The following is a 115,402-nucleotide window of genomic DNA, read 5'->3' on the forward strand; positions in this document are numbered from 1 at the left end:
AATCAGCAGCTGAAACTGATTGGTTGATGATGCTGAAGGAAGGAAGAGTGTTTATAAATTAATAAAATTAAACTACGTTAAAATAAATAATGAATAATAATTAAAAAAAAATCTAGATTTTTTTTTTGGGTGTTTTTAATTTATAAGTCTGAAAAGTGACAACTTGAAAAAATATTTCCAAAGATTCATTAAAAACTGCTGAATGAAAGTCAGTTTAAACATATTTAAACAAATGAATTTATTCATTTTTCCTAAATTATTTATAATATTTAACTTTATTTTTACAAAGTGATCAAAACAACATCATGTTAAAGCAGTTATTTTTTTTTAATAATATCTGCTGCAGAACCAGAGTGTGACTTCTACCCAGTAACAGTGAGGGAAGAAATCCCATTGGCTGAGCAGGAGGCCGATGGTCACGTGACTTCTCTCAGTGTTGATCCACAGGACGGAAGTGAAAGGTGCTCGTGCTCACCTCCACCATGAACACCTTCATCTTTGTGTTTCTCCTCTCAACACCCGGTGTGACAGCAGGTCAGTCCACATCATTTTACACTTTACTGTCTTTATGTGAGGAGGAATGGAAAGCTTTGTTTGACTTTCACTTTACAGCCTGGAGTTAGACTCACTTATTAACACTGGGACAACTTTACACCTACAACACTATCATCTGCTCTTTTTACTCACTTTATATGTGTTTTTAACGACTTTTAAACACGTTTAACGAGTCCGCAACGAAAACTTTCAGTTTAACTTTTTCATTTTTACCTGCGCAACAAAAGGGGTGTGGCATGTGACGTCATTCAGCCACATTCACTGTGAATAAAATTCAGTTTAATAAAAAACTAAACAGTTTAATGCAAACTAAGAAACACTGAAATACCAAGATTCAAGGAAAAGTAGAATTTAATATTTACTTCTGGATTTACACGTTTTTATGAATCGATACAAAAAAATATATATATTTTTTTCTTTTTTAATGTAAATTTACTTTTTAATATGTAATAATGAAACTTTAATTTAATGTAACTTTTAAAAGTTTATATCTGGAGCAGAATTACTTTTTTTCTGTATTTAGTTGACTTTTAGTTGTCGGTGTCTATTAATAATTAAAAAAAAAAAAAAACTTTAATTTTTATGATCAAACTACAACACAGTGCGTCACTGAACATCATTCAACCACATGAACTGACAATAAACTGTATTTATTGCTTTCTATTTACTGAAATAATAATTTTAAAAAATTGATAGTAAATATAGACTTGATTACTTCTGGTTTTAAAATGTATTAAATTTGTTGAAAAAGAAATGTTTAATTAAAAATTTGATTCATATTTTTATTTCAAATATTCAAACTAAATATGAATAAATGCTTCAATCCTTCAGTTTCGGGTAAAACATTTATTCTTCAAGGTTTGATGAGAGAATAATTTATTAATTCTCACCTCCAATGATTAATAAAGTTTTTAGTAGACATGTGACTATGTGACGCTGTCCTCTTTGATATTGACACCAAATGAAGCCAATCAGCTTCCTGCATTGTTAGAATTACATTTTAATGACTCACAACAGTCATGAGAAAACTGTAACACATAGAGTTTATGGAATATGTCACATTTTGCTGAGTTTGATTTATTAAATTAAAAAATAAATAAAAGTCTGGTTTAGAAATACTAAAAAACTTCCTATATTTCATGTAAAGTTACTCTGAGCATCTGAAACAAACAGTGTTTAGTTAAAGCAATGTTAACTGAATTTATTTGACTTTAAAAACCAAAAAACAACAATATTTTTTAAATAATGGAATAATGTTTTTTTTAGTCTTTGAGTCATTTACAAAGATATTAAAATGTGTGGTAGAGTTAGTGTTTGTAACAGCAGAGATCACTGTGATGTGTGTGATTGTGTGGATACGTTCATGTTGTTGTTCAGTGTCTGAATTCATGACTCTGACCTTTTCTTACAGTGTTGCACACTCTGAGATATTTTCACACATCTTCATCTGACGTACCAAACTTCCCAGAGTTTGTGGCTGTTGGTTATGTTGATGATGTTCAGATGGGTCACTACGACAGTAACACCAAGAGAGTGGTCCCTAAAAAGGACTGGGTTAAAGATGCTGTAGGTGAAGAGTACGTGGAACGTCTAACTGCTCGAGCAATGAATAATCAGCTGCAGTTCAAAGCCCACCTTGAAATCTTAAGGCAGCGTTTCAACCAATCTGGAGGTTAGTTAAAGTTCTCTTGTTTTTTTTTTGTTCAATTAAACCCAGATCAGCTTTGAGTTTAATATTTAAAAAAACTTAAAAATATTAACTATAAAACTAATGGACCTGTCTAACAGAAAAAAGCTCAAACTACCAAAGTTTTGCATCTTTTTACGTCATAACGTCATCTTGGAACGTCTTAAAAGTAATGAGCTCATTTTTAAAATGTAAGGAGTACAAAGTACAGATATGTGTTTAAAAAAGCAAGAAGTCGCCAAAAAAATAAAATACTCACTAAAGTACAGATACCATAAAAAAAGTAATTAAGTACAGTAACAAAGTATTGGTACTTGGTTACTTTTCACATCTGAGCATCACTAAGTGAATGCTGCAGGAACCATTCCTAAAGCTGGAAAAATGCAGACGTCAGCACTTCCTCAGTCGTCCCTCAGAGTCACTAGATTGTCATTGGACGCTGAAAGAAGCTCCATTGTTGTGGACGTTGGATGTGATGATGTTAAAGGTGTCAGTGAGAGACTAGTTATTATCAATAGTTATAAACTCATCATTTACATTCACAGTGTTGTTACTGTCACATTGTATTGTTCCTATTTATATACATTTCTATTATATCCTAACTATAACCACCTGTATGGGTGTGAAGATTTACTCGCAGGTAGTGAGAAAACTTGATTTGAAACATATTTTAATAATTAATAACTACGTATGTGTAAGCCATAGAACTGTAACATGGTTCCACAGATTGTTTTCTGGTGATTTAGTTTTTTTAGTTTCATCTCTTCTGGTCTTTCATTAGTTTTTAACTCTTTTGTAAATAAAGCTCTTGTTTTGAAGTTAACCGGAAGTTTAGTCAGTATCACAATGGAGGGTCTCAGAAATGTGGGAAATTTATAGAATTTCCAATGATAATTACAATTACAAAGTCAATTATCTGAACCAATTACAATTTAATTACGATTAGAACAGCAACAGATTATTTTGATTACAATTACAATTTTAATACGCCATAACTGTAATGAATTATGAATTACATGATTACATCTGCTGTTGCTCCCTCCAGGAAATACACGGGACCCAAGTTGCCGTCACAGATGAATTTATTACGTTCTTCACCAATCCGCTTATGTCCAACACCAAATTCACCGTCAAACTCGCTGTCTGCATAAACCCAAGAGAGAAAGAATCTTGCACAAAAATGATGTAACGTTTCAGGTATTTCAGGTACTTAACAACCTTTTAACTTGCAAAAAGAACACACTTTAAACTTGTACTTATTCAAAGGCAGAAGGAAATAACACCGCTGCACAAAACAACACGGGGACATCATTTTCGACCTGTTTTCCAGTCCTGAGTGTTACATGCTAATGTGTCCCTGTGCAACAGGTGCGAGTAAATTAAATTAAATTAAATCGGGGCTTTCGCCTTTAATTGGCCATGTAATGTTATTACATTAATGGAATTTGTCCTCTGCATTTAAAGGGGACATATCATGGTTTTAAATCCTTCCTTTTTACATATAAATCATACAGTTGTGGTCTATATAAAGTGGAACTGCAATGCTTGGTTCTGAATTCCTCATTATTATAGCTCCACCCCTTTTCTACCCCTTTTCTGATGTGCTTCTGAGAGCAACTCGTTTTGGTGCTGTCTCTTTAAATGCAAATGAGACACTCCATACCCCGCCCCCTCTTCAGGTGACACTCGGTTCAACTCCACCCTGCTCGGCCATTTTTGTAGTTTGATAGAAGAGATACGGCTATGTAGCGGCTCATAAACTTTTTATTCAGAGGTTATTTACAAAATGTCAACAACAGAAGACTTGTCCATCCAGCCTTACATGTTCGAGCCAGAGTCGGACCCGGCGGAGCGAGATGAAAATGAAGATGAACCTGCAGAACCCTAACAAGTGAGCTAACACAAGCACCGAGCTAACGCTAGCACCAAGCTAACGTCACGAAATGCATTTTAATACAGTCTTTTCAAAGACAAAAACGGCAAAATGAATTGACTAATGAAAACTTTAGACTTAAATTAAATCACGTAGGCCATATCATCAAGGATCTAAAACGAGCACACAGCGCTAACATATGAAGTCTGAAGACCTGGAGTTGATGTACTGATTTGGCAGTTTCGCTGCAAATACTGTGACGTATTAGTTCAAAAAACGTAATAGAGAATAGAAAAATCAGTGGGTGACTTGGGGTGTGTTCATGTGGATGGTGGCAGAGGGAAAGAAGCTGTTTTTGTGTCTGGAGGTTCTGGTCCTGATGGACCGAAACCTCCTACCAGAAGGGAGAGATTGAAACAGTTTGTGACCGGGGTGGGAGGGGTCGGCCACAATCTTTCCTGCACGCCTCAAAATCCTGGAGGCGTACAGGTCCTGGAGGGAGGGCAGATTGCAGCCGATGACCTTCTCTGCAGAGTGGATGATACGCTGCAGTCTGGCCTTGTCCTTGGCCGTAGCTGCAGCGTACCAGATGGTGATGGAGGAGCAGAGGATGGACTGGATGATGGAGCTGTAGAAGTTCACCATCATCTTTGTTGGCAGACTGAACTTCTTCAGCTGCCGCAGAAAGTACATCTTCTGCTGAGCTTTTTTGATAAGGGAGCTGATGTTCAGCTCCCACTTGAGGTCCTGAGTGATGATGGTCCCCAGGAAGCAGAAGTACTCTACAGAGCTCACTGTAGAGTCTCCCAGGGTGAGGGGGGCTGGGTTCTTCCTGAAGTCTGCTATCATCTCCACTGTCTTTAAAGCATTGAGCTCCAGGTTGTTCTGGCTGCACCAGGACACCAGCCAGTCTGTCTCCCACCTGTAGTCGGACTCGTCTCCATCAGCGATGAGACCGATGATGGTCGTGTCGTCTGCAAACTTCAGGAGTTTGACCGACTGGTGAGAGGAGGTGCAGCTGTTGGTGTACAGGGAGAAGAGCAGAGGAGAAAGAACACAGCCCTGAGGAGATCCAGTGCTGATGGTCCGGGGAGCAGAGATGGTTTTTCCCAGCTTCACGTGCTGCTTCCTGTCAAACAGGAAGTCCATCATCTTGAAGAATGACAATGTCATTAACCTTTGCCTCTCTTTTATCCCTTTGCCACACTTGTCTTTGCTGAAGATTAAGGAGGTACTCCTTCTTCCACCTTGTCCAGAATTCATTTGTCAAGAACTGAACCTGGCGCCATCTCTTTCGTAGGTATAGATCCTGACTCACAAACTGACCAGGAGGGGGCAGTATTATGCTGGACATTATCATGAGAATGTGGTTTGGTGTGAGTGGCTCTAGACTTGTGGGATCATTTAAATGCTCTACAGTCAGAGGTCTGCTATTTATAATAGCCATCACTTCATACAAAAATGTCCTAAGTGATGCACTATCAAGTCTTTTAGCAGACTTATCTAGGACTGCTGTTAGCACACTTCTAATTGTTCTTATTTGTCTTTCCCATATGCCTCCCATGTAGCTTGATGATGGGACGTTCATTCTGAACTCATAGTCAAGTTCTTTCATTTGTTCTTGATTCAGCTCCTTCATTGCGTTCATGAACTCTCCTTTTGCACCTACAAAGTTAGTGCCTTGATCGCATCTCAATTGCCTTACATTTCCTCGTATTGCAATGAATGCACGTAATGCATTGAGAAAGGCATCTGTCGTAAGGTCATCTAACATTTCAATGTGTATTGCTCTGGAGCACATACAAGTAAAAAGGAGACCATACTTCTTTAGCTCCTTTCTTGCTTCCTTCACATAAAACGGTCCAAAACAATCTATGCCACAATAAGTAAATGGAGGTGTTGTTTCCATCCTTTCTTCAGGCAAATCAGACATTTTTGGGTCTTGTGTTCCTTCTGTACTTTCTGCACGTTGTGCACTTATAAATATGTGAGTCCACAGCATTGCTACTTCCAATAACCCATATTCCATTGGATCGCAATTAATTTACTGTTAGCCCTCTTTCTTGATGATGCACTTTCTCGTGGTAATGCTTGATAAGCAAGGAAGACACATTACTTGCCTTTGGCACAACCGCAGGATGCTTGACATGTGGGTGAAGGCCAGATCTTGTCAAACGTCCTCCAACCCTGAGCACACCGTGCTCATCTCCAAATGGACTTAGTTTGTATAGCTTGTTTGCTTTGTCTTTGAGTTTTATTTCCTTGTGTTGCCTTATATCTTTGATTACTTTGCTAAATGCTTCATTTTGGACCAACCTGAGTATGAAAAGCTTGTCTTTCATCGATACTTGTAGCTTCACTTGTTTTTGGTTTGAGACCTTTGATTTGTTTGGCATGGCGTCTGAGGCAAGCAATGGCTTTGACAGCTCTTTTCCAGTCAGAAAACTTTGCCAAGCGGTCTTGCAGTGTCCTCTCTTCCTTTGCCCTGGTATTGAGCACTTGAACCTTTCGAAGCTCTGATGGTGACATCAATGACTTCTTCCACCTTAACACCTTCCATGGGCAAGTCCCTTTTCCACAGAAAGTCTGGGCCTGTGAACCAGTTTGAAGCAACAAGCTGACTTGATTCTTTGGACCCTATTAGCTACAAACACATGAAATTGTCTGGCTTCATTGTTTATATACCCAAGCACAACCTTTGAGTCTGTCCAAAAATAGTCTTGAATCTCATCTGTTTCAAGCTCTTTCCTAAGCATAACACTTGTTCTTGCTGCTACCACTGCTGCAGATAACTCGAGTCATGGTATTGTAGTTACTTTGGTTGGAGCAACACGCGCCTTCCCAAGAACTAACGAGCAATGGATTTCTCTATTAGTGTTGGATGCTCTGAGGTAAGTACACATACCATAACCTGTGACGCTAGCATCTGAGAAATGGTGAAGCTCATACTGCTTGACATCTGTAAAGTCTGATGGAATGTAGCATCTTTTGATACTGACACTAGACAAGTTTTGAAGATCATGTAGCCACAATTCCCATTGTGCTTCCAGCTCATCTGGGAGTGGCTCGTCCCACTCCACCTTGTCTCAACATAGTTGTTGTAAGATCTGCTTTCCACGAAGGATGAATGGTGCTACAAACCCCAACGGGTCGTAAATGGAAGCTACTGTTGATAGCACCCCCCTTCTGGTTAGTGGATGCTCTTTGACAGTAACTCTGAACTGAAAGTTATCAGAGGACACACACCACTGAACACCAAGAGCTCTTTCTACAAGCGGCTCTCCCAAGGCCAGATCCAAGTCTTTGACACTTTCAGTGCACTCTTCTCTTGGTATTGATTTCAATACTTCTTTACTGTTGGAAATGAACTTATGTAGTCTGAGTTTTCCTGTACTACAGAGATCCCTTGCTTGTTTGACGAGCTGGATCGCTTCAGCATCAGATGTTACACTAGTCCATCATCGACATAAAAATTTCTTTGGATGAATGTCACTGTTTTTTGTTCAAACTGATCCTGACCTTCAGTGGCTAGATGTTTGAGACCAAAATTGGAACATTCAGGTGAGGAGGCTGCACCAAAAAGATGAACTTTCATCCGAAAAACTGATGGCGGAGACCCTAGATCACCATTCTCCCACCATAAGAACCTCAGGTAGTCTTGGTCTTCAGGTCTTACGTGGAACTGATGGAGCATTCGTTCCACATCGCACGTGACAGCAATTGGACCTTTACGAAACCTACAAAGCACTCACACAAGGTGTTTGTGAGCTCTGGACCAGTAAGAAGGTGGTCATTTGACGAAGTGTCTTGGAATTTCGCAGAGCAATCAAACACAACACGAATTTTCCCAGGCTTTTGAGGATGTATTGCCCATGATGGGGAATATACCAGACTGGGTGATTGTTCAGTTCTTGTTCTAGGACTCTTTCTGCATCACCACGAGCAATAATATAATTCATGAAGTTCACATAGTCTTCACAATACCTTTGGTCCTTCTTGAGCCTTTGTTCCAATCTCATTAAACACTTAACAGCACATAATTTATTGTTGGGTAGATTTGTTCGGTCTTGTTTAAAAGGTAGAGGCATCTCATAATGACCATCATGTTTGTGTCTGATTCCGTCTTTCAACTTAGTCAAGAAGTGAAGATCTTCCTGAGAGACAGCTGCCTCTTCTCCAACTCTCTCACAGAAGTCGGATTCTAGCACTTTGTCATCTGGAGAGATAGTTTCTTTAATATGAGTCTTGCAAACATAGTGAACTTCACCTCTGAGCTTGACTGATGGTTTGAGCTCAGGTGTCACTTGCTTTACAATGATGCGAAGACTTACACCAATTGAGTCGTCATAGTGTTCACATGGGTCACCATAACTTACTATGCTCCAACCTCGGTCGGTTTTCTGAGCAAAGGGTTGGCTTTCCTCCCCACATACAACTTCCCTGGGCATTAGAGCTTGTGGGCAATTATACCCAATCAACTGACCAATTTCACACTCCCTTTGTGGAGCAATGTGTTCTGCGAGGTGCTCTAAGTGAGGCCATGCCATGGCAGTCTCTGGGGTTGGGATATGAGTTTGATTAGCAGGAATTAATTCACGTGTAAACTGTTGGCACTGTGATCTTCTTAGAGGAGATCAGTCCTCTTATTTTATTTATATTTTGAGCGATCCTCGTGTAGGCATGAGGGATGACATTTTGAGCAGGTGTTGCAGACCATCCGGTTTCTGCAGTTCTTGGAATGATGGCCAGGACTCAAACAGCCAAAACACAGTCTCTCAGCTCGAATAAATTTGATTTGAACAGCGATTGGCCTTTCCATTAATTTGTGACACTTATGTAAGGCATTTCCTATTTTCTTACAAAACGCACACGTGTCTATGTTCCTTTCACTGGTGTTTGTTGTGAAGATCTTAGCGCCGACATTTTGGTTCTTGGAGGCTGTTATGTTTTGGTGCTTGCTCTTTGCTTTCTCGGGTTCACCTTGTCTTAATGCATGGTAAGATGTTATAGGGTTGCAAGCAATGCTAGCTTCCATTGTTAGGAACATCACAAAATAATTAAAGCTTGGGAACTTTCTGTGTCCCAGTTGATACTGTGTGGCCTTTTGGTTCCATCTGGTACTTAGTCAATCAGGTAGTTTGGCTGTGAGTCTCTGATTCTCATTTCCATCATTAAGAACATTAAGATTATAATTTTGAGACATGGCAGATTCACTACTGCGTAAGAAGTCAACAAACTTCCTTAGCTCAGAACTTTCTCTTGCAGCTATTTTTGGCCAGGCATGTAGTCTGTCTCTGAGTGCCTTGGCTATTACGAAGGGCTCTCCAAATCGTTCATTGAGCAGGTCCCATGCTGCATCATAGGAGTCTTTTGAACCAACCAGAAAGTAGCCTTCTAAAGCTTCTTTAGCTGCTCCTCCAACATATTTTTGAAGGGAGAAAATTTTCTCTACAGTTGGAACATTTTTTCTCTCAATTAGTATCTGAAAGGATGACTTCCAATGATTGAACTTTAGTGGATCCCCACTAAATACTGTAGGTTCTGTTATTGGTAACCTATTTGCAGATATAGCTTCAGCTAATACTTTTACAAGCTCTCTTGTGTCATCTTGAGGCACACTTCTTGGAGCCATAACTGTCTCTGGTTGTTGGTACCAATCCGCTGAGTTAACCTGATTAAATGCCTGCACAACCAGTTCAGGGTTCTGTGGTTTAATTTCTTGCTCAGGATAGACCTCATTGTTATCATAGATTTGAAGCTTTGCTCTTGCTGCATTTAGCCTTTTTAGCTCCTCCAAGCGTTGAACTTCTCTTTTCAAGTTTTCTACAGACTTTCTTCTTACAGCATTCTCTTCTTGCTGTTTCCTTAAAAGAGCAGCTTCTTGTTTCTCCCTTTCTATCTTACGTTCAGTCTCTTCTCTTTCTTTATTAAGACGACAAGTTAATGCAGCTGCTTCTTGATCTGCAGCAATCATCTTATCCTCAGCTTCTAGATTTTACAGTTTTTCTCTGCAGCACTCTTGCTCAGCCATAACTCGCAATACAGCCTGTGTAGCTGCATACTCTGCAGCTGCTTCTTGCCTCTGGATTGCTGTTGCATTAGAGCACATAGAATTGGGTTTAGTACGATTAGAGACTGGAAGTGAAACACTGGAGCATGAAGATGCAAATACAGAGCTGTTATCTTGCCAAATCAGATTTTCTGTAGTTCCTTGAATTTGGGATTGAGCGTTTTGTACAACAATATTGGTGATCGATATAGAGCTGTCCAGCTTGCGTCGCATGTCATGAGGTGGGCTGTCAGTCCCTCTGTATTTATCATACACCATATTGCTTCACGGAAACGTGGCTGTGTGGAGCGGTACCGGACTCTGCGCTGCAGCTGGCCGGCTTCCAACTTCACAGAGCGGACCGAGACGCGGAGCTCACCGGGAAGAAGAAAGGTGGAGGAATCTGCTTTTATGTGAACAGTAACTGGTGTAACGACGTGACAGTGATCCTCCAGCACTGCTCTCCTCACCTGGAATCCTTTATTATCAACAGCAAACCCTTCTATTCTCCCCGTGAGTTCGCTTCATTCATCCTGGTTGGCGTGTACATCCCACCATCAGCTGATGTGCGCGAGGCACAGCGCACACTCGCCGACCAGATCCTGTGCATGGAGCGGACCTACCCGGACTCTTTTATCATTGTGCTTGGTGACTTTAATAAAGGGGACCTCTCACACCAGCTCCCCAAATATAGACAATTAATTAAATGTCCGACCAGAGAGGAGAAGACACTGGATCACTGTTACACCACACTAAGCAGTGCTTATCACGCCGTTTCCCGTGCTGCACTGGGCCAATCGGACCATTTGATGGTCCATCTGATTCCTTCATACAGACAGAGGCTGAAGCTCTGTAAACCTGTGGTGAAGGAATCTAAACAATGGACCAGTGAAGCAGTGGAGAAACTCCAGGAGTGTTTGGACTGGACTGACTGGGATGTTTTCAGGTCTGCGAACAGTTCTCTGGATGAGTTTACAGACGCTGTGACGTCCTACATCAGCTTCTGTGAGGACAGCTGCATTCCATCAAAGACCAGGGTGAGTTATAACAATGACAAACCCTGGTTCACAGCTAAGCTCAGAGGGCTGAGGGCAGACAAAGAGGTCGCTTTCAGGAGTGGAGACAGAGCCAGGTACAGAGAGTCGAAGTACACGTTTGAAAAGGAGGTGAGAAAAGCCAAACGTTTGTACTCAGAGAAGCTACAATATCAGTTCTCTGCAAATGACTCGGCTTCTGTCTGGAGAGGGCTCAGGCAAATTACAAACTACAAGCCCAGAGCCCCTGCTGCTGCTAACGACCTCTGCCTGGCCAACAGTCTGAATGAGTTCTATTGTAGATTTGACAGACAATGGGACAGACCTGACTCCAACCCCCCTCACACCTCTGACCAGCCTCACTCCAACACCTTCACCCCCCACATCAAAGCTACAGTTTCACCCCAGCTGCCTACAGAGGCTCTCTCCCCTATCTTCCCCCCCTCCTCCCCCCCTCCTACAGAGACACCTTTCTCCATCAAAGAGAGAGATGTGAATAGACTTTTCAGGAGACAAAACCCCCGTAAGGCTTGTGGACCGGACTCTGTCTCTCCCTCTACCTTGAAGCACTGTGCTGATCAGCTGTCTCCAGTGTTCACAGACATTTTTAACACCTCACTGGAGACATGCACCGTACCAGCCTGTTTTAAGGCCTCCACCATCGTTCCTGTCCCTAAAAAGCTGAGGATCACAGGACTTAATGACTACAGACCCATCGCTCTGACATCTGTGGTCATGAAGTCCTTTGAACGCCTCATGCTCTCCCACATCAAGGACATCACCGACCCCCACCTGGACCCCCTGCAGTTTGCCTATAGATCCAACAGGTCAGTAGACGATGCTGTAAACCTGGCTCTCCACTTCATCCTCCAGCACCTGGACTCCCCAGGCTCCTACGCCAGGATCCTGTTTGTGGACTTCAGCTCTGCTTTTAATACAATAATCCCAGCTCTCCTTCAGGACAAGCTTTCCCAGCTGAACGTGCCAGACTCCACCTGCAGGTGGATCACAGACTTCCTGTCTGACAGGAAGCAGCACGTGAAGCTGGGAAAAACCATCTCTGCTCCCCGGACCATCAGCACTGGATCTCCTCAGGGCTGTGTTCTTTCTCCTCTGCTCTTCTCCCTGTACACCAACAGCTGCACCTCCTCTCACCAGTCGGTCAAACTCCTGAAGTTTGCAGACGACACGACCATCATCGGTCTCATCGCTGATGGAGACGAGTCCGACTACAGGTGGGAGACAGACCGGCTGGTGTCCTGGTGCAGCCAGAACAACCTGGAGCTCAATGCTTTAAAGACAGTGGAGATGATAGCAGACTTCAGGAAGAACCCAGCCCCCCTCACCCTGGGAGACTCTACAGTGAGCTCTGTAGAGTACTTCTGCTTCCTGGGGACCATCATCACTCAGGACCTCAAGTGGGAGCTGAACATCAGCTCCCTTATCAAAAAAGCTCAGCAGAGGATGTACTTTCTGCGGCAGCTGAAGAAGTTCAGTCTGCCAACAAAGATGATGGTGAACTTCTACAGCTCCATCATTCAGTCCATCCTCTGCTCCTCCATCACCATCTGGTACGCTGCAGCTACGGCCAAGGACAAGGCCAGACTGCAGCGTATCATCCACTCTGCAGAGAAGGTCATCGGCTGCAATCTGCCCTCCCTCCAGGACCTGTACGCCTCCAGGATTTTGAGGCGTGCAGGAAAGATTGTGGCCGACCCCTCACACCCCGGTCATAAACTGTTTCAATCTCTCCCTTCTGGTAGGAGGTTTCGGTCCATCAGGACCAGAACCTCCAGACACAAAAACAGCTTCTTTCCCTCTGCCACCATCCACATGAACACACCCCAAGTCACCCACTGAACCCCCCCCCCACCCGATCACCACCTCCACCAGCTTGATACCTGCTGCACTGTATATATATATATTTATATTTATCCTATTTATCCTTTATTCTCTATCTATCCTTTATTTATCCCTCATCCTTTATAATTATCATTATTATTATTATTATTGTTGCTGGGTTGTTCTTTGTTGTGTTGTTTTTATTTCTTTTATTTCTTTTTGTTGCTTGTTTTGTGCACCAACCACCAAGTCAAATTCCTTGTACTGTCCTCAAAACTGTACATGGCAAATAAAACATTTCTGATTCTGATTCTGATTCAATTCAGATAGTTCTCTTTGAATAGTGCTAATGTGTTCTTGTAGAATGTCACTGGGATCCTGTCTGATTACAGATTTTTTAGCTACCTTAATTAGAGCTTTCCCGCGGTCATTAATGCTGTCAAAGCGTAGCTTTAGTCCCTTAATTTTTCCTTTCTGAAGTTCTTTCCCCTTTTCTGTTGATATGCGAGCTCTTTCACTTCTACGAGGCTCATCAGGCTGCACCACTTGTACATTGTGAGGCTCCACTATCTGTTCTGGTTCTACTACTTGTTCTATAGGAGCCATCAATTGACTCTCTTTACCGGATTGTGACATTTTAAACTTTTTAAATTGCCTATGAACTTGTCAAAGTAGTAAACAAAGGCCATTTTTTCTTTTTTCTTTTTTTTAATTTTATTTATTTATTTATTTTAATGTGAATGAATAAATGTCAATGAATGAAACTTCTTTAAATCACTCTTTCAATCAAACTTTCAAATATATAAGGCTTGAAAATATTTCTGTTGCTTTGAATTAACAGTCCTTATTGCAACATTTCAAACCAAAATAGAACGGATATAAACTCAAGATATTAAAATGTACACAAAGTTATTCCCTTCTTAAAGAAACTGAATGACCATCTTTATAACTTAAATCAGTAGCAAATCAATGTCCTTATGTTTCTTAATAAACACTGATATTGTTAGGCTTGAAACAGTCCCTTGTAGTTTTCCAATCCTTGTCACTCTTCAGAACACACACTTTAGTGTCTGGCTTATGAACGTTTTCATGAAAAACTGATGAACATGTGTGTCCTTAACGCTACACAGTGGCTTATCTGTTTTTCCGTCTTGATGAGTTGTCGGGGACGATCAGGTAAGGGTGTGTCCGCGCAGGCTCCGAGTTTGACTCTTGCTCCCTCCAGGAAATACACGGGACCCAAGTTGCCGTCACAGATGAATTTATTACGTTCTTCACCAATCCGCTTATGTCCAACGCCCAATTCACTGTCAAACTCGCTGGCTGCATGAACCCAAGAGGGAGAGAATCTTCTACAAAAATGATGTAACGTTTCAGGTATTTCAGGTACTTAACAACCTTTTAACTTGCAAAAAGAACACACTTTAAACTTGTACTTATTCAAAGGCAGAAGGAAAAAAACACCGCTGCACAAAACAACACGGGGACATCATTTTCGACCCGTTTTCCATTCCTGAGTGTTACATGCTAATGTGTCCCTGTGCAACAGGTGCGAGTAAGGTCACTCCTCATGTGTTCCTCAATATAGTTAAATTCGTATTCATCACACATCACATCAAATCTCTTAAACAATATGTGTGAACAATCAAATAAAATAAACACAACATAAATTACATTTATGGGAGTTATATTTGCCCCCAACCCTGTTTCCAGTCACATGTAGTAGCGCCTCCTGTTGGTCACATAAAGTAATGCAGCTGTGCTTTGTGTTGCTCCTAAAACTAGATCCTACTTTCACATCTTTGTTCACATTCAGCCTTTAAAAGTCTTTAAAGTGGCTCCATGTCAGAATAAAAGCCTGCAGTGCTGAAAGGATTTAGTAAAGAATCAAAGAGATGATCAATAGAAACACATTTACAATCAGATCAGATGTAATTGGAGACAAATCTTGGAGGCACGTGTACATCTGTTTAATGTTCTCTGTGTCTCTCAGGTGTTCACACTTTCCAGAGGATGTACGGCTGTGAATGGGACGATGAGACTGGAGAGGTTTATGGTTATCATCAGTTTGGTTATGATGGAGAAGACTTCATCAGTCTGAATTTGAAGGAAAAGATATGGATCGCTGCTAAACAACAGGCTTTCATCACTAAACTTGAGTGGGACAATAACAAAGCTATGATGTCATACCGTAAATACTTCCTCACCCAGGAATGTCCTGAGGTTTTGAAGAAGATTGTGAAAGCTGGGCGGAGCTTCCTGATGAGAACAGGTAAACTCCTCTGAGCTTCCTTTGCTGCAGACACATGAACACAACAGTGTGACTCTGTCTTTATCTGTTAGAATGAAAAGTGTGATCACAGTGAGTGTAAATCACCTGGATCTGTGTCTCTACAACACATTTTGACATTTGAACTGATTTCACTTTAAACTCTTTAAGATGTTTTATTTTGGTACTTTTGTTAAATTTGCATTATTTGCTAAATATTTAGTTTCACCTGTAACATTTAACATTTACGTATATATTTAATATTTAACATTTACATTTAGATTTAACATTTAGATTTTGGTTAAACTTCTATATTTAGATTTTGGTTCTATATTTAACTGTTAGATTTAGAATTTAGATTTACATTTAAATTTAACATAAAGATTCATCATTTAACATTGAGATTTAATATTTAATGGTTAGATTTAGATTTAGCATTTATATTTATCATTTACAGGAGATTTAATATTCACCATTTAGATTTACCATTGAGATTTAATATTTATCTTTAACATTTAGATGCTTCATCATTAAAGTTCACTGTGTTCTCCTTGTGGTTCCTCTGCAGATCTTCCCTCCATCCAGCTCCTCCAGAGGACTCCCTCCTCTCCAGTCACCTGCCACGCTACAGGTTTCTACCCCCGCTATGCTGAGATGTTCTGGAGGAAAGACCAAGAGGAGAAGGTGTTGGAGGGCGTGGACCACGGAGAGATACTCCCCAACCATGATGGGAGCTTCCAGATGAGCGTTGACCTGAACATTTCTCTGATCAGAGCTGAAGACTGGAGCAGGTACGACTGTGTGTTCCAGATTAAAGGTGTGGAGGAAGATCTCACAGTCACTCTGGACAAAAGTGTGATTTTAAGCAACTGGAGAAAGTCTGATGGAGGTGAGAGACTCATGATGATGTGTGGGATTGTTCTGATCCATCTTTGCTCACAATCACATCAAAACAGTCAAATTTATCAATCATCTGATTCCTCTTCATTTACTCTTGGTAACTATCAGTAGTTGATTAAAGTTATAGAAATCTAATTACAGGACTTGTTGCTGAGGCTGAATTTAGTTATTTAAACATGTGACATTTATGAATGTATTTATTTCAATGAATATTTGTGAAGATTTTATAAACTCAGATGGTAATTTGATGGTAAACTTATAGAGATCCTCCACTGTTTTTACAAATGTGGCCTAAAACCTTTGAAATATACTTATTAGCAGATCTATTTCTAACAAAATACATTATTTTTGCATCGTATTTGTTTTATTAACTTTTAAAAATGGGATTAATTTACAGTTTTACAGCCTGTGTTCCTCCATCTTGAAATCATGTGATTGATGATGTCACACGGCCCCACTGTCTGTAAACATACCATTGTTTTCTATTGGAGTGAAACATTCAGCCTGATTTTTAGATTATTTAACAGATTTTTCAGTCAAAATAACAACTTGTGCTGCTTTTATTTGCTTTAAATAATCAGGAAAAGTTAAAGATGTCGATGTAAACCTCTTTTATTTACAGAAAGAAGATAAAAACAGTGACCCAAAAAATACTCTGGCCGCAGGTGGCAACAGTTGTCACCTGCGGCAATGCATGTTGTTAGACACAGATTTACAAATTGATTACTTATTGTAACTGTAACAAAGCAGTGAGTGAAGCTTGTGTTAAAAATGACAGATTTAATCATCATTGAAACTTCCAACACGCTGCATTTAAACCTCGTTTATTGTCCAACTCTCTTTAATGAACACTTTTAAACATAATATAATACCAACACTCAAGGAAAAGTTTTTTTTTTTTATTTACTTCTGATTCAGACGTTTTTATGAATCACTACTAATAAATGTTGTTGTTGTTGTGTAGGTGGTGGTGTTGCTGCTGTTGTTGTCGTAGCTGTTCTTGTTCTTGTGGCTGTCGTTGGATTTGTGACGTGGATCAAATGTTCTCCTGGTAATAAATGAAAAGCTCTTTTTATTCACTTTAAAACACTTTTCTTGAACCTTCTTTGAATCCTCTTCTCAGTGCAGTTATTAATGCTCTTTGTCTTTATTTGTCTCCAGCTCGCTGTCCCTCAGGGTTTACAGGTTCTCACAGTGAGTCGCTCACATTGGACCTCATTTATCAACCCTGTGTGAAAACGGTGCAAATCTGAGGTCACATTGTGTCGTAGGACAGAACAAACATGGGACTTATGAAATATTCATATCTGACCAATCACAGCGCACCAATGATCGGGTGTTGATAAATGCAGCGGCTGAATTTGATCATCATTAACGTGTTACGCCCTTAAATATTCCTGGTTCGGTGGCCCCGCCCACTGAGGTCAAACAAACGTTTGTAAGGAAATAAACATTACTGAGATGAAATTCATCTCAGAAATGATGGTATCAACCCGACATTTTTGTTGATACCATGTTTTAAAATTGTATGTCACATATAAATTATATTGCATTTATCCATGGTTGAATCACATACACATATATATATTGCACGATTACACGTGAATTAGCGAGATCTTCTGAGTACAGCAGATTACGCTGCAGATACGCAGCCAGTGGAAATCCAAGGTTAGTCAGATTTTCCTGTGCTGCTCCACTGATCCACTCAGGTTTGGGTACATGAGGTCAGACCAGACATGAGATCTGATCGTAGCGTATGATCACATCAGAAATGGTTAATATCAAAGCTTGCGTGAATTTGGTCCAACCCACGTGGTACGCTCAGATCTGAACGTACGAACGGTTGATAAATGAGGGTCAGTGTGTTTTTCTGATTGATCCTGATGTCATGGCTGATCAGTGAAAGCATCTTCCTCACTCCACTCTGTTTGTTTTTCAGCCTCTGACACTTCGTCTTCCTCACCTGGAGAATCAGACCCAAACAAAGTGAGTTCATCATCATCCATGTTGACATCAAATGACAATGAAAGGCTAATAAAGTGGATGAATGTGATGATACAGAGTGTTTCATGTTTTGCTCCTTTAGGAGACCAGTGAGGAGCAGAGGGAGATGATGACACTCATCTCCTGAACACACCACAGATGCAAAACTAAATTTATTTTCTTAAACGAAACAGTTTGTTATTGTTTTTTAAATTCTGTTTGGTTTTTTTTAACAGAGATTTTAAACAGAATGAAGCGGGAGTTGCAATATGACAGTGAATGTATCCTCACATGCAAGTTTTGGGATAATATTTCACGTTTACACACACTTTCTCACGATAAACAGGCGAACAAAGAGACAAATGTCAATTATTTATAATGTTATTGTTACAGTTTTATAATATATATAAAACAAAAAAGCACCACCTGAAAGTGTTATGTCAGGTTTTAATAAGTTCTATAGTTTCAGCTACAAATGTTACATACACAACATAGCAACAATTGTCATATCTATTAGAAAAAAGTCTCCCCTGAAGTAGGTGTTTTAGGTATTAACATGCTCCAAAGTAAATAAGTCATTTCCCTACACTGGTGTTAGCATTGTGTTTCATGTGTCATGTAATGTACAGGTGCTTTAATTCAACGTGTGCCAAACACTATTTTCTGAAAATTATTTCCTTGATTAACAAATGCCATTAATCTGCATCCTGTAGCATTCTGACAGAAATATTTATATTTCACTAAAACATGATTTCTTTTCATTTTAAACCTCCTTAAGAAGAGCTTTTAAAAGACTGGATGTTTATAACTTACAACACATTCATCCATTTTCTGACCCGCTAACTTACAACACAGTGCAGATAAAATAATAAGCATTATATATAATACACAGAAAAAATATAAAAACAGCCGTGATGTTACTGCACACTATGATCAAAGTAAGCTGTTACCATAATAAGTGTGTATTGTAACAGCTCTGCTGTTTGTTGGATGTGTTTTTTGTAGATATCCTTACTTCCTACAATTTTGGCAGTCAGTGAAGGCAACAGGAGGATTCAGGGGAGGTGGTTAGTGTTGAGGGTTTGTGTCAGAGCTCAAAAGTTACGATTCATCCTAGTAATTTACCGAAGCGGTGAATTACGGTGTTTTATTTGATGTGGTCACAGTCGACAGTGACCAGTTAATGAATGTTTACGAATCGTCCCAGTTTCTTTACAACGTCCGTATATACTGTATGTTTATAAACTGGGTGATGAAGCTTTTTATGGAATAACTTCAGCACCTACAGTCTAATCCCTACAGATACTAGTTACGTAGTCCTGTTTTAGTAGTAGGTGGAAGTACTGACAGGTTAGCAAACTAACAAAGCTGCACTTTATCTCACTGTATTTCTGTGTTTCAGCAAATTTTACCTGTAGAGGTTTCTTCAGATTGGACGTAATCACTGGATGATGACAACATGTTAGCAGCAGGCAGTCATCATTCACATTGTACTGTGATAGTGTTTAATTTTTAAGGATTCAAGTGAAAAATGACATTGAATTTTCATGCAGTGAAAGCTCCAGGTTCATGATGATAAACAGCCATAGGCAGCGCGTTGGTTTCACGTGTTCATTTGTTATGGTGAAGTGTTGCACTGTGTGTATCTGCTTTCTTTTAAAATGTTATCCCACCAAGTAATCCCCATTTTCATCAAAAATACTGGTAATCTGATTACATGTTTTTAAATATACTGTAATGGATTACAGTTACATTACTTTTGTATCCAGATTACGTAACACCGTTACTTGTAATTCGTTACTTCCCAAGCCTGGTTATGTTATAAAGGCTTTCTGAAACTTACAGAAGGTTTTTTTTATTCTTGTTATGTTTCTTTTAACAATAAACTGTTAACAACAATGAAACTGACTGTTTACTTACAGAGACTCATAGAGATAATTTACCTCAGAAAACACTTTGTATTCAAACATTAACACAGCTTTGTGCTTTTTATCACTTTAACGTTAATTATCCTCTTGAAAAGTGGTTCTCAAACTGTGGGACGCACCCCGTGAGGCTTTATTTATTTATTACTTTATCACTGTTGATATAATACATGTGATTACATATGTTTATTTTTTTTTTAGTTTTGAAGAAGAATAATCACAATAACTTTTTCAGACAATGTTTACATTGTTTCATTCTTCAAAAACCCACAAAACAGTAACAGAAACACAAAATTACTTAAAAACCACTAAACAACCATATAAATACACAAAACAGAAACACTGAAAACAACACAAAATACTAAAATGATAGAAATATATACAAAACTAAATCCTTTGTGCTTTTGTTTGTTAACGCTCAGATTGTTCATTATTCTATATAAATGCATGAATTCTAATAACGTGGCCCATTGATCAGACAAAGCACGTGATTGATTGGTCATCTCTGCACGTGAGAGTGAGAGAAGCTCTGATTGGTTGAGGCAGGTGAGTCCTAACAATCAGCAGCTGAAACTGATTGGTTGATGATGCTGAAGGAAGGAGTTTATAAATCAATAAAATTAAACTACGTTGAATAAATAATGAATAATAATTAAAAAAAAATCTAGATTTTTTTTTGGGTGTTTTTAATTTTTAAGTCTGAAAAGTGCTGAATGAAAGTCATTTTAAACATATAACAAGTGAAATAATTAATTAATTTTTCCTAAATTATAATATTTAACTTTATTTTTACAAAGTGATCAAAACAACATCATGTTAAAGCAGTTATTTTTTTAATAATATCTGCTGGAGAACCAGAGTGTGTGACTTCTACCCAGTAACAGTGAGGGAAGAAATCCCATTGGCTGAGCAGGAGGCCGATGGTCACGTGACTTCTCTCAGTGTTGATCCACAGGACAGAAGTGAAAGGTGCTCGTGCTCACCTCCACCATGAACACCTTCATCTTTGTGTTTCTCCTCTCAACACCCGGTGTGACAGCAGGTCAGTCCACATCATTTTACACTTTACTGTCTTTATGTGAGGAGGAATGGAAAGCTTTGTTTGACTTTCACTTTACAGCCTGGAGTTAGACTCACTTATTAACACTGGGACAACTTTACACCTACAACACTATCATCTGCTCTTTTTACTCACTTTATATGTGTTTTTAACGACTTTTAAACACGTTTAACGAGTCCGCAACGAAAACTTTCAGTTTAACTTTTAATCTGCACAACACAGGATGTGTCATGTGACGTCATTCAACCACATTCACTGTGAATAAAATTCAGTTTAATAAAAAACTAAACAGTTTAATGTAAACTAAGAAACACTGAAATACCAAGATTCAAGGAAAAGTAGAATTTAATATTTACTTCCGGATTTAGACGTTTTTATGAATCGATAAAAAAAATATATATATATTTTTCTTTTTTAATGTAAATTTACTTTTTAATATGTAATAATGAAACTTTAATTTAATGAAACTTTTAAAAGTTTATATCTGGAGCATAATTACTTTTTTTCTGTATTTAGTTTGACTTTTAGTTGTTTAAAGAGTCGATGTCTCTTTATTAATTTGAAAAAAACTTTAATTTTTATGATCAAACTACAACACAGTGCGTCACTGAACATCATTCAACCACATGAACTGACAATAAACTGTATTTATCACTTTCTCTTTACTGAACTAATAATTAAAAACATTAGAGTAAATATAGACTTGATTACTTCTGGTTTTAAAATGTATTAAATTGCTAGAAAAAGAAAAGTTTAATTAAAAATGTGATTCCTATTTTTATTTCAAATATTCAAACTAAATATGAATAAATGCTTCAATCCTTCAGTTTCGGGTAAAACATTTATTCTTCAAGGTTTGATGAGAGAATAATTTATTAATTCTCTCCTCCAATAATTAATAAAGTTTTTAGTAGACATGTGACTATGTGACGCTGTCCTCTTTAATATTGACACCAAATGAAGCCAATCAGCTTCCTGCATTGTTAGAATTACATTTTAATGACTCACAACAGTCATGAGAAAACTGTAACACATAGAGTTCATGAAATGACATTTTGCTGAGTTTGATTAAATTTTAACATTTGTTAATGAAGAAAAAAATCATTAAATTCCTGTTTAGAAATACTAAAAACTTCCTATATTTCATATAAAGTTAGTCTGAGCATCTAAAACAAACAGTGTTTAGTTAAAGCAATGTTAACTGAATTTATTTGACTTAAAAACCAAAAAACAACAATATTTTTAAATACTGGAATAATGTTTTTTTAGTCTTTGAATTATTTACAAAGATATTAAAATGTGTGGTAGAGTTAGTGTTTGTAACAGCAGAGATCACTGTGATGTGTGTGATTGTGTGGATACGTTCATGTTGTTGTTCAGTGTCTGAATTCATGACTCTGACCTTTTCTTACAGTGTTGCACACTCTGAGGTTTTTCTACACGGCTTCATCTGACGTACCAAACTTCCCAGAGTTTGTGGCTGTTGGTTATGTTGATGATTTTCTGATCGGTCACTACGACATTAACACCAGGAGAGCAGTCTCTAAACACGACTGGATTAAAGATGCTGTAGGTAAAGAGTACGTGGAACGTGTGTCTGCTCGAGGAAGGAAGCATCAGCCGCAGTTCAAAGACCACCTAGAAACTTTAAACCAGCGGTTCAACCAATCTGGAGGTTAGTTAAAGTTCTCTTGTTCTTTCTAATGCTGATGTGTGACAGTGTGTGTTAATGCTTGTTGTGTAGCTGTAAACACACTGAAAGTGTGTCCTTCAAACCCTGAATAGAAAGCACAGCATCACTAGAGGTGACAAAAGTACTCGTCTTCAGTACTAAAGTAAAAGTTTAGATACTTGAATAAAAAATGACTCTGGTAAAAGAAAAACTATTGAAGTTGCTCCCTTACTTAAGTAAAAGTAAAAAAGTACATGCTACTAAATGTACTTAAAGGAGACATATCATGCTTTTAAATCCTTCCTTTTTACATATAAATCATACAGTTGTGGTCTATATAAAGCGGAACTGCAATGCTTGGGTCTGAATTCCTCATTATTATAGCTCCACCCCTTTTCTATCCTTTTCTGATGTGCTTCTGAGAGCAACTCGTTTTTGGTGCTGTCTCTTTAAATGCAAATGAGACACTTCATACCCCGCCCCCTCTCCAGGTTGCAGAGGTGACACTCGGTTCAACTCCACCCTGTTCGGCCATTTTTGTAGTTTGATAGAAGAGATACGATTATGTAGCGGCGCAGAAAATGTTTATTCACACGTTATTTACAAAATGTCAACAACAGAAGACTTGTCCATCCAGCCTTACATGTTCCAGCCAGAGTCGGACCCAGCGGAGCGAGATGAAAATGAAGATATGATCCTGCAGAACAACATCTTCATATGGATGTTAACAAGTGAGCTAACATAAGCGCCGAGCTAACGCTAGCGCCGAGCTAACGCTAGCACCAAGCTAACGTCACGAAATGCATTTTAATACAGTCTTTTCGGAGACAAAAACGTCAAAATGAAATGACTAATGAAAACTTTAGACTTAAATTAAATCACGTAGGCCATATCATCAAGGATCTAAAACGAGCACACAGCGCTAACATATGAAGACGGTGCAACTGCTAATGCTAACAAAACAATGACAGGGACGTCTTATCACACTTTTTAGCGTTATTTACAGCTTACTGAAGTGCTCTGTTCATCGTCTCCAAAGATAGAAGGAATTGAACCCTCAATCAGACAGTCTTTCTGTAAATCCTTCTTTATACTGGTGGAGGTTGATGAAGCAGTCATCATTGAAGTGCTTCACACACACAAAAATGACCTTACCCACAGATGTTGGTACATTTCTATAAAAATAAAACTCAACCAGACACTTTGAAAAGGTTCTGATGCTGGGAGACGGTGTAATGAAGCGTGTGGGTTACTACATCCAACAACCCAACATTTTGACTTATCCTCTCGTAACTTCTGCATCCTGGAGCTTGGACTACAAAATAAAAGCGAGAAATAAAAATGGCAGATTGCTCGAAGTGTTGGGCCTGGAGTTGATGTCCTAATTTGGCAGTTCTGCTGCAAATACTGTGACGTCATTGTTCAAAAAATCTAACAGAGAATCGAAAAATTGAAACAGATTGAAAAATATGACTAAAACAGAATATAAAGATATCAACGGATCACCTGAAGAGACTAATTTGAACTTTTCTGTACTTCTAAACACTCTAAATATACAATAAAATGCATTGAAGGGCTAAAAAAGCGGATTTAGCATAATATGTCCCCTTTAAGTAAAAAGTAAAGCAAACATTCCTTCAATGATAACACAGGGTTTTTATAAATTCCATATCTTTATTTTTTAAGAACTTGTAGAAAACTGTTCCCTTTGAACATCTGGAGAATTTAGCACTCATTATAAATACTGACTGTAATATTTGAAAATAAAATGTGTCAAGAAAAAAAATGCAAATGCTTAATTAAACCCAGATCAGCTTTGAGTTTAATATTTATTAAAACTTGAAAATGTAAACTATAAAACTAATGGACCTGTTTAACAGAAAAAAGCTCAAACTACCAAAGTTTTGCATCTTTTTACGTCGTGACGTCATCTTGGAACGTCTTAAAAGTAATGAGCTCATTTTTAAAATGTAATGAGTAGAAAGTACAGATATGTGTTTAAAAAAGTAAAGAAGTCGCCAAAAAAAAAATACTCAAGTAAAGTACAGATACTAAGTGAATGCTGCAGGAACCATTCCCAAAGCTGGAAAAATGCTGGCATCAGTACTTTAAAAATATTAATTATTAATTTTAATAAATTAGTTGCCAGAGGTTCCATCTAGAATTGAGTTTTTAAGTGTCCTAGATCACTTTATTTTCATTCATTGTTACAGTTTCCTGTTTTTGTAGTGGGTTCTTGACGTCAGAATAGAGGTTTAATAAAAGTTTAAATGTCAATAAAAACACAACGTTTACATATTATATGTTTGTTTTACAGGCTATTAACATGATGATAAATTAGGCAGTTTCACAATTATTCAGTTATTTTGACTCATTGATATCACACAAAATGTACATTTTAAACACAGGTGTATGGTATATACACATTCTGATTTATAGGAGTTTTCTAACGCTCTGAGGAGGAAGAGGAGGAGGAGGAGGAGGAAGAAGAAAGAAAATGGAAAGTTAAAGTAATGAAATTAATAAAACTTAACCAAAATGAAAATTATAGACTATGAATCTAGAATTTTCGATTGAGAGAATTTCTTAAGTTATGAACCACCTTTCTGCCAGATTTGTGTGTGCGTGCAGTTTACCCTCCTTCACACAGGCGTGATGACGACAGCTCCTTCTGCGTAACCAGCAGTGTGTGGGAAAAAGCTTTTCCTGGCGCTTTTCCGAGGATGTTTTCCACTCATTCACTGTACGGGCCCGCGGGGATACTGTCAGTCTGGATGGGTTCTGGTTTTCCTTCTCACACGGCACTACTCATGGACGTTGATGGGTAGTTTAACCAACAAGTTCTCAAATCAAAGATGCTAGAGTTCGTGAAAGGTTACTCATGGGAGGATATAAAAATTGATTGGCTCCAAAATGGGAAAAAGCTGCTTGGCTAATTTCAAAAACGGAGATAAAACTTAAAGTTAGTCATTGTGGAAGTGGCTTGTAGCCACTTCCTGACTGGGTAGAAGTTCAAATCATTTCTCAAAATGTCTGCATAACTAAACTGAAAAACTTCTGACTGTTTAAGTCGGAGAGAAAGAAGAGGACTGGATGAGGGCCAGAGAGGGTTGAGACAGAGTAAGAGCTAGAACAAGAAGCGTGATAAGAGGGAGCGAAGCCTTTTATAAACATGTCAAGAGGTTATCTGATTGGCTAAAACACATCTGCAGTGCAGGAGTGAATGAGACCTGATTGGTTGACAGAAAGAAGCAGGAGTCTTAACTTTCCTGTAAAGAAGACAAGATGGTGGGGCTATCCCCACATGTGCTTTTTAAACGAGTCATAAAACCAGATAGGGTGTTACCATGTTAGGTCTAAAATGGAGGATGGGTGTGTGCAGATTGTATGAACCCTTGAAAAATGACTTTCAATTGATTATTCCTTAAATGACTGATTTGAATTATTTCTAGCTTTAAGCATAATAAAAGAGGACAAAAACACTTGGATCATTGATCATGGAATATGAAGAGTTATAAACATTTCCTTTGAAAGATGATTACATTAGTGATTAAACATGTCAGATGGAGGCACATGATGAGTCTCTTTCCTGGAGAGAAAAATGGTTAAAGCCTGGGTTCCATGTCTGGAATTAGTTTAAATCAAAGTTCTGCCTTTAAAGCATCGGATGGTGTTTTAAGTTTTATTGTTTATTTTTATTTCTTCCATTTCCAACTTCATGTTGGAGAAGGTTTCTGAGGTGTAACATGTCTTCCACTGTGGAATGTGTTTGATCTTTGGGGGAGAAGTGAGTGTCATCGGACCTGCAGGTCGTCGGTAGGGGGTCTGCAGGATGAAGAATGGCTGGGTTTGAAGAAATTTTCCAAATGTGCGACAGTGTTTTTACCGCCTTTTGGACATCGACCAGGGTTCCTACACATTGTATTATATTACAGATATTCTTTCACTGCTAAAGGGGTAAGGAATCATTTATGAACATGTTTAAGAGTAGAAGGCTGCCAAACAGAAAGTGGTAGCAGATGCTGCCCGCCGCGTACACTGCTGGACAAAAGGGATAAATTAAAAAAAGTAGTGATTCAATTTTCAAAGTATCGATGTCAACCGTGATACCTATGAATTGATTTTTAACTGCCTTACGATTAATCGTTACATCCCTAATTTCCCATGATAATTACAATTACAAAGTCAATTATCTGAACTCAATTACAATTTAATTACAATTACAACAGATTATTTTTTATTACAATCACGATTTTAATTATCCCGTAATTATGAATTACGTGATTACATTTATATTTGCCCCTAGACCTGTTTCCAGTCACATGTAGTAGCGCCTCCTGTTGGTCACAAAGTAATGCAGCTGTGCTTTGTGTTGCTCTTAAAACGAAGAGTTATGAATGTAACTATGGTTCTATAAAACCCGAATGACCGCCAGAGGCGGTGCTTTAAGCACTGAATATTCCCCTTCGCGCATGCGCAGTGCGAGTATGTATACCAACAATGTCACCCGTGACCCCTGGATGACCCAGAGGAAGTTTATATCTTCCAGTATCACTCCAGGGTACTTTCCTAAAGAATCTTCTCGCGAGCACACGAGGGTTCTGAGTGACAAAGAGCTCTGGCGGTCATTCGCGATTCATAGAACCATAGTTACATTCGTAACTCTTTGTTCTATTTCATCCCTGCTGACCGCCAGAGGCGGTGCTTTAAGTACTGAATGACTTATACCAGAAAAGTCACGAAGAATCCTGCTTACCACCCTTCAGTGTGTAGGATCCGAGGACTCTGGCCGAAGGACCACAGCCAATGGATGGGGTGTGGCTACATTCACCTTGTAGAATCTGGAGAAAGTGCCTGGCGACGCACAGATGTCCTCCAGTGGCACTCCCCTCAGGGCAGCCCATGACGTAGCAACACTCCTGGTAGAGTGGCACCGCACACCAGATGGGATGAGACGGTTACTTGCCCGATATGCATGGGCAGTCACATTGACAATCCAGTTGGACAGGTGTTGCTTGGAGACAGCACCACCCCTGTTAGGGCCACCATAACAGAGAAAGAGCTGATCAGACCCCCGAAAACCTACAGTAGCTGCAGTGTAGGCTTCCAGGGCGCACACTGGGCACAACAGGTCAGACTGAACCTCTGGCTCCACGGAAGAAGGGTTGAACCGTGCCAGCAGAATGGGCTGGTTGAGGTGAGCGTGGGACAGCACTTTAGGGAGAAAAGCTGTGTTCGGCCAGAGTGACTCCCGAGCCGTCCGAATTCCACCTCAGACACGGGTGACATTGTTGGTATACATACTCGCACTGCGCATGCGCGAAGGGGAATATTCAGTGCTTAAAGCACCGCCTCTGGCGGTCAGCAGGGATGAAATAGAACTAGATCCTACTTTCACATCTTTGTTCACATTCAGCCTTTAAAAGTCTTTAAAGTGGCTCCATGTCAGAATAAAAGCCTGCAGTGCTGAAAGGATTTAGTAAAGAATCAAAGAGATGATCAATAGAAACACATTTACAATCAGATCAGATGTAATTGGAGACAAATCTTGGAGGCAAGTGTACATGTGTCTAATGTTCTCTCTGTGTCTCTCAGGTGTTCACACTTTCCAGAATATGTACGGCTGTGAATGGGACGATGAGACTGGAGAGGTTAATGGTTATAATCAGTATGCTTATGATGGAGAAGACTTCATCAGTCTGAATCTGAAGGAAAAGATATGGATCGCTGCTAAACAACAGGCTTTCATCACTAAACTTGAGTGGGACAATGACAAAGTTAAGATGTCATACCATAAATACTACTTCACACAGGAATGTCCTGAGAATTTGAAGAAGATTGTGAACGCTGGGCGGAGCTTCCTGATGAGAACAGGTAAACTCCTCTGAGCTTCCTTTGCTGCAGACACATGAACACAACAGTGTGACTCTGTCTTTATCTGTTAGAATGAAAAGTGTGATCACAGTGAGTGTAAATCACCTGGGCCCAGTTGTTCAAAAGTTGTAATCTGGATAAAAACTATCCAGATTTTGAAATCCCTTTTTTGTTATCCAGGATCATGTAATCTGTTTCAGTTTTATCCCAGTTGTTCAAAGGAAAGTAGGATTGGATCAGTCTGAGCCAAATCCAAATTTTCAAGATTACCAAATCCAGATAATGTGTGCTCTAAATTAGACTGCATATCACATTGAAGGCCACTAGGTGCGTAAAAACAAACAAGTAGAATAGCCAGCATGGAGTAACTCAAAGTGTATTCATTTGAAGAAACAAAAAGAAAGCACAGAAAATACAAACATCCCATTTTCAATATCTTTTGACCAGCCAGACCATATCACATTCCATATTTCAAATTCAACCTTGAAACATGAGGAAAGCACACACACATTCAGCCTTCTTCTTCTGTGGAATGATCAGACATTTGAAGATGTGCTTTCAGAAGACGAATCTCAAGTTTGGCTTTGGTTTGCTGCAGTCTGTTCCTCTACCAGGCCAATCTGTACCTCTGCTCGTTCAGTTTCTCTTTTAAGAAGTGCCCTGTAGGCGTTATCATCATCTTTGTTTGACAAAGGACATTTTAAGCCTCTTTGATTTCCTGTTGCAGTGGTAAGTGTCTCTACTTGTGCAGATCCACCTTTTCCAACTTCTTCCACAGTAATTGTACTGAGATCAAGGATCACCGTTACCTCTGCATCAGTAGGATCTGATTCACCTTTCCCTTCAGCTGTGGGCTCACCATCACCTGCAACACCTTGAATCCCATGTAGAGCTTGTGAATGCTCCCCTCCAATAATGTCAAGAACAAAGTCAGTGTATTCACCTCTCTTGAAGGGCTTGTTGCCTGTTTGAGTGTTTTTTGCCTCTGAGTGGTACTTTGTTGCTTTGGCCTTTAGATTCTTCCATCTAAATTTGATCTGATCAGTCGTCCTCTTCTGGCCAGATCCTGTGGCATTTACATTCTTTGTGATTTCTGCCCAAACATCATTTTTCTTCTTGTTGTTCAGTTCTCCTCCCTTTGTAGAACTAAAACGTCGTACTATTAAGGCATAATGATGCCTTACACCTTCCAGCAGTGCATGGGTTTCTGCCACTGTGAAATTAGATCCTTTTGAGTCCATGGTTCCACCTGTTTGGTGGTGCACAGAGGTTATATAGGCCCTGGGCAGGATCAATTGATTGAGAACAAGGTGAAGCACATCAGCTCATCAGACAGCCATCTCATTTAGTCTTTCTCAGAGGACTTACACAGGGCCACTGACATGGCAGGTATAGTCCATCGCCATTATCATTTTAGAAGGAGAGAATACAGTAGAAGGGTGTATGTTGAGTGTTCAAAACCACTAGAGCAATACACTAATGAGGAGCTTTATGCTCGGTTTTGGTTTGGGAATGCTGATATTAAATACATTGCAGACCTTGTCAGGCCAGAGCTTCAACGCAGAACCAGAAGGAGTCACAGTATATCAGTGGAAGAGCAGGTCCTCATTGCTCTGCGTTTCTATGCATCTGGGTCTTTTTACCAAGTTGTTGGTGACAGTATAGGAGTGGACAAATCAACTGTGAGTAAGGTGGTGAAAGCTGAGTCAGTAACTTTGGCCAGCCTGGTCAATCAGTTTGTTTGTTTTCCAAGGGATGACCAGATTTCCCAGACCAAGCACAAGTTCTTACTCTTGGGGAACATGCCCAATACTATTGGGGTTACTCATGGGGGCACTCATGTGTATACAAGCCCCCCATTAGAGAGAGTGGGAGTACATCAACAGGAAGGGAAGGCACAGCATAAACATACAACTTGTGGGTGATGCTGACCTACTCATCACAAACTGTGTTGTGAAGTGGCCTGGGTCTGTCCACGACGCATGTATCCTGAGGGAAAGCGCTCTATACAGAAATCTCCAGACCAACCGACCAGATGGCATAATATTAGGGGACAGTACCTATCCGCTCCTACCATGGCTGATGACCCCTTTTCTTGCATCAAACACACCTGAGCAGGCACGCTTCAACACTGCTCATTCCAAAACAAGGTGTGCCATTGAGCGTTTAAATGGAGTTCTGAAGAGGCGCGTTGCTTGCCTCAACTACTTGCGAGTGGAACCCCAAGGAGTGTGCAACATAATACTTGCTTGTATTGTCCTGCACAATATTGCTACAAAGCGGAATGTCCGTCTCTGTGATGAGGTTAATGATGCACCTGCTGAGTCAGCTGAAAACGAAGACATACCTCCGACTTTTTCTCAGAATGAGAGAGTGACTGGTCATGCAGTAAGGGATGCCATTGTCAGAAACTATTTTTGAACAATGATTTTTGGATGTGTCTGTAAATATTAAGTTTCCAATTAGAATTAGAATGGAATACTCTTTTGTTTGATTTTCACAGCTATTGAGTGGATTATTTTATTTCTACATTACTGGTCTGTGATGCAAAGTAGTATAAAATGTCAACTGTATGGTTTGAAAACTAGGTTAAAAAATATCAATACATAAATGTATATTTACTACACGATGAATGTTATTTATTTGACCAGTTTGAATTTAATTAAAATTGCATTTTGTTCCTGAAATCCCCCCTGAATCCTCCCAACTGCTGGGATCAGAATAATCCTGTTTTTTTGGATTAAAGTTATCCTGATCCTACTAAAAAGTTTTGAACAATTCAAACTGAGGGTTTTATCCGGATCAAAACCAAGATTGGATTACGTGATCTAATCCGATCTCAGAATCCATTTTTGGTTTTGATCAACCCATTTTCAAGATTTAAACCAATCCATTTTCCAAAATCCGATCAGATTACCTTTGAACAACTGGGCCCTGGATCTGTATCTCTACAACACAGTTTGACGTAAAATGTTTATTTTTCTGTTTCTCTCTCACATATTTCACTTTAAGCTCTTTTATTTTAGTATTTTCGTTGAATTTGCATATTAGCTAAATATTTAGTTTCACCTGTGACATATAGATTTATCATTCGGATTTAGATTTAACATTTAGCATTTGGATTTAACATTTAGATTTATCATTTCAATTTAACATTTAGATTTTAGTTCAACATGTATATATTTATCATTTATATTTCGATTTAATATTTGGATTGTGGTTCTATATTTATCATTTTGAGTTTACATTGAGATTTAATATTTAACGGTTCTATATAGATTTAGCATTTATATTAATCATTTGGATTTAATATTTAACATTCACATTTAGATGTAATATTTAGATTTAAGATTTACATTTACATTTAGATTTAGATTCAATATTTATATTTAACATTTAGATTCTTCATCATTAAAGCTCACTGTGTTCTCCTTGTGGTTCCTCTGCAGATCTTCCCTCCATCCAGCTCCTCCAGAGGACTCCCTCCTCTCCAGTCACCTGCCACGCTACAGGTTTCTACCCCCGCTATGCTGAGATGTTCTGGAGGAAAGACCAGGAGGAGAAGGTGTTGGAGGGCGTGGACCACGGAGAGATGCTCCCCAACCATGATGGGAGCTTCCAGATGAGCGTTGACCTTAACATTTCTCTGATCAGAGCTGAAGACTGGAGCAGGTACGACTGTGTGTTCCAGATTAAAGGTGTGGAGGAAGATCTCACAGTCACTCTGGACAAAAGTGTGATTTTAAGCAACTGGAGAAAGTCTGATGGAGGTGAGAGACTCATGATGATGTGTGGGATTGTTCTGATCCATCTTTGCTCACAATCACGTCAAAACAGTCAAATCTCTCAAACATGTGATTCCTCTTCATTTACTCTTGGTAACTGTCAGTAGTTGATTAAAGTTATAGAAATCTAATTACAGGACTTGTTGCTGAGGCTGAATTCACTTATTTAAACATGTGACATTTATGAATGTATTTATTTCAGTGAATATTTGTGAAGATTTTATAAACTCAGATGGTAATTTGATGGTAAACTTATAGAGATCCTCCACTGTTTTAACAAATGTGTCCTAAAACCTTTGAAATATACTTATTAACAGATCTATTTCTAACAAAATACATATTTTTTTGCATCAACCCCTTTTATTTACAGAAAGAGGATAAAAACAGTTGTGACCTGAAAAATGATCTATGGCCGCAGGTGGCGACAGTTGTCACCTGCAGTTTTGTGGTCGACAATGAAGCAGAGATGGTGGCTGAAGTTAGCGATGTAAACATAAGAGGTTTACATCGACATTTTTAACTTTTCCTGGTTTTTTAGAATAACTGAAATTTTGACTGAAAAACCTACTGAATGATCTAAAAAAACAGGCTGAATTCTATTTCCATTTTGCTTTTTCCATTTATTCATTGCTTTTTCTGTTTTGTCTTTGTTTTTTCCATTTGCATTTTGACATTACTTTTACTTCATGACTCAAGCGGTCGGTAAAAGCAAATCAATCAATCAATATTTTATTTGTATAGGGCCAAATCATAACCAATGGTATCTCAAGACACTTTACAGTAGAGCAGTCTTAAGGACGGACTCTTCATTTTATGGATACACACATATGCATATATACACATACATATGTATCCCACACCCAACATGAATTCATCATGGCGGCAAGGAAAACCTTCTGTTAAGCAGCAGGAACCTTGTGTGGATCCCATTCCTATGATGAACAGCCATCCACGTTATGCTGTGTTGGGTGTGTGCAGAGGAAAGGGTGGAGACAGAGTTGTTGAGACTCTGTAACTCCACACTCCACGGTCAAAGTAAAGACAAAGTAAAGTCTTTCCGTCCAGGCTGACGAGCCGATACCTGTTCACACGATACCTGCTTGCAGTTGCTATGTATTAGCAGGCTCGGGGAGTAACGGATTACAAGTAACCCGCCCACAGCAAGCGGGTCTTTACTTTGACATTGCTTTTATTTCCACATGCATTTGCTTTTAATTTTGGCACTCCTGTGACTTCATAGTATGCTTCACTCCAATAGAAAACAATGGGATGTTTACAGGCAGTGGGGCCGTGTGACATCATCAATCACATGATTTCAAGATGGAGGAAGACAGGCTTTAAAACTGTGAAGTAGTCTCATTTTTAAAAGTTAATAAAACAAATACAATGGACATTTCAAAGATTTTATGCCACATTTGTAAAAACAGTGGAGGATCCCTATAAGAGCTTCCTGTTGAGGCTTTTATTTTGGAAATCATTGGATGTAGTTGTGTTTTACTGTCTACTTGATGGCACTAACGTCTTATTGTAACTGTAACAAAGCAGTGAGTGAAGCTTGTGTTAAAAATGACAGATGTAATCATCATTGAAACTTCCAACACGCTGCATTTAAACCTTGTTTATTGTCCAACTCTCTTTAATGAACACTTTTAAACATAATATAATACCAACACTCAAGGAAAAGTGTTTTTTTTTTAAATTTACTTCTGATTCAGACGTTTTTATGAATCACTACTAATAAATGTTGTTGTGTAGGTGTTGTTGCTGCTGCTGTTGTCGTAGCTGTTCTTGTTCTTGTGGCTGTCGTTGGATTTGTGACGTGGAAGAAATGTCGTCCTGGTAATAAATGAAAAGCTCTTTTTATTCACTTTAAAACACTTTTCTTGAACCTTCTTTGAATCCTCTTCTCAGTGCAGTTATTAATGCTCTTTGTCTTTATTTGTCTCCAGCTCGCTGACCCTCAGGGTTTACAGGTTCTCACAGTGAGTCGCTCACATTGGACCTCATTTATCATCCCTGTGTGAAAACAGTGCAAATCTGAGGTCACATTGTGTCGTATGACATATTCATATCTGACCAATCACAGCGCACCAATGATCGGGTTTTGATAAATGCAGCGGCTGAATTTGATCATCATTAACGTGTTACGCCCTTAAATAGTCCTGGTTCGGTGGCCCCGCCCACTAAGGTCAAACAAACGTTTGTAAGGAAATAAACGTTTGAGATGAAATTCATCTTAGAAATGATGGTATCAACCAGACCAATCTGTTGATACTATGGTTGAGCACTTTTAAAATGGTATGTCACGTATAAATGATATTGCATTAATCCATGGTTGAATCACATATAAACAGTATATTGCGAGATTACACATTAATTAGCGATATTTTCTGAGTCCTTGCTGCAACAGATAAGCAGCAAAACCGTAGGTGGTGGGATTGACGTACAACAGATTACGCTGCAGTTTCTGAGCAGATACGCATCCAGTGGAAATCCAAAGTTAGTCAGATTTTCCTGTGCTGCTCCACTAATCCACTCAGGTTTGGGTACATGAGGTCAGACCAGACATGAGATCTGATCATAGCATATGATCACATCAGAAATGGTTAATATAAAAGCTTGCGTGAATTTGGTCCAACCCACGTGGTACGCTCAGATCTGAACGTACGAACGGTTGATAAATGAGGGTCAGTGTGTTTTTCTGATTGATCCTGATGTCATGGCTGATCAGTGAAAGCATCTTCCTCACTCCACTCTGTTTGTTTTTCAGCCTCTGACACTTCGTCTTCCTCACCTGGAGAATCAGACCCAAACAAAGTGAGTTCATCATCATCCATGTTGACATCAAATGACAATGAAAGGCTAATAAAGTGGATGAATGTGATGATACAGAGTGTTTCATGTTTTGCTCCTTTAGGAGACCAGTGAGGAGCAGAGGGAGATGAGGACACTCATCTCCTGAACGCACCACAGATGCAAAAAAGTATTCAGTCAGCCACCAATTGTGCAAGTTCTCCCACTTAAAAAGATGAGAGGCCTGTAATTTTCATCATAGGTAAACCTCAACTATGAGAGACACAATGAGAAAAAAAAATCCAGAAAATCACATTGTAGAATTTTTAATGAATTCTTTTGCAAATGATGGTGGAAAATATGTCTTTGGTCAATAACAAAAGTTCATCTCAATATTTTGTAAAGTACCCTTTGTTGGCAATGACAGAGGTCAAATGTTTTCTGTAAGTCTTCACAAGGTTTTCACACACTGTTGCTGGTATTTTGGTCCATTCCTCCATGCAGATCTCCTCTAGAGCAGTGATGTTTTGGGGCTGTTGCTGGGCAACATGGAGTTTCAACTCCCTCCATAGATTTTCTATAGGGGTGAGATCTGGAGACTGGCTAGGCCACTCCAGGACCTTGAAAAGCTTCTTACAAAGCCACTCCTTTGTTGCCCGTGCAATGTGATTGGGATCATTGTCGTGCTGAAAGACCCAGCCACGTTTCATCTTCAATGTCCTTGCTGATGGAAGGAGGTTTTCATTCAAAATCTCACGATACATGGCCTCATTCATTCTTTCCTTTACACGGATCAGTCATCCTGGTCCCTTTGCAGAGAAACAGCCCCAAAGCATGATGTTACCACCCCCATGCTTTGCTGTAGGTATGGTGTTTTTTCTCCTCCAAACACAAGTTGAGTTTTTACCAAAAAGTTTTATTTTGTTTTCATCTGACCATTTGAAATTCACCCAATCCTCTTCTGGATCATCCAAATGCTTTCTAGCAAACTTCGGACGGGCCTGGACATGTAGTGGCTTAAGCATGGGGACACGTCTGGTACTGCATTATTTGAGTCCCTGGTGGCGTAGTGTGTTACTGATGGTAGCCTTTGTTACTTTGGTCCTCCCTACGGGGTGAGATCTTGCGTAGAGCCCCAGATCGAGGGAGATTATCAGTGTCTTGTATGTCTTCCATTTTCTAATAATTGCTTCACACTAAACTGCTTACCTATTGTAGATTCAGTCTACCCAGCCTGGTGCAGGTCTACTATTTAGTTTCTGGTGTCCTTTGACAGCTTTTTGGTCTTGGTCATAGCGGCGTTTGGAGTGTGACTGTTTGAGGTTGTGGACAGGTGTCTTTTATACTGATAACCAGTTCAAACAGGTTCCATTAATACAGGTAACGAGTGGAGGACAGAGGAGCCTCTTAAACAAGAAGTTACAGGTCTGTGAGAGACAGAAATCTGGCTTGTTTGTAGATGACCAAATATTTATTTTACTGAGGGATTTACCAATGAATTCATTAAAAATCCTACAATGTGATTTTCTGGATTTCTTTTTCTCATTTTATCTCTCATAGATAGGGTTGGGCACCAAGAACCGGTTCCAAATAGGAACCGATTCCTAACGTCCGGTTCCGGAACCGTTATGAAGATGTTTGCATTTTTTTTTATTCCTACATACGTGTGTGTGTGTGTCCCTCCGTCCGTCCACTCTTTTCATTATATTCATGTCTTTTAAGGCTCTTATTAAATAATCTTGACTGGAGTCTGGGTCGCCGCCATCTTGGATTATGACGTCACCAGCGCGTCAACGCCATAAGTCACGTCAAAACGACCTAAATTATCTATAAAGAGATCTTATTTTAGTCTATTTTCTTTTTAAAGTGATGCTTTTTTGTGGTTTTAGACTCCAGTTTCATTTATGTATATAATATATTGCCTACAATATAAACAGGTTCACAATATAACTATTTTTTATAGTTTCTGTTTCCACTGTATCCAGAATAATAATAATCTTCCTCAACTTGATCTGTTGATTGATTTGTCACATGACAGTTCCAGGGTTTGAGTTTATTTTATTTAGTTTCACATCTACCTGTAGCTCTTTGTTTTTTAAGACTACTGCCAACTTGTTTGTTGTTATTTCAGCAAGTTTCACTTTTACAGTTACAGTTGGGGATCTTTGTAACTGAATACCCTGGTTACATTACAGCAACCAAATTAAACTATCAACTAAGTGAATTAATAAAAATACCTGTGTAAAGGCTTTTTCAAGCTAAAACATTCTCCTGTGAAACCTGTGACCTGTTTACCTGCACAACTCAAAGAATCGGAATCATTTAGAACCAGAATCGAAATTGAGAATCAGAATCGGAATTAGAATTGTTAAAATCCAAATGATGCCCAACCCTACTCAGAGTTGAGGTATACCTATGATGAAAATTACAGGCCTCTCATCTTTTTAAGTTGGAGGACTTACACAATTGGTGGCTGACTAAATACTTTTTTGCCCCTCTGTAACCTGTCAAATGAAGGGGCTCAGGTTGTTCATATTAAAAAAAAAAATCAGACAAAAAACAAATTTTAAAGTGTTATGTCAGGGTTTAATAAGTTCTATAGTTTTAGCTACAAATGTTACATACACAACATAGCAACAATTGTCATTTCTATTAAAAAGAAGCACCACCTGAAGTAGGTGTTTTAGTGTTAACATGCTCCAAAGTCATTTCCCTACACTGGTGTTAACATTGTGTTTCATGTGTCATGTAATGTACAGGTGTTTTAATTCAACGTGTGCCAAACACTTTTTTTCTGAAAATGATTTCCTTGATTAACAAATGCAGTTAATCTGCATCCTGTAGCATTCTGACAGAAATATTTATATTTCATGACAACAAGTGTCATATAAACGTCATACTGTGTGTATCTGCTGCACTTTGTATATTCTGCTTTTTTTTTTTTTTTAAATGTAATCCCACCAAGTAATCCCCATTTTTATCAAAAATACCTGTAATCTGATTACATGTTTTTAAATATACTGTAATGGATTACAGTTATATTATTTTTGTATCCAGATTACGTAAAGCTGTTACTTGTAATCCGTTACTTCCCAAGCCTGGTGATGGTTATAAAGGCTTTCTGAAAATTCTTTTTATGTTTATTTTAACAATAAACTGTTAACAACAATGAAACTGACTGTTTACTTTGTATTCAAACATTAACACAGCTTTATGCTTTTTACCACCTTTACGTTAATTATCCTCTGAAATAAGTGGTTGTCAAACTGTGGGACGCGCCCCGTGAGGTGACGTCATGACTGGGGGAGGCGCTTTATTGCTTTATTTAATATTGTTACTTTATCACTGCTAATCTATTATATGTGATTCAGATAATCACAATAACTTTATTAGCTTCAAATTGTAGATCTCAGTTTTATTACCGAAGTTTCAACAGACAGAACTTGTTTGGGGGCCCAAAGTTTGTCAGATTAATACATCAAGAGATTTTAAATTCATATCATAGATTAATATTAATATATTAAACACAATGAATCCAAAAACACAAAACAGCAAAAAAGAAATAAAAAAAGGCTTCAAAAACCCAGAAAACAGCAATAAAAACACAAAATTCCACCTAAATAGCAACAAAATACCATAAAACGGCAACAACAAAAAAAAAACAGAAATACACAAAACAAAAACACTGAAAACAACACAAAGTACTAAAATGACGGGAAAATATACAATGTGGGACGCGCCCAGTGGGGTGACGTCATGACAGAGGGAGGTGCTTTATTATTATTACTTTATCACTAATTTATTTACTTTATTAGTTTCAAACTGTAAATCACAGTTTTATTAGGTTCAACAGACAGAAACACAGAAAACGGCAAAGAAAACAGAAACATAAAATTATTTAAAAAGCAACAAAAACACACAAAATGACCTTAAAAACCCACAAAACAGCAGAAAAAGACTTTATAAACTCAGAAAAGCAGTTATTTTTTTTTTAATAATATCTGCTGGAGAACCTGAGTGTGTGACTTCTACCCAGTAACAGTGAGGGAAGAAATCCTATTGGCTGAGCAGGAGGCCGATGGTCACGTGACTTCTCTCAGTGTTGATCCACAGGACGGAAGTGAAAGGTGCTCGTGCTCACCTCCACCATGAACACCTTCATCTTTGTGTTTCTCCTCTCAACACCCGGTGTGACAGCAGGTCAGTCCACATCATTTTACACTTTACTGTCTTTATGTGAGGAGGAATGGAAAGCTTTGTTTGACTTTCACTTTACAGCCTGGAGTTAGACTCACTTATTAACACTGGGACAACTTTACACCTACAACACTATCATCTGCTCTTTTTACTCACTTTATATGTGTTTTTAACGACTTTTAAACACGTTTAACGAGTCCGCAACGAAAACTTTCAGTTTAACTTTTAATCTGCACAACTAAAGATGTGGCATGTGACGTCATTCAGCCACATTCACTGTGAATAAAATTCAGTTTAATAAAAAACTAAACAGTTTAATGTAAACTAAGAAACACTGAAATACCAAGATTTAAGGAAAAGTAGAATTTAATATTTACTTCCGGATTTAGACGTTTTTATGAATCGATAAAAAAAATATATATATATTTTTCTTTTTTAATGTAAATTTACTTTTTAATTTATAAACTCATTCAATCAAACTTTTAGAAGTTTATATCTGGAGCAGAATTATTTTTTTCTGTATTTAGTTTGACATTTAGTTGTTTAGTCGATGTCTCTTTATTAATTAAAAAAAAAAAAAAAAAAAAACTTTAATTTTTATGATCAAACTACAACACAGTGCGTCACTGAACATCATTCAACCACATGAACTGACAATAAACTGTATTTATCGCTTTCTCTTTACTGAAATAATAATTAAAAAATGAGAGCAATATAGACTTGATTCCTTCTGGTTTTAAAATGTATTAAATTGCTAGAAAAAGAAAAGTTTAATTAAAAATTTGATTCATATTTTTATTTCAACTATTCAAACTAAATATGAAAAAACACTTCAATCCTTAAGTTTCGGGTAAAATGTCAATGCTCCAAGTTTGATGAGAGAATAGTTTATTAATTCTCTCCTCCAATAATTAATAAAGTTTTTAGTAGACATGTGACTATGTGACGCTGTCCTCTTTGATATTGACACCAAATGAAGCCAATCAGCTTCCTGCATTGTTAGAATTACATTTTAATGACTCACAACAGTCATGAGAAAACTGTCACTCACACAGTTTATGAAGTCTGTCACATTTTGCTGAGTTTGATTAAATTTTAAATTTGTTAACGAAAAAAACATTTTAAAATTCTGGTTTAGAAATACTAAAAAAAATTATTTTTTCATATAAAGTTAGTCTGAGCATCTAAAACAAACAGTGTTTAGTTAAAGCAATGTTAAATGAATTTATTTGACTTTAAAAACCAAAAAAAACCAATATTTTTTAAATAATGGAATAATGTTTTTTTAATCTTTGAATCATTTACAAAGTTATTAAAGTGTGTAGTAGAGTTAGTGTTTGTAACAGCAGAGATCACTGTGATGTGTGTGATTGTGTGGATACGTTCATGTTGTTGTTCAGTGTCTGAATTCATGACTCTGACCTTTTCTTACAGTGTTGCACACTATGAGGTTTTTCTACACATCTTCATCTGACGTACCAAACTTCCCAGAGTTTGTGGCTGTTGGTTATGTTGATGATGTTCAGATGGGTCACTACGACATTAACACCAGGAGAGCAGTCCCTAAACAAGACTGGATTAAAGATGCTGTAGGTGAAGAGTACGTGGAACGTGTGTCTGCTCGAGGAAGGAAGCATCAGCTGAGGTTCAAAGCCCACCTTGAAACCTTAAAGCAGCGTTTCAACCAATCTGGAGGTTAGTTAAAGTTCTCTTGTTCTTTCTAATGCTGATGTGTGACAGTGTGTGTTAATGCTTGTTGTGTAGCTGTAAACACACTGAAAGTGTGTCCTTCAAACCCTGAATAGAAAGCACAGCATCACTAGAGGTGACAAAAGTACTCGTCTTCAGTACTAAAGTAAAAGTTTAGATACTTGAATAAATAATGACTCTGGTAAAAGTATTGAAGTTGCTCCCTTACTTGAGTAAAAGTAAAAAAGTAGTCGCTACTAAATGTACTTTAGTAAAAAGCAAACATTCCTTCAATGACAAAACAAGGTTTTTATAAATTCCATATCTTTAATTTTTATGAACTTGTAGAAAACTGGTTCATGTAAACAAGTTAAATCTGTTCTCGTTGAACATCTGGAGAATTTAACACTCATTATAAATACAATTTGTAAATAAAATGTGTCAAGAAAAAAAATGCAAATGCTCAATTAAACCCAGATCAGCTTTGAGTTTAATATTTATAAAAACTTGAAAATGTAAACTATAAAACTAATGGACCTGTTTAACAGAAAAAGACTCAAACTACTGTTACGGCAAGATTTGCGGTTGACCTCATTTGGAGACATGATTTATTGCTCTGGTTGAATGATGGAGTCCAGGAGAAGCATTGATGATTTTATAAAAAAGTTTATTCTAAACTAAGTAAAAAAGACAAAGATGGAACAAAAGAAGTGACCGTCCCGGCCGGAGGTCCGATGATCGAGAGAGCGACAATTCTGACACACATCACGTATATCCCTGCTCAGTTCCCCCTTCCCTCCTCCCCCCCGGGAGATAAGGACAGGACAGAGTGGAGGAGGTGGGGAGAGAGAAGAAGAAAAAAACATTTTCTTCTTCTTGAAGAAGAAAAAAACATTTTCTTCTTCTTGGGTCAAACAGTCCTGGTATCTGCTTGATTGTCATAGAGACGGAGGGGTGTGCGTTTATGTGTTTGTGTGTATGAATGGATGTGTATGGGGAGTGCATGTGACTATGTGAGTGTGTAGCCATGTGACTGTGTACACAGAGAGTGCCTACGCATTTGTCCTTGATTATGTTTTGGGGAACTATGTGAGTGTGTGTTTAAGCATATCATGTGCTTTGGACAAGGCCGTCTGACCCGGCAAAGTTGAAGACATGAAAATCACACAATGAAAAGTTACCCAAGGCTTAAGGATTAAAAAATATATGAGTAAATATATTTTTAAGCATAACTAATAATTTCGCCCCCCACACTACCAAAGTTTTGCATCTTTTCCCGCCGTAACGTCATCTTGGAACATCTTAAAAGTAACGAGCTCATTTTTTAAATGTAATGAGTAGAAAGTACAGATTTGCGTTTAAAAAAGTAAGAAGTCTCCAAAAAAAATAAAAATACTCTAATAAAGTACAGTAACAAAGTATTGGTACTTGGTTATTTGTCACCTCTGAGCATCACTAAGTGAATGCTGCAGGAACCATTCCTAAAGCTGGAAAAATGCTGACGTCAGCACTTCCTCAGTCGTCCCTCAGAGTCACTAGATTGTCATTGGACGCTGAAAGAAGCTCCATTGTTGTGGACGTTGGATGTGATGATGTTAAAGGTGTCAGTGAGAGACTAGTTATTATCAATAGTTATAAACTCATCATTTACATTCACAGTATTGTTGCTGTCACATTGTATTGTTCCTATTTATATACATTTCTATTATATCCTAACTATAACCACCTGTATGGGTGTGAAGATTTACTCACAGGTAGTGAGAAAACTTGATATGAAACATATTTTAATAATTAATAACTACGTATGTGTAAGCCATAGAACTGTAACATGGTTCCACAGATTGTTTTCTGGTGATTTTATATTTTGTACTTTCATCTCTTCTGGTCTTTGATTAGTTTTTAACTCTTAACTAGAAGTTTTGTCAGTATCACAATGGAGGGTCTCAGAAATGTGGGAAATTTATAGAATTTCCAATAATAATTACAATTACAAAGTCAATTATCTAAACTCGATTATAATAATTACGCCATAATTATAATTAATTATAAATTACATGATTACATTTATATTTGCCCCTAACCCTATTTCCAGTCACATGTAGTAGCGCCTCCTGTTGGTCACATAAAGTAATGCAGCTGTGCTTTGTGTTGCTCCTAAAACTAGATCCTACTTTCACATCTTTGTTCACATTCAGCCTTTAAAAGTCTTTAAAGTGGCTCCATGTCAGAATAAAAGCCTGCAGTGCTGAAAGGATTTAGTAAAGAATCAAAGAGATGATCAATAGAAACACATTTACAATCAGATCAGATGTAATTGGAGACAAATCTTGGAGGCACGTGTACATGTGTTTAATGTTCTCTGTGTCTCTCAGGTGTTCACACTTACCAGCAGATGCACGGCTGTGAATGGGACGATGAGACTGGAGAGGTTAATGGTTATAATCAATATGGTTATGATGGAGAAGACTTCCTCAGTCTGAATCTGAAGGAACAGATATGGATCGCTGCTAAACAACAGGCTTTCATCACTAAACTCAACTGGAACAATGACAAAGCTATGATGTCATACCATAAATACTACTACACCCAGGAATGTCCTGAGGTTTTGAAGAAGATTGTGAGCGCTGGGCGGAGCTTCCTGATGAGAACAGGTAAACTCCTCTGAGCTTCCTTTGCTGCAGACACATGAACACAACAGTGTGACTCTGTCTTTATCTGTTAGAATGAAAAGTGTGATCACAGTGAGTGTAAATCACCTGGATCTGTGTCTCTACAACACATTTTGACATATTAGCTAAATATTTAGTTTCACATGTGACATTTAACATTTAGATATATCATTGAGATTCAACATTTGTATTTAATATTTATGTTTAATATTTAACATTTACATTTAGATTTAACATTTAGATTTTGGTTTAACTTCTATATTTTAATTTTAGTTCTATATTTAACTATTAGATCTAGAATTTATATTTACCATTAAATTTAACATATAGATTCATCATTTAACATTGAGAATTAATATTTAATGGTTAGATTAAGATTTAGCATTTATATTTATAATTTACAGAAGATTTAATATTTTAATTTATCATTTAGATTCTTCATCATTAAAGTTCACTGTGTTCTCCTTGTGGTTCCTCTGCAGATCTTCCCTCCATCCAGCTCCTCCAGAGGACTCCCTCCTCTCCAGTCACCTGCCACGCTACAGGTTTCTACCCCCGCTATGCTGAGATGTTCTGGAGGAAAGACCAGGAGGAGAAGGTGTTGGAGGGCGTGGACCACGGAGAGATACTCCCCAACCATGATGGGAGCTTCCAGATGAGCGTTGACCTGAACATTTCTCTGATCAGAGCTGAAGACTGGAGCAGGTACGACTGTGTGTTCCAGATTAAAGGTGTGGAGGAAGATCTCACAGTCACTCTGGACAAAAGTGTGATTTTAAGCAACTGGAGAAAGTCTGATGGAGGTGAGAGACTCATGATGATGTGTGGGATTGTTCTGATCCATCTTTGCTCACAATCACATCAAAACAGTCAAATCTGTCAAACATCTGATTCCTCTTCATTTACTCTTGGTAACTATCAGTAGTTGATTAAAGTTATAGAAATCTAATTACAGGACTTGTTGCTGAGGCTGAATTAGTTCCTTTAAATAATCAGGAAAAGTTAAAAATGTCGATGTAAACCTCTTTTATTTACAGAAAGAGGATAAAAACAGTGACCCCAAAAAATACTCTATGGCCGCAGGTGGCAACAGTTGTCACTTACGGCAATGCATGTTGTTAGACACAGATTTACAAATTGATTACTTATTGTAACTGTAACAAAGCAGTGAGTGAAGCTTGTGTGAAAAATGACAGATTTAATCATCATTGAAACTTCCAACACGCTGCATTTAAACCTTGTTTATTGTCCAACTCTCTTTAATGAACACTTTTAAACATAATATAATACCAACACTCAAGGAAAAGTGTTTTTTTTTTATTTACTTCTGATTCAGACGTTTTTATGAATCACTACTAATAAATGTTGTTGTTGTGTAGGTGTTGTTGCTGCTGTTGTTGTCGTACCTGTTCTTGTTCTTGTGGCTGTCGTTGGATTTGTGACGTGGAACAAATGTTCTCCTGGTAATAAATGAAAAGCTCTTTTTATTCACTTTAAAACACTTTTCTTGAACCTTCTTTGAATCCTCTTCTCAGTGCAGTTATTAATGCTCTTTGTCTTTATTTGTCTCCAGCTCGCTGTCCCTCAGGGTTTACAGGTTCTCACAGTGAGTCGCTCACATTGGCCCTCATTTATCAACCCTGTGTGAAAACGGTGCAAATCTGAGGTCACATTGTGTCGTACGACAGAACAAACATGGGACTTATGAAATATTCATATCTGACCAATCACAGCGCACCAATGATCGGGTGTTGATAAATGCAGCGGCTGAATTTGATCATCATTAACATGTTACGTCCTCAAATAGTCCTGGTTCGGTGGCCCCGCCCACTGAGGTCAAACAAACGTTTGTAAGGAAATAAACATTACTGAGATGAAAATCATCATCCTCACAGCTGAGGTAAAGAAAAATATATTTGAACTCAAGATAATAAAACCTGTCCAAATTTTTTTTCAGCCCAAAAATTGTGCGTTTCAGTTTGAGTGGGCGCAATTCAGACTCTGGGGGTCCCAGACCTTTTAGTTTGTTGATGCCATGTTTTCAAATTGTATGTCACATAAATGATATTGCATTTATCCATGGTAGAATGACATATATACAGTATATATATTGCACGATTACACGTGAATTAGTGAGATTTTCTGAGTCCTTGTTGCAACAGATAAGCAGCAAAACCGTAGGTGGTGGAATTGACGTACAACAGATTACGCTGCAGTTTCTGAGCAGATACGCATCCAGTGGAAATCCAAGGTGCTGCTCCACTAATCCACTCAGGTTTGGGTACATGAGGTCAGACCAGACATGAGATCTGATCATAGTGTATGATCACATCAGAAATGGTTAATATCAAAGCTTGCGTGAATTTGGTCCAACCCACGTGGTACGCTCAGATCTGAACGTACGAACGGTTGATAAATGAGGGTCAGTGTGTTTTTCTGATTGATCTGATGTCATGGCTGATCAGTGAAAGCATCTTCCTCACTCCACTCTGTTTGTTTTTCAGCCTCTGACACTTCGTCTTCCTCAACTGGAGAATCAGACCCAAACAAAGTGAGTTCATCATCATCCATGTTGACATCAAATGACAATGAAAGGCTAATAAAGTGGATGAATGTGATGATACAGAGTGTTTCATGTTTTGCTCCTTTAGGAGACCAGTGAGGAGCAGAGGGAGATGATGACACTCAGCTCCTGAACGCACCACAGATACTTTACTTCACATATAACCTGTCAAATGAAGGGGCTCAGGTTGTTCATATTTAAAAAAGATGTATTTCCTTAAACAGAACAGGCAACATTATTATTATTATTGTTTTTTAAATTCTGTTTTGTTTTTTTTAACAGAGATTTTAAACAGAATGAAGCGGGAGTTGCAATATGACAGTGAATGTATCCTCACATGCAAGTTTTGGGATAATATTACACGTTTACACACACTTTCTCATGATAAACAGGCGAACAAAGAGACATAAATGTCAATTATTTATAATAAATGTTATTGTTACAGTTTCATAATATATATAAAACAAAAAAGCACCACCTGAAAGTGTTATGTCAGGTTTTAATAAGTTCTATAGTTTTAGCTACAAATGTTACATACACAACATAGCAACAATTGTCATTTCTATTAGAAAAAAGTCTCACCTGAAGTAGGTGTTTTAGGTATTAACATGCTCCAAAGTAAATAAGTAATTTCCCTACACTGGTGTTAGCATTGTGTTTCATGTGTCATGTAATGTACAGGTGCTTTAATTCAACGTGTGCCAAACACTATTTTCTGAAAATTATTTCCTTGATTAACAAATGCCGTTAATCTGCATCCTGTAGCATTCTGACAGAAATATTTATATTTCACTACAATATGATTTATTTTTATTTTAAACCTCCTTAAGAAGAGCTTTTAAAAGACTGGATGTTTATAACTTACAACACATTCATCCATTTTCTGACCCGCTAACTTACAACACAGTGCAGATAAAATAATAAGCATTATATATAATACACAGAAAAAACATAAAAACAGCCGTGATGTTACTGCACACTATGATCAAAGTAAGCTGTTACCATAATGAGTGTGTATTGTAACAGCTCTGCTGTTTGTTGGATGTGTTTTTTGTAAATATCCTTAATTCCTACAGTTTTGGAAGTCAGTGAAGGCAACAGGAGGATTCAGGGGAGGTGGTTAGTGTTGAGGGTTTGTGTCAGAGCTCAAAAGTTACGATTCATCCTAGTAATTTACCGAAGCGGTGAATTACGGTGTTTTATTTGATGTGGTCACGGTCGACAGTGACCAGTTAAAGATTGTTTACGAATCGTCCCAGTTTCTTTACAACGTCCGTATATACTGTATGTTTATAAACTGGGTGATGAAGCTTTTTCTGGAATAATTTCAGAACCTACAGTCCAATCCCTACAGATACTAGTTACGTAGTCCTGTTTTAGTAGTAAGTGGAAGTACTGACAGGTTAGCAAACTAACAAAGCTGCACTTTATCTCACTGTATTTCTGTGTTTTAGCAAATTTTACCTGTAGAGGTTTCTTCAGATTGGACGTAATCACTGGATGATGACAACATGTTAGCAGCAGGCAGTCATCATTCACATTGTACTGTGATGGTGTTTAATTTTTAAGGATTTAAGTGAAAAATGACGTTGAAGTTTTCATGCAGTGAAAGCTCCAGGTTCATGATGATAAACAGCCACAGGCAGCGCGTTGGTTTCACGTGTTCATTTGTTATGGTGAAGTGTCGCACTGTGTGTATCTGCTGCACGGTGTATATTCTGCTTTCTTTTAAAATGTAATCCCCATTTTCATCAAAAATACTGGTAATCTGATTACATGTTTTTTAAATATACTGTAATGGATTACAGTTACATTACTTTTGTATCCAGATTACGTAACACCGTTACTTGTAGTCCGTTACTTCCCAAGCCTGGTTATGTTATAAAGGCTTTCTGAAACTTACAGAAGGTTGTTTTTTTTATTCTTGTTATGTTTCTTTTAACAATAAACTGTTAACAATGAAACTGACTGTTTACTTACAGAGACTCATAGAGATAATTTACCTCAGAAAACATTTTGTATTCAAACATTAACACAGCTTTGTGCTTTTTTATCACTTTAACGTTAATTATTCTCTGGAAAAGTGGTTCTCAAACTGTGGGACGCACCCCGTGAGGCTTTATTTATTTATTACTTTATCACTGTTGATATAATACATGTGATTACATATGTTTATTTTTTTTTTTTAGTTTTGAAGAAGAATAATCACAATTACTTTTTCAGACAATGTTTACATTGTTTCATTCTTCAAAAACCCACATAACAGTAACAGAAACATAAAATGACTTAAAAACCACTAAACAACCATAGAAATACACAAAACAGAAACACTGAAAACAACACAAAATACTAAAATGATGGAAAAATATACAAAACTAAAGCCTTTGTGCTTTTGTTTGTTAATGCTCAGATTGTTCATTATTCTAAATAAAAACATGAATTCTAAAAATGTGGCCCATTGATCAGACAAAGCACGTGATTGATTGGTCATCTCTGCACGTGAGAGTGAGAGAAGCTCTGATTGGTTGAGGCAGGTGAGTCCTAACAATCAGCAGTTGAAACTGATTGGTTGATGATGCTGAAGGAAGGAAAAGTGTTTATAAATCAATAAAATTAAACCACGTTGAATAAATAATGAATAATAATTTTTTTTAAAATCTAGATTTTTTGGGTGTTTTTAAGTTTTAAGTACGAAAAGTGACAACTTTAAAAAATATTTCCAAAGATTCATTAAAAACTGCTGAATGAAAGTCAGTTTAAACATATTTAAACAAGTGAATGAATTTATTAATTTTTCCTAAATTATTTATAATATTTAACTTTATTTTTACAAAGTGATCAAAACAACATCATGTTGAAGCAGTTATTTTTTTAATAATATCTGCTGTAGAACCAGAGTGTGTGACTTCTACCCAGTAACAGTGAGGGAAGAAATCCCATTGGCTGAGCAGGAGGCCGATGGTCACGTGACTTCTCTCAGTGTTGATCCACAGGACAGAAGTGAAAGGTGCTCGTGCTCACCTCCACCATGAACACCTTCATCTTTGTGTTTCTCCTCTCAACACCCGGTGTGACAGCAGGTCAGTCCACATCATTTTACACTTTACTGTCTTTATGTGAGGAGGAATGGAAAGCTTTGTTTGACTTTCACTTTACAGCCTGGAGTTAGACTCACTTATTAACACTGGGACAACTTTACACCTACAACACTATCATCTGCTCTTTTTACTCACTTTATATGTGTTTTTAACGACTTTTAAACACGTTTAACGAGTCCGCAACGAAAACTTTCAGTTTCACTTTTTCATTTTTACCTGCGCAACAAAAGGGGTGTGGCATGTGACGTCATTCAACCACATTCACTGTGAATAAAATTCAGTTTAATAAAAAACTAAACAGGTTAATGCAAACTAAGAAACACTGAAATACCAAGATTCAAGAAAAAAAAATAGAATTTAATATTTACTTTTGGATTTGGACGTTTTTATGAATCGACATAAAAGAAAAACAAAGATTTTGTTTTTCTTTTTTTAATGTAAATTTTGTTTTTAATATGAAAACTAATTTAATGAAACTTAAAAGTTTATATCTGGAGCAGAATTACTTTTTTTCTGTATTTAGTTTGACTTTTAGTTTAAGGAGTCAATGTCTCTTCATTAATAATTAAAAAAAGAAAAAACTTAAATTTTTATGATCAAACTACAACACTGTGTGCGTCATTGAACATCGTTCAACCACATGAACTGACAAACTGTATTTATCACTTTCTCTTTACTGAAATAATAATTTAAAAAAAAATAGAGTAATTATAGACTTCTCCAAGGTTTGATGAGAGAATAATTTATTAATTCTCTCCTCCAATAATTAATAAAGTTTTTAGTGGACATGTGACTAGGTGACGCTGTCCTCTTTGTTATTGACACCTGCATTGTTAGAATTACATTTTAATGACTCTCAACAGTCATGAGAAAACTATCACACGCAGTTTATGAAATGAATTACATTTTGCTGAGTTTGATTTATTAATTAAAAAAAACTTTCAATTCAGATTTAGAAATACTAAATAACTTCCTTTATTTCATGTAAAGTTAGTTTGAGCATCTAAAACAAACAGTGTTTAATTAAAGCAATGTTAACTGAATTTATTTGACTTTGTCTGAATTCATGACTCTGACCTTTTCTTACAGTGCTGCACACTCTGAGATATTTCTACACGGCTTCATCTGACGTACCAAACTTCCCAGAGTTTGTGGTTGTTGGTTATGTTGATGATTTTCTGATCGGTCACTACGACAGTAACACCAGGAGAGCAGTCCCTAAAAATGACTGGATTAAAGATGCATTAGGTGAAGATTACATGGAAAGTCTAACTGCTCGAGCAATGGATGATCAGCAGCAGTTCAAAGTCGAACTTGAAAACTTAAAGCCGCGTTTCAACCAATCTGGAGGTTTGTTAAAGTTCTCTTGTTTTTTCTAATGCTGATGTGTGACAGTGTGTGTTAATGCTTGTTGTGTAGCTGTAAACACACTGAAAGTGTGTCCTTCAAACCCTGAATAGAAAGTGTTTTTATGAATTCCATATCTTTATTTTTTAAGAACTTGTAGAAAACTGGTTCATGTAAACAAGTTAAATCTGTTCTCTTTGAACATCTGGAGAATTTAAAACTCATTATAAATACAATTTGTAAATAAAATGTGTCAACGAAAAAAAATGCAAATGCTCAATTAAACCCAGATCAGCTTTGAGTTTAATATTTATAAAAACTTGAAAATGTAAACTATAATATTAATGGACCTGTCTAACAGAAAAAAAACTACCTAAGCTAAACTAAGTTTTGCTTCTTTTTACATCATAACGTCATCTTGGAGCGTCTTAAATGTAACTCAGTCATGTTTAAAATGTAAGGAGTAGAAAGTACAGATGTGTTTAAAAAAAAAAAGTAAGAAGTCGCCAAAAAAATAAAAATACTCAAGTAAAGCACAGATACCATAAAAAAGTACTTAAGTACAGTAACAAAGTATTGGTACTTGGTTACTTTTCACCTCTGAGCATCACTAAGTGAATGCTGCAGGAACCATTCCTAAAGCTGGAAAAATGCTGACGTCAGCACTTCCTCTGTCGTCCCTCAGAGTCACTAGATTGTCATTGGACGCTGAAAGAAGCTCCATTGTTGTGGACGTTGGATGTGATGATGTTAAAGGTGTCAGTGAGAGACTAGTTATTATCAATAGTTATTAACTCTTAGTATTAGCCACCCTCAATGCTAAAAATACTGAAACTGGCTCTCCTTAACACCCATTCACTTAACATTAAAGCACTCATCCTACATGAATTCATAACTGACAATAACCTGGACTTCCTCTGCATCACTGAAACCTGGCATAAACCTCTAGACTATTTCTCACTAAACCAAGCCACTCCCCCTGGTTACACTTACATTGAACAGCCCAGCCTCACTGGCTGGGGTGGTGGCGTAGCCTCAGTCCATAAAAAAGCCCTCAACATCAGCACCATATCCACAACATCCTTTCAGTCATTCGAACACATCACCTTCAAACTCCCCGGTCCTTCCCCCCTCGTCATTGCAGTCATTTACCGCCCTCCCAAATCCAACCCATCTTTTTTCCCCAATTTATCTGATTTTATCACACAGCTCTCACCCATCTCACATTCTATTCTCCTCCTCGGTGATTTCAACTTCCATCTGGACAACATCAACTGCCCCCATGCCTCTGAATTCCTTGCTCTACTGGACTGCCACAACTTCACTCAGCAAGTCAACTTCCCCACACACACCCATGGCCACACCCTGGATTTAGTCTGCTCTACCGGTCTCACCATCCAGCAACTTTCCAGTACTGACCTCTGCATCTCCGATCATCTGGCTATCACCATGGACCTCCACCTCCTCACCCTCCACCCCAAGGACAAGCGAACCATTTGTTTTAGAAACCTGAAATCCATCTCTCCTCATGATTTTTCCTCTTCTCTTCTTAACCTTCTGTCTGCCTCCCCCCCTCCACTCTCTGACGATCCCACAGACCTTGTTAATCATTACAATAATTGCCTCTCCTCCTGCCTCGACCAACTCGTCCCCTCCAAAACCAAATCAGTCTCATTTACACACACCGCCCCCTGGTACACCCCCGACCTCAGAAAATTAAAAACCGGCAAACAGTTTAACAGTCCATCTCCTAGCCTACTCCAATCACCTTCAACTATATAAAACTGCCCTCAACACCGGCCGCTCTAACTACTACTCCAACCTTATCCATAACAGCTCCAATAACCAAAAGGCTTTCTTCTCCACCGTCAACAAACTCCTCAAACCCTGTGACAACATTTCCCACTTATTTAACACAGACAAATGCATCTCCTTCCTATCGTTCTTCCAATCAAAAATTAACACCCTCTACAGTTCCTTAAATATTCCTCTCACATCCACCCACTCTTCACCTGCCTCCGCCCCTCTTACCAGTCGTTCTCTCTCCAAATTCACACCTGTCCACCCAGTTGAACTGTCAAAAATCCTCTCCACCATGAAAACCTCCACCTGCGTACTTGATCCTGTCCCATCCACCTTTGTTAAGCACTGTTTCCCCACCATCTCCCATCTCATTGCAAAAATCATCAACTCCTCCCTCACCTTTCCTTCCGTCCCTTCATCACTGAAACTGGCTGCCGTAACCCCCGTCATCAAAAAACCTGGTCTCAACCCCAACATCATGAGCAACTTCCGACCCATCTCCAAACTCCCATTCCTGTCAAAAGTTCTGGAACGCGTTGTTGCCTCACAAATCACATCCCATCTCAACAATAATCACCTTTTCGAACAATTTCAATCTGGATTCCGCACCAAACACAGCACTGAAACAGCCCTCCTCAAAGTCACCAACGACCTCCTCCTCTCATCTGACTCTGGCCTACTCTCAATTCTCGTTCTTCTTGATCTCACTGCTGCTTTTGACACCATCAACCACTCCATCCTACTTTCCCGCTTAAAATCCCTCCTCAATATCACTGGCGATGCCCTCACCTGGTTACAGTCCTACCTCACTAACAGAAAACAATTTATCTTCATTAACAACTGCTCCTCCTCCACTGCCCCCCTGTCCCAAGGAGTCCCCCAGGGCTCTGTGCTTGGTCCTCTCCTCTTCACCATCTACCTCCTCCCCCTCGGTCAAATCATTCGTCGTCATGGTCTCCATTTTCACTGTTACGCCGACGACATCCAATTATACATCTCCACCAAGTCTATCACCCATGAAACCTACTCCACACTTTCAAACTGTCTTTCTGATATTAAAACATGGCTCCAAGAAAACTTCCTAATCTTAAACAGTAACAAATCAGACATACTCCTCATTGGTCCAAACTCCCTCACCGAAACAGCCTCTGACTTTCACCTCACCATTGATAACTCTACCCTGTGTCCCGCCTCTCAGTGTCGTAACCTTGGTATCATTTTCAATAATAACCTTTCCTTCCACCACCACATCAACCAAATCATGAAAACCGCTCTTTTTCACCTCAAAAACATTTTTTGTGTCCGTCCTTCACTTTCCTTCCCCGCCGCTGAAACTCTAATTCACGCCTTTATCACATCCCGCCTTGACTACTGCAATAGCATCCTTTTTGGTACAACCTCCACACTCCTAAATAAACTCCAATACATCCAAAACGCAGCTGCCCGCCTCCTCGACCACATCACCCCTGTCCTTCAAAACCTCCACTGGCTCCCTGTTCCTCAGCGCATCAAATTCAAACTCCTCCTCCTCACCCATAAAGCCCTTAATAACCAGGCCCCCTCCTACCTCACAGATCTGCTCCACCCCTACACTCCCTCCCGCAGCCTCCGCTCCTCAGATGCAAACCTCCTCACTGTCCCCAGGACCAAGCACAGAACCTGGGGGGACAGAGCTTTCTCTGTAGCTGCCCCCACCCTATGGAATTCCCTACCAAGCCACATCCGCAACTGCACTGACCTCCAATCCTTCAAATCACTACTCAAAACTCACCTGTTTCACTCAGCTTTTAATGTTTTAACCACCCACCCACTCACTTCTCTTCTCTATGTCATATTCTCTTCTATCAATGCTCTTGTTGTTTTTAATGCTGTAAAGTGTCTTTGAGTGTCTGGAAAAGCACTTTTAAATAAAATGTATTATTATTATTATTATTATTATTATTATTATTATTATTATTATTATTAATAAACATCATTTACATTCACAATATTGTTAATGTCACATTGTATTGTTCCTATTTATATACATGTCTGTTATCTCCTAATTATAACCCACTAAGCCCTAAACCTCACCACCTGTATGGGTGTGAAGATTTACTCAAAGGTAGTGAGAAAACTTGATATGAAATATATTTTAATAATAATTAATAACTACTGTATGTATGTGTAAGCCATAGAACTGTAACATGGTTCCACAGATTGTTTTCTGGTGATTTATTTTTTTGTACTTTCATCTCTTCTTGTCTTTCATTAGTTTTTAACTCTTTTGTAAATAAAGCTCTTGTTTTGGAGTTTACTGGAAGTTTAGTCAGTATCACAATAGAGGGTCTCTGAAATGTGGGAAATTTATAGAATTTCCAATGGTAATTAATGACAATTACAAAGTAAATTATCTAAACTCAATTAAAATTTAATTACAATTACAACTGCAACAGATTATTTTGATTACAATAACGATTTTAATTACACCATAATTGTAATTAATTATGAGTTACATGATTACAATTATAATAGACCCTGTTTCCAGTCACATGTAGTAGCGCCTCCTGTTGGTCACATAAAGTAATGCAGCTGTGCTTTGTGTTGCTCATAAAACTAGATCCTACTTTCACATCTTTGTTCACATTCAGCCTTTAAAAGTCTTTAAAGTGGCTCCATGTCAGAATAAAAGCCTGCAGTGCTGAAAGGATTTAGTAAAGAATCAAAGAGATGATCAATAGAAACACATTTACAATCAGATCAGATGTAATTGGAGATAAATCTTGGAGGCAAGTGTACATGTGTTTAATGTTCTCTGTGTCTCTCAGGTGTTCACACTTACCAGAATATGTACGGCTGTGACTGGGACGATGAGACTGGAGAGGTTTATGGTTATGAGCAGTATGCTTATGATGGAGAAGACTTCATTAGTCTGAATGTGAAGGAACTGAGATGGATCGCTGCTAAACAACAGGCTTTTGTCACTAAACTTGACTGGGACAATAACAAAGCTACGATGTCATACCTTAAATACTTCCTCACTCAGGAATGTCCTGAGGTTATGAAGAAGATTATGAACGCTGGGCGGAGCTTCCTGATGAGAACAGGTAAACTCCTCTGAGCTTCCTTTGCTGCAGACACATGAACACAACAGTGTGACTCTGTCTTTATCTGTTAGAATGAAAAGTGTGATCACAGTGAGTGTAAATCACCTGGATCTGTGTCTCTACAACACATTTTGACTTAAAATGTTTATTTCTCTCTTTCTCACATATTTCACTTTAAGCTCTTTTATTTTGGTATTTTCGTTGAATTTGCATATTAGCTAAACATTTAGTTTCACCTGTGACATTTAGATTTATCATTTGGATTTAGATTTAACATTTAGCATTTGGATTTATCAATTATATTTAGATTTAACATTTGGTTTTTGGTTCTTCATTTATCGTTTAGATTTAGTTTTAACATTTAGATTTAATTTTAACATTTAGATTAAATATTTAACTATTACATTTAGATTTAGATTTAAGATTTACATTTAACATTTCACTGACATTTAGATTCAATATTTATGTTTGTCATTTAGATGCTTCATCATTAAAGTTCACTGTGTGCTCCTTGTGGTTCCTCTGCAGATCTTCCCTCCATCCAGCTCCTCCAGAGGACTCCCTCCTCTCCAGTCACCTGCCACGCTACAGGTTTTTACCCCCGCTATGCTGAGATGTTCTGGAGGAAAGACCAGGAGGAGAAGGTGTTGGAGGGCGTGGACCACGGAGAGATACTCCCCAACCATGATGGGAGCTTCCAGATGAGCGTTGACCTGAACATTTCTCTGATCAGAGCTGAAGACTGGAGCAGGTACGACTGTGTGTTCCAGATTAAAGGTGTGGAGGAAGATCTCACAGTCACTCTGGACAAAAGTGTGATTTTAAGCAACTGGAGAAAGTCTGATGGAGGTGAGAGACTCATGATGATGTGTGGGATTGTTCTGATCCATCTTTGCTCACAATCACATCAAAACAGTCAAATTTATCAAACATCTGATTCCTCTTCATTTACTCTTGGTAACTATCAGTAGTTGATTAAAGTTATAGAAATCTAATTACAGGACTTGTTGCTGAGGCTGAATTCACTTATTTAAACATGTGACATTTATGAATGTATTTATTTCAATGAATATTTGTGAAGATTTTATAAACTCAGATGGTAATTTGATGGTAAACTTATAGAGATCCTCCACTATTGTAACAAATGTGGCCTAAAACCTTTGAAATGTCCTTATTAGCAGATCTATTTCTAACAAAATACATTATTTTTGCATCATATTTGTTTGATTAACTTTTAAAAATGGGATTAATATACAGTTTTAGAGTCTGTGTTTCTTTATCTTGAAATCATGTGATTGATGATGTCACACGGCCCCACTGTCTGTAAACATCCCATTGTTTTCTATTGGAGTGAAACATTCAGCATGATTTTTAGATCATTTAACAGATTTTTCAGTCAAAATAACAATTTGTGCTGCTTTTATTTGCTTTAAATAATCAGGAAAAGTTAAAGATGTCGATGTAAACCTATTTTATTTACAGAAAGGAGATAAAAACAGTGACCCAAAAAATACTCTATGGCCGCAGGTGGCAACAGTTGTCACCTGCGGCAATGCATGTTGTTAGACACAGATTTACAAATTGATTACTTATTGTAACTGTAACAAAGCAGTGAGTGAAGCTTGTGTGAAAAATGACAGATTTAATCATCATTGAAACTTCCAACACGCTGCATTTAAACCTTGTTTATTGTCCAACTCTCTTTAATGAACACTTTTAAACATAATTTATTTATTTATTTATTTATTCAGTTTATTTCCGACATGGTTACATTCACTTTTTTTTTTTTTTTTTTTCATTTTTTTTTTTCTTTTTTTGTACATGCCGAAAAAGGAGACGAGAGAAGCAGTTTGCTTATCCGGGTCCCGTCCCCTGTTTTACCATCGCAAATTTACATGGGTTTACATGTCTCTCTGGTCAAAACATTCTTGAGTTGATGAACAGTCCTTTTTTGTGTATTCTCATCTGTGTTGTCCTCCTCCTCTCTATCGTTGTTCGTGTTGGCATTGTTCCCTGCCAGACGTTGTTAGCATTCCTCCAGTTCAAGAATAGTTCCTCTTTCGAAGGTGTTTGGAAGGTTTTTCCCTTTTCATCCATAATGTCACCACTCGGGAATGTCTCTTTTGGACACACAAGTTTGCAGCTTGTTTTGTCTCTACATCAAGGCTAATTCAGCTGTTGTCAGCTCTATTGGCAGTGTTGTATTCTCCACTGTCAGATCCAACTTGTATAAACACATTATTATATCCTAGTTCACAAGCAAGGTAGTATTTTAATGTATTATATCTTAGTTCATAAGCGTGTTTCTAACTGCTGTTGTTAGTTCTAATGGCAGTGTTGTATTTTCCACTGTTAGATTTAACTTGTATAAACACATTATTATATCTTAGTTCATAAGCAAGGTAGTAATTTCATTGTACAAGAAAACGTGTTTCTAACTGCACATATGACAATAAACACTTTGAATTTAAATTTAATGTAATCCTTAATCACCCCACCACCTAGCAATTGAAATGAATAAATGACAGACCTTTTTTACTCTTGGTTTCCACATTGAATTCAGTATCACAGTCTGAGTTTTGTTTCCAGTGTTTATATAGATCTGGGTCCATATCCATGATTACCATCAGTAGTGTTGTTGTTTAGGTGGATCCTTCGTATTTTCCCAAGTCTTCCATCGTTTTGATGAGAAATGGTTTTCCGTCCTCTTCTTCCAGAATATAAATCCTGCAGTTTTTTGACCACGTCCTCACAATTTTCCCTCCTTTTTTTATTTGGCGTGCCTTCCATGCAATGCTTGCATTTTGTTTCGTCAGGTTTTCATTGATGTACACCTTCGTTCCCTTCAGTTTATTTCCTTGCCTCAGGAGTTGTCCTTTGAATTTCATATTCGTGAAGGTTATTTTTACAGCTCTGTTATCATTTTTCTTTGGCAGGAGATGGCAGGAGTTGATGTTGTCAGGGTTCAGGACAATGTCCTTCGACTCCAGGTAGTCAATGACCTGTTGTTCAATCGATTTTGTTTCTTCGTCACTCGCATAGCTCCTGGGTTTTATCTTTAGGCCTGTGATGATGACATCTTTCTCTCTTTCCTTTTGTTCCAGCTGTTCAACCCTCGCGTTCAACAATTTTATCTCTTCAGCATTTCTTTCATTCTTTTCTTTCAGTACCTTTGCTTCACTTTGTAGTTTTTCCAGTGAGTTTTCCAGCGTCTTTTCCAACGACTTTATCTCAGCAGATAGGTTTCGTAGACCCTCGCATATCATCTCCTTGACCTCTTCCAAACCCGAATTGGGTTCTGAAGGGCCTCCCTGCGGTTTTTTCACCATTTTCCTTCAGTCTTGGGCCCAATGTTTCAGGCTGTTCAGCTGTTCAGCTGTAGCCAGCTGTAGCCAAGGTCGTGTTATCGGAGCAAACGAAAACACGTCTGCTCTCTCCAAAGACCAGAGAAGATATAATATAATACCAACACTCAAGGAAAAGTGTTTTTTTTTTAATTTACTTCTGATTCAGACGTTTTTATGAATCACTACTAATAAATGTTGTTGTGTAGGTGTTGTTGCTGCTGTTGTTGTCGTACCTGTTCTTGTTCTTGTGGCTGTCGTTGGATTTGTGACATGGAAGAAATGTCGTCCTGGTAATAAATGAAAAGCTCTTTTTATTCACTTTAAAACACTTTTCTTGAACCTTCTTTGAATCCTCTTCTCAGTGCAGTTATTAATGCTCTTTGTCATTATTTGTCTCCAGCTCGCTGTCCCTCAGGGTTTACAGGTTCTCACAGTGAGTCGCTCACATTGGACCTCATTTATCAACCCTGTGTGAAAACGGTGCAAATCTGAGGTCACATTGTGTCGTATGACAGAACAAACATGGAACTTATGAAACATTCATATCTGACCAATCACAGCGCACCAATGATCGGGTGTTGATAAATGCAGCGGCTGAATTTGATCATCATTAACGTGTTACGCCCTTAAATATTCCTGGTTCAGTGGCCCCGCCCACTAAGGTCAAACAAACGTTTGTAAGGAAATAAACGTTTGAGATGAAAATCATCTCAGAAATGATGGTATCAACCAGACATTTCTGTTGATACCATGTTTTAAAATTGTATGTCACATATAAATTATATTGCATTTATCCATGGTTGAATCACATACACATATATATATTACACGTGAATTAGCTAAATCTTCTGAGTACAGCAGACTACGCTGCAGATACGCATCCAGTGGAAATCCAAGGTTAGTCAGATTTTCCTGTGCTGCTCCACTAATCCACTCAGGTTTGGGTACATGAGGTCAGACCAGACATGAGATCTGATCGTAGCGTATGATCACATCAGAAATAGTTAATATCAAAGCTTGCGTGAATTTGGTCCAACCCACGTGGTACGCTCAGATCTGAACGTACGAACGGTTGATAAATGAGGGTCAGTGTGTTTTTCTGATTGATCCTGATGTCATGGCTGATCAGTGAAAGCATCTTCCTCACTCCACTCTGTTTGTTTTTCAGCCTCTGACACTTTGTCTTCCTCACCTGGAGAATCAGACCGAAACAAAGTGAGTTCATCATCATCCATGTTGACATCAAATGACAATGAAAGGCTAATAAAGTGGATGAATGTGATGATACAGAGTGTTTCATGTTTTGCTCCTTTAGGAGACCAGTGAGGAGCAGAGGGAGATGATGACACTCAGCTCCTGAACGCACCACAGATGCAAAAAAGTATTTAGTCAGCCACCAATTGTGCAAGTTCTCCCACTTAAAAAGATGAGAGGCCTGTAATTTTCATCATAGGTAAACCTCAACTATGAGAGACACTATGAAAAAAAAATCCAGAAAATCACATTGTAGAATTTTTTATAAATTTATTTGCAAATTATGGTGGAAAATATGTATTTGGTCAATAACAAAAGTTAATTATAATATTTTGTAATGTACCCTTTGTTGGCAATAACGGAGGTCAAACGTTTTCTGTAAGTTTTCACAAGGTTTTCACACACTGTTGCTGGTATTTTGGTCCATTCCTCCATGCAGATCTCCTGTAGAGCAGTGATGTTTTGGGGCTGTTGCTGGGCAACATGGAGTTTCAACTCCCTCCAAAGATTTTGTATAGGGTTGAGATCTTGAGACTGGCTCGGCCACTCCAGGACCTTGAAATGCTTCTTACAAAGCCACTCCTTTGTTACCCGGGCGATGTGTTTGGGATCATTGTCGTGCTGAAAGACCCAGCCACGTTTCATCTCCAATGTCCTTGCTGATGGAAGGAGGTTTTCATTCAGAATCTCACGATACATGGCCTCATTCATTCTTTCCTTTACACCGATCAGTCATCCTGGTCCCTTTACAGAGAAACAGCCCCAAAGCATGATGTTACCACCCCCATGCTTTACTGTAGGTATGGTGTTCTTTCTCCTCCAAACACAACAAGTTGAGTTTTTACCAAAAAGTTCTATTTTGGTTTCATCTGACCATATGACATTCACCCAATCCTGTATGTTACTGATGGTAGCCTTTGTTACTTTAGTACCAGCTCTCTGCAGGTCATTCACTAGGTCCCCGCATGTGGTTCTGGGATTTTTGTTCATTGTTCTTGTGATAATTTTGACCCCACAGGGTGAGATCTTGCGTGGAGCCCCAGATCGAGGGAGATTATCAGTGTCTTGTATGTCTTCCATTTTCTAATAATTGCTCCCACAGTTGATTTCACACTAAACTGCTTACCTATTGCAGATTCAGTTTTCTCAGCCTGGTGCAGGTCTACAATTTAGTTTCTGGTGTCCTTTGACAGCTCTTTGGTCTTGGTCATAGTGGAGTTTGGAGTGTGACTGTTTGAGGTTGTGGACAGGTGTCTTTTATACTGATAACCAGTTCAAACAGGTTCCATTAATACAGGTAACGAGTGGAGGACAGAGGAGCCTCTTAAACAAGAAGTTACAGGTCTGTGAGAGACAGAAATCTGGCTTGTTTGTAGATGACCAAATATTTATTTTACTAAGAGGTTTACCAATGAATTCATTAAAAATCCTACAATGTGATTTTCTGGATTTCTTTTTCTCATTTATCTCTCATAGATAGGGTTGGGCACCAAGAACCGGTTCCAAATAGGAACCGATTCCGGAACCGTTATGAAGATGTTTGCATTTTGATTTTTTTTTTAATTCCTACATACGTGCGTGTGTGTATGTGTGTCCCTCCGTCCGTCCACTCTTTTCATTATATTCATGTCTTTTAAGGCTCTTATTAAATAATCTTGACTGGAGTCTGGGTTTCCGCCATCTTGGATTATGTCGTCGCCAGCGCGTTATCGCCATAAGTCACGTCAAAACGACCTAAATTATCTATAAAGAGATCTTATTTTAGTCTTTCTGTTTCTGTAGTTTCTGTTTCCACTGTATCCAGAATAATAATAATCTTCCTCAACTTGATCTGTTGATTGATTTGTCACATGACAGTTCCAGGGTTTGAGTTTATTTTATTTAGTTTCACATCTACCTGTAGCTCTTTGTTTTTTAAGACGACTGCCAACTTGTTTGTTGTTATTTCAGCAAGTTTCACTTTTACAGTTACAGTTGGGGATCTTTGTAACTGAATACCCTGGTTACATTACAGCAACCAAATTAAACTATCAACTAAGTGAATTAATAAAAATACCTGTGTAAAGGCTTTTTCAAACTAAAAAATTCTCCCATGAAACCTGTGACCTGTTTACCTGCACAACTCAAAGAATCGGAATCGTTTAGAACCAGAATCGAAATGGAGAATCGGAATTAGAATTGTTAAAATCCAAATGATGCCCAACCCTACTCAGAGTTGAGGTATACCTATGATGAAAATTACAGGCCTCTCATCTTTTTAAGTTGGAGGACTTACACAATTGGTGGCTGACTAAATACTTTTTTGCCCCTCTGTAACCTGTCAAATGAAGGGGCTCAGGTTGTTCATATTAAAAAAAAAAATCAGACAAAAAACAAATTTTAAAGTGTTATGTCAGGTTTTAATAAGTTCTATAGTTTTAGCTACAAATGTTACATACACAACATAGCAACAATTGTCATTTCTATTAAAAAGAAGCACCACCTGAAGTAGGTGTTGTAGTATTAACATGCTCCAAAGTCATTTCCCTACACTGGTGTTAACATTGTGTTTCATGTGTCATGTAATGTACAGGTGTTTTAATTCAACGTGTGACACTTTTTTTCTGAAAATGATTTCCTTGATTAACAAATGCAGTTAATCTGCATCCTGTAGCATTCTGACAGAAATATTTATATTTCACTACAACAAGTGTCATATAAACGTCATACTGTGTGTATCTGCTGCACTTTGTATATTCTGCTTTTTTTTTTTTAAAAATGTAATCCCACCAAGTAATCCCCATTTTTATCAAAAATCTGATTACATGTTTTTAAATATACTGTGATGGATTACAGTTATATTATTTTTGTATCCAGATTACGTAAAGCTGTTACTTGTAATCTGTTACTTCCCAAGCCTGGTTATGGTTATAAAGGCTTTCTGAAAATTCTATTTATGTTTATTTTAACAATAAACTGTTAACAACAATGAAACTGACTGTTTACTTTGTATTCAAACGTTAACACAGCTTTATGCTTTTTACCACCTTTAAGTTAATTATCCTCTGAAATAAGTGGTTGTCAAACTGTGGGACGTGCCCCGGGAGGTGACGTCATCACTGGGGGAGGTGCTTTAATGCTTTATTTAATATTGTTACTTTATCACTGCTAATCTATTATATGTGATTCAGATAATCACAATAACTTTATTAGCTTCAATTTGTAGATCTCAGTTTTATTACCTAAGTTTCAACAGACAGAACTTGTTTGGGGGCCCAAAGTTTGTCAGATTAATACATCAAGAGATTTTAAATTAATATCATAGATTAATATTAATATATTAAACACAATGAATCCAAAAACACAAAACAGCAAAAAAGAAATAAAAAAAGGCTTCAAAAACCCAGAAAACAGCAATAAAAACACAAAATTCGACCTAAATAGCAACAAAATACCATAAAACGGCAACAACAAAAAAAACAGAAATACACAAAACAAAAACACTGAAAACAACACAAAGTACTAAAATGACGGGAAAATATACAATGTGGGACGCGCCCAGTGGGGTGACGTCATGACAGGGGGAGGTGCTTTATTATTATTACTTTATCACTAATTTATTTACTTTATTAGTTTCAAATTGTAAATCACAGTTTTATTAGGTTCAACAGACAGAAACACAGAAAACGGCAAAGAAAACAGAAACACAGACCCATCGCTCTGACATCTGTGGTCATGAAGTCCTTTGAACGCCTCATGCTCTCCCACATCAAGGACATCACCGACCCCCACCTGGACCCCCTGCAGTTTGCCTATAGATCCAACAGGTCAGTAGACGATGCTGTAAACCTGGCTCTCCACTTCATCCTCCAGCACCTGGACTCCCCAGGCTCCTACGCCAGGATCCTGTTTGTGGACTTCAGCTCTGCTTTTAATACAATAGTCCCAGCTCTCCTTCAGGACAAGCTTTCCCAGCTGAACGTGCCAGACTCCACCTGCAGGTGGATCACAGACTTCCTGTCTGACAGGAAGCAGCACGTGAAGCTGGGAAAAACCATCTCTGCTCCCCGGACCATCAGCACTGGATCTCCTCAGGGCTGTGTTCTTTCTCCTCTGCTCTTCTCCCTGTACACCAACAGCTGCACCTCCTCTCACCAGTCGGTCAAACTCCTGAAGTTTGCAGACGACACGACCATCATCGGTCTCATCGCTGATGGAGACGAGTCCGACTACAGGTGGGAGACAGACCGGCTGGTGTCCTGGTGCAGCCAGAACAACCTGGAGCTCAATGCTTTAAAGACAGTGGAGATGATAGCAGACTTCAGGAAGAACCCAGCCCCCCTCACCCCCCTCACCCTGGGAGACTCTACAGTGAGCTCTGTAGAGTACTTCTGCTTCCTGGGGACCATCATCACTCAGGACCTCAAGTGGGAGCTGAACATCAGCTCCCTTATCAAAAAAGCTCAGCAGAGGATGTACTTTTTGCGGCAGCTGAAGAAGTTCAGTCTGCCAACAAAGATGATGGTGAACTTCTACAGCTCCATCATCCAGTCCATCCTCTGCTCCTCCATCACCATCTGGTACGCTGCAGCTACGGCCAAGGACAAGGCCAGACTGCAGCGTATCATCCACTCTGCAGAGAAGGTCATCGGCTGCAATCTGCCCTCCCTCCAGGACCTGTACGCCTCCAGGATTTTGAGGCGTGCAGGAAAGATTGTGGCCGACCCCTCCCACCCCGGTCATAAACTGTTTCAATCTCTCCCTTCTGGTAGGAGGTTTCGGTCCATCAGGACCAGAACCTCCAGACACAAAAACAGCTTCTTTCCCTCTGCCACCATCCACATGAACACACCCCAAGTCACCCACTGAACCCCCCCACCCGATCACCACCTCCACCAGCTTGATACCTGCTGCACTGTATATATATATTTATATTTATATTTATCCTATTTATCCTTTATTCTCTATCTATCCTTTATTTATCCCTCATCCTTTATATTTATCATTATTATTATTATTATTGTTGCTGGGTTGTGCTTTGTTGTTCTGTTTTTATTTCTTTTATTTCTTTTTGTTGCTTGTTTTGTGCACCAACCACCAAGTCAAATTCCTTGTACTGTCCTCAAAACTGTACATGGCAAATAAAACATTTCTGATTCTGATTTTAAAAGCAACAAAAACACACAAAATGACCTTAAAAACCCACAAAACAGCAGAAAAAGACTTTATAAACTCAGAAAAGCAGTTATTTTTTTTTTAATAATATCTGCTGGAGAACCTGAGTGTGACTTCTACCCAGTAACAGTGAGGGAAGAAATCCCATTGGCTGAGCAGGAGGCCGATGGTCACGTGACTTCTCTCAGTGTTGATCCACAGGACGGAAGTGAAAGGTGCTCGTGCTCACCTCCACCATGAACACCTTCATCTTTGTGTTTCTCCTCTCAACACCCGGTGTGACAGCAGGTCAGTCCACATCATTTTACACTTTACTGTCTTTATGTGAGGAGGAATGGAAAGCTTTGTTTGACTTTCACTTTACAGCCTGGAGTTAGACTCACTTATTAACACTGGGACAACTTTACACCTACAACACTATCATCTGCTCTTTTTACTCACTTTATATGTGTTTTTAACGACTTTTAAACACGTTTAACGAGTCCGCAACGAAAACTTTCAGTTTAACTTTTAATCTGCACAACTAAAGTTGTGTGGCATGTGACGTCATTCAGCCACATTCACTGTGAATAAAATTCAGTTTAATAAAAAACTAAACAGTTTAATGCAAACTAAGAAACACTGAAATACCAAGATTTAAGGAAAAGTAGAATTTAACATTTACTTCCGGATTTAGACGTTTTTATGAATCGATAAAAAATATATATATATTTTTCTTTTTTAATGTAAATTTACTTTTTAATTTATAAACTCATTCAATCAAACTTTTAAAAGTTTATATCTGGAGCAGAATTATTTTTTTCTCTATTTAGTTTGACATTTAGTTGTTTAAAGAGTCAGTGTCTCTTTATTAATAATAATTAAAAAAAAAAAAAAAAACCTTTAATTTTTATTATCAAACTACAACACAGTGCGTCACTGAACATCATTCAACCACATGAACTGACAATAAACTGTATTTATTGCTTTCTCTTTACTGAAATAATAATTAAAAAATGAGAGCAAAATAGAGTTGATTACTTCTGGTTTTAAAATGTATTAAATTGCTAGAAAAAGAACATTTTAATTAAAAATTTGATTCATATTTTTATTTCAACTATGCAAACAAAATATGAAAAAACACTTCAATCCTTCAGTTTCGGGTAAAATGTCAATGCTCCAAGTTTGATGAGAGAATAATTTATTAATTCTCTCCTCCAATAATTAATAAAGTTTTTAGTAGACATGTGACTATGTGATGCTGTCCTCTTTGATATTGACACCAAACGAAGCCAATCAGCTTCCTGCATTGTTAGAATTACATTTTAATGACTCACAACCGTCATGAGAAAACTGTAACACATAGAGTTCATGAAATCTGTCACATTTTGCTGAGTTTGATTTATTAAATTAAAAAAAAATTAAATTCTGGTTTAGAAATACTAAAAAACTTCCTATATTTCATATAAAGTTACTCTGAGCATCTGAAACAAACAGTGTTTAGTTAAAGCAATGTTAACTGAATTTATTTGACTTTAAAAACCAAAAAACAACAATATTTTTTAAATAATGGAATAATATTTTTTTTAGTCTTTGAATCATTTTCAAAGATATTAAAATGTGTGGTAGAGTTAGTGTTTGTAACAGCAGAGATCACTGTGATGTGTGTGATTGTGTGGATACGTTCATGTTGTTGTTCAGTGTCTGAATTCATAACTCTGACCTTTTCTTACAGTGTTGCACACTCTGAGATTTTTTCGCACTTCTTCATCTGACGTACCAAACTTCCCAGAGTTTGTGGTTGTTGCTTATGTTGATGATGTTCAGATCGGTCACTACGACAGTAACACCAGGAGAGCAGTCCTTAAACAAGACTGGATTAAAGATGCTGTAGGTGAAGATTACATAGAAAGTCTAACTGCTCGAGGAAGGGGTGATCACCTGAGGTTTAAAGCCCACCTTGAAACCTTAAAGCAGCGTTTCAACCAATCTGGAGGTTAGTTAAAGTTCTCTTGTTCTTTCTAATGCTGATGTGTGACAGTGTGTGTTAATGCTTGTTGTGTAGCTGTAAACACACTGAAAGTGTGTCCTTCAAACCCTGAATAGAAAGCACAGCATCACTAGAGGTGGAAAAAGTACTCGTCTTCAGTACTAAAGTAAAAGTTTAGATACTTGAATAAATAATGACTCTGGTAAAAGTATTGAAGTTGCTCCCTTACTTGAGTAAAAGTAAAAAAGTAGTCGCTACTATATGTACTTTAGTAAAAAGTAAAACAAACATTCCTTCAATGATAAAACAAGGTTTTTATAAAATCCATATCTTTAATTTTTTAAGAACTTGTAGAAAACTGGTTCATGTAAACAAGTTAAATCTGTTCTCTTTGAACATCTGGAGAATTTAACACTCATTATAAATACAATTTGTAAATAAAATGTGTCAAGAAAAAAAATGCAAATGCTCAATTAAACCCAGATCAGCTTTGAGTTTAATATTTATAAAAACTTGAAAAATGCTGACGTCAGCACTTTCTCAGCAACAGATTATGTTGATTACAATTACGATTTTAATTACGCCATAATTATAATTAATTATAAATTACATGATTACATTTATATTTGCCTCTAACCCTGTTTCCAGTCACATGTAGTAGCGCCTCCTATTGGTCACATAAAGTAATGCAGCTGTGCTTTGTGTTGCTTCTAAAACTAGATCCTACTTTCACATCTTTGTTCACATTCAGCCTTTAAAAGTCTTTAAAGTGGCTCCATGTCAGAATAAAAGCCTGCAGTGCTGAAAGGATTTAGTAAAGAATCAAAGAGATGATCAATAGAAACACATTTACAATCAGATCAGATGTAATTGGAGGCAAGTGTACATGTGTTTAATGTTCTCTGTGTGTCTCAGGTGTTCACACTTACCAGAATATGCACGGCTGTGAATGGGACGATGAGACTGGAGAGGTTAATGGTTATAAGCAGTATGCTTATGATGGAGAAGACTTCATTAGTCTGAATCTGAAGGAAAAGATATGGATCGCTGCTAAACAACAGGCTTTCATCACTAAACTCAACTGGGACAATAACAAAGCTATGATGTCACACTGTAAATACTACTACACACAGGAATGTCCTGAGAATTTGAAGAAGATTATGAACGTTGGGCGGAGCTTCCTGATGAGAACAGGTAAACTCCTCTGAGCTTCCTTTGCTGCAGACACATGAACACAACAGTGTGACTCTGTCTTTATCTGTTAGAATGAAAAGTGTGATCACAGTGAGTGTAAATCACCTGGATCTGTGTCTCTACAACACATTTTGACATTTGAACTGATTTCACTTTAAACTCTTTAAGATGTTTTATTTTGGCATTTTCGTTGAATTTGCATATTAGCTAAATATTTACTGTCACCTGTGACTTTTAGATTTATCATTTAGATTCAATATTTATGTTTGTCATTTAGATTCTTCATCATTAAAGTTCACTGTGTTCTCCTTGTGGTTCCTCTGCAGATCTTCCCTCCATCAAGCTCCTCCAGAGGACTCCCTCCTCTCCAGTCACCTGCCACGCTACAGGTTTCTACCCCCGCTATGCTGAGATGTTCTGGAGGAAAGACCAGGAGGAGAAGGTGTTGGAGGGCGTGGACCACGGAGAGATACTCCCCAACCATGATGGGAGCTTCCAGATGAGCGTTGACCTGAACATTTCTCTGATCAGAGCTGAAGACTGGAGCAGGTACGACTGTGTGTTCCAGATTAAAGGTGTGGAGGAAGATCTCACAGTCACTCTGGACAAAAGTGTGATTTTAAGCAACTGGAGAAAGTCTGATGGAGGGTGAGAGACTCATGATGATGTGTGGGATTGTTCTGATCCATCTTTGCTCACAATCACATCAAAACAGTCAAATTTATCAAACATCTGATTCCTCTTCATTTACTCTTGGTAACTATCAGTAGTTGATTAAAGTTATAGAAATCTAATTACAGGACTTGTTGCTGAGGCTGAATTCACTTATTTAAACATGTGACATTTATGAATGTATTTATTTCAATGAATATTTGTGAAGATTTTATAAACTCAGATGGTAATTTGATGGTAAACTTATAGAGATCCTCCACTATTTTTACAAATGTGGCCTAAAACCTTTGAAATGTCCTTATTATACATTATACATTATATCTCTGGTCTTTGGAGAGAGCAGATGTGTTTTCATTTGCTCCGATAACACGACCTTGGCTACAGCTGGCTACAGCTGAACAGCCTGAACAGCCTGAAAAACTGGGCTCAAGACTGAAGGAAAATGGTGAAAAAACCGCAGGGAGGCCCTTCAGAACCCAATTCGGGTTTGGAAGAGGTCAAGGAGATGATACGCGAGGGTCTACAAAACCAACTGCCGAGATAAAGTCGTTGGAAAAGACGCTGGAAAACTCACTGGAAAAATTACAAAGCGAAACAAAGATACTGAAAGAAAAGAATGAAAGAAATGCTGAAGAGATAAAATTGTTGAACGCGAGAGTTGAACAGCTGGAACAAAAGGAAAGAGAGAAAGATGTCATCATCACAGGCCTAAAGATAAAACCCAGGAGCTACGCTAGTGACGAAGAAACAAAATCGATTGAACAACAGGTCATTGACTACCTGAAGTCGAAGGACATTGTCCTGAACCCTGACAACATCAACTCCTGCCATCTCCTGCCAAAGAAAAATGATAACAGAGCTGTAAAAATAACCTTCACGAATATCAAATTCAAAAGAAGAAATACTCAAGCAAGGAAATAAACTCAAGGGAACGAAGGTGTACATCAATGAAAACCTGACGAAACAAAATGCAAGCATTGCATGGAAGGCACGCCAAATAAAAAAAGGAGGAAAGATTGTGAAGACGTGGTCAAAAAACTGCAGGATTTACATCCTGGAAGAAGAAGACGGAAAACCAGTTCTCATCAAAACGATGGACAACTTGGGAAAATACGAAGGATCCACCTAAACAACAACATTACTGATGGTAATCATGGATATGGACCCAGATCTATATAAACACTGGAAACAAAACTCAGACTGTGATTATTTTACGGAGACCGAATTAAATGTGGAAACCAAGAGTAAAAAAGGTCTGTCATTTATTCATTTCAATTGCTAGGTGGTGGGGTGATTAAGGATTACATTAAATTTAAATTCAAAGTGTTTATTGTCATATGTGCAGTTAGAAACACGTTTTCTTGTACAATGAAATTACTACCTTGCTTATGAACTAAGATATAATAATGTGTTTATACAAGTTAAATCTAACAGTGGAAAATACAACACTGCCAATAGAACTAACAACAGCTGGATTACCCTTGATGTAGAGACAAAACAAGGTGACATTATGGATGAAAAGGGAAAAAACTTCCAAACACCTTCGAAAGAGGAACTGTTCTTGAACTGGAGGAATGCTAACAACGTCTGGCAGGGAACAAGGCCAACACGAACAAAGATAGAGGAGGAGGACAACACTGACTACAGAAGAAATCAAGAATGTTTGACCAGAGAGACATGTAAACCCATGTAAATTTGCGATGGTAAAACAGGGGACGGGACCCGGATAAGCAAACTGCTTCTCTCGTCTCCTTTTTCGGCATGTACAAAAAAGAAAAAAAAAAAAAATGAAAAAAAAAAAAAAAAGTGAATGTCGGAAATAAACTAAATAAATAAATAAATAAAATAAAATAAAAAAAAATTAGCAGATCTATTTCTAACAAAATACATTATTTTTGCGTCATATTTGTTTTATTAACTTTTAAAATTGGGACTACTTTACAGTTTTACAGCCTTTGTTTCTTTATCTTGAAATCATGTGATTGATGATGTCACACGGCCCCACTGTCTGTAAACATCCCATTGTTTTCTATTAGAGTGAAACATTCAGCCTGATTTTTAGATCATTTAACAGATTTTTCAGTCAAAATAACAATTTGTGCTGCTTTTATTTGCTTTAAATAATCAGGAAAAGTTAAAGATGTCGATGTAAACCTCTTTTATTTACAGAAAGAGGATAAAAACAGTGACCCAAAAAATACTCTATGGCCGCAGGTGGCAACAGTTGTCACCTGCGGCAATGCATGTTGTTAGACACAGATTTACAAATTGATTACTTATTGTAACTGTAACAAAGCAGTGAGTGAAGCTTGTGTTAAAAATGACAGATTTAATCATCATTGAAACTTCCAACACGCTGCATTTAAACCTTGTTTATTGTCCAACTCTCTTTAATGAACACTTTTAAACATAATATAATACCAACACTCAAGAAAAAGTGTTTTTTTTTTTTTATTTACTTCTGATTCAGACGTTTTTATGAATCACTACTAATAAATGTTGTTGTGTAGGTGTTGTTGCTGCTGTTGTTGTCGTAGCTGTTCTTGTTCTTGTGGCTGTCGTTGGATTTGTGACGTGGAACAAATGTTCTCCTGGTAATAAATGAAAAGCTCTTTTTATTCACTTTAAAACACTTTTCTTGAACCTTCTTTGAATCCTCTTCTCAGTGCAGTTATTAATGCTTTGTCTTTGATTGTCTCCAGCTCGCTGTCCCTCAGGGTTTACAGGTTCTCACAGTGAGTCGCTCACATTGGACCTCATTTATCAACCCTGTGTGAAAACGGTGCAAATCTGAGGTCACATTGTGTCGTACGACAGAACAAACATGGAACTTATGAAACATTCATATCTGACCAATCACAGCGCACCAATGATCGGGTTTTGATAAATGCAGCGGCTGAATTTGATGGTCATTAACATGTTACGCCCTCAAATATTCCTGGTTCGGTGGCCCCGCCCACTAAGGTCAAACAAACGTTTGTAAGGAAATAAACATTACTGAGATGAAAATCATCTCAGAAATGATGGTATCAACCAGACATTTTTGTTGATACTATGGTTGAGCACTTTTAAAATCGTATGTCACGTATAAATGATATTGCATTTATCCATGGTAGAATGACATACACATACAGTATATATATTGCGAGATTACACATGAATTAGTGAGAGTTTCTGAGTCCTTGTTGCAACAGATAAGCAGCAAAACCGTAGGTGGTGGAATTGACGTACAACAGATTACGCTGCAGTTTCTGAGCAGATACGCATCCAGTGGAAATCCAAGGTTAGTCAGATTTTCCTGTGCTGCTCCACTAATCCACTCAGGTTTGGGTACATGAGGTCAGACCAGACATGAGATCTGATCGTAGTGTATGATCACATCAGAAATGGTTAATATCAAAGCTTGCGTGAATTTGGTCCAACCCACGTGGTACGCTCAGATCTGAACGTACGAACGGTTGATAAATGAGGGTCAGTGTGTTTTTCTGATTGATCCTGATGTCATGGCTGATCAGTGAAAGCATCTTCCTCACTCCACTCTGTTTGTTTTTCAGCCTCTGACACTTCGTCTTCCTCAACTGGAGAATCAGACCCAAACAAAGTGAGTTCATCATCATCCATGTTGACATCAAATGACAATGAAAGGCTAATAAAGTGGATGAATGTGATGATACAGAGTGTTTCATGTTTTGCTCCTTTAGGAGACCAGTGAGGAGCAGAGGGAGATGATGACACTCAGCTCCTGAACGCACCACAGATGCAAAAAAAGTATTTAGTCAGCCACCAATTGTGCAAGTTCTCCCACTTAAAAAGATGAGAGGCCTGTAATTTTCATCATAGGTAAACCTCAACTATGAGAGACACTATGAAAAAAAAATCCAGAAAATCACATTGTAGAATTTTTTATAAATTTATTTGCAAATTATGGTGGAAAATATGTATTTGGTCAATAACAAAAGTTAATTATAATATTTTGTAATGTACCCTTTGTTGGCAATAACGGAGGTCAAACGTTTTCTGTAAGTTTTCACAAGGTTTTCACACACTGTTGCTGGTATTTTGGTCCATTCCTCCATGCAGATCTCCTGTAGAGCAGTGATGTTTTGGGGCTGTTGCTGGGCAACATGGAGTTTCAACTCCCTCCAAAGATTTTGTATAGGGTTGAGATCTTGAGACTGGCTCGGCCACTCCAGGACCTTGAAATGCTTCTTACAAAGCCACTCCTTTGTTACCCGGGCGATGTGTTTGGGATCATTGTCGTGCTGAAAGACCCAGCCACGTTTCATCTTCAATGTCCTTGCTGATGGAAGGAGGTTTTCATTCAGAATCTCACGATACATGGCCTCATTCATTCTTTCCTTTACACCGATCAGTCATCCTGGTCCCTTTACAGAGAAACAGCCCCAAAGCATGATGTTACCACCCCCATGCTTTACTGTAGGTATGGTGTTCTTTCTCCTCCAAACACAACAAGTTGAGTTTTTACCAAAAAGTTCTATTTTGGTTTCATCTGACCATATGACATTCACCCAATCCTGTATGTTACTGATGGTAGCCTTTGTTACTTTAGTACCAGCTCTCTGCAGGTCATTCACTAGGTCCCCGCATGTGGTTCTGGGATTTTTGTTCATTGTTCTTGTGATAATTTTGACCCCACAGGGTGAGATCTTGCGTGGAGCCCCAGATCGAGCGAGATTATCAGTGTCTTGTATGTCTTCCATTTTCTAATAATTGCTCCCACAGTTGATTTCACACTAAACTGCTTACCTATTGCAGATTCAGTTTTCTCAGCCTGGTGCAGGTCTACAATTTAGTTTCTGGTGTCCTTTGACAGCTCTTTGGTCTTGGTCATAGTGGAGTTTGGAGTCTGACTGTTTGAGGTTGTGGACAGGTGTGTTTTATACTGATAACCAGTTCAAACAGGTTCCATTAATACAGGTAACGAGTGGAGGACAGAGGAGCCTCTTAAACAAGAAGTTACAGGTCTGTGAGAGACAGAAATCTGGCTTGTTTGTAGATGACCAAATATTTATTTTACTAAGAGATTTACCAATGAATTCATTAAAAATCCTACAATGTGATTTTCTGGATTTCTTTTTCTCATTTATCTCTCATAGATAGGGTTGGGCACCAAGAACCGGTTCCAAATAGGAACCGATTCCGGAACCGTTATGAAGATGTTTGCATTTTGATTTTTTTTTTAATTCCTACATACGTGCGTGTGTGTGTGTGTGTCCCTCCGTCCGTCCACTCTTTTCATTATATTCATGTCTTTTAAGGCTCTTATTAAATAATCTTGACTGGAGTCTGGGTCGCCGCCATCTTGGATTATGTCGTCGCCAGCGCGTTATCGCCATAAGTCACGTCAAAACGACCTAAATTATCTATAAAGAGATCTTATTTTAGTCTTTCTGTTTCTGTAGTTTCTGTTTCCACTGTATCCAGAATAATAATAATCTTCCTCAACTTGATCTGTTGATTGATTTGTCACATGACAGTTCCAGGGTTTGAGTTTATTTTATTTAGTTTCACATCTACCTGTAGCTCTTTGTTTTTTAAGACGACTGCCAACTTGTTTGTTGTTATTTCAGCAAGTTTCACTTTTACAGTTACAGTTGGGGATCTTTGTAACTGAATACCCTGGTTACATTACAGCAACCAAATTAAACTATCAACTAAGTGAATTAATAAAAATACCTGTGTAAAGGCTTTTTCAAACTAAAAAATTCTCCCGTGAAACCTGTGACCTGTTTACCTGCACAACTCAAAGAATCGGAATCGTTTAGAACCAGAATCGAAATGGAGAATCGGAATTAGAATTGTTAAAATCCAAATGATGCCCAACCCTCCTCATAGTTGAGGTATACCTATGATGAAAATTACAGGCCTCTCATCTTTTTAAGTTGGAGGACTTGTACAATTGGTGGCTGACTAAATACTTTTTTACCTCTGTAACCTGTCAAATGAAGGGGCTCAGGTTGTTCATATTAAAAAAAAAAATCAGACAAAAAAACAAATTTTAAAGTGTTATGTCAGGTTTTAATAAGTTCTATAGTTTTAGCTACAAATGTTACATACACAACATAGCAACAATTGTCATTTCTATTAAAAAGAAGCACCACCTGAAGTAGGTGTTTTAGTATTAACATGCTCCAAAGTCATTTCCCTACACTGGTGTTAACATTGTGTTTCATGTGTCATGTAATGTACAGGTGCTTTAATTCAACGTGTGACACTTTTTTTCTGAAAATGATTTCCTTGATTAACAAATGCAGTTAATCTGCATCCTGTAGCATTCTGACAGAAATATTTATATTTCACTACAACAAGTGTCATATAAACGTCATACTGTGTGTATCTGCTGCACTTTGTATATTCTGCTTTTTTTTTTTTAAAATGTAATCCCACCAAGTAATCCCCATTTTTATCAAAAATACCGGTGATCTGATTACATGATTTTAAATATACTGTAATGGATTACAGTTATATTATTTTTGTATCCAGATTACGTAAAGCTGTTACTTGTAATCTGTTACTTCCCAAGCCTGGTTATGGTTATAAAGGCTTTCTGAAAATTCTATTTATGTTTATTTTAACAATAAACTGTTAACAACAATGAAACTGACTGTTTACTTTGTATTCAAACATTAACACAGCTTTATGCTTTTTACCACCTTTACGTTAATTATCCTCTGAAATAAGTGGTTGTCAAACTGTGGGACGCGCCCCGTGAGGTGATGTCATGACTGGGGGAGGTGCTTTATTGCTTTATTTAATATTTTTACTTTATCACTGCTAATCTATTATATGTGATTCAGATAATCACAATAACTTTATTAGCTTCAAATTGTAGATCTCAGTTTTATTACCTAAGTTTCAACAGACAGAACTTGTTTGGGGGCCCCAAGTTTGTCAGATTAATACATCAAGAGATTTTAAATTCATATCATAGATTAATATTAATATATTAAACACGATGAATCTTCAAGGCTTCAAAAACCCAGAAAACAGCAATAGAAACACAAAATTTGACCTAAATAGCAACAAAATACCATAAAAACACTGAAAACAACTCAAAGTACTAAAATGACGGGAAAATATACAATGTGGGACGCGCCCAGTGGGGTGACGTCATGACAGGGGGAGGCGCTTTATTGTTATTACTTTATCACTAATTTATTTACTTTATTAGTTTCAAATTGTAAATCACAATTTTATTAGGTTCAACAGACAGAAACACAGAAAACGGCAAAGAAAACAGAAACATAAAATTATTTAAAAAGCAACAAAAACACACAAAATGACCTTAAAACCCACAGAAAAAGACTTTATAAACTCAGAAAAGCAGTTATTTTTTTTTTAATAATATCTGCTGGAGAACCTGAGTGTGTGACTTCTACCCAGTAACAGTGAGGGAAGAAATCCCATTGGCTGAGCAGGAGGCCGATGGTCACGTGACTTCTCTCAGTGTTGATACACAGGACGGAAGTGAAAGGTGCTCGTGCTCACCTCCACCATGAACACCTTCATCTTTGTGTTTCTCCTCTCAACACCCGGTGTGACAGCAGGTCAGTCCACATCATTTTACACTTTACTGTCTTTATGTGAGGAGGAATGGAAAGCTTTGTTTGACTTTCACTTTACAGCCTGGAGTTAGACTCACTTATTAACACTGGGACAACTTTACACCTACAACACTATCATCTGCTCTTTTTACTCACTTTATATGTGTTTTTAACGACTTTTAAACACGTTTAACGAGTCCGCAACGAAAACTTTCAGTTTAACTTTTAATCTGCACAACTAAAGTTGTGTGGCATGTGACGTCATTCAACCACATTCACTGTGAATAAAATTCAGTTTAATAAAAAACTAAACAGTTTAATAAAAAACTAAACTGTTTAATGCAAACTAAGAAACACTGAAATACCAAGATTCAAGGAAAAGTAGAATTTAATATTTACTTCTGGATTTAGACGTTTTTATGAATCGATAAAAAAAAAATATATATTTTTCTTTTTAATGTAAATTTACTTTTTAATTTAAAACTCATTCAATCAAACTTTTAGAAGTTTATATCTGGAGAAGAATTATTTTTTTCTGTATTTAGTTTGACATTTAGTTGTTTAGTCGATGTCTCTTTATTAATTTAAAAAAAAAAAAAAAAAATTTATGATCAAACTACAACACAGTGCGTCACTGAACATCATTCAACCACATGAACTGACAACAAACTGTATTTATAGCTTTCTATTTACTGAAATAATAATTAAAAAATGAGAGTAGATATAGACTTGATTACTTCTGGTTTTAAAATGTATTAAATTGCTAGAAAAAGAAAATTTTAATTAAAAATTTGATTCATATTTTTATTTCAACTATTCAAACAAAATATGAAAAAACACTTCAATCATTCAGTTTTGGGTAAAATGTCAATGCTCCAAGTTTGATGAGAGAATAATTTATTAATTCTCACCTCCAATAATTAATAAAGTTTTTAGTAGACATGTGACTATGTGACGCTGTCCTCTTTGATATTGATGCCAGATGAAGCCAATCAGCTTCCTGCATTGTTAGAATTACATTTTAATGACTCACAACAGTCATGAGAAAACTGTAACACATAGAGTTTATGAAATCTGTCACATTTTGCTGAGTTTGATTTATTAAATTAAAAAAAAATTAAATTCTGGTTTAGAAATACTAAAAAACTTCCTATATTTCATATAAAGTTACTCTGAGCATCTGAAACAAACAGTGTTTAGTTAAAGCAATGTTAACTGAATTTATTTGACTTTAAAAACCAAAAAACAACAATATTTTTTAAATAATGGAATAATATTTTTTTTAGTCTTTGAATCATTTTCAAAGATATTAAAATGTGTGGTAGAGTTAGTGTTTGTAACAGCAGAGATCACTGTGATGTGTGTGATTGTGTGGATACGTTCATGTTGTTGTTCAGTGTCTGAATTCATAACTCTGACCTTTTCTTACAGTGTTGCACACTCTGAGGTTTTTTCGCACTTCTTCATCTGACGTACCAAACTTCCCAGAGTTTGTGGTTGTTGCTTATGTTGATGATGTTCAGATGGGTCACTACGACAGTAACACCAGGAGAGCAGTCCTTAAACAAGACTGGATTAAAGATGCTGTAGGTGAAGATTACATAGAAAGTCTAACTGCTCGAGGAAGGGGTGATCACCTGAGGTTTAAAGCCCACCTTGAAACCTTAAAGCAGCGTTTCAACCAATCTGGAGGTTTGTTAAAGTTCTCTTGTTCTTTCTAATGCTGATGTGTGACAGTGTGTGTTAATGCTTGTTGTGTAGCTGTAAACACACTGAAAGTGTGTCCTTCAAACCCTGAATAGAAAGCACAGCATCACTAGAGGTGGAAAAAGTACTCGTCTTCAGTACTAAAGTAAAAGTTTAGATACTTGAATAAATAATGACTCTGGTAAAAGTATTGAAGTTGCTCCCTTACTTGAGTAAAAGTAAAAAAGTAGTCGCTACTATATGTACTTTAGTAAAAAGTAAAACAAACATTCCTTCAATGATAAAACAAGGTTTTTATAAATTCCATATCTTTAATTTTTTAAGAACTTGTAGAAAACTGGTTCATGTAAACAAGTTAAATCTGTTCTCTTTGAACATCTGGAGAATTTAAAACTCATTATAAATACAATTTGTAAATAAAATGTGTCAAGAAAAAAAATGCAAATGCTCAATTAAACCCAGATCAGCTTTGAGTTTAATATTTATAAAAACTTGAAAAATGCTGACGTCAGCACTTTCTCAGCAACAGATTATGTTGATTACAATTACGATTTTAATTACGCCATAATTATAATTAATTATAAATTACATGATTACATTTATATTTGCCTCTAACCCTGTTTCCAGTCACATGTAGTAGCGCCTCCTATTGGTCACATAAAGTAATGCAGCTGTGCTTTGTGTTGCTTCTAAAACTAGATCCTACTTTCACATCTTTGTTCACATTCAGCCTTTAAAAGTCTTTAAAGTGGCTCCATGTCAGAATAAAAGCCTGCAGTGCTGAAAGGATTTAGTAAAGAATCAAAGAGATGATCAATAGAAACACATTTACAATCAGATCAGATGTAATTGGAGGCAAGTGTACATGTGTTTAATGTTCTCTGTGTCTCTCAGGTGTTCACACTTTCCAGAATATGCACGGCTGTGAATGGGACGATGAGACTGGAGAGGTTAATGGTTATAAGCAGTATGCTTATGATGGAGAAGACTTCATTAGTCTGAATCTGAAGGAAAAGATATGGATCGCTGCTAAACAACAGGCTTTCATCACTAAACTCAACTGGGACAATAACAAAGCTATGATGTCACACTGTAAATACTACTACACACAGGAATGTCCTGAGAATTTGAAGAAGATTATGAACGTTGGGCGGAGCTTCATGATGAGAACAGGTAAACTCCTCTGAGCTTCCTTTGCTGCAGACACATGAACACAACAGTGTGACTCTGTCTTTATCTGTTAGAATGAAAAGTGTGATCACAGTGAGTGTAAATCACCTGGATCTGTGTCTCTACAACACATTTTGACATTTGAACTGATTTCACTTTAAACTCTTTAAGATGTTTTATTTTGGCATTTTCGTTGAATTTGCATATTAGCTAAATATTTACTGTCACCTGTGACTTTTAGATTTATCATTTAGATTCAATATTTATGTTTGTCATTTAGATTCTTCATCATTAAAGTTCACTGTGTTCTCCTTGTGGTTCCTCTGCAGATCTTCCCTCCATCAAGCTCCTCCAGAGGACTCCCTCCTCTCCAGTCACCTGCCACGCTACAGGTTTCTACCCCCGCTATGCTGAGATGTTCTGGAGGAAAGACCAGGAGGAGAAGGTGTTGGAGGGCGTGGACCACGGAGAGATACTCCCCAACCATGATGGGAGCTTCCAGATGAGCGTTGACCTGAACATTTCTCTGATCAGAGCTGAAGACTGGAGCAGGTATGACTGTGTGTTCCAGATTAAAGGTGTGGAGGAAGATCTCACAGTCACTCTGGACAAAAGTGTGATTTTAAGCAACTGGAGAAAGTCTGATGGAGGTGAGAGACTCGTGATGATGTGTGGGATTGTTCTGATCCATCTTTGCTCACAATCACATCAAAACAGTCAAATTTATCAAACATCTGATTCCTCTTCATTTACTCTTGGTAACTATCAGTAGTTGATTAAAGTTATAGAAATCTAATTACAGGACTTGTTGCTGAGGCTGAATTCACTTATTTAAACATGTGACATTTATGAATGTATTTATTTCAATGAATATTTGTGAAGATTTTATAAACTCAGATGGTAATTTGATGGTAAACTTATAGAGATCCTCCACTATTTTTACAAATGTGGCCTAAAACCTTTGAAATGTCCTTATTATACATTATACATTATATCTCTGGTCTTTGGAGAGAGCAGACGTGTTTTCATTTGCTCCGATAACACGACCTTGGCTACAGCTGGCTACAGCTGAACAGCCTGAACAGCCTGAAAAAACTGGGCTCAAGACTGAAGGAAAATGGTGAAAAAACCGCAGGGAGGCCCTTCAGAACCCAATTCGGGTTTGGAAGAGGTCAAGGAGATGATACGCGAGGGTCTACAAAACCAACTGCCGAGATAAAGTCGTTGGAAAAGACGCTGGAAAACTCACTGGAAAAATTACAAAGCGAAACAAAGATACTGAAAGAAAAGAATGAAAGAAATGCTGAAGAGATAAAATTGTTGAACGCGAGAGTTGAACAGCTGGAACAAAAGGAAAGAGAGAAAGATGTCATCATCACAGGCCTAAAGATAAAACCCAGGAGCTATGCGAGCGACGAAGAAACAAAATCGATTGAACAACAGGTCATTGACTACCTGAAGTCGAAGGACATTGTCCTGAACCCTGACAACATCAACTCCTGCCATCTCCTGCCAAAGAAAAATGATAACAGAGCTGTAAAAATAACCTTCACGAATATCAAATTCAAAGGAGAAATACTCAAGCAAGGAAATAAACTCAAGGGAACGAAGGTGTACATCAATGAAAACCTGACGAAACAAAATGCAAGCATTGCATGGAAGGCACGCCAAATAAAAAAAGGAGGAAAGATTGTGAAGACGTGGTCAAAAAACTGCAGGATTTACATCCTGGAAGAAGAAGACGGAAAACCAGTTCTCATCAAAACGATGGACAACTTGGGAAAATACGAAGGATCCACCTAAACAACAACATTACTGATGGTAATCATGGATATGGACCCAGATCTATATAAACACTGGAAACAAAACTCAGACTGTGATTATTTTACGGAGACCGAATTAAATGTGGAAACCAAGAGTAAAAAAGGTCTGTCATTTATTCATTTCAATTGCTAGGTGGTGGGGCTGATTAAGGATTACATTAAATTTAAATTCAAAGTGTTTATTGTCATATGTGCAGTTAGAAAACACGTTTTCTTGTACAATGAAATTACTACCTTGCTTATGAACTAAGATATAATAATGTGTTTATACAAGTTAAATCTAACAGTGGAAAATACAACACTGCCAATAGAACTAACAACAGCTGGATTACCCTTGATGTAGAGACAAAACAAGGTGACATTATGGATGAAAAGGGAAAAAACTTCCAAACACCTTCGAAAGAGGAACTGTTCTTGAACTGGAGGAATGCTAACAACGTCTGGCAGGGAACAAGGCCAACACGAACAAAGATAGAGGAGGAGGACAACACTGACTACAGAAGAAATCAAGAATGTTTTGACCAGAGAGACATGTAAACCCATGTAAATTTGCGATGGTAAAACAGGGGACGGGACCCGGATAAGCAAACTGCTTCTCTCGTCTCCTTTTTCGGCATGTAAAAAAAAAAAAAAAAAAAAAAAAAAAAGTGAATGTCGGAAATAAACTAAATAAATAAATAAATAAAATAAAATAAAAAAAAATTAGCAGATCTATTTCTAACAAAATACATTATTTTTGCGTCATATTTGTTTTATTAACTTTTAAAATTGGGACTACTTTACAGTTTTACAGCCTTTGTTTCTTTATCTTGAAATCATGTGATTGATGATGTCACACGGCCCCACTGTCTGTAAACATCCCATTGTTTTCTATTAGAGTGAAACATTCAGCCTGATTTTTAGATCATTTAACAGATTTTTCAGTCAAAATAACAATTTGTGCTGCTTTTATTTGCTTTAAATAATCAGGAAAAGTTAAAGATGTCGATGTAAACCTCTTTTATTTACAGAAAGAGGATAAAAACAGTGACCCAAAAAATACTCTATGGCCGCAGGTGGCAACAGTTGTCACCTGCGGCAATGCATGTTGTTAGACACAGATTTACAAATTGATTACTTATTGTAACTGTAACAAAGCAGTGAGTGAAGCTTGTGTTAAAAATGACAGATTTAATCATCATTGAATCTTCCAACACGCTGCATTTAAACCTTGTTTATTGTCCAACTCTCTTTAATGAACACTTTTAAACATAATATAATACCAACACTCAAGAAAAAGTGTTTTTTTTTTTTATTTACTTCTGATTCAGACGTTTTTATGAATCACTACTAATAAATGTTGTTGTTGTGTAGGTGTTGTTGCTGCTGTTGTTATCGTAGCTGTTCTTGTTCTTGTGGCTGTCGTTGGATTTGTGACGTGGATCAAATGTTCTCCTGGTAATAAATGAAAAGCTCTTTTTATTCACTTTAAAACACTTTTCTTGAACCTTCTTTGAATCCTCTTCTCAGTGCAGTTATTAATGCTTTGTCTTTGATTGTCTCCAGCTCGCTGTCCCTCAGGGTTTACAGGTTCTCACAGTGAGTCGCTCACATTGGCCCTCATTTATCAACCCTGTGTGAAAACGGTGCAAATCTGAGGTCACATTGTGTCGTACGACAGAACAAACATGGAACTTATGAAACATTCATATCTGACCAATCACAGCGCACCAATGATTGGGTTTTGATAAATGCAGCGGCTGAATTTGATGGTCATTAACATGTTACGCCCTCAAATATTCCTGGTTCGGTGGCCCCGCCCACTAAGGTCAAACAAACGTTTGTAAGGAAATAAACATTACTGAGATGAAAATCATCTCAGAAATGATGGTATCAACCAGACATTTTTGTTGATACTATGGTTGAGCACTTTTAAAATCGTATGTCACGTATAAATGATATTGCATTTATCCATGGTAGAATGACATACACATACAGTATATATATTGCGAGATTACACATGAATTAGTGAGAGTTTCTGAGTCCTTGTTGCAACAGATAAGCAGCAAAACCGTAGGTGGTGGAATTGACGTACATCAGATTACGCTGCAGTTTCTGAGCAGATACGCATCCAGTGGAAATCCAAGGTTAGTCAGATTTTCCTGTGCTGCTCCACTAATCCACTCAGGTTTGGGTACATGAGGTCAGACCAGACATGAGATCTGATCGTAGTGTATGATCACATCAGAAATGGTTAATATCAAAGCTTGCGTGAATTTGGTCCAACCCACGTGGTACGCTCAGATCTGAACGTACGAACGGTTGATAAATGAGGGTCAGTGTGTTTTTCTAATTGATCCTGATGTCATGGCTGATCAGTGAAAGCATCTTCCTCACTCCACTCTGTTTGTTTTTCAGCCTCTGACACTTCGTCTTCCTCACCTGGAGAATCAGACCCAAACAAAGTGAGTTCATCATCATCCATGTTGACATCAAATGACAATGAAAGGCTAATAAAGTGGATGAATGTGATGATACAGAGTGTTTCATGTTTTGCTCCTTTAGGAGACCAGTGAGGAGCAGAGGGAGATGATGACACTCAGCTCCTGAACGCACCACAGATGCAAAAAAGTATTTAGTCAGCCACCAATTGTGCAAGTTCTCCCACTTAAAAAGATGAGAGGCCTGTAATTTTCATCATAGGTAAACCTCAACTATGAGAGACACTATGAAAAAAAAAATCCAGAAAATCACATTGTAGAATTTTTTATAAATTTATTTGCAAATTATGGTGGAAAATATGTATTTGGTCAATAACAAAAGTTAATTATAATATTTTGTAATGTACCCTTTGTTGGCAATAACGGAGGTCAAACGTTTTCTGTAAGTTTTCACAAGGTTTTCACACACTGTTGCTGGTATTTTGGTCCATTCCTCCATGCAGATCTCCTGTAGAGCAGTGATGTTTTGGGGCTGTTGCTGAGCAACATGGAGTTTCAACTCCCTCCAAAGATTTTGTATAGGGTTGAGATCTTGAGACTGGCTCGGCCACTCCAGGACCTTGAAATGCTTCTTACAAAGCCACTCCTTTGTTACCCGGGCGATGTGTTTGGGATCATTGTCGTGCTGAAAGACCCAGCCACGTTTCATCTTCAATGTCCTTGCTGATGGAAGGAGGTTTTCATTCAGAATCTCACGATACATGGCCTCATTCATTCTTTCCTTTACACCGATCAGTCATCCTGGTCCCTTTACAGAGAAACAGCCCCAAAGCATGATGTTACCACCCCCATGCTTTACTGTAGGTATGGTGTTCTTTCTCCTCCAAACACAACAAGTTGAGTTTTTACCAAAAAGTTCTATTTTGGTTTCATCTGACCATATGACATTCACCCAATCCTGTATGTTACTGATGGTAGCCTTTGTTACTTTAGTACCAGCTCTCTGCAGGTCATTCACTAGGTCCCCGCATGTGGTTCTGGGATTTTTGTTCATTGTTCTTGTGATAATTTTGACCCCACAGGGTGAGATCTTGCGTGGAGCCCCAGATCGAGGGAGATTATCAGTGTCTTGTATGTCTTCCATTTTCTAATAATTGCTCCCACAGTTGATTTCACACTAAACTGCTTACCTATTGCAGATTCAGTTTTCTCAGCCTGGTGCAGGTCTACAATTTAGTTTCTGGTGTCCTTTGACAGCTCTTTGGTCTTGGTCATAGTGGAGTTTGGAGTGTGACTGTTTGAGGTTGTGGACAGGTCTGTTTTATACTGATAACCAGTTCAAACAGGTTCCATTAATACAGGTAACGAGTGGAGGACAGAGGAGCCTCTTAAACAAGAAGTTACAGGTCTGTGAGAGACAGAAATCTGGCTTGTTTGTAGATGACCAAATACTTATTTTACTAAGAGATTTACCAATGAATTCATTAAAAATCCTACAATGTGATTTTCTGGATTTCTTTTTCTCATTTATCTCTCATAGATAGGGTTGGGCACCAAGACCCGGTTCCAAATAGGAACCGATTCCGGAACCGTTATGAAGATGTTTGCATTTTGATTTTTTTTTTAATTCCTACATACGTGCGTGTGTGTGTGTGTGTCCCTCCGTCCGTCCACTCTTTTCATTATATTCATGTCTTTTAAGGCTCTTATTAAATAATCTTGACTGGAGTCTGGGTCGCCGCCATCTTGGATTATGTCGTCGCCAGCGCGTTATCGCCATAAGTCACGTCAAAACGACCTAAATTATCTATAAAGAGATCTTATTTTAGTCTTTCTGTTTCTGTAGTTTCTGTTTCCACTGTATCCAGAATAATAATAATCTTCCTCAACTTGATCTGTTGATTGATTTGTCACATGACAGTTCCAGGGTTTGAGTTTATTTTATTTAGTTTCACATCTACCTGTAGCTCTTTGTTTTTTAAGACGACTGCCAACTTGTTTGTTGTTATTTCAGCAAGTTTCACTTTTACAGTTACAGTTGGGGATCTTTGTAACTGAATACCCTGGTTACATTACAGCAACCAAATTAAACTATCAACTAAGTGAATTAATAAAAATACCTGTGTAAAGGCTTTTTCAAACTAAAAAATTCTCCTGTGAAACCTGTGACCTGTTTACCTGCACAACTCAAAAAATCGGAATCGTTTAGAACCAGAATCAAAATGGAGAATCGGAATTAGAATTGTTAAAATCCAAATGATGCCCAACCCTCCTCATAGTTGAGGTATACCTATGATGAAAATTACAGGCCTCTCATCTTTTTAAGTTGGAGGACTTACACAATTGGTGGCTGACTAAATACTTTTTTACCTCTGTAACCTGTCAAATGATGGGGCTCAGGTTGTTCATATTAAAAAAAAAAAATCAGACAAAAAACAAATTTTAAAGTGTTGTGTCAGATTTTAATAAGTTCTATAGTTTTAGCTACAAATGTTACATACACAACATAGCAACAATTGTCATTTCTATTAAAAAGAAGCACCACCTGAAGTAGGTGTTTTAGTAATAACATGCTCCAAAGTCATTTCCCTACACTGGTGTTAACATTGTGTTTCATGTGTCATGTAATGTACAGGTGTTTTAATTCAACGTGTGCCAAACACTTTTTTTCTGAAAATGATTTCCTTGATTAACAAATGCAGTTAATCTGCATCCTGTAGCATTCTGATAGAAATATTTATATTTCACTACAACAAGTGTCATATAAACGTCATACTGTGTATCTGCTGCACTTTGTATATTCTGCTTTTTTTAAAAATGTAATCCCACCAAGTAATCCCCATTTTTATCAAAAATACCGGTAATCTGATTACATGTTTTTAAATATACTGTGATGGATTACAGTTATATTATTTTTGTATCCAGATTACGTAAAGCTGTTACTTGTAATCCGTTACTTCCCAAGCCTGGTTATGTTATAAAGGCTTTCTGAAAATTCTATTTATGTTTATTTTAACAATAAACTGTTAACAACAATGAAACTGACTGTTTACTTTGTATTCAAACATTAACACAGCTTTATGCTTTTTACCACCTTTACGTTAATTTTCCTCTGAAATAAGTGGTTGTCAAACTGTGGGACGCGCCCCGTGAGGTGACGTCATGACTGGGGGAGGTGCTTTATTGCTTTATTTAATATTTTTACTTTATCACTGCTAATCTATTATATGTGATTCAGATAATCACAATAACTGTATTAGCTTCAAATTGTAGATCTCAGTTTTATTACCTAAGTTTTAACAGACAGAACTTGTTTGGGGGCCCCAAGTTTGTCAGATTAATACATCAAGAGATTTTAAATTCATATCATAGATTAATATTAATATATTAAACACAATGAATCCAAAAACACAAAACAGCAAAAAAGAAATAAAAAAAACCCCCAGAAAACAGCAATAAAAACACAAAATTCGACCTAAATAGCAACAAAATACCATAAAACGGCAACAAAAACACAAAAAAAAACACAGAAACACTGAAAACAACACAAAGTACTAAAATGACGGGAAAATATACAATGTGGGACGCGCTCAGTGAGGTGACGTCATGACAGGGGGAGGTGCTTTATTGCTTTATTTATTATTACTTTATTAGCTTCAAATTGTAGATCTCAGTTTTATTACCTACAAGGTTACACAGAAAATGACCCTAAAAACCCAGAAAACGGCAAAGAAAACAAACACATCAAATTATTTAAAAAGCAACAAAAATACACAAAATGAGCTTAAAAACCCACAAAACAGCAGAAAAAGACTTTATAATTCAGAAAATAGCAGCAAAACCAACAAAACAGCAACAAAAACACACAAAACAACCATATAAATACACAAAACAGAAACACTGAAAACAACACAAAATACTAAAATGACGGGAAAATATAAAAAACTAAATCCTTTGAGCTTTTGTTTGTTAACGCTCAGATTGTTCATTATTCTAGATAAAAACATGAATTCTAAAAATGTGGCCCATTGATCAGACAAAGCACGTGATTGATTGGTCATCTCTGCACGTGAGAGTGAGAGAAGCTCTGATTGGTTGAGGCAGGTGAGTCCTAACAATCAGCAGCTGAAACTGATTGGTTGATGATGCTGAAGGAAGGAAGAGTGAGTTTATCAACCCTGAGAAATGGAGAATGAGCTCAGTTTTATACCTTATATCATGTTTTAGAATTCTGTTTTAAAGATTTAACACAATGTTCCCACATGAGTAGCTTAGCGTTAGCATGCTGCTAAGGAAGGAGAGAGAGAGAGAGACTATCCCACAGGTCAGGAACCATCAGCTTCCTGTTTTCACCTGGAACATGTTCCACTGTTGTATATTTACACCTGGCAGTGGTCATAATGTTACGGCTCATCCTACATGTTTTCTGTTAGAATGGAGTTATTCTACTCTGAGAATTATCAGAGACAGTCAGACGTTTAGTTTGGCTTCAATCAATCAATGAAGCAGATTTTGTAAAGATCATAAATACCATGAAAAACTCCAAAGATAAAGATTATTATGGTTTTGACGTTGAACGCCTTAAAACTCATAAAATGGCCCTGACATATGCAGTTTAATGAATTAGTCTGTTAATGACTTTATTGTACCGTATACATGAAGGTGCCACAGTTACACTGTTTATAAAGCAGGCGATAAAAGTCATATGAACAATTATAGACTAATTAATGCCAGTATTTTTAAAGGTAATCTAGAAATAGGTTGAAAAACCATGAACTGAGCATTTAACGTGTGGCCAGACTTCTTTGTCTAGTTTGACTTTCATACACATCACTCAACTGAATCTGCCATAACAATGTTTGTGGAAAAAGTAGTTTGGATAAAAATAATGATGTAGTTTTCTTAGATTTGAGAAAAGCGTTGGATGTAATTAATCATGTCATCCTCCTGTCAAAGTTACAATCTTTTCATTTTTCTGACCGAACCTTAAAATGGATGGCATCATATTTATCAAACAGAAAACTGCAACAATCCAGTTTTGTGCTTTTTTTTCATTTTATGTATTTCTTTTTGCAGTTTGTGTGTTTTTGTCATCCTTTTGTATATTTTTAACCTTTTTTTTTTTGTTGCAGTGTTTTGTATTTTTCTGTAATTCTTTATGATTTTGAGTCCTTATTTTGCATTTTTGTTGTCATTTCATGTATTTCTTGTTGCTGTTTGTGTTTTTGTTGATGTTTTGTAAACTTTTCTGTAATTTTGTATTTTGTCATTTTGTGTGTGTTTTGTCATTTTGTATGATTTTGAGTCCTTATTTTGTGTTTTTGTTGCTGTTTTGTGTTTTATGCATAACTTTTTTACAGTTTGTGTGTTTTTGTCATCATTTTATATATTCGTTTTATATATGTTTCTGTAATTTTGTATGTTTTCTGAGTCTATTTTGTATTTTTATTGCAGTGTTATGTATTTTTCTGTGATTCTTTATGATTTCTAGCCCTTATTTTGTACTTTCATTGCGTTTTTGTTGTCATTTTCTGTATTTCTTGTTGCAGTTTGTGTTTGTTTTTTCGTTATTTTGTAAGATTTGAAATCCTTACTTTGTATTTTCGTTGCAGTTTGTGTTTTTGTCATTTTATATATTTTTCTGTAATTTTGTATGTTTTCAGTCTTTTTTTAAATTTTTCTTGCAGTTTTATGTATTTTTCTGTAATTCTTTATGATTTTTACCCCTTATTTTGTACTTTCTTTTTGCATTTTTTTTTTTTTTTGTATATTTTTCTGTAATTTTGTATGTTTTTGGCGTTGTTGTATTTTTGTTGCAGATTTGTAAGTTTTTGGTGTAATTTTGTATGTTTTTTTATATTTTGTTGCAGTTTTATGTGTTTTTCTTGTCCTTTTGTTCATATTAGTTATTTTTCTAGTATTCTTGTTTGTCCTCAGTAATTTTGTTGTCATTTTTATTGTAGTTTACTGTAATTTTGTATTTATCTAAAGTAATTTTGTATGTTTGAGTTGTTGGCCACATGCCATTTAAATCAGTGGAAATGGCTCAATTCTGTACCAAATACATGTAATCAAGCCGTGGAGGTTTGAAAGTACGCTGATAAAGAAGTTCCTCCTTATTCCTGGAGGTGCTGGTGTTTAATGAGTGTGGAGGTGGACTCAGTGAGCAGTTGTAATGTGTAACAAAAGCAGCAGCTCAGGCTGACAGTGCATTGATTTCCTTTTAATGGAACAGCTGGAATTAGATCCCAGCAGAGAAGCATCCATGTATGAAATCGGACGTGCCTCATTGATTTCTGCGCTGACAATAAAACATCCACCAGTGTCACAAACCTACAAAATGTGGTTTTTTTTAGTTAAAAATACAAGTGAATCGACTTACAATGCAAACTTCCATCTTTTAATACATTAGGATTTTTTCTTTTGGTTGTTTGGGTCAAAGTTAAACTTTATTCTATGGGGCGCTGATTGTAAAGATGCACATGCAAAAATAAATGGCAACTTTTTGTAACATTTAGCAACAATCCATGTGAATTTATGTTACTTAATTGACCAGATTTACAGCAATATTTGTGACATTTTGTTCTTGGAAAAATATGTTGATGTTAAAACTAAATGTAACATTTAAATCTAAATGTAGGGTGACCGTGGCTCAGGTGGTAGAGGGTCGTCTTCTGATCGAGAGGTTGGGGGTTTGATCCCAGTACCTGACTATGTGTCGAAGTGTCCTTGGGCAAGACACTGAACCCTAAGTTGCTCCCAGTGGTCGACTAGCGCCTTGCATGTCAGTCCTGTCCCACTGGTGTGTGAATGTGAGAGTGATTGGGTGAATGAGCTGATATGTAAAGCACTTTGAGACTGTTTCAGTGGTGATAAAGCTCTATATAAATCAAGTCCATTTACCATTTTACCATTTTACCATGTTACATTTAAATCTAAATGTTACATTTAAATCTAAATGTTACATTTAAATCTAAACGTTACATTTAAATCTAAATGATGCGGGTGAAATAGCACTTGCTGGTGTCAATGAGCTTTTTTTTTTTTAGCACTTTTGGTGAATTTGCATAATAGTTAAATATTTAGTTTCATATTTCAACATTTAGATTTAACATTTAGATTTAGATTTAACATTTATATTATATTTTTTTGAGAGCAAAAAAAATTCTTAAATCTGAATGTTAAATTTTAAAACTAAACGTCGCGGGTGAAATAGCACTCAATGAGCTTTTTTTTTTTTTTGCTGCTTTTGTTGAATTTGCATATTAGTTAAATATTTAGTTTAAAATGTTTACATTTAGATTGTTTTTACGAGAGCAAAACAAAATTCTTAAATCTAAATGTTACATTTTAAATCTAAATGTCTCTGGTGAAATAGCACTGTTAGCTATTTTTGTACTTTTGGTGAATTTGCATGCTAGTTAAATATTTCTTTTCAAATTTCAACAGTTAGATTTAGATTTAACATTATATTTTTACGAGAGAAAAAAGTTCACAAATATTGCTGTAAATCTGTATGCTCAAAAGTAACGTAGAAAAATTCACATACGATTTTTAAACGTGGTTTGTTGCTAAATGTTGTTTATTTCAGCATACGCAACTTTACAATCAGTGTCCCATTTTATTTTACCAAAGTTTTTACTTCTAATCGCTAAGAAACTGATGCAACATTGTGTTATAAATGTTTTTCTTTTAATATTTGGAGAGTTCTGAGTGAGAATGGAGAAAATTAAATAAGGTTATAATTCTTCCTTCCATTGAGCATGTTTATGATCGTGTAGATATGGTGTTGTGATTGTGTGTATATGTACTTGTATGCGTTTAAATATATGTACACATATAATGTATGTGATATGTCGATGCAGGCAACATAATCGCTCATTAAATACATTTTTTAATTCACTTGTATTTTTCTTTGTTATTGACCTGCAGCTTGTTGTGTTTGCATTTGTAGCTACATGTTAGAAATATGGGGAAAAAATATTTTAAAAAACAGTTTGATTATAACATTTAATACTTGTATGATATTATTCATACAGAGGAGGATTAGGGCCAATTTTTTTGGCAAATCAAGAATAAAGTCGAAATGTCGAGATTAAAGTTGAAATTTCAAAAATAAACTCAAAGTACAATATTGTGATAAAAGGTTTGCTAAAAAAGTCAAATCTACGGAGGCTGACAAGGGCCAAAGAATACACATAAATCAACCCCAAAAACACACAAAATAAAATGAAAATATACAAAACCACAAAGACAAAAAAATACAGAGAATGAGAGAGAGAATATACCAAATTTACTCCAAAAACACGCAAGATGAAAACATAAATACACAAAAATAACAGAAAAAAAACCAAAGCAAAAACACACTAAATGGGGGGAAATTATACAAAATAACCACAAAAATACACAAAATGACTGTAAAAATACAAAGAAAAAACAAATATTCAAAATAAATGATTACATGTTAAATAAATTGATGATTTTCTCTCATCAGATGACAGTGTTGGAGTCGATCCAATATGGTTCAGGGTCCTCAGGGTTCAACCGACAACCTTTTCACTCCCCACTGACACGAGAACTGGTTGTTCATTCCAGTGCTGGGAGGGAACTGGCAGTCGTGCGTGGCCACAGTTATTGATCATTGGGTGTTGCACTGTCTATCACTCAAGTTTAGATATATACACACACACACACACACACACACACACACACACACACCATTGGTTCTAAACAGACAGAGCTGAAATAAGACTTCTCTCCTCATGGGGAGGATGGAGTGGATTAAAGATGCGTCTGTACGACCACGGTCCAAAGCTTTGTTGGTGCAGAAACCACCTCACATATGGAAAATAAGCCGTGAGTAAAAGAAAAATCTTTAAATTAAGTTTTTTATACTGATAATATGTGATAATACGTCACAAACTCATTTGTTTTCTGATGTGCTTTAAGTTTTCTAATGTGTAAAAATGCAAAATATATTTAAATCATACTTATAGGCAGGGTTGGGGTCAATTACTGTATATTTGTAATTAAAAAAATATGTTGCTGTCGTAATCATAACTAAATTGTAATTAAGTTAAGATAATTGACTTTGTAAATTTTATAAAAATTGTCAATTGGAATTTTACACAAACCTGGGGAAACCATGTTGCAGTTCTACACATATGTATTATCAATTATTAAAATGTTTTATATCAAGCTTTCACACATTTCACTATTCAAAAAAAATATTAAAAACTTATTAAAAACAAGTTAATCAATAGATAGGAAAGAAATTAGATGATAGATATTAGTTTTATCAATAGAGATGCTAACAGAAAGCTAACACAAGAGGAAGGTTATGTTTTATTTTATTTTTTATTTATTATTGATTATTTGATTTATTTCAGACTCAGTAATTGTGATTAATTGTATAATTGAGAACGTATTTATAATTGACTTTCTAAGGATAAAAAAATTGTTGTAATTTAAATAGTCACTGTAATCGTAATTTAATTTCAATTGGACATGAGTAACTGAAAAAGTAATTGAACCCAACCCTGGTAGTAACTGATACAAATTGGGGCAAATCAATACGATATGCATCATAAGAATTGATACGAGTCGAAATAATGTAAATTAATACAAAGTAGGATACGATACCAATTAATTTGATACGATATAATTCCGCTAGGATTTCTTAATTCCCAAAGCTAAATGAATGACCAGCCTCTGCTTCCTCGCTCTACAGCTGTGTTGGTTTAAAAAATGGGAGACTGGAACTTCCTGGGAGGGATCTTGGAGGAGGTTCACATCCACTCCACCATGGTGGGAAAGATCTGGCTCACCATCCTGTTCATCTTCCGGATGTTGGTGCTGGGAGTGGCCGCGGAGGACGTGTGGAACGACGAGCAGTCGGACTTCATCTGCAACACGGACCAGCCCGGCTGCCGCAACGTCTGCTACGACCAGGCCTTCCCCATCTCGCTCATCCGCTACTGGGTCCTGCAGGTGATTTTTGTGTCCTCGCCCTCGCTGGTCTACATGGGCCACGCCATCTACCAGCTGCGTGCTCTGGAGAAGGAGCGCCACTGTAAGAAGGTGGCCCTGCGGCGAGAGCTGGAGGCGGTAGACTCAGAGCTGGTGGAGGTCCGGAGGAGGATCGAGAAGGAGATGAAACAGCTAGAGCAGGGGAGGCTCAACAAAGCTCCACTGAGGGGCTTCCTGCTGTGCACGTACGTGGCCCACATCGTCACACGCTCCGTGGTGGAGGTCAGCTTCATGATGGGCCAGTACGTCCTGTACGGACACCGCCTGAGCACGCTGTACAAGTGCAAGAGGGAACCGTGTCCCAATGTGGTGGACTGCTTTGTTTCCAGGCCTACAGAGAAGTCCGTGTTCATGATGTTCATGCAGGTGATCGCCTGCCTGTCGCTGTTCCTCAGCCTCCTGGAGATCCTACACTTAGCCTACAAGAATATTAAAAAGAGCATCCTGGGCTACTATCCACACCTGAAGGACGACATGGACGAGCTTTACGTCAGCAAGTCCAAGAAGAACTCGGTCGTGCATCAAGTGTGTGTCGGAACGTCTGCGGGACGCAAGAACACTATTCCCACTGCTCCCAGTGGATACACGTTGCTCCTGGAGAAACAAGGAAATGGGCCCAACTACCCGCTCCTCAACGCCTCCACGGCTTTCATCCCTATCCAGGGAGACTCGAGGGAAAAGTCGGACATCCACAAAGACAGTAAGGACGATCAAAACAGCCAATCGAACAAGACCAGCAGTGAGACCCGCTCCCCGCCTGTGGACAAACAGGATGAGGAACCATGCGATGAGCTTGAGTGTGTGAGCTCTGAGTTTCCCACTCTGCCCGTGGCCGAAGTCCCGTCCTGTACCACTCTGTCTGCCGTGGCCAGAAAGTCTAGGCGGGTCAGCCCGCCGTGGAACTGCAGCACGGTGATGGAGTCCAACGGCTCGGACAGTGGAGACTCGTACCCGGGCAGCAGCAGCATGAAGCTCCGCAGCAGCTGCGTTGGTCCGAGGGCCAGAGTTCTCTCCAAGTCTGACCTGAAGAGGTCAAGCAGGTCACAGAGCCCGGATTCTGTGGGCGAGCTGAGCTCTGCGTCCCGACACAGCCGGGAGAGCAACAGCCCCACAACCCCCTCAACCAACCGCAGGGTGTCAGCGGCAAGCAGTGGCAGCAACAGACGAGCTCCAACTGACTTACAGATATGAAAACACTAAGTCAAAATGCCAGAAGAACGGCAGAGGCGGAGCGTCAACCTGTCCCGTGAACCAACAGGACAAACAAAAGGAGTTGTTCTCAACTGACAGATCTGTTCTGTGTGTCCGGCCTCGTCCTGCCAGTGTGGGGAACTAGTGGTGGATTCCGAGGAGCTTTGTTGGTTCCAAAGCCAATCTACACCAGAAGTTAGAAGGTCATACTTGGACTTACAATTAACAGCCAAGGACAGGAAATCTCTCAGCGAGAACAAAAATGACGTGAGTCTTTGTGAAGGTTCTGCTTTCTTCTTGTTCTCACACCACCTGAGCTCTACCATTGGCGAGAGAGCAACAGCCCCACAACCCCCTGCACCAACCGCCGGGTGTCGACGGCGAGCTCCAACCGACTTACAGGTATGAAAACGTAAAGTCAAAATGCCAGAAGAACTGCAAAGACGGAGCGTCAAACAGTCCCATGAACAACAGGACAAACAGAAGGAGCCGTTTTCAACTGACAGATGAGTTCTGAGCGTCTGGCCAAGTCCTGCCAGTGTGAGGAACTAGTGGCGGATTTGGAGGAGCTTTGTTGGTTCCAAATCCATTATACATCAGAACTTAGAAGGTCATACTCGGACTCACAAGCAACAGCTGAAAGCTTTTTGACATACGAGCCAAGAACAGGAAAGGTTCTGCTTTTTTCTTGCTCTTATGCCACCTGACCTAAACCTTCTCCTGCAGGCTCTGTGTGAACTGTTGTGATTGGTCAGAAATCCAAAGTAGGAGTGGTTAGTCTTATTATTCCGCCCCCCGGGTCAATCAATGCCACTATGTGGGTCCAAGCTGCAAAAATGAATGTAGTAAGTCATCAAAACATCCTGAAATGGTTCAAATATCACTCTTTTCTCCTCCTTTTGAATCAGAAACACAATTAACTTCGATGACATTAAGTGATTTTTAAGAGCTATGGCTACAAGTGTTACATTTGAACTAGTGAACATGTCATCTTGTGACTGGTTTCTGAGAATACCGCTGATTATTTCTGTTTCAGTTGTGAAAGAATACGGTTCAGATTAATGTAAACGTTGAGTGACTCCTACTATAAAGGTTTAAATGACATTTGGCTCAACACTCACTAGCTTTGTTGTTTCTATTTCCAGGTCAGTCACAGAAACTCACGTTGACCCGTTAATGATCTCTCAGAACGTGCCGCTTCTGCCTCAGTGATTGTTTGTTATGGAAAACTGCTCTGAAAATCTATAATGCTGTTTTAGGCATCGAGTGTCTATTATACAACCAAATATTCTGGAACATTTGCAGTGTCTGACAGGGTTGGGGTCAATTATAATTGTAATCTCGTAGTTGATAATTACAATTATTGCATACTTATGATTGTAACTGTAATCTTTAAAATCTGTTGCTGTGTAATCGTAATTAAATTGTATTTGACTTCAGATCATTGACTTTGTAATTTGAATTTGAAAATTCTATAAAAATGATCAACTATAATTTAATATAAAACTGAGGAGCCATGTTACAGTTCTATGTACAGTTCTACACATATGAAAATATGTTTCATATCAAGATTTCCCACATTTTACCATTTTAATAATAATAATAATTATTATTATTATTATTAATAATTTATAATAATCTAGGGGTATACTGATACAAAAAAGATACCCACATCACAAATATTAAAACCTATATTTTAATTGATTAGGAAGCCTAAAAAGGTAACTAATATATAGGAAATAATACAAATGATAGTTATTTGTTTTTAGTGTATTTTACAGCTGATTGAGGAGCGGTTAGCATTAGAGATGCTAACATAAAGCTAACTCAAGAGGAAGGTTAACTTTTATGAGGTTATTTATTTCATGCTCAGAAATTGTGGTTAATTGTAACTGAACCTAAGTAATAATAATTGAGAACATAATTGTATTTTGACTTTTTGAGGATAAAAAAATTATTGTAATTTAATTGTAATTGGGAAAAAAATGCTGGTCATTGTAATTGTAATTGAAAAATGTAATTAACCCCAACCCTGGTGTCTGATGTAGCCCAACAGTGAATTTGTTCTTTAAGCAGCGCCTCGCCTGCTATCAGGGTTGGGGTCAATTACATTTTTTAATTACAATTACATTTTGAATTATCCATGTTCATTGACAAATGAATTATGATTATGATAACCTGTATTTTTTTTTCCAATTACAAATAAATTAAGGTTATTTTTCCCCTGAAAGTCAATTACAATTACGTTCCTAATTACTAAAGTTCAATTACAATTTTATTAACTTTTATTCCGTTGTGATGGTTGTATGCAGTTTTTTATGTGTACGATGGTGGTTCATCATCTTTTATAGCATTTTTTATAATATCTTATATAAAAGTCCATCTAGGGACAAGAGTTGGACTTACAAAACATCAGTTACATTCATAGTATTGTTACTTTGTAAAATTGTATCGTCGCTATTAAAGAAAAAAAACATTATATCCTAACTCTAACGCCTAACCGAGGTATCATAGGAAAAAAATGTTTGTTTGATCAAAGGGTCACGTGATCAACATTTAGAATAACGAGTGATTTGAGCCTTAATACAGGAAACAACAAAGAGTTTTTAGATTCATTTTTGTGTTTTTCTGTCATTCTGTGTATGTTTGTTGTTGTCTTGCTTGTTGTGAGGCATTTTGTGCATTTTTCCTGTAAAACATGTTTATTAGAGTCATATTGTGTATTTGTGCTGTAATTATGCTTTTTTTTTTTAGAGTATTTTTTGTGTATTTCTGTTGTTGTTTTGCTTGTTTGTTACTATTGTGGGTTTGCGGAGTCATTTTTTGTGTTTTTCTTGTCTTTTTGTCATTTTTTGGAGTAATTTTGTGTATTACCGTTGTCATTTTGTTCATTTTTGTAGTAGTTTTGTGTGTTTTTGGAGTATTCTGCTTTAATCTTGTATTTTCCTGCAATGTTGTAATTCTTTGTAATTTTTTTATGTATTCTTGCTCTTGTTTTGTGTATTTTTCAGTCATTTTGTACATTTACTTTGGGGGCCGCATAAAATTAGACCGAGGGCTGCATGTGGCCCCCGGGCCACCAGTTGGCTATGACTGCCCTAACCCTTACCACCTGTATGAGTGTGAAAATTCACAGACAGGTAGTGGGAAAACTTAATATGAAACATATTTTAATAATTGTTAGCTACTGTACATACGTGTAAGCCATAGACCTGTTTTGCGTGTATTTACATTTTAATTGAGTTTTTATTGAATTTCCATGGTAATTACAATTACAAAGTCAACGGCAACAGATTTTTTTTAAATTACAAGTACGGTTGTATCTGATATTGCTGATAAATGATCATAAATGAAGCAGAATCTCCTTCTGATGCTGAAAATAAGATTTTTATTTTAGAAAACAAAAGGTCTCTTCATATACAGTACTCTCGCTGTACACAAACTGTTATGCAACTCTACTTTACATACACACAACATAAATCTGTTTTTTTTTTTTTGTTTTATTTAGTGTTTTGAACGCTTCAGTGCATTAGAACGTTCTACTCTGTGGCTCCTTCATCAGGCGACGGCTCGTACTGCAACAGCTGAAAAATGACAAGAACAAGAGAGAAGTTAGCTCGCCTGTGAAGTCAAACATAATGTTAATTTAACTTGTAGATTAAAGACAATATGTTTTTATATGTAGTTCTGTTGCCTAGCAACACTTGAACCTTTGTTGTCTCCCTTTAATTTAAAAAAGACATTGAGTTTTACATAAACATGTCAGGACTTTAACTCGCTTAGTTTCTCTCTGGAATTATTTTCATTAGTAGTAAATGTTTTCACAAACGTTTGACAATGTGTTTGAAAGCAGCGTTTGTAAATTAATACTTTGTGTGAAAATAATATAACTTTGTGTTGTACATAAAACAGGACATATTAGAACATTTAATGTAAAAAAATACATATGGAAAAATGTTTGATATGAAACAGTTTCTGTTACATATCAAACATGAGTAACAGTTTATTATTATATATATCAAGTAGGCAACAGATTTTAGGTGGGGGGGAAAAAGAACAATTTTAACATCATTATATCATTTCAATATCGGTTCACTTAAAAAATTCCTGATTTTGTTACCAATTTTTTGTGTGGATTAATGGGTGAGAAATTGCAAGATTTGTAGAAAAATTGAGTTATTTCCACAATTTGCAATAAAAAAAAATGACTGCATTCATGTGATATAAACACAGGAAAAATGCAAGCCCCTAAAACTATTGTATAGTTTTATTAAAATGATGAATTTGATAAATCTACAACTGGATTATTTAGATTGATATTTGATAAAGTGAATTTATTTATGTATTACTTTAATAATTGTCTTATTATTTAAGCTCTTTGAGCTTTCTGCACCTTTTATCTATTTCTGTGATGTAATGTATTGTTTTTTTTTTTTTTTAAATTGTGCAAAATAGATGAATAAAAATAAATTAAAAAGAAATATAATTTAAAAAGTAAATCAAATTTAAAATAAAATAAATTAATACAAATTAAATTTAATTGTGTTTTAAATGTAGAAATTGTAAAATAAAATTGTAATAATTTTCTAAATTTCAGGCGACCGCACATGGGGTCATGACCCCAAGGTTGGAAAAACCCTGTCTCACCCTGTTTCTCAGCTCTTTGTTTTCCTCCATGAGCAGGTTGCACTTGCGTTGCAGGTCGTCCAGCTCCATACGCAGAGCCTCGGTGTCGGCTGGCTCTGGTGCTCCTACTCCAAGGTGAAGCTTTATGAAACTGTATCAAAAGTTAAGCAACATCCATTTTATTTAGATTTATTTAATACTTTTTTTTTAATCAAGGTCGGGGTCATTTATAATAGTTATCGCATAATTGATCTTTAAAAAACAATTATGATGTAATTAGAGTTGTAAATTTCTGTTGAAAAAATAATTGCGCGCTTCTCATTTTCGAACTCCATCAAGGTATTGATACCCTGAAGCTACACATAGAATTTACTTATTGTATCTTCAACATTTTCTGAGAAAAGCTGTCCCTTAACTCGGATGGGCGGAGCTCAAACCTAAATCCCCTTCCCCACTTTGTGACGGGGATAAAAATATATAAATCTATGGGTATACTGACAAAAATATTAAATTTAATACCAATATTTCCATTGATTATGAAGCCTAACAAATAGATTCCAAAAAACTAATTAGATGACAGATAATGTTTTTTTTTTAAGTGTATTTTACAGCTAATTTAAGACATGGGCCAAACTGACCTGTTATCATAAGAGATGCTAACAGAAAGCTAACACAAGTGTCTTAAACACTCAGTAATTGTGATTAATTGTAGTTTAACTTTAGTTATTGAGAATGTAATTGTAACTGACTTTCAGGGAAAAATAGTAGTTGTAATTTTAATTGTAATTGAAGAACAGCCGGTCACTCTAATCTTAAATGAGTTGTAATCAAACATGGTTAATTGAAAAAGTAATTGTAAGTGAAAAATGTAATTGATCCCAACCCTGCTTTTTATTAAAGGATACTCCAGTGCGTTGTTGGGCTTGTCGTTCTCTTCGTAAAGAGCCAGAAGAACTGCAAAAAAATGATTATTATTGAAAAAAAAAAAAAATGGTTAATTTGTGCAGCTGACTTGTATTAGTTTCCCTGAACGCATCACCACTTCACTTACCACTCGTTAAAGTAGCGAGGACTCCGGACTTCTCCAGATATCTCCTGAACTGCTCTCGCTTTGACTCCGTGGCCTGAAACATGATAACGAATTGCAAAAGAGCAAACGATAGGTTTTCAAAACAACACTTAATTATGTTTATAATCCTTAAAACACGCCCAACATGCTGCGTTCGCAACGCACAACAAAGCCTGTGGTGCGTTCAAGGCTCGCCAGATAGCCTCGATGCTACTTCATTTAGCACCGAAACCTCCTGTAAGTGCATTGTCTGAATGTTCGACATATCATATGTAAGTATTTCACTAACAAACCCAACAATACTTACTCTGTAATGCGCCATTGCAGCGGTTATTAATTTGTCTGTCCGCTTCCTCTGAAGAATGTCACGTTTTAATTCGAACGATCGAGCCGCAGCTGGCTGACGTCACTTCCGTATAGGGCTGAATCGGTTGTCATGACAACAAGTAACAACTACGTTGCTACGTGGAAATTTTTTCTGAAAATGAAAAAGTTATCAGTTAATTTAAACACAATCAAATTTTATTTGCAATTTAATTTTACGTTGGTCTAATTTAGTTATAAAACTGGTGTTCATTTCAAATGGTTACCGACTTCCGGGTATGTAGCCTTTTGTAATAGTTAGATAATTCTGGACTATCCCTTAAAACGCTTTTTGTGCTTGTGTTTTATCTAACAATTGTTATTTGTGTGTATTTGCATTTTTTAAAATTGTATTTATTGTTACCCACTGGTATCTGTGGCGATAAGACAAACAAGTTTGTGCCCGGAAATAAAAAGAGTTGCCAGGTTTAGAAAAAAAACACCAGATGATTTAACGATTTTAACTTTTGTTTAACACGGTTTTAACTTTTAAATTAAAAAGACATTTTTAGCTACTAGTTGGTGGAGTTATTTTTAATATAACTGAGTGTTAATCCGGCTGCTTTAAAACCATCAAAACGTTATATGTACCTCTTGCTAAACTGATGTTGATTTTTGATGTCTACATCTCATTTTCCCCTTTTAATAGTGCATATAACTAGGAGAGTTACAAAGTATAAGTTATGGAAGTATTAAAACATGATGATTGTTGTGCTATGGTTGTACTTAACTCAGATTTGAACGTTTAAAGGTAAATTATCGGGGTTATTGTCCAACCTGGCAACGTCAAAGGCCCGGCAGCTCTTGACTCACGTGCAGCAGTGTCACAGGATGTTATCTGACTTATAAAAGATACGTGGTGACGTCACTGCGTTACATTGAACTAGTCGTAGGCGATCCACTTGTTTATGGATTTACGCTTTTTTTCAAGTAAAACTGGTTTTTTTTTTGTCGGCGAAAAACAGAAGCGCTCGACGACTGGGAAATACTGACTTTACTCTTATTTTAGTTCCTATAAACACCCTTCATTGTCGTCACATCCTCATACGGTGAGTGTTGATTCCTATTATGTTATAAACAGAATAAACCTAAATATAACTTTACTTTACAGTTGGCACATTTGCTTTAGTTTTGCCAAAAATACACCAACATTTTTATGAACTGAAAGTAATCTCTCAAATTTAAGAATGTTTTGTTTCAAATATCCGTCTAACCAACATTTTCCTACACATAACCATAATATTTTAACTATCTGCTTCGTTACTACCTCATTTTTTATGCTCAAATTGCGAAAATTTCACCTTTAGTCCTACAGACCATTTAGAGACACCAATCAACTAGAGCTGGGCAATATGGACCAAAACTCAAATCTCGATATTTCTTCCTCAAAATGGCGATATACGATTAAAATCTCTATAATTTTATTTCAATTAAAATCTTACCAGAAAAGGCAAATCTGGGTTATATTTGCTGATGCAAAAAAAGCTAAAATAACATCACAGTGCTTTAAGATTGTTAAAAAAAATAATAATTTAAAAAAAAAATGAATATAGCGTGTATCACAAACATGGGCAACTAGCGGCCCCTAAAAGTTCATGCACAAAATGACAGCAAAAGATACACAAAATGTCTATGCAAACACAAATTAACAGAGAAATACACACACACAGAGCACAAATACTTAATAGGACAACAAAATACACAAGAAAAAACTACAAAAACATCAAAACAAATTGAGAAACACACAAAAGGACACAAAAAGACAAAAAAATATCCACGATTGGACAATAGGAATACAAAAATAACATTTTGGGACAACAAAAATCCAAGAACAACATACATACCAAAAAATAAACAAAACGACTCCGAAAGAAAGAAAATCCCAAATTACCACAAAAAAAAAAAAATGCACAAAAGAACAACAAAAAATACACAGGTCAACAATAGAGACGAAATGAGTAAAAAAAAATACACAATGGGACTGGGACATGTGTTAACAAACGGCTGCATATTATGAGCCACTTTTAGCTCATCTTTCTCCTCTGAGGGACAGCACGTGTGAGTGAGTTCTGTAGTGTGACTTGTTTAGGGGAAGGTCGCACTCAGTAATCATCTAAGTATTTTAATACAAAATAAGTTATAATATATATATATTCCAAAGTTTGGAACATCACACACACAAAGCTGTGTCTTTAGCCACTCTGATAGCCAGAAGACACATTTTGATTAGATGGAAAGAATGTAACATTTACACAGTGGATTAAAGACATACTGGACTTTGTTAAACTAGAGAAGATAAGGTATACTGTCAGAGGGTCAACTGACACATTTTTACTGTCATGGCAACCCTTTCTAAGTCATGTTGAAAGCCTAAGCTCTGTTTCATCTTATAAATGACTGAATATCTGTAACAGATATTACAAACCCACACATTAGAAACTTTCTTTAGCCTTTAGGTTTGATGATGTAATGTGTCATTTATTGTAACTCACTGGACTGTATTTTGTTTACTCGCCTTTTATTTTATGTGTATGTATATATATATATATATATATATATATATATATATATATATATTCTTCTTTATGTTATTGTTATCATTGTTAGGTATTATCATTAACTTATTTAATTAAATGGTAAATGGACTTGATTTATATAGAGCTTTATCACCACTGAAACAGTCTCAAAGTGCTTTACATATCAGCTCATTCACCCAATCACTCTCACATTCACACACCAGTGGGACAGGACTGACATGCAAGGCACTAGTCGACCACTGGGAGCAACTTAGGGTTCAGTGTTGCCCAAGGACACTTTGACACATAGTCAGGTACTGGGATCGAACCCCCAACCTCTCGATCGATCAGAAGACGACCCACTACCACCTGAGCCACGGTCGCCAATTACTGTAATTACTGTAAGTATGTTTTTCATTATTATTATTATTATGTTTTTAATCTTTTGACTATTGTGGCTTCCTCATTGTTTCTGAGGGAGGGGGGAGGGGGCGGGGTTCTTTGTTTTTATTTCAACAATTAGAATTGCTTATTCTGACGACTGTATTGTAAAAATCACATATAATCATATATAGTGATTAATAAAGATTGGTAAGAGTTGGAAAACATTTTGGAAAATCTCAAACAGGGTCATTGAACTGAAAACAGAATAAATACAATAAAACAAAGCAAAGGATGTTAAAATAGACAGTGTGTGTGGGTGTGTGTGTGGGTGTGTGTGTTTAATCAAACTGGGAAACACCCGTGTCAGCACGCACAGGAATAATAAAGACACAGAAAAACAAACATGACGACGCGTCGTCACCAGAAAATAATAATCACTGTCTCAGCTTTAACAAAGGTCAAGGTTATTGATGCAAAGCCTCCTGAAAACAAGTTAAGACAAGATCATTTAAAGGGTCAAAGTCAGTGTTTATCAATGTGTTATTGTTGATGTGAAAACATGTGCTTCATTATTTATGGAATGGACGATACAGCAGTGTCACTTATGGACGACCGTCACCAAACCTGACAAAACTAACATTAAATTAATGAATAAATAAACGTGAAAAGAAAAAACAGGAAAATTAAATACAAATAAATAAATATAAGTCGGAAAAAATGCAAAAGTTAAATTGTAAATACATCATTAAATAAATAAATTTTAAAAAATTAAACAGATTGATTTAAAAAAAAAAAAAAAAAAATGGAAATACTAATATAATTTATTTTTATGTTGCAACAACATATAAATATAAATACAGGGGCTGTTCTAAGTATATTAAAAAATTCAATTTTTTTTTTAACGTTGACGATGTTGATCAATGGTTTTCAGTTTTCTTGAATTTGATTAAATTGTTGCTCAACCATTCGATGGCTTGTTACGCACCAACAAAACAAAACAAGTGCGAGCTAATCATTTATGTTTTATTTTTAGAGAATAGTTTATAGATTAGAAACAGAAAAAAAGCTGCAAAAAAAAAATGTTCCAAATTTCCCTTTCTCACATTTATTTATATATCTGAATAATATCCACTGTTATCCAGGAAGTTTATTATTATTTGCACCATAATATATAGTCATCTTAAAGATGTAAATCCTTGTTTTAATCAGAAATAAAATGGCTTCAAAGTGACCAAAAAAGGTGGTGAAATGGGATTTAAAAAAAACACAGAAATTGGTTAAAAGTTGCAAATTGGAGTGGACAAAAAAACTGACAAAAAAGGTTCAAAGTGTCAATATTGGTATAATTAATTTAAACTGGCAAATAATGGGCATGAGAAATTGTGATTGTGGTTAAATTGGCAAAAATATTTATGGAATTTGGTTAAAAGTGACAGTAATGCTCAACGTATGTGACAATAAGTGGAAAAGTGGTGGAAAGTGTTTATAAGTCATTGAAATGTGATGTAGAAGTGTCAGAAATTGAAGTAATTTCGCAAAAATACATGAAAGGAGCCAAAATATGGCAAGAAAAAGTGATGAAAATAGGTTAAAATATGGAAAGTTTGGTGAAGTTGGTCTTAGTTTCTTGACCCCCCTCCCAGTGTCTCACGACCCCAATGTTGAGAACCACTGGCCTTTACTACACAACCATAAGAAATGTGGCCTGTTTGTTTTTAGTGGGGGACATTGAACCCACAACCTTGTAGCTCAGCATTGTTTCATATTTATAACGTCATGTATTGACGACAACGTGTGATGAAGATGTTTTTACAGACGACAGCGAGGAAACACACGTTTACTTTGTGTGCGTGCGTGTGTGTGTTTGTCTCACATCCTCTTTGTGTGTCCTCAGCAGCGATGGATCACTGACTCCGCCCCTCAGACTGAACATTCGTCGCTTGTGGTAGGCGACGGTCATGCTGCAGCCCAATGGCCACGTTATCAATGCAGTTGCCTCTGAGGAAGAGGAGGAGGAAGAGGAGTGCACAGACACCAAGGCTCTCGTCGAGGCTCCGAGCTCAGAACCAGGTCACTTTAATTCATCTGAGTCATGATAATATTTGTGTTTTAACTGAATACCGTAAATGTGTCTTTATGTGCTGTCGTTCTCATCAGTAAACGGGTGTTTTATTTTTACAGTGTGAAGGTAACACGTTAAATAACAGTGTCTGAGGTCACATCCTGTAAATATTAACAGTAACACAAGTTGCACATTGTGCATCGTTTAATCATTCATTCATTTCTGTTTTACCGTCTTCATCCTTTTATAAGTGGATGTGGAAGTTTTCCAGTTTTCTAAAGACGTATCATTTAAAACATGAAAATAAGTTATTGTGGCTCTAGACGCAGGATAGAGCAGGGTTTTTCAACCTTGGGGTTGCCTGGAAATAACATTTAAATGGGCCTGAAATGTCTAGTAATAATCACATTTAAAAACATTTACTCATTAAAATTCTATTTTTTAATAAAAAATAAATATATATAAATATATATATATATATGTATTAATCTATTTTGCAGAAATAGACAAACATTACACCTGTAATAAACCTAATAATAATGCTAACTTGTACTAAACCTAATAATAATGCTAACTTGTACTAAACCTAATAATAATGCTAACCTGTAATAAACCTAATAATAATGCTAACTTGTACTAAACCTAATAATAATGCTAACCTGTAATAAAACTAATAATAATCCTAACCTGTAATAAACCTAATAATAATGCTAACCTGTAATAAACCTAATAATAATGCTAACCTGTAATAAACCTAATGATAATGCTAACCTGTAATAAACCTAATAATAATACTAACCTGTAATAAACCTAATAATAATGCTAACCTGTAAAAAAACCTAATAATAATCCTAACCTGTAATAAACCTAATAATAATGCTAACCTGTAATAAACCTAATAATAATCCTAACCTGTAATAAACCTAATAATAATCCTAACCTGTAATAAACCTAATAATAATGCTGACCTGTAATAATCCTAATAATAATCCTAACCTGTAATAAACCTAATAATAATGCTGACCTGTAATAAACCTAATAATAACGCTAACCTGTAATAAACCTAATAATAACGCTAACCTGTAATAAACCTAATAATAACGCTAACCTGTAATAAACATAATAATAACGCTAACCTGTAATAAACATAATAATAATGCTAACCTGTATGCTTTCACCTCCTCAGCCCCCCCTCAGTGCTGCTCGGTTCGACTCAACCTCGCCGTGCTCATGTTTTTCGGATTCGTCGTGGTCTACGCGCTCCGGGTCAACCTCAGCGTGGCCATGGTTGCCATGGTGAACACCACGGACCAGAAGCCGGTGCAGAACGGCTCTGTCCATCTCATCTGTCCTCCTCCGTCAGGCTACAACAACAGCAGTGACGCCTTCCCACAACTGGACGGGGTGAGAACTTTAATTTAAATAACTTTAAATAACAACAATGAAACTAAAACCACGACGACGCTCTCTACGCAGATCCCTCAGTACTCCTGGGACGCAGAGATCCAAGGTTGGCTCCTGGGGGCCTTCTTCTTTGGATACCTGTGCATGCAGATCCCTGGAGGGTACCTGGCCGATCACTACGGAGGAACCGTGTTCCTGGGAGTGGGAGTGCTGGGCACCGCGGTTCTCACGCTGCTAACGCCTTTAGCCGCTAGTGGGGGGCCACGCTGGCTGTTTGCACTGAGAGCGCTGGAGGGATTTGGAGAGGTGACACACACACACACACACACACACACACACACACAGAAGGTTTTCTAGTGAAAACACTAAAGTTTTGTTGTGTTTTGTCAGTCCCTTTTCATGGCAACGGCGTTTTGGTGCTTGAAAACAGAACTTTTAAAAACGGGCTCCAGAGTGTAGGCAGAGTTTGTGATTCTTGCCCAGGGGGGCAAAAGACAAATTAGAATTAAATAGAATGTCTCGAGATTTGCACCATCCACAATGTGTGTAACATATACAATAATGTAATAATAGTAGCGTAATTAATCATTTTGACAACAAAAATTTGCATCAACACATATTTGCTGCAGTACCATACATGACCTGCTGGGTGCAGTGTCGCTTCACCTTTTACATTGTGAAGAAGAATTGCGCAACAGAAGACGACGATGGTCACATGACTCAAGCGTCAGGAAATAACTTGTATTTTTAAAAGAACAACAAATGAATTCATATATATTTTTGTACAGTCACTGCGTTTTATGGTGTATTACGTACATTATATTAAGAATGTTATTTTTTTTGAATGAATTGAAATAGAATTCATTCGATGCGCCATGATATTGTGCTGTGTGATTCTTATACAGTCAAAAATAATTAACCTCAAAATAAACAAATCATTCCATATAAATAATTTTATATGTTACATAATTCTATAGGTATACAAAGAGTAGAGTAGAGAATAGAGTGAGTCTGAACACGCTTCTCAATGAATTTGGGAAAACTGTAATGAAAACTTTTGACCACTGGGGGGGGCAATGCCTCATCATCATCATCATCATGTCCTACTGTCCGTGCAGGGCGTGACGTTCCCGGCTATGATGGCCATGTGGGCTCGCTGGGCTCCTCCACTGGAACGTTCCCGTCTTCTCTCTATTTCCGGGTCAGGAGGAAACTTTGGGGCCTTTGTGGCTTTTCTGCTCACAGGCTTCATCTGTCAGACGCTGGGCTGGCCCTACGTCTTCTACCTGTGTGGTAAGAACGAACAAACACTGAGAATATTAGAACCACATAAACCATCCTAAGTTACATCTAGAAATACAAATAAAACTCTTTCAATTTGATTAAAAAAGTGCCATTAAAGGTCCAGTGTTATGCTATTTTATAGGACCCAACAACATTGTATTTTAGGTTTATTTTACAACTTTTATTTTAACTTTAGGCCAAAATATCCAGGAAGTTTTACTTAAAAGTTCACAAGACTTAAGTGTCATTAAAAAAAGTGAAATAAAATGTCTTTGAATTCCAACTTGATGTCGTGTTAAGAAACATCTAAATAAACATCTTGGTTATTGTCGCGTTTAATATCTGCCATTTTTATGTTAAATAATGGGAATTGTCCTTTATTATAAATAAATTATTCTAGATTTATATGAGTTTTTATTTAAGACTGGAAGTAAACATGTTGGCTACATCAAAACTTTATATTTTTATCATACAAGTACTACGGTCGTGTTTGATAAATGTTAAATTGATAGTTTTTTTTAATAATTATACATCACAGAGCTTAGGAAACACATGTTTTTATGGTGTTTTCTCTGTCTTTACGACGCCACTCGCTGAGAATCTTTGTTTTCTACGTCAGGAGGAGCCGGTTGTCTCTGGGCCATCTTTTGGTTCGCAATGGTGTCCAACGACCCACGAACGCATCGCAGAATCAGCGACGAGGAGCGGGATTACATCATAAACTCACTGGAATCTCAGGTAAAATATGAACAGAAGTCTTTGAAAAGTCGAACTATAATATGTTAAGGTTTCGTTTATCCGGAAAACTGTTTTTCAGGAATTTTATTTTGACCTTCTGACATGTTTTGACTGGTCAACTGCCAGTCTTCTTCAGAGGTGTCTGCTGATCACCCTAAAACTGAGAGGGCTCAAATATTTTATGTTGTTATTTTCTTACTTTATTTTTTATTTATTTACTTTTTTATAAAAAATGTATTTACTTCAATACTTGTTTTTTTACTTACGTACTTAATTTTTTTTAAATTTACTTACCTTTTTATTTTTTGATCTACTTAAATACTTATTTATTTACTTCCTTTTTTATTTACCTAAATACTTATTTATTTATTTACTTGCTTAATTATTTACTTATTTATTTATTTACTTAAATACTTACTCTTTTTTTTACTTTTTTTGTATTTATTTACTTGTTGTTTTTTTTAATTTACTTAAAGACTTACTTATTTTTAAAAAAAAAAAAAAAAGACTAAAAGAACTTGCTGGAATTCTTCCGCGGAAGTAAAGGACACATCAAAACCATCAGCAGACGCCTCTGAGGAAGACTGGCAGTTGAGCAGTCAAAACATGTCAGGAGATGAAAGTACATTTCCTGAATAAATGAAACCTGAACATATTGGTGAAAAAAAAAAAGACTATTATTATTATTTCAACTTCTCTTTTCTGTGTAGTTTTCACTTTCTAGAACTTTTTTCCCCTCCACGATCTATTTGTGTCGACTTTGCAGAATATTTGTGCTGTTGTGACGCTTCTGTTGAATAACGGCGCAGTAAACACTGATATGTGGAGGTGTTTTTTTAAGGAGGTGACTCACAGCTGGTCCATTCCTCTTCTGTCCATGATGCTGTCAGTGCCTCTGTGGGCCATCATCATCACTATGGTGTGTTCTAACTGGGCCTACTACGCTCTGCTCACATCACTGCCCACGTACATGAGTGAAGTCCTGCACTTTGACCTGCAGGCCGTGAGTTTAACCTTTATTCCTCCACACTAAGCTGACTGTTTATTTATTCGCTTGTTTTGCTTTGTAACGTGTTGCTACATCTACATTTTTAGTCTATTTTCAGAGCTCTGTCGCCTCTAGGATCCTCAAGTTTTTCTCAAGAAACTTTGATTTTAATGTTACAGATGTTACAGATTTATTTCTAAAATGTAAAATGATGATAATATCATTGTTGGCACAAATATTACAGAAGTGTTTTTTCATTACTCAGGAAATAAGACTTTTTATGAGCCTTAAAATTAAGAGGGCTCAAATATTTTATGTTGCTTTGTATAATGACATTTATTTATTTACTTACTTAATTATTTTGTTTTTTAATTACTTTTTTAATTTATTTTATTTTTTAATACTTATTCATTTTGTAATTTACTTAGTTGTTGTTTTTTATTATTTACTTTTTTATTGTGTTTACTTTTTTATTTACTTACTTTTTAAATGTACTTACTTTAAAAAAAAAATTATTTACTTATTTATTTTTTTACTTACTTTTTTAATTTACTCATTAATTTATGTATTAACCTACTTACTTACTTTTATTTATTTTATCTACTTATTTATTTATTGTTTTTATTTACTTACTTCGTTACTTACTTTGATTTATTTCATCTACTTATTTATTTATTTATTGACTGACTTTGTTACTCACTTTTATATATTTTTTGTTCATTTATATTTTTTCTCGTCTCTTTCATTTTTTAAATTAAAGTATCAACAAATACATGATGATTTCTAATAGATATTTTTTTTACGTTCTAGTTACTTCTGTCATTTTTTTTGTCCTATATCAAAGACACTAAACTAAAGTAAGTGTGTGTCCGTGTCCTAGAACGGTTTCCTGTCTGCTCTGCCGTACCTCGGGGGTTGGCTCTTTTCTACGCTGTCGGGTTTCGTGGCCGACGAACTCATCATACGAAGAGTTTTCAGCATCACTGTCGTACGGAAGCTTTTCACATTCGTAGGTACGAGATAAATAATGCTGGCTGCAGGTAATGGTGACAATTGTTGCCATGGAGACTGATGGGCTGTGATGTTCTGTCCCTGCAGGTCTCATCCTCCCCTCCCTCTGCCTGGTGGCGGTCAGCTACGCCGGCTGTAACTACGTCCTCGCCGTCACCTTCCTCACGCTGTCCACCACCACAGGAGGAATCTCAGGCTCTGGAGTTTACATGAACCAGATAGACATCGCTCCACGGTGGGTGGGTGGGGGCGGGACTTTAAATATATATCATGAGGAGAGACGTGCAGAGTGCTGAACTCCAGCTCTTCTCTTTCTGCAGCTATGCAGGATTCCTCCTGGGAATCACTAACACATTTGGAACGATCCCCGGCGTCATCGCTCCAATCGCAAATGGATATTTCACCGAGGATGTGAGTACGATTTTTAAACGTCTCCAACAGACAAGACTTCAGTCCCATAAACGACCCTGAACTAATGTTAACATAGCTCCGCCCCTTTACCCTTTGACCCTGCTCAGCCAGCGTTGCTACGTGTTACAGATTTGTTTCTAAAATTCAAAATTATTATAATATTGTTGCTTTTTCATTACTCAGGAAAAAAATAGCTTTTTAGAGTTTTTACGAGTCCTAAAACTAAAAGGGATAAAATGTGTTTTATTGTAATGAGAGTATTTATTTATTTACTTACTTTCTTATTTATTTTCCTACTTATTTATTCATTTATTTAGTTATCTACTTATTTACTTACTTTTTTATTTGCTTGCTTACTTATTTATTTATGTATCTACGTATTGATTTACTTATTTTTTTACTCACTTTTTAAAATATGTACTGATTTATTTATTTACTTACTAAATTATTTTTATTTACTTGTTTATTTATTTATTTACCTACGTACTTTTATTTTTTATTTACTTACTCATTTACATTTTCATTTATTTGCCTACTTAATTATCTTTTGTATCTACTTATTTATTTATTTACTGACTTGTTATTTTTTTACTTATTTTAAAAAAAAGTTTATTTAGTTACTTACTAATTAATTTTTTATTTACTTATTTATTTATTTATTTACCTACTTTTATTTTTTAGTTACTTATGTATTTACTTACTCATTTACATTTGAATTTACTTATTTATTTGTTTACTGACTTTTTTTTTCTTACTTTTAAAAAGAATCATTTATTTATTTATTTACCTACTTACTTTTATTTTTTTATTTACTTACTTTGAGCTACATGCTAAGCTAACCTAAGCTTGCCTCTGTCCCTCCTGTTTTTCCCTCAGCACACGTTGGAGGGCTGGAGGAAGGTGTTCTGGGTGGCGGCCCTCATCAACGGGTTGGGGGCTGTCGCCTTCACAGTGTTCGGCAGCGCAAACATCCAGCCGTGGGCCGTCCCCCAGGAGGAGAGGGTGGAGTCAGAGAGAAGGCGGGGCCACAGCGTTTCCCAGTGAGACGACATCAGCGGTTTGTCTGAACCATCAGTCAATATAACTTTATTTATTAACACGGAAACAGCTGCGACACGCATAGGACTAAAGGTCCATCATCCTGTTACAATCTATAATATACAATTAGAACATGACCCACGACAAGCTCCGCCCACAAATCCCTCATAGACACGCCTCCACTTCCTGGAACACCTTCACACTGAGAGGATTAAACTAATCTTTCCTCAGGATTCACCATCGAGCAAAACAACAACCATTTTCCTCCTTTTTAGAAGTGATTTAATACAGATGCTTTTATACTTTTAAATATCACAACAGGACAAGAAAACACAATAATACAAAAGCAAAAACTCCTGTTAAGCAGTTTTAATGCTCAAAAATGGGAAATGTTTCACTTTTATATCTTTTTTAAAAATGCCTTTAAACTAAAACAGGCACAAAAACTATGGACCAAAGTGGATACAAGGGTTTGCTGGTGCTTTTTGGTTCTGATTTTTTACATTAAATCACAAACAAGGGAATGTTTTTAATATGTTTTTATGTGTTTATTGTAATGTTGGTTGGTTTTCTGCTTTGATCTAAACTAGATCAGGAAAAGGTTTTTACCTGTCAGCTAAAACTATATAATAATATAAATATATTAGTATGGAAGAGGACTGGGGCAACTGGGAAAAAAAAAAAAAAACAGGTTCAGTAGTAGAAGAAGAAAAAAAAAAAAATCACAATTGTAAAACACAATTTTTTTTGTTTTTTCTCTCCAGTCCCGTGTGTGTGTTTTTTTTTTTTTTAGAAATAACAGATGAAAAATAAGAGAATTAAAAAAAGCAGAACTGGAAATAAAAGTTAAAACCAAAAAAAACTCCAGATGAAAAAAATTAAGACTAAAATAAAAGAGTGGCTGAAAATGACTTCTGATTGGCTCCTTGGACATCCTGTCCCGCCCCTTCTGACTAACTCGCTCTACTGGCTGATTGGATGAAACAAATTCAGATATATTTCAATCCTAAGAAGTAGAGCTAGGCAATATATCGAGATTCAAGATATATCGACTCTTCTATTTTGTTGATATAGAAAACGACAATATCTCCTGTATTAAAATATATATTTTATAGCTTATTTTGGATTAAAATACAGCATGAAAAGCTGAGTTAGATGGATTTCTGAGTCGTCCTTCCACTAAACAAGCCAAACTACAGAACTCACTCACACGTGCTGTCCTTTAGGGGAGAAAAACCAAAAGTGACAAACACTGTGCAGCTGTTTGTTAAACACAATAGCAAATTTAACCCACAATTGTCTTTCTGATTTTGTTCTTTTAATGAAATGAAAATATCAAAATTTATATTGATTTATATTTATATCATCAATGTTGATTTCTGTATTTGACACAAATGCAAACTTGAACATTTTAATAAAAGTGTTTACCATTAGCCTCTCAATGCTAAAGTGAGGCTAAGTCAACTTTTTATGACTTTTTTTTCCTCTGTGAATAAAATGTTTGACTCACTTCAGAATTTTTGGTTTTTTTTCCCTCTCACACGTGACTAACATGTGTTTCACCATTAGACCACCAGTTATATACAGTAGCTTAGTATAGAGGTTCTCAACCTTGGGGTCAGGACCCCATTTGGGGTCGTGAGACACTGGGAGGGGGTCGCCTCAAGAAACTTAAAAAATTTCTGAACAATTTGAGGCCATTTTTGGATATTTTTACCCTTTTTCTGCGACTACATCAAACTTACTATATTTTAACCTATTTTCATCATTTTTTCTTGCCATATTTTTGCTCCTTTTAATACATTTTTGCTACATTACTCCCATTTCTGACACTTCTACATCAAATTTCAATGACTTTTCTACAATTTTTTTCCACTTTCAAGACTATTTTCAGCTCTTATAAACCCTTTCCACCACTTTTCCACCTAATGTTGCATATGTTGACCCGTTATTGTCCCTTTTAACTTCTTTTAATCATAATTCATGCTTGTTTTTTGCCAATTTCACCACATTTGCCAGTTTAGAATAATTGTTCCACTTTTGACACCACTTTTTCTGTCCATTTTTGGCCACTCTTGCAACTTTAAACCAATTTGTTTATGTTGGTTATTAAAATCCCTTTTATTTCACCACCTTTTCTACCATTTTTGGTCACTTTTAACCCATTTTATTTCTGATTAAAACAAGGATTTATATCTTTAAATGACTGTAAGGCTCAAATAATAATACACTTTATGGATAATAGTGGATATTATTCAGA

The 115,402-nt window shown here is 37.0% G+C and overlaps 8 protein-coding genes across 18 annotated transcripts; 7 read left to right on the plus strand and 1 right to left on the minus strand.

The window, feature by feature from the left end:
• The first annotated feature begins 386 nt into the window (after positions 1-386).
• LOC114471803 (H-2 class I histocompatibility antigen, Q9 alpha chain-like) lies at positions 387-35,729 on the plus strand. Of its 4 annotated transcripts, none has more exons than XR_003675027.1 (8): positions 387-534; positions 1,967-2,227; positions 28,445-28,723; positions 32,173-32,493; positions 34,264-34,347; positions 34,458-34,490; positions 35,279-35,325; positions 35,426-35,729. XR_003675027.1 is itself a non-coding variant. In XM_028460729.1 (8 exons), exons 1-8 carry the CDS (start codon positions 483-485, stop codon positions 18,338-18,340), a joined length of 1,125 nt encoding a protein of 374 aa, XP_028316530.1. In that variant the 5' UTR covers positions 387-482; the 3' UTR covers positions 18,341-18,572. The 4 variants fall into 4 exon arrangements, 2 of the variants coding, with proteins under 2 accessions (XP_028316530.1, XP_028316531.1); XM_028460729.1 differs by lacking the exons at positions 28,445-28,723; positions 32,173-32,493; positions 34,264-34,347; ... (1 more) ...; positions 35,279-35,325; positions 35,426-35,729 and adding exons at positions 15,034-15,312; positions 15,878-16,198; positions 17,174-17,260; ... (1 more) ...; positions 18,149-18,195; positions 18,296-18,572; XR_003675028.1 differs by lacking the exon at positions 34,264-34,347.
• A 3,643-nt stretch (positions 35,730-39,372) lies between these two features.
• On the plus strand, positions 39,373-46,624 carry LOC114471805 (major histocompatibility complex class I-related gene protein-like). 2 transcript variants are annotated; one of them, XM_028460734.1, is made up of 8 exons: positions 39,373-39,501; positions 40,933-41,193; positions 43,560-43,838; positions 44,339-44,659; positions 45,236-45,319; positions 45,430-45,462; positions 46,361-46,407; positions 46,508-46,624. In XM_028460734.1, exons 1-8 carry the CDS (start codon positions 39,450-39,452, stop codon positions 46,550-46,552), a joined length of 1,122 nt encoding a protein of 373 aa, XP_028316535.1. In that variant the 5' UTR covers positions 39,373-39,449; the 3' UTR covers positions 46,553-46,624. The 2 variants fall into 2 exon arrangements, with proteins under 2 accessions (XP_028316535.1, XP_028316536.1); XM_028460735.1 differs by lacking the exons at positions 39,373-39,501; positions 40,933-41,193 and adding an exon at positions 42,925-42,941.
• Positions 46,625-49,376: 2,752 nt separating this feature from the next.
• Positions 49,377-60,597, plus strand: LOC114471807 (major histocompatibility complex class I-related gene protein-like). Its single transcript, XM_028460739.1, has 8 exons — positions 49,377-49,499; positions 50,607-50,867; positions 55,475-55,753; positions 56,282-56,602; positions 59,307-59,390; positions 59,501-59,533; positions 60,269-60,315; positions 60,416-60,597. The coding sequence occupies exons 1-8, from the start codon at positions 49,448-49,450 to the stop codon at positions 60,458-60,460; spliced, it is 1,122 nt and encodes a 373-aa protein (XP_028316540.1). The 5' UTR covers positions 49,377-49,447; the 3' UTR covers positions 60,461-60,597.
• On the plus strand, positions 54,755-73,127 carry LOC114471801 (major histocompatibility complex class I-related gene protein-like). Of its 4 annotated transcripts, none has more exons than XM_028460722.1 (8): positions 65,668-65,796; positions 67,223-67,483; positions 68,393-68,671; positions 68,998-69,319; positions 71,849-71,937; positions 72,046-72,078; positions 72,898-72,944; positions 73,045-73,127. In XM_028460722.1, exons 1-8 carry the CDS (start codon positions 65,745-65,747, stop codon positions 73,087-73,089), a joined length of 1,128 nt encoding a protein of 375 aa, XP_028316523.1. In that variant the 5' UTR covers positions 65,668-65,744; the 3' UTR covers positions 73,090-73,127. The 4 variants fall into 4 exon arrangements, with proteins under 4 accessions (XP_028316527.1, XP_028316523.1, XP_028316524.1 ...); XM_028460723.1 differs by having other exon boundaries at positions 71,855-71,937; XM_028460726.1 differs by lacking the exons at positions 65,668-65,796; positions 67,223-67,483 and adding an exon at positions 54,755-54,771.
• A 3,694-nt stretch (positions 73,128-76,821) lies between these two features.
• LOC114471806 (major histocompatibility complex class I-related gene protein-like) lies at positions 76,822-84,315 on the plus strand. Of its 3 annotated transcripts, XM_028460736.1 has the most exons (8): positions 76,822-76,911; positions 78,340-78,600; positions 79,510-79,788; positions 80,115-80,435; positions 82,962-83,045; positions 83,154-83,186; positions 84,006-84,052; positions 84,153-84,315. In XM_028460736.1, the coding sequence occupies exons 1-8, from the start codon at positions 76,860-76,862 to the stop codon at positions 84,195-84,197; spliced, it is 1,122 nt and encodes a 373-aa protein (XP_028316537.1). In that variant the 5' UTR covers positions 76,822-76,859; the 3' UTR covers positions 84,198-84,315. The 3 variants fall into 3 exon arrangements, with proteins under 3 accessions (XP_028316537.1, XP_028316538.1, XP_028316539.1); XM_028460737.1 differs by lacking the exon at positions 82,962-83,045 and having other exon boundaries at positions 76,860-76,911; XM_028460738.1 differs by lacking the exons at positions 82,962-83,045; positions 83,154-83,186 and having other exon boundaries at positions 76,860-76,911.
• Positions 84,316-93,775: 9,460 nt separating this feature from the next.
• On the plus strand, positions 93,776-95,248 carry LOC114471986 (gap junction alpha-9 protein-like). The gene has a single exon (XM_028461000.1). It carries the CDS (start codon positions 93,776-93,778, stop codon positions 95,246-95,248), a length of 1,473 nt encoding a protein of 490 aa, XP_028316801.1.
• Positions 95,249-98,744: 3,496 nt separating this feature from the next.
• mycbp (MYC binding protein) lies at positions 98,745-102,187 on the minus strand. The gene is made up of 6 exons (XM_028461002.1): positions 102,084-102,187; positions 101,251-101,421; positions 100,926-100,998; positions 100,780-100,828; positions 99,896-100,025; positions 98,745-98,832 (listed from the first exon to the last, which is right to left on the minus strand). Exons 2-6 carry the CDS (start codon positions 101,263-101,265, stop codon positions 98,788-98,790), a joined length of 312 nt encoding a protein of 103 aa, XP_028316803.1. The 5' UTR covers positions 101,266-101,421; positions 102,084-102,187; the 3' UTR covers positions 98,745-98,787.
• A 1,977-nt stretch (positions 102,188-104,164) lies between these two features.
• LOC114472042 (sialin) lies at positions 104,165-113,844 on the plus strand. 2 transcript variants are annotated; one of them, XM_028461108.1, is made up of 11 exons: positions 104,165-104,223; positions 106,104-106,276; positions 107,455-107,672; positions 107,745-107,978; positions 108,791-108,965; positions 109,576-109,694; positions 110,536-110,697; positions 111,563-111,695; positions 111,781-111,928; positions 112,014-112,104; positions 112,981-113,844. In XM_028461108.1, exons 2-11 carry the CDS (start codon positions 106,165-106,167, stop codon positions 113,146-113,148), a joined length of 1,560 nt encoding a protein of 519 aa, XP_028316909.1. In that variant the 5' UTR covers positions 104,165-104,223; positions 106,104-106,164; the 3' UTR covers positions 113,149-113,844. The 2 variants fall into 2 exon arrangements, with proteins under 2 accessions (XP_028316909.1, XP_028316910.1); XM_028461109.1 differs by having other exon boundaries at positions 104,179-104,223; positions 106,101-106,276.
• Positions 113,845-115,402: the final 1,558 nt, after the last annotated feature.

This window comes from Gouania willdenowi, chromosome 11, assembly GCF_900634775.1.
Source record: "Gouania willdenowi chromosome 11, fGouWil2.1, whole genome shotgun sequence".
In the NCBI taxonomy this organism is placed as follows: domain Eukaryota; kingdom Metazoa; phylum Chordata; class Actinopteri; order Blenniiformes; family Gobiesocidae; genus Gouania; species Gouania willdenowi.

Excerpts from the sequence above, each read along its gene's own strand:
- LOC114471806 (XM_028460736.1), top strand. The coding sequence starts at position 76,860 with ATGAACACCTTCATCTTTGTGTTTCTCCTCTCAACACCCGGTGTGACA. Across the intron at positions 78,601-79,509 it reads GCGTTTCAACCAATCTGGAG|GTGTTCACACTTTCCAGAAT; the intron begins GTTTGTTAAAGT and ends TGTGTCTCTCAG. Across the intron at positions 83,046-83,153 it reads GTGGATCAAATGTTCTCCTG|CTCGCTGTCCCTCAGGGTTT; the intron begins GTAATAAATGAA and ends GATTGTCTCCAG.
- mycbp (XM_028461002.1), bottom strand. Across the intron at positions 100,829-100,925 it reads CCTCGCTACTTTAACGAGTG|TTCTTCTGGCTCTTTACGAA; the intron begins GTAAGTGAAGTG and ends ATTTTTTTGCAG. Across the intron at positions 98,833-99,895 it reads ACAAAGAGCTGAGAAACAGG|CTGTTGCAGTACGAGCCGTC; the intron begins GTGAGACAGGGT and ends GTCATTTTTCAG.
- LOC114472042 (XM_028461108.1), top strand. The coding sequence starts at position 106,165 with ATGCTGCAGCCCAATGGCCACGTTATCAATGCAGTTGCCTCTGAGGAA. Across the intron at positions 106,277-107,454 it reads GGCTCCGAGCTCAGAACCAG|CCCCCCCTCAGTGCTGCTCG; the intron begins GTCACTTTAATT and ends TCACCTCCTCAG. Across the intron at positions 109,695-110,535 it reads TAAACTCACTGGAATCTCAG|GAGGTGACTCACAGCTGGTC; the intron begins GTAAAATATGAA and ends TGTTTTTTTAAG.
- LOC114471803 (XM_028460729.1), top strand. The coding sequence starts at position 483 with ATGAACACCTTCATCTTTGTGTTTCTCCTCTCAACACCCGGTGTGACA. Across the intron at positions 15,313-15,877 it reads GAGCTTCCTGATGAGAACAG|ATCTTCCCTCCATCCAGCTC; the intron begins GTAAACTCCTCT and ends GTTCCTCTGCAG. Across the intron at positions 16,199-17,173 it reads CTGGAGAAAGTCTGATGGAG|GTGGTGGTGTTGCTGCTGTT; the intron begins GTGAGAGACTCA and ends GTTGTTGTGTAG.
- LOC114471805 (XM_028460734.1), top strand. The coding sequence starts at position 39,450 with ATGAACACCTTCATCTTTGTGTTTCTCCTCTCAACACCCGGTGTGACA. Across the intron at positions 39,502-40,932 it reads AACACCCGGTGTGACAGCAG|TGTTGCACACTATGAGGTTT; the intron begins GTCAGTCCACAT and ends CTTTTCTTACAG. Across the intron at positions 43,839-44,338 it reads GAGCTTCCTGATGAGAACAG|ATCTTCCCTCCATCCAGCTC; the intron begins GTAAACTCCTCT and ends GTTCCTCTGCAG.
- LOC114471807 (XM_028460739.1), top strand. The coding sequence starts at position 49,448 with ATGAACACCTTCATCTTTGTGTTTCTCCTCTCAACACCCGGTGTGACA. Across the intron at positions 55,754-56,281 it reads GAGCTTCCTGATGAGAACAG|ATCTTCCCTCCATCCAGCTC; the intron begins GTAAACTCCTCT and ends GTTCCTCTGCAG. Across the intron at positions 59,391-59,500 it reads ATGGAAGAAATGTCGTCCTG|CTCGCTGTCCCTCAGGGTTT; the intron begins GTAATAAATGAA and ends ATTTGTCTCCAG.
- LOC114471801 (XM_028460722.1), top strand. The coding sequence starts at position 65,745 with ATGAACACCTTCATCTTTGTGTTTCTCCTCTCAACACCCGGTGTGACA. Across the intron at positions 65,797-67,222 it reads AACACCCGGTGTGACAGCAG|TGTTGCACACTCTGAGATTT; the intron begins GTCAGTCCACAT and ends CTTTTCTTACAG. Across the intron at positions 69,320-71,848 it reads TGGAGAAAGTCTGATGGAGG|TGTAGGTGTTGTTGCTGCTG; the intron begins GTGAGAGACTCA and ends TAAATGTTGTTG.
- LOC114471986 (XM_028461000.1), top strand. The coding sequence starts at position 93,776 with ATGGGAGACTGGAACTTCCTGGGAGGGATCTTGGAGGAGGTTCACATC.